The 144179-nt window shown below is 40.4% G+C and overlaps 1 protein-coding gene across 3 annotated transcripts; it reads right to left on the reverse strand.

Moving 5' to 3' along the window:
* Window positions 1–3726: 3726 nt before the first annotated feature.
* Window positions 3727–118564, reverse strand: TPP2 (tripeptidyl peptidase 2). 3 transcript variants are annotated; one of them, XM_075563451.1, is made up of 30 exons: window positions 118314–118564; window positions 106731–106859; window positions 95295–95390; window positions 94802–94906; window positions 90257–90381; window positions 87903–88066; window positions 83921–84075; window positions 82882–82958; window positions 79604–79731; window positions 78155–78254; window positions 73000–73148; window positions 71097–71212; window positions 70421–70589; window positions 69463–69620; window positions 68530–68606; window positions 66278–66384; window positions 63571–63725; window positions 59031–59147; window positions 58692–58792; window positions 56783–56879; window positions 55920–56057; window positions 52207–52451; window positions 34010–34088; window positions 32398–32436; window positions 24718–24869; window positions 19451–19547; window positions 18307–18437; window positions 11016–11223; window positions 9349–9468; window positions 3727–4887 (listed from the first exon to the last, which is right to left on the reverse strand). In XM_075563451.1, the coding sequence occupies exons 1-30, from the start codon at window positions 118476–118478 to the stop codon at window positions 4798–4800; spliced, it is 3789 nt and encodes a 1262-aa protein (XP_075419566.1). In that variant the 5' UTR covers window positions 118479–118564; the 3' UTR covers window positions 3727–4797. The 3 variants fall into 3 exon arrangements, 2 of the variants coding, with proteins under 2 accessions (XP_075419566.1, XP_075419567.1); XR_012786901.1 differs by having other exon boundaries at window positions 4870–4887; window positions 18296–18437; XM_075563452.1 differs by lacking the exon at window positions 32398–32436 and having other exon boundaries at window positions 3728–4887.
* Between the last annotated feature and the right edge of the window lie 25615 nt (window positions 118565–144179).

A 144179-nucleotide genomic window follows, 5' to 3' on the forward strand; every position in this document is an offset into this window, starting at 1 on the left:
CTCCTGCTTTTTAAAAGTTGCCCTTTGCTTTGCCAGCCTCTGACTCTCAACCTTTTTTTTTTCCTGTCAATAAAGTGTTGGGTTATGTTTTCTAATCCAGTCTGCTAGTCTTTATCTTTTAATGGGTGAGTTTCAGAGATACTATATTCATCTGTGGATTCCTTGTTGACATCTCATACTTTTTGTGCTAGGCATTTTCCTAGTTCCCTCCTTGTTGCTGTGTTGTATCCTTGAGTGGGATTGGACCAATATTATCTAGGGGGTTGTTTTCGGTGTGTTGCCTTCTGGACAGAGTTGCACTATGTGGTGGCCTCCTATTTGTGCTCAAGAAATGTTGGTCTTCTGTCTAAAGTGAGTTGGAAATAAAACTTGTGTAGTGTCGGGTTTCTTTTAATGTATTCTCTGAGTTTTTTCTTGTCCAGGAAAATCCTTACCTATTTTGATGGATAGTTTGGCGGGATAGAAGATTCTTGGGTTGCCTTATTCTCTTTCAACTTTCAGAAGATGCTACTCCACTCTTTCCTCTTCTTCATGGTGTCTGCTGATAAGTCTGCGCATATTCTTGTCTCAGGCACCACATAAGTGGGTGCCTTTTTTTCTCTACCTGTTCTCATGATTTTCTCTTTTCCTCTAAGTTGGATAATTTGACTACTATATGCCTAGGTGATTTCTTCCTGAGACTGTCTTATTGGTGTCCTCTCTGCTTCTTGGATGATTGTCCAAGTCTTACTCATTAAGTTTGGGAAGTTTTCTTTCAGGAATTCCCTTGCTATTTTGGCTGTGGATTTCTTCATTGTGTCTTGTTCTTTATCCCGATTATTCAAATGTTGTTCCTCTTCATAACATCACTCATTGTTCCCAGATTCTCTTTAGCATCTTGTTTTATTAACTTTCCCATTTGTTGAAATCTGCTTGTCTATTGTCAAGATCACCGATATAGCTGTCTGCCTCTTCTAGCCTGTTGGTGAAATCTCTTTGTTCTTTGATTGTTTCCCTGTCTGGTATCTCCCTTTGGTAATGTGGAGTCTATCTTTTCTATTGTTGCATCCTTTTTCTGACTTGGTTCCCTCAGATCCTATATGACTCTAAGAGCATTATGAAGATTTCTGTGGCAATTTAACAACTGCTTCTTCTATGAGCGACGTTAGCTTCAGGTTTTCCTCCAACAATGCATTTTATCTTGCTTTCTTTTGGAAGTTGCTGCTTCAGGTTGTTGCCTGTGTGTCATTTTGGTGTAGCTCGGTGCCATTTTCCTGGGAACAAGAAGCCCTGAGCTCTGTCTCTGGTAGGCTAGTAAAAAGACTCTGAGGGCTACATCTAGCTATCTGCACTGCAGGATCTGTCTTCTCTCACCACAGGTTTACTCTCTCCCTAGACAGCCAGGATTATCTATTTGGAGGGTACATTTGGTGGCCCTCTCAGACGGCACAGGCAGGGCAGCTGTGGGCAATGTGAGTGGTGTTGTGCAGGTCGACTGCATGAGAAGCCACAGGGGTGGTTCACCTCAGTGTGGAGCACCTCAGAGGGTGGGAGGCTTGTCTGAGACTGCAGGGAGCAACCTGGAGGGCAGCCAGGGGGCTTGTGATGGAATGCGCCTGCTGCAGCATGGGTGGTGCAGGCTTGATAGCCCAGGCTTCAGGCTACAAGTTGCTGAAGCTGCACAGTGCCTGAGGGGGTGGGTGTTGAGAGGCAGGTTGCAATAGCACTGTGGGCAAGTTGTTGGAGCAGAGCTCCGGGGTGCTGTGAGAGTTAATTATATTTCCTGAACACCTCTCATCAGTCCCCTGGCTCCAAGCTAAACTATTGCTATGGAGCTCCAATTGAGGCCTGTACCTCAGCACCATCTTGCCATAAGTCAAAATTTTACAATTTATGTAAAGTGACATACTGTTTCCCATAGTGGTTACACCATTTCAGAGCTCCGCCAGAAGCCTAGGTGGGTTTCAGTCTCACCACATCTTCCCTAATTTTTGTGGGTTTGCTTTTCAAAATTTGTTATCAGTACTGGGGTGAGATGACATCTCAGTATTTTGATGTACATCTCTCTGACTAGTGAAAGAACCTTGGTAGTGCAGTGGGTTAAGTATTTCACTACTAACTGCCAGCTGAGCAGATCAAACACATCAGTGCTCAGCTGGAGAAGATGAAGCTGTCTGATTCCTTGGGTGCTGATTGCAGATCCAAGTTAAACAAAGGCCTCGGTAACTTTTCTCCATTTATCTTGATGTAGCTTCTATGTCTAGTATTGTTGTTTTAACAAAGGGTATAACTACAAAAGAAAAACCAAGAAATATGATTTAAATACCCTATACCTTAGCCTATTAATCACAAGGTCAGCAGTTCGAAACTACCAGTTGCTTTGCAGGAAAAATTTGCAAAGAATTTTTACTCCTATAGAGAATTAATAGTCACAGAAACCCAGCAGAACAGCTCTACCCTGTCCTAAAGGGTTGCTAGGAATCAGAATTGACTGGACAGCATTGTTTTTTGTTTTGGGATATACTAAATTCGATCTAAACCTTCAGGACACGTCACCCAACAAGAACACACAATCTTCTCAAATACATATTGAATATTCTTCACGAGACCATGGGTTAGGTCATAAGACAAATCTGAACACATTTTAAAAAGATCAAAATTCGATAGCATGACACTATGCAAATGAATGGAAGCAACCACATTATGAATGAAACTGCAAAAAGGGGCCGCAGTCCTTATCCAACCGTCTTTGCTGTCGGTACTGTATACTAGAAATGACGAGTTACAACACTGGATTCCTGAGGTAAGTGCTATAATTTTACTAATGAATCAGAAGCATGATCTTCAGAACTCACCCACCCCCGAGCTTCTCAATTCCCTTACCGGACAAGACTTTGATATTTCATAACTTATATATGTAAAGGTATCTGCATATGCCTGTGGATGTGCATCTGGGTTATTGAGATGGACTTTATATCCAATGCTCCAGAATAGGGTGCAAAATATTTTAATACGCATACTTAACTTTCTCAGAAGGATTCTAATGCTTCCCTGACATGATGAGGTCAATTACTGCAAAAGTCCCTAAGAATTGCTAGCAGTGCGCGGAGGGAGGAGGGAGCGGGGAGGGAGGAGGGAGCGGGGAGGGAGGGGGGGTAGGGAGGGAGGGAAAAAAAAAAGAGGACCTGATGCAAAGGGCTTAAGTGGAGAGCAAATGCTTTGAGAATGATTGGGGCAGGGAATGTATGGATGTGCTTTATACAATTGATGTATGTATATGTATGGATTGTGATAGAGTTGTATGAGCCCCTAATAAAATGTAAAAAAAAAAAAAAAAGCCCAAGAAGCAGAGAGCAGCCTCCCCCTTTCCTCCTTCTCTCTCCCCTACCGTCTACACTGATGGGTTTTCTACTTTACTAGTTGGTTAGCTCTTGCAGTCACAGACTTAATCTTTTTAACAAAAGACTTTGGAACCATGTCCTTGATGAAAATCCCAGAATATGTGTACTTATTTTGTACAAATATATTTTTCTGCAAGTCCAAAAAAAAAAAAAGAATTGCTAGCAGTAATTAGGAGTGTAAATCAAACAAGCACATGCATGCAACGTGTGAGCGCTCGCTCGCGCACACACACACACACACACACATACACTCTCACACATCCACACACATGCACCTGTTTGCTGTTAGATAAGTGAATATAGACTTTTGAACACACTCTACTTTTGTTTGTTTATTTTATGGAGGAAGGGTAATAAAATCAGGAGCAATTGCTGCATAAGATAAAAAGAATAAAAAGTTGAAATACAGTTATTTATAGCACAGTAAGAATTTGAAATACATCCAAATAATTCCAAATCTGTAAGAAACACTGTAAAATAAATTACCAGCAGGTTCAAAATTTGCCCCTTATGGATTTATTATATTTGTCTTAACCACAATTTTATGAAAAATTAAAAACAACTTAAGAAGCTTCAATATTTGTTTTATTATTTATTAAAAAATTAAGGTATCAGAGTGCATATGGTGTACTGAGATCTTGGTTTTGCACACTTATTCATGTGGTTTACATTATTTCAACTGAATAAACATACCATATGTGCATCTGTATAATACCTGATAAAGATTTAGCTGTCTGGCACTTATACATGTATTATTACTTCCTTTTTATGCTCTGCACCTTTCAAGAGTGTGTCAGAAAATGATTTGCCTAAGGTAACTCCAAATTGAAAACTTACGGTAACAGCAATGCTCCAGTCAATTGCCAAGCATTTGTGATGGTTTTATTTTCCACCCCCCTTAACTGAATGTTTGCCCAAAGGTGGGCAGGGGGAGCACAGGAGATGGTAGTAGAGGGGGAAGGGCTGGAAATGAGATAGTTACTTCTTAGTCCAACAAATAATTTTAGCTAACTTAATGTAGCTTTTTTAAGGCCTTCAGAGAACTGGAAAAAAATTAAAGTCAAGCATGTTAAAACCCTGTTCATTTATAAAATAAAAAGATGTATGGGTTTGCAATGACTGCTCAAAATCTTTCATGCGTGTAATAATCTGCAACCCAACTGAAGGCCTTGGTGCTGGCAGTCAGGGCACAACCTGCTGCCAGCAATGTGAGGCATTAAGGAACGCCACGATGTCAAAAGTCTAGATTTACACGTAGTAAGCCACACGCCAGGGAATTCTCGGATAAATACACATCATTTAATAATCAGTATTTTATAGTGGATGAAAACATGCATTAGACGAAAAATGCCACAAATGTTTCTGATACCCATTCACTATAAAACGCTCCTTTTAAAATTCAGTCTTGGTTCCCATGTTAGAATATGCAGTAATCTGGAGGATACATGATGGGGAGCCAGTTTTCAGTAAAAGATGCACAATGGGTCCATCCAAGTAACTTCATCAGCTAAAACAAAACAGAAATATATCTGATTAAAGCACGTAACAGATGTCCCTGGCTAATTATATCGAGTCAACTCATTATAAAATTAACACGAAGAGTCCTGGTGGTGCAGTGATTAACTGCTACGGCGGCTTCTTCCTGGAAAGACTGAAAGGCTTCCGACTTCAATGGGCAGTTCCACTCTGTCCTACAGCAAAGCAGCACCAAGAATCACAATGACCGATGGCAATCCCTTTGGTTTTGCCTGACAACATACAACCTTTCTTCCTACCAACAAACTACCCATCAACCTTGATCTCTCTCACCTGATTCTCCTACCTACTAATTGACTCAGTGGCATTAAGTTTGACTTTTTAAACCTTTCTTCCTACCAACAACTTTCCTTTTGCCAATCTCCTACGTTGTGACCTTTCTGCCAACACATTCTCTCATTACTCTCAGTAAACACTTTCTCTCCTTCCTTCTACTAACCTACCTTCCTTTACTCCTTTGTACTAATTGCTTCCTGCCTGGCAACCTAATTTAGTTCATTTTTCCAAATGACGAAATCGAAAACAAAACTCTGTGCCACCGAGTTGATGCCAACTCATCGCGAACCTATGGGACAAGGTCGATCAGCTCCTCTGAGCTTCGGAGACTGTGGCTCTTGAGGGGAGGAGAAAGCACTGTCCAAATACCTACTCAAGTCAAACACTGTTTAAGTCACCGAGAAAACCTGGAAAAACCCAACCGCTACTTTCAGGAACTGGATGCTCCATTCAGAAAAGACAAATAATAAATAAAATTTAATGCAATACAGATTGACTAGTAAGCCAGAGTCAAGTTAGATGAGCAAGAAAGGGCTTTCTGAGGTTACTTTTACATGGAATCTAAATGACAAAAAGAAAACAATTATGTGAATACTTAGTCAGTGCCAACATCCTCAACTGGGCAGGGTGTGGCTGTTTCAGCAAAAGTGAAAGGCTGCCACTGAGCCAGTGACATGAAGTCCGAGGGGCATGGCACAGTGCGGAGGAGCTCTATTTTACTCTGAATGAGATCCATTCACCAGGAAGTGTCAAAGACACATTTTGTAGGCTACCTAGTGGAGACCAGGAGCCCTGGGGGCACAGTGGTTAAAACCGGCTGCCAGACCAGCAGTACAAAAGGAGAAGGCGGTTCCTGCTTCCACGAAGAGGCAGTCTCAGAAACTCACAGGGGCAGATCCACCCTGTCCGCGAGGGTGGCTAATGCGTCAGAACTGACTTGATGGCGATGAGGTGGGTTTTTTTTTTCCCCTGTGTGAGTGTAGGCAAGTTAAAATAGAAAACATGCCTTGAGAGATGCCATGATCTATCATAGTAGATCATCAGTTTCACAGATACAACTGCATACAGAGTTAAAGATTGTATGTGATATGACAGTAGACTTACTAATAATAAGACGTTCCAGGCAGAGTTGCTTAAAAAGGTCTTACATTTGGACTGACTAGTGAAGATAAAGCAGGTTCCAAGAGTAAAACTAATTTTACAGTGTAGTCTTACTGTCAAATTCTCCAGGTTCCTATCTACAGCCTGCTGTCAATCTTTTCTCTGAGGAACTATCGTCAAAGGCTAGACCCTGGGCCGAAGTGGCACCACTGACACGCTCCTCCCTCCCTAGGCTGTGTGCACAGGTAAGACGCTCCTCCCTCCCTAGGCTGTGTGCACAGGTAAGACGCTCCTCCCTCCCTAGGCTGTGTGTACAGGTAAGACGCTCCTCCCTACCTAGGCTGTGTGCATAGGTAAGACGCTCCTACCTCCCTAGGCTGTGTGCATAGGTAAGACACTCCTCCCTCCCTAGGCTGTGTGCATAGGTAAGACGCTCCTCCCTCCCTAGGCTGTGTGCACAGGTAAGACGCTCCTCCCTCCCTAGGCTGTGTGCATAGGTAAGACGCTCCTCCCTCCCTAGGCTGTGTGCACAGGTAAGACGCTCCTCCCTCCCTAGGCTGTGTGCACAGGTAAGACGCTCCTCCCTCCCTAGGCTGGGTACAGGTAAGACGCTCCTCCCTCCCTAGGCTGTGTGCACAGGTAAGACGCTCCTCCCTCCCTAGGCTGTGTGCATAGGTAAGACGCTCCTCCCTCCCTAGGCTGTGTGCACAGGTAAGACGCTCCTCCCTCCCTAGGCTGTGTGCACAGGTAAGACGCTCCTCCCTCCCTAGGCTGTGTGCACAGGTAAGACGCTCCTCCCTCCCTAGGCTGTGTGCACAGGTAAGACGCTCCTCCCTCCCTAGGCTGTGTGCACAGGTAAGACGCTCCTCCCTCCCTAGGCTGTGTGTACAGGTAAGACACTCCTCCCTCCCTAGGCTGTGTGCATAGGTAACACACTCCTCCCTCCCTAGGCTGTGTGCATAGGTAAGACGCTCCTCCCTCCCTAGGCTGTGTGCACAGGTAAGACGCTCCTCCCTCCCTAGGCTGTGTGCATAGGTAAGACGCTCCTCCCTCCCTAGGCTGTGTGCATAGGTAAGACGCTCCTCCCTCCCTAGGCTGGGTACAGGTAAGACGCTCCTCCCTCCCTAGGCTGTGTGCATAGGTAAGATGCTCCTCCCTCCCTAGGCTGGGTACAGGTAAGACGCTCCTCCCTCCCTAGGCTGTGTGCATAGGTAAGACGCTCCTCCCTCCCTAGGCTGGGTACAGGTAAGACGCTCCTCCCTCCCTAGGCTGTGTGCATAGGTAAGACGCTCCTCCCTCCCTAGGCTGTGTGCACAGGTAAGACGCTCCTCCCTCCCTAGGCTGTGTGCACAGGTAAGACGCTCCTCCCTCCCTAGGCTGGGTACAGGTAAGACGCTCCTCCCTCCCTAGGCTGTGTGCACAGGTAAGACGCTCCTCCCTCCCTAGGCTGTGTGCATAGGTAAGATGCTCCTCCCTCCCTAGGCTGTGTGCACAGGTAAGACGCTCCTCCCTCCCTAGGCTGTGTGCACAGGTAAGAAGCTCCTCCCTCCCTAAGCTGTGTGCATAGGTAAGACGCTCCTCCCTCCCTAGGCTGTGTGCACAGGTAAGACGCTCCTCCCTCCCTAGGCTGGGTACAGGTAAGACGCTCCTCCCTCCCTAGGCTGTGTGCACAGGTAAGACGCTCCTCCCTCCCTAGGCTGTGTGCATAGGTAAGATGCTCCTCCCTCCCTAGGCTGTGTGCACAGGTAAGACGCTCCTCCCTCCCTAGGCTGTGTGCACAGGTAAGAAGCTCCTCCCTCCCTAAGCTGTGTGCATAGGTAAGACGCTCCTCCCTCCCTAGGCTGTGTGCACAGGTAAGACGCTCCTCCCTCCCTAGGCTGGGTACAGGTAAGACGCTCCTCCCTCCCTAGGCTGTGTGCACAGGTAAGACGCTCCTCCCTCCCTAGGCTGTGTGCATAGGTAAGATGCTCCTCCCTCCCTAGGCTGTGTGCACAGGTAAGACGCTCCTCCCTCCCTAGGCTGTGTGCACAGGTAAGAAGCTCCTCCCTCCCTAAGCTGTGTGCATAGGTAAGACGCTCCTCCCTCCCTAGGCTGTGTGCACAGGTAAGACGCTCCTCCCTCCCTAGGCTGTGTGCACAGGTAAGACGCTCCTCCCTCCCTAGGCTGTGTGCACAGGTAAGATGCTCCTCCCTCCTTAGGCTGTGTGCACAGGTAAGACGCTCCTCCCTCCCTAGGCTGGGTACAGGTAAGACGCTCCTCCCTCCCTAGGCTGTGTGCATAGGTAAGACGCTCCTCCCTCCCTAGGCTGTGTGCGTAGGTAAGGCATGTAGACAGACAAGGCGTGGCTAAAAGAAATTTCGTAGTATCTGAAAAATTTTCATGCTTGAGATCTGTGCAAACAGCTCAACTCCAGAATTTGTTTGAACGTAATATGATACATAGCAAAATAATTAACAAAATGACTCAATAGTTTTCCATTTAGAATAAAATCAAATATAAATGCAAGAAATCCAACCATTTTGGAACTGAGTCAACATATATTTAAAAGAAGTTATTTCGTGAGGGAGAACTGGTCTTTGTATTTTTTGCTTATATTTAAAATACTTGTAAAGTTCCTAAAACCGAGTGGGGCGACATAAAGGTTTTCTGGCTAGGAACTAGTGTGCAACTTCAAATTATTCGTCTAATGCTTTACATGAATTTCATAGTTCACATTACCTTAACTATAGTTAACAATTAAAATACCACAAACAAACAAAACCCGGTTTCCAGACTTGATTCTTATCCCTGAGAACTCCAGTGTCAGAGAAAAGTAAGGGCCACAGGGTTTTCACAAGGTGGAGCCTTGCATGGAGATCACCACGCCTTTCTTCCAAGACAGCTTTTCGTGGAATTGAACATCCAACCCTTTGGCTATCTTTTTACTACCCAGTTCCTCTCCAGTCATAGCCTAGAAAAATTAGTCCCATTAGACCCTACCCTAAGGCTTTTTACCCATGTTTTTCCAAGCAAGGCTGATATGAGATTTGATAGTAACAGTGGAAATATAACTTACTTGAATACAATTTTTCCAGTTTTCTTTTGTAGGTTTTTCTTCCACGAGTTTCGTTGCAAATTTAAGGCCTCTCCCATACATTTTATTTACTAGAGCATGCTTGTACGCAAATGTCAACACCTATAATGTAAAATAAGATAAAGCTTAACTACAAACTATTTACTTTTTAAGGCATGCAGTTTTAATAATGAAAGAAATAAGTCTTTAATAGAAGTGTAAGCTTTCAAAAAGAACTTTCATCAAATGAAATTTTAACAACTTGTAAAGAAATTAGTGTTTTCAAAAGATCAGGGTATCCCAAGGAAACAATACTCATTTCACGGTTCATCTCTAGCTATTGGAATCCATAATAAAATACTAGTTTATGTGAAGGAAAAGTGAAGCTAATGCAAGTGATTCAAAAATGCCAACTACAAGTACAAAACGCAAAGAACCATAAGTTAATAAGTGCAAATGATAAATATTGAGAAAAATGATTAAAGAATAAAACACAATTAGACTTTCGCAACATTCCTGTGCATCAGTTTAGTACCTGTAATGACCATATAGGAAAGTATTTATAGCATTTATTTATGTGGTTTTGGAATGCGGAGCATGTCCTCAAAGACAAGAACCTGTCACAACTATTTGTATTCTAGGGTTAGGAAAATATTCAACAGTTATTGCTATAAATTTAGTAAAAGGTAAGCAATTCCCTATAGGCAGGGTCTAGAGTCTGATCTATGCTTATGTTTCCAGCAGTATTGTGTTAAGACACATAATACAAAATTATTGTTTGTTAAGAATGATAGTCAGTATTGTTTAAGATTGCCCATGTACTTGACACATCTTCATAGCAGGTTCCGGTCACCATTATCATTATCCTTGTCAATAAATAAGAAAGGGCCATCAGAGTCTAGTACCTCGCCTAAGGTCACATAGCTAAATGTGGGACAGGCATGATTTTAGGTCCACAGTCATAACTTCTCAGTAGTGCTGATCTCTTCGGTTTCTTGATATGAGTGCACGCGTACGTACACACACACACACACACACACACACACACACACACACACAATGGACTGCTATGAAAAAGAACTGAAGCACCTAAGAAAAATGCTGCTCCTACTTCCAGTATTGTGTCTGCAGATTACCATATTCAATTTTGAAAACAAATAATAGTCTACCAAAAATATTGCTGGTACTTGATACTGTTGACTTTGTTCATCTGATTTCAAAAAATTCATTGATTTCTGATTTTATTCTTTGTAGCTCCATAGGAAAATTTGGTTTAAAAAAATCTGGTATTTTATGTAATCTCTACCATAGCATTAATATACAGTGCTAATGGGGTTTTAAAATGTTTCCAATAAAACAATTGTAAAGACAGCATATTAATGTTACTTTTATAAAGTGCGTGTAAAGTCTGATTAATTACAAACCAAGATGATAATTACTGACAGTGAAGTGTTTTCAGGAAATCTAAACAATATACAAAAAACCAAAATATCTGCCCCAAACAAGTGAGCACACATACAGATGTGGGAGGGCTTAGAAACAATTTTTAGAGGACTTCTATTCTCTTCCCACCAGTAAGTGGAACAGTGAAACAGGCAATGGGGCACAGGAGAGAAGAGATTTTGGAGAACTATGAGAAAACACGAAGCAAGAAAGTTCTAGAAAGTTACCTTATTGTCAAAAAGATCAGTCCATTTTGTAGTTTCCCAAAAAGTGTCCGTAAGAGAATCCAAAGTACACTCTCCGTCCTCCTCTTTTCCTTCGGCATCACATGAAAGGGCCCCGTCTTGAGACCGCGAGTGAAGAAGATGGTCCGCCAGGGCACAGCCTTTCCGACAAAGGGCATCGACCAGGGTGGATTTTTGTTTGTCCATATCACTGTGACCAAACCAAAGCATAACGCACACGTCAGTAGGAGTTCAACCTCCATCATGCTAATTCTGCCTAGATTTAAAATGCAGAATCTTGTATACACATGTACATGCACTTACTACAGATACAGTCAGATTCCTTATTACGCATAGTCATCAAGTGAGCTACTAAATTATATATATAGAATAAGGGGTGTCCAAAAGTATGTGGAATAAGACATTTAAGGTAATTTGCACCCGGCAGACATAGAATACCATAAGCAAAGGGGTTGAAGATTGGTGGTTCTACATGTGTGAACTCAGCTGCTTGGGTGGCTGAAACAATGGGCCGCTCAAACGGTAAATGCCGTGAAGACGGGGCAGGGCTGGACAGCATTTGACTCTGCGGTCACAGGCTGCCTATGAGCTGGAACTGATTCAGGAACATCTGATATCAGTTATAAGCTCTATAGATTATGTAACTCTTAGCCAGCTTGAGAGGAAGTTTTTAGAATCCTTCTAAGAGTGACTACATATTCATCTACATATATGCACACATATACACAGATGCTTCCTAGTCATGAATTCGTGGGTAAAACAGCAAACAATGCTACTATGAGTGCGCCAGCAACTGATGTCCGAAGTACTTTAAAATACTAACCCAATTATACATAAAACAATCCCCTTGGTAGGATACAATTACAACCTCCATTTTATAAGCGAGGAAATTAAGGCCCAAAGATTAAGCAACTTGTTTAAGGTTCTGTCGTTAATAAGAGGAGGGTCCAGAATCCTAAGCTTAGCAGTCTGGCCTGACAGCCTATCTAACCACTATGGTAAACTGTCTGGCTCCAAGTTAGGGATCTGCTCTCCTGCTGATATAGTCCAAGTGCCTAGAACAGTGCCTGGCACCAAACAGACAATAAAGAGCTGTCAAATTATATATAACAGGGACAATTTCCATCCCTAGCATGTTTTACTTAGCTGAAGTGTTTGTGCGGTTCAGGCCAAGTAAGTGTGAAAGCAGTGAGCACTTCAAAGTGCCAAGCAAGCGACAATGTAACACTTAGATACTGCATGAAGTCACTGCAACAAGGACTCTGAAGGACCCACCCGAATTGCGCCGACCCGTGAGAACTGTTGAGACTATAACAATAAAACAGTAATTAGCAAGAAAGACAATTTTAAAACTTGTGAGTATGTGTGTGTGGGTGTGGGGGCAAGGCAACAACTTGGCCCTCATCAGCTGGTCTATTGTAATTCAAGAGGCCGTATGTTAGGAACTTGGAGGCTCAGCATCTTGAGTAGTGCTGCTAAATGCAATGCTTCCCCAGCCAGTGGGGCCTATCCCCACAGGTTCAAAGCCTGTTTGAACACACACCTCAAACAGGTAATGGTGAGCAATGTGAGCACTGACAAAAAATCATCTTGCATGTTTGCAGATTTCATCAAAGAGGGTAGTTACTGACCATAATACATTTGCAATATAGATGGAACTAGGCATAAAAGATGCATGAGAGTTTTCAGTGAAGAGTCACAATCCTTTAAGGGACTAACTTTCATTCCCTGTCTGTGGAGATTACAAGTATAATCTCTTGGTTACCTTGGTTTCAAGAACAAAAGGATTTACAAACAGCCTTTGGGAATTCAGTTGATAGGGGACAACTGCATAGCCTCTCGTTTACTGAGTAATGGTTAAAGCACTCCGCTGTGAACGGGAAGGTCGGCTGTTCAAACCTACAGGCTGCTCCGCAGGAGAAAGGCATCTGCCTGTAAAGCAATGTGGTGCAAGTTTGGATCTGCTGCTCTGTCCAACCACAATCTGACCAAAGCCCATTTCAATTTGGCCAAAGTAAAGGCTTGGGGAAAATACCTATTTCCAAGGATAAACAAGGGGATCCAAAGTTCTCAAAGTTTAAACGAGCTTCACTGTTAACCGTGGCTCCATTCTAATTTTAGCTCAGTATAGTTGAAAGTCTGCAGAGCTATGTACTTTTAGTAGCTAGCACCCTATTTACTATTATCTTTGATAACCATTGGATTTACAGTGTCCTGTATTCTCCAAAGAGCAGACACTGAAAAATACATCGACATAACAGGAGTTAGACAAAAAGGGGCTGTTTTAAGACTGAACATGTAGTTAACATCATACATGTGGCTAATTTTAACCTGGCATTTAGATTTTCATTTGACAATGGAAAAACTTAGGAAAAAAGGGCATAAGTATCAAATGGAAAAAATAACCCTTAATGTGAATCAAAATGTTCATATCCACATCAAAATGCTACTTAGTATACACTTTAATTTGAGGAAATTATATTATTCTTACAAAATGTAAGAAACTATGAACACTGAAAGCACAGAAGACAGCTAATGTCAGATGCCTCAGGGAGGTCAAAGTTGGCAATTAGGTGAGCAACATCAGGGGAAGGCAGCTTTATGAAGAGCCAGGCCAGACCCTCCTGTAATGATACCAACACTGATTACTAGTAAGACTGTGAAACTGCAGGGGACAGTTACTCTGGCAACAAACCGGAGGCTTTTACAATGCCTGCAGGTTAAGGCTACCAACAGCAGCTAGCAGCCATTAGCAGGCCACGGGAAGATGCTTGAAGGGGACAACAGTAAGAACAGGTAAGAAAACGGGCAGAGCGAGGATCCAGTGTTTCGGTAGAAAGGCTATCGTCTCCTCCTCTGAGACAGTAAGGATGGTGCAGGCGCAACCATGAATTGATGCTCTTACTTTTTTTCTGTGAGGAAAAAATGGTCCTGCATTTGTTCAAGAGTTTTGCCCTATCACTAACCCTTATTGTTTGCGTAACTATATTGCCTGGTAACTTAAGAATTTAATCAGTACGAATCACCAATTCATGCTTTGTGGTTTACAGCCAGCTTATACTTACATAATTTCCTTTTCTCAGCAGTTTTAAATTTTATACCACTGCCTAGACTCATGATACTATCAATAGAGATGATTCATAATGTTATCTCTAAAGTAAACTGGAGACATATATAAACCAGTTATATGAATGGATTTTGGGATCGCACTTAAAAAAAGAGAGAGAGAGAACTGGGCAGGAGTGGAAAGAGGTGTTTGCTAAGAAATGTTAAGGCACAGGTTTTGGATGGACCCTGGTTTGAATCTGGCTCTGGCATTCCTACAATTACCAACAAAGGCGAGTCATTTAACTTAGTGATGCAAAGTACTTACATCAACTGCTGCGCCGCAAATACACCACCGTTGCGTCTGCTATTTATACAGGAGAATGCAAGACGAGAAATACTTGTGTATATTTGGGATCTATTTGTGGGATATAATGGGATAAGAAGTTCCTGATTTCAAAAATTGTCTGGTATTTTAAATGCCTCCAATGGTTCTTTGGTAAATCCAAACAAAAACAATTTTGTTATATTTTGAATAAATTCGAGTCCACTTGAAAACTATATTTGTAAAACTAATCAGATCTTATTAGCATATATAATGTAATGTCATGATTTTTAACTCTTTAGAGTACAAATGTTTTATAGTAGACTCCGATGGAATCATTGTGGAAAACCTTAGTACCTTCAGCACTCTTGACAACTCGGCTTGTCTTACAGCTGCAGTGCTGAGCAGGGAAAACTGACCTTGGAGAGCTATGAGGAGATAATGACCAGAAGTTATAGAAAGCTAAAAGTGACCAAATGCCAGAACTATGATTCGGAGTTGTAGAATGTCTACACCAATGTTTGCAACTTAACCCGTAGGCAAGAAGGAAACCTGAAAAACAAGAGTCCTACACAAACGGGGGCATATACCATGCTCATGCACAGGAAGACTCAGTGAGATGAAATTATCAATACTACCTAAAGAAATTCAGTGCAATCCCAATCCCAATGTCATTCTTTAAAGAAATGGAAAAATTAATTCCCAACTTCATATGGAGAGTGAAGAAGCCCAGTTTACTTCTCAAAGAGAAGAATACAATAGGTGGTCTTGTACTACCTTACCACCACACCTAGTACAAAGCCACAACTGTTAGAAGAGCCTAGTACTGGTATAATGACAGACACACAGACCAATGGGACAAGACCCCCCTCAAAAAAAAAACCCAAAACAAAACAAATAAAAGGACAAGACTCAATGAACATTAATAGGAAGAAGATGCCCTCTTCAATAAATGGTTCTGGCAAAACTGGATATCCATCTGTAGAAAAATGAAATAGGACCCATACCTCACTCAAGGCACAAAAATAAATTCAAGGTAGAGCAGAGACCTAAATGTAACACCCAAAGTTAACAGAACCATCAACAAGAAAACCGGGACAAATCTAAAGGTCCTAGTGCAGGGAATACGCAGGCTACCAGATACAACCCCAGAAGAATACACAGTGAAAAACAAAATAAATGAATGGGGCCTATTAATAATAAAGCACTTGTATGCACCAAAAGATTTCATCAAAAAGTAAAATGAGAGCCCACAGATTGGGGAGATAATTAACAAGGAAAAAACAGACAAAGGACTAATTACTTTACAGAATACTGCAAGTCCACAACAAGGTAAAAAGAAAAAAAAAGAAAACCCTCTTAAAATGTGGACAAAGGGCCTGAGTAGGCAACTTAAAGGCTAACTAGCATGTGGAAATGTTCTCATTCACTAGCCATATGGAAAATTCAAATGAAAACAACGATGAGATACTATCTAATACCCATAACTGTAGCCTATTTTAAAAACAAATGGTGGAGAAGGTATGGAGAGATTGCGTCTCGTATACACATATGTATTACACTATGGAAGGTCATATGGCAGTTCTTAAAACAGCTGGTAATCATATGCTCTCCATATTCATTGCAGTTTATAGTTCACAACAGCACGAAATAGATAGGAAACAGACCAAATCCCCATCAGCAGAATGGATTAAAACAACAACAACAACAAAACTGGAATATGTACACCACGGACACTACGCATCCCTAAAAATCAGTGATAAAGCCATGAAACACCTAATCACATGGAAGGATCTGGACACCATGAGGCTGCGTGAAGCTAATCAATGACAAAAGGACAAACACTGCAGGAGTTTTCTGCTGTGGGGATGTGCCCCAGGATAGGAGCAGGGTCAGGCTTCCGGACCATCCAGTCTACTGGCCAGGGCGTCCAGGTAGTTCGAAAGAGAGCCTGACGTGTGCCCATGAACCAGGTACCATCATCTCTCTTTGTGTACTTGAAGGTCACTTTGGGAGAGGGATCCCTCATGTCAGCTGGGATCAGATTTTCAAGAGACGTGGAGGGGAGGATGGATCACTTCGTGGCTGTCATGCAAAGGCATGAGGAGGTCCTCCTGGACTGGCAGACATTCCTACTGAAGGGAAGAGGGATACTGATGGGAAAGTCAAGTCAGGAGGGGACAAAGGGAGCAGACACATCTGGGAGAAGACAAGTGGATGTCTGTCTGTAGATAAAGGAGTAGGACCAACTTCCTACTGGGGAGATATGACTCACAATACTTTTAAGGACCCGAAGGGGGAACACGCCCAGTACTATGTTCCTAATAGGCCAAATTGGCCCGTGTTTCTATACACCCCCTGGGGACCCAGACCATGTGCCACAGAACACTGGGACACGAATCCTGGCTCTTCACAGCACACACCCCAAAGGCCATACCAGAGAGAAGCGATGATGTGATGTGGAAACCCCATTAGGTAAACTAGGCTTTACTTCAATACACCTGTACCCAAGGACTTACGACTGAAACTCCCTGGTGTGAGAATAAGCAGACGGTGGCTATACTAAGAGTATAGGTGGCAGACTAACACAACTCCAGTGCCCTACTTGTTGTATTAATATATGTACTATTCTGGCAAGCCTGTGTCTGACATGGTCAGTGAATATTATTCTAAGTTTTGCTTGACCACCAACTCCCACTGTTTGTGCCAATGGTGTCTCGTCACCTCAGGCTTTATTCTGCGCAAGTGAGTAATTGAAGTACCGCAATATGGAGTTAGCCCACACTGGTTCAATCTCTTTTCTCAACAGTGTTTTCACACTGGCACCATGCGCTACTCAATGGCACTATAAACAGAAGGTCCCTATGCTCCAGGGAGATGATCAATACGCGTCTCTGCCATAAATTGACAAGGATGTCTCTAAGGTGAACCAGAAGTAGATAAAAAAAAACAAAAACCAACCACCATAGTTTCAGAAACGAATTGTGGGCTTGCATTTAATTCTAGCTCCAATATAAGAATAATTAGTTCTTAGGACCTGGCCTTGCTTGATACTTGCCATTATCAAGGAAACACAGAAAATAGGGGTACTATATAGCAAAGTGTAATGAAGCCAGGTTTCCCAGCTAGCTGGGATCTTAAAGGCTTTATGTGTTTTTAAATGATTTTCGGTAGATGAAACCCAGGGTGGTGCACTTTTGGAGACATCATCTAGAAGGAGGGTTCCTGGGGACTACAGCTGGGAGGTGATGGGGTGGGGGATTGATATCGATGTGTTCAAGAAGGAAGAAAATGTTTTCAAATGAATTTTGGTAGCAATTGTACAACACTGCTTGATATGATTGACTGAACTATGGAAGGGTTCAATGTCTGGATTAGCTCCTAATAAAATGGCTTGGAAAAAACCAGAAAACCTATTAATCATGTAGAAGCCTAGGTAAACCTTTCCGATATATAACAACAAGTTTACTAAGAGATAAGCTACAAACTCCCCCTAAAATACTGCACAGCCAGTTACTTTGTCAGGTATCACAAGCCACATTAGGTTTTTAAAGTACTCAATAAACAGTTTAAAAATGAATCTTATAGAGCATCATGATATTTTTCCCTTAAACCTAGTTCACATAAACTTTCATAGGACTAGACTGTTTTATCAGTTACTCCTATCCCTTCACCTCTTGAAAGAACCCAATGGAAGAAAAAGAGCTTTTCCTTCACTCAATTTTAAAGAACTGGAATGGAAAAAAAAGTAAATATTCCCAAGGTAGGGTGTATCCAAAAACTTATTCTGATGATAAAGATATAATAAATAGCAGAAAAAAATATACCAGACACACCAAACTCCAACCTTTAAAAAGTAACTAAGAAATGAGATGCAAGAAAGAGTATTTACTGGTTAGGTACTTTTTTATAGTAGCTGCATCGGGTCTGGGGTCGGTCTTCATTGCAATATAAATTGCTAGCGCTGTCTGATCTATATGGGAAATAACAGCATTTGCAGCTTCAACAATTTCATGCAGTCTTTTCAATCTTTCCTGAAGGGAGAAAAAAAAAGGAAAAGAACAAGTTGAGTCAACAATCAGTATACCAGAACACTTATTTTTGGTATCTCAACAGTAAAAGCTGCAACTAACAGTGTCGGTAGAAAATAAAATATTTGTAGCTCAGTGGCCTCGGCCTATCTTCTAATCCGACTGTCTTTGTCAGTATCTGAAGAGAACTGCAGATCTGACATAAACCTATCTGATTTACACGTCTTGTTGGTGTTACAAGTATGAGAGAGTGAAGTGAATTACAATGTTTCTAAAATTGCAAAGTGCTTTCTTCAATTTTTCTATCTTAATATTTTAGAAATATGATCAGCTATGTTACTACAAACCCATACCACATAAAAACAGAAACAAAAATACAACTGGCTGTTGAAGTGAAGAAACAAAACATTCAAAATCAAAAGATAGTAAACAAAATATAAAAACGTCGATCACACAAATGATGATTTTCTTCCCAGTAATTTGCTAGTCTCATGTTAAAATCTGTTTGTTTGTTTTTTAAAAAGCCTCCCTTAAACTTTCGCTATCCATTCGAAAGGAGCCTTATAAGTGTAATGGTTATATATTAGGTTGCTAACCAACCATCAGGTCAGCAGTTTGAAACCACCAGCTGTTCCAGGGGAAAATCTACTCCGGCACAGAGCTGCAGTCTCAGCAAACCCACTGGGGCAGTTCAACCACGTGTGACTGACAACAGTGAGTTTGAGTTTGCATTCATTCTAAACTCTTAGTGATTTTTAATTGCTTATGGCTAGCATTTTGTTAGGCTAAGGTCGTTCTTCAGGTTAATATTTTACAAAAGCAGTTCCTAAATTATCTAAGCATTACTACTTCCATTGCCCAAATATGTGACCAAGAATTTTAAATTAAATTCATCGGAGTTGCCAGGTCCTACAAGTAGCTTAATGAAATATTAAATATTAAAGAAATATTCCAATAGAAAACATATAGGGAGTCAGCAAGAACAAGATACTGATTTAAAATTGAGCATCGCCAACCTTTTCAGCATCCAACTGATGAAGTCGTGCCACATACAAAGGAAGATAATTAGGATACGTTTCTTTCAATTCATTATAAATGTCGCTGGAATCCAGCCTGTGTATATAAGCGAGAAATGTTTATCTTAAAAAGGAGAAAAAAATTAACTACTATCATTCCGTACTGTTTGGACGCTCTAGTCAATAAAATAAGGTCTCAATCTGAAATGTAAGTTATAATTAATATTTTCATTATAAGTAATCCCATCCTTATGTACAAGTAATGTTTACTTTAAAAACAACAAAAATTGAGCAAAATTTATTTAAATGAAAAATTCAGTGAAATGGTCAGATGAAAAATAATCAAGTTTTCCTACATCCCAGGTATAAAAAATTATTTTACAAAATAACAGACACTAACAAATGTTAGAAAGATTAAATCTCCACAAATTTCTAATATCTATTTCAAGAACATTTCAAATACATCTGAAAATAATTTGCAGTCTTTAAAAAAAGAAACACATTCCATGTTCCTCAATGGGAAGGGTCAAGAAAAAGATGTCAATTTAAGACAAGATGCATTCAAGACAAAATCATTTAAATTAGAATGCTACTGATGAATACCTGACACCATCGACAAGTCACTTGTGGCAAATTCACTTAAAACATACCCCAAAATTTGAGTTAATGAAATCTATACCCCTGTACAGTCTTCTAGTTTTATTTTAGCTCTTAGACACTAACCTAGATCTTTTAACCATCTTGAACTAAGTTTTAAATAGTGCGAGGTTAAGGGTCCAACTCCATTCTTTGCATTGGTTATCCAGGTGTCCTGGTGCCATCTGCCAACTCATGTGTTTTTCCCCTTTAGATGGTCTTGCCATTGGTTCTCTTGTTGCCAACCGACTGAATATAAATGTTGAGTTCATTTCTGAGCTATCAATTCTATTGCATTCATTAATATACCTATTCCTAGGACATGAACCACATGTCTCAACGAATGTAACTTTTTAATAAGTTTTGACATCAGGGAGTGAGAATTCTATTTTGTTCTCGTTGTATGCTATAGCTTTGTTGAATGTTATTAGTAATAGCTTTTTGTGGATTCCTTAAATTTTTCTGTATATAAGATCATCAGTGTCATCTAGGAACAGTTTTATTTCTTCCTTTGCAATAGTGACATGATTATTTCTTTTTTTCGGACTTTTAAGTTGATTATGAAGTGAATCTACCATTAAGTTATTAATATTCTCCAATCCCCTAAGAGAATACATGCTCTATTGAGGACTTTTATTCTTCCAATAGTTTTATTGATACAAGGTTCACATATAATATACCTGCACAGTCAAGTAGCTTCTAAAAAGTTGTATCCAAACCATCAAAATCAGTTCTCGTGCATCCTCTCCAGCACCTGGATTCATTTTTTGCTTCCCAAATCCCTTCAACTTCCACCCTCCCCTACGTATTCCCTGACGAGCTATTACATCACTTATGGTGCTTCATAAACTGGAAACATAAAAACAACAACAACAAACAACCCAGGAAAAAATTAGAACGAAAATACCACTGGCAATATTAAAATAAGCCAGAAGAAAATTCTTATTTCCTTTTCTTGCTAAATTGTACCTGCTAGGTTCTTCACACTATGACCTGATGGTAACCTGCTTCCTGGTAACCTGCTAGCCAAAAGGCTGGTCATCTGAATCAAGCCAGTAGTTCTGCAGAAGAAGATCCTTGGGGATCTCCTGAAGAGATCAGCACTTTCTTTTATTCTGTCATACAAGGTGGCTAGGGATCACACTCCGGGGGACAGCACATAGCAATAACACTAGCCTTGATGATCTTCACCTTGCTCCCAATCATCAGGGCACAGCCTATTTTCTCACCATTCAGTATGATGTTAGCTGCGAGTCTGTGCAGATCGTTTGGTAAGTCAAGGGAGTACACCCTTTCTTCTTAGTTCGTTGAGTACTTTTTATCATGTAAGGGTAATGGACTTCTCAAATGCTGTTTCACTACTGAAATGATCAGTGATGAAAAAAATCCTTTGAAATGCTATTGGGATGCTCATGGTTGGTAAAATACAAGCATAGTGCAAGGGAGTTAGACTCTTGACGAGATAGATTGATGCAACAATGGGCTCACACATAACAACAACTGGGAGGATAGCACAAGATTGGCACTCTTGTTTTGTTGTACTGTGGTTCACTATGAGGCAGAACCAATTTGATGACACCCAACAAAAATGATCTCTCTTAAGATATTTGATTTTTCTTAAGTTCAATGATCTTGTATGCTTGAGTAAATGCCACTTGGTCATGGTGAACTATCATTTTTATTTTTATGTGTTGCTGTATTGTGTTGATTTTTGCACCCATATTCCTAAGAAGATAAAGTCTTGTTCTTGCTTTCAGCAATGCCTTGGATAACTTTCCTTGGTACATTCATCTGATCAAGCTCAGGCTCCTTAGAAGGAATGGTTTCTTGAGGTCCATTTGTTCTCACCTCAAGGAATGCTCTACCTCACCGTCTCTCTTCTCTGTTCTTTCAAGTACATAAGATGGCCAAGAGGTTTTAGTGTGCACACTCCTGAAATCTGGGAATCTCCTCCCAGTTGCCTTTTATCAAAATCTCCTTTTGAGAGCTCTCACACAAAACCTGTCTACTCTGTGTTGTAAATTAAGTAAGTTCCTCTGAGAGATAAGAGGAGTTTTCTATATTATAACCTCTGTCCTCAGGCAAGATATCTAAGCCAGGGATCTGAAGCTCAGGGGGAGACACAAGGGGCTGATACGAGCGTCTTGGCTTGTGTCTCCTTCTAGGGAACCACTGCTTTCTAACTGAGCACGGGTCATCAGGGTCCCCAGCATTTTTAGCAGTTCGGTTTCCAAGGTAAAGTTTCTGTCACATGAGGATGGTTGAGTGTAAGGGAGTCCTCACTTCGTGATGACACTGACCAAAACTGACTCTCCACAACAGACAGGGCAAAATGAGGAGCGCTCGTGTCCTGCTCCTCTTTTGAAGAAAGGCATCTTCCTGAGACACAGGGAAAAGGGAACCCTGGGTTCTGGCTCTAGCACACTGGATTGAAGGCTCTGCTGTTCATCTGAGAGGAGTGGAAAGGGGTCTTGGTTCAAACACTACACAGTATATTTTCTAAGAAAATTTTGTGAACTTTTTTTTTAAAACAGATGTCTCTTTTGCTCTGTGCTGAAAGACTACTTGCAGAAGACGAAGTACAGTTTTGTTTTCAATGACTTCCATCAGTTTTACTGGGGAGGAGGTAAGGAGCTCCACAGGTTGAGATGCCTGATGTGGATCCTTTTGAAGAATTTACACAGTGTAGTTAAGAGTTATGCCACCACACAGTCAGTCAAATATTGACCCAGACACCTGGACTTCTGATGGAGCCACACAAGCTAGTTTGAAGTGGGAAAGGTATGTGGGGATGAACTGATAGTGTAATGATTCATTTGTTTGGAATATTTTCACGTTATGTTAAATGCTATCTTGATTCAGTTCCTAGTAAGACCTAGTAACTTCAAGGATTCATAAATAGCCAACTATTGATAAAACCTGTAGCCAAAGAAATATGGCAAAAGTAATAAATTGAACTATGCAGACCTTTCTGCTATGTAAAAATTACCATATATACTCGAGTAGAAGCCCACTAGAATATCAGCTGAAGCACCTAAGTTTACCACAAAAAACACATTAAAATGTGCTAAAAAACTCGGCTTATCTACGAGTACATACAGAGAGCTGAGAAGCGAGCAACACCCTGGAGAAGATCTAGTGACAAATACAGCAGAGTTAACGTCTTCTCTACTAGAAACAAACAAGAACTTCCCAGTGCGTTTCTCAGGCTGCGTATCTTCAACCAAACAGGAAGCCTCATCTTCCTCTTTCAGAAAGGTTGGGGCTTTGCACCCCCATCCTATGGTAGGCAGCATAGTGCACAACCTGTCCGCAGCGAGGCCTCCACGGTTGCAATGATAGACGCAATAGAACCAACAAGATCATATTTTAAAAGTTGAATCTTAATAATAAAGTAAAACGTTGTAAAACAGCAACATGGCAGTTTTCCTTTGTTTCTACATGCTCTTATCGACAGGGCTTTATTGTGAACTGCGTGGCACAAAGGTACAGGGAAGAACACATACACTACGAGATAGCATATCAACTGTGAGACTCATTCTAGGAGACAATTTGGCAAAACCTATTAAGAGGGCTTAACGATAAATATTTGTGATTTAACAATTGTACTTTTGAGATGCTATGTGATTAAAAGAATTTGGAAACATTAAAAGTATATATGACAATGATGGTAGGGGGATGGTAGGGGAAGATGTATATATGAAAATGTTCAGAGCAGTAATACAAAGGTATAAAAAATATCTGATAAAATGTTCTATCATATTAAAGAAGGGGTCTTCAAAGTATCTTTAAATTGTTCTCTCCAAAACTTTCTGAAGTACCTCTGTATTGAGCCTATGGATAATACCAAACCAAATCCGTGTCAATTCTCACCCATAGCAATATTTAAAATTATATTTTAATGATTAAAATGACAATCAAATAGTATTAGGAAAACTAGGACACAAAATTATTCACACTGCTGTATGTACACGGAGGTTTCAAAATTCATGGAAAAATCCCAGTATCTTTTAAATCTCTTTTTTCCAAGAACTTTTCTTATAATCATTTTATTGGGGGCTCGTCCAACTGTTATCACAATCCATCCATCAATTGAATCAGGCATGTTTGTGCATACGTTGTCCTCATTCTTAGAAGCTTCCCTTACGTTATTGCTTTTAAATGCCACCGATTCGGCCCCTGACTTACGGCGACACCATGGGTGTCAAGTAGAACGGTTCTACGTGGTTTTCAATGGCTGTGACATTTTGGAAGCAAAAGGCTTGTTTTATTTAGTGCCTGTGGGTGGTTTCAAACCACCAACCTTTTGGGTAGTAAATGAGTGCTTCATTGTACACACTGGACCTCCATAATCACTGTATAGAGAACAGTGATTATCTTTGGAAGGAAGCCAAGAAGTGATCTTTTTATTTAACTTTATAAATTTTAATAAACTTAGCTTCCAAGAGCAATTAGAACAAATGAGATAATAAAGATCACTTTGGAAAATACATCAAAGTACCAATAATTCTATCATCTACTGCTAACACTGTTTAATATCGCCTATGCATATATATACACACAAATATACAATTACTTAAAGTGGGAAAGTAAAAGTACGTATTTAGAGGATTGATTCATTAACAACTTACTTTGTCATCCATTGAATTTTGAGATCTCTTAATGCTTCAGTAAATTCTTCTTTTAAATCTTTTTCTTTTTCTGAATCTTTTTCTTTGTCTTTGCTACCATTTTTAGTCTTTGTTGGTGGAGATATTAGGTAATAATGAACAGGTATTGTATCCTATAAATGTGGAAAAATATTCTTAGATAAACAATGCTTAATTTTACATATTTCAAATTAAATGTGAACATCAAGTAAAATAAAGTACACTGGAATTGTGTTATATTTTATTCTAGATTCTGAAGGCAACAATAAATGAAAAATTCCAATTTATTATCAAAGTACTTTTCTCCCAAACTTTAAAGCACTGATGCTTTAAATATCGTTTTTTAAATGAAGGTTAAGAAGAATTTTTTTCCATTTGAGTATATTTGGTATTCTTAGTATTCCTTGACAAACTGATGACAAAAGTCTAGTCAATTATTGTTATTCATATTATCTATCCCTGTAAACACTGAGTGAATGCATATTAAATCATCCTAAAACATTGGGCAATTCAGTTTTTTCCCCATTTACACATATGAGAGGGCTTCTAAAAGTTGGTGATAAAAACTCCATTATCTTTTAATTCCATTTTCCCATGATTTTTTTTAAAGTTCCCTCACACCTATGTCTGTGACTGAAAGAGCCATAAGTATTGATTTGGGACTTATGATGAGAACAGACTCTCTATTCAGGAAAGGTAATAAATTAGTATGGAACACACCTTTCACATTTTATTCTGAGGAGAGGAAAAAGGCTTAAAACATTTAAAAAATTCTTTTCTTGCTAAGCAAATTTAAAGAATAATTTCTTTATTAATTCAACGCAATTTATTGACCCTCTTTAAAGTTTTAACAGATTGGAAGAACCAATAGTTAAGATTCTTCTTTCTTATCAGGGGACACACATTCTAGTTAGGGAAGGTAAGAAACAGACATTTAATAAATAATGTCAGGTAGTGACAAGCAATATGAAGAAAGTAGATCCAAAGTGATTGGGAGTGAGTACCAGAGTTAAGGTGGCATTGTGCACTGCTGAGTTAACGCTGGCTCATATAGTGACACCACGTGACAGAGCAGAAATGTCCCCGAGAGCCCTAGGCTCTAATCTTTATGGAACCAGATTGCCATCTCTTCCTCTGATGGGGGGATTCAAACTGTCAACCTTACAGTAAGCAGCCCAAGGTGTAACCGTTGCCTCAGTAGGTTCCTTAAGAGGTAAGGTAGGGAAGCTAATAGAAAGTACTAATGAAAAGCCAATGAAGTGGTAATATCTGATCCGAGACTTGAATAAAAGGAAGAATCTCATCTAGTCTAGGTATTCCTTTGACACTGGAAGACAATCTGAGCTTGCTATAGGGCAACCATAGTGGTCCATAAAGCACGTGGGCAGTAGTCACAGTTAGTGGGACTTGACAGTTACGGTAAAGAACACAGATTTTACTCTAGAGCCTAGTAGAGCTGATTTTGATGCATGACAGTGACAGAATTAAGATTTCTTTAATGACTCTAGATAATGTGCAGATTAAAATCTTGCTTTTTAATAACTCTGAATACTAAATGGGAAGTGGACTGAAGAGGGCAAAAACAGGTACGGAGAACAATTTATGAAGCAAACCCAGAAGCCCCAATATCGCATGGACTAAAGAACAGGTAACAACAAAGGGCGAGAATGAATACATTTGAGACTGTCTTTACGGAAGCAATAAAGCCTGCTGACAGTACGAGGATAAACAGGATTAGTTAGAGAGTAATTGGAGAAAAGGCCAACTCCAAGACTGGGTCCAAAACATTCACATGAACAGAAGTTCTCTGATGAAGAAAGAGAGAAAACAATGACTGTGGGATCACTCAAGTCCTGAGGAAAAAGCAGCATTAAGTAGAGTCATTGACCTCTGCTGTTGCTGAGAGGTGGCACCAGGTGAGGACAGAGTCACCGTCCTACTGGGCAGCGTAGTGGCTGCTGGTTCCCTGGAAAAGAACACTATCAGCGGAACAGAAGAATACACACCCATTAAGAATGAGCTGAAGAATGAATGTAATGTGAACAAAAATAGGCAACCTCTTGATAATTCTGTTTTAAGGAGAAACGAGACATAAGGTTTAATTACATGTATCTTATTCTGCTCTTGCTTATGAAAAGCAATGTAATCTGGGAATGAAATAACATTATCGAGTCATGTGAATTCAAAATACACTGGATCTGTTTTTCACACAATAAACTAAATGTCCTTAGAGTTATTATTTATTAAGTCAATTCTCAAAGTCTATCTCCAGATTTCTATTTTAAATGCTGCTGAATTAAAACCTTACATTCATTTTAATTAACAATTTCTAAAACTGGAATAATTCATATTATCGAACAATGTGCTTATTGCCTTAATCAAAGTACTTCTCTCTCCTCCACCTCCCCTATTTGTTAAAAAACAAAAACTTTATAGAAGCCAAATAAAAAAATACGATTCCAAGTCCCTCATTCACCCAAATATGTGTATAAAAATGTAAATCCTTTATAAATATATCTATCTGCATAATTTTCACAACTGATCTGTACTGTGAGCTTTAAAATAGCCTAAATATAATAGTAAATATTAAGAGCTACAGCTAGAGTTCTAATAACATTCTAACACAACATTATTACTATTTTCCTGACTTAACAAAAGCAAAGAGACCATTTAATGCACAATTCCATTCAAGTCCATTTCTAGCTACGAGGTGCCACTTTCTCCCTCTGAGGTCAGCAAGAGAGTTCATCAACAAAGGCCTAAGGTAAAGGGAATAATTAGGCAAAGGTCTTCTGACGGGCAAGCTTTTTCGAACCCGTCATTCAATCTTATTTAAGGTTCATTGTCTGGGTGGGTAGTGCCCGGGCAAAGCCAAGTTATGGTGTCTGCAAAATCTGGGTTGAAAAATTACTGCCAAGTTCTATTGGAACAGACATGTGTAGAGATACAGAACATGCTTATCCACTAAAGGTACACATAACCTCCAACATTTATTCTCTATTGATAGATTTGACAGGTTTCTACTCTTTATTTGTGAACCTTTGTAGACGAATGTGAATGAAATTGTTTGGAGGAGAAATGTGGATGTCTTTAGCTTCCCCCATCTCCTCAACTCTATTAGGGTGAAGGTATCGTGCTTGAAGAAGTATATGTGTTATAAGACAATTCCTCCTCTGAAATTTAGAGTTAAGGCATTTGCTATTATTGCTTTAGGAAAGAGGAGATAAAATGGGACTCGCTCAATTTAAAATGAGAAATCTATTAAAAAATACAATCTAATGTAGGCTTATACAAAATAGCAAACAAAGTTACCACTAAAAGCATAAGACATGAGGAAAGTTTATGATAAAAAGGGCTTAGGAAAAAAAATCTAGTCTTTATAATCAGCATTTTATACAACAAATATCTCAAATTCACAATCATAAATGCTAGTACGACAAATATTTCAGGACAAGAATATGTATATCAAAATTAAATATTACATTTTAAATGGTAAATACTTATTTTTTATTTGCTTTATCAAAGTCTTCTGTTCTTTTTGTCAAAATGCACTCTTACAATTCACTTAAGATCTCAGCATAGAGCTAATTTGAAAGAAATGGTCTGAACCATGGCAATGAGAAAAATCCTAATTATATTTTAAAGTTAATCAAGAAGAATCTTCAGAAGGGAGGAAGTCTCTATAATAAAGATTTAAAGGTAAGATTAAAAATATAGAGGGGTGCTATTCAAGCTCTTTACAAAGCACTTTAACAAATTCAACAGTATTAATCACAAATTCAAACCTACCCATCTAACCTATAACTTTTCTTTGGGGAACATAACATCATTATTTAAAATTTGGTTCAAATTTCGTTTCCTTAGTTCTTAAAACATTAAGAACTAAATTTGTAATTTTTAATAGTTCTAAAATAACTAGTATCTTAAATATTAAAACCACATTGAAGGTTACTTATGTTATTCTTTCATATTTCAATGAACTTTTAAAAAAGTTGATCTTGATTTTGAAATTAAATGTTACTGAAACCCAGAGAATAAAATTAAATTTTATGTAAAATATTCATTGGTATTTGTGTGTGCATTCATATATGTGTATAAGAGGTACCTTCAAAAAGCTCACGGGAAAAACTGAATTAAAAAATGAAACTTTTCCATGAATTTTTGCAGTCCCCTGTGTATGTGCTACTGTATAAGACAGAGCGGGACCACATTACGATTTCCAGGGTTCGTTACCTACGGAGACAAGTTCTTCTTGAAGAACTGCTATAGGACTCACAGCGGCTGACTTTCAGTGGCTGAGTGTTTAATGACCGCGGCACCAGAGCCTCCATACCACAAGGCTTCAAAGAGTTCAAATGAAAAGTCCAGTATTTTTTACTTCATTTTTGCCACAAACTCTTTGAAGCCCCTTGTTTGTACCTCAACCTACCTAATCATATATAGAGATGGAAGGTATTTAGTCGTGCATCGCCTAACATCCCTTCAGGCATTATCTAACTACTTAATACTCAGACATTCTGATTATAACAGAAATCCCTATTAGTGAACAGGATACAGTGAACATATGAGCTTCCTGCCAGCAAACATGTTATGTGTCATATGTAAAGTGGTTGTACTGCTAGGCTCATAATTTTACAGTACATAGAAGTTCAAATAAGTATTGCTGCTAGGATTTTAGTCATGCATGCACAAGCTTATTTAAAACATGTTTAAACATGACTTGGTCTGGTTAGAGGACCTTCATGAAAAGACGCAAGCAAAATAGGAGCTTCCAATGGGCTCTGCGCCAGGTAACTCACAAGAGATAGGTCAATTCAGAAGGTCCTGGAGACCGTTTTTTTGGGGGACACCAGAGAGGTAATCTTGGTAAATTATCTGGAAAGATTCAGGACCACCACTGGGGCTTACTATGAATTTTTATGAAAATGGAAAACTGCACTGGTGAGAAACAAAGGCAGGAAAGTTGCGCTACTGGACTTTCCCATCACGACCCTGCACCTGCTCCTTCTTCAAGGGCAGCAAGGGTGGGCCGAGAGTCTTGCTGTGAAACCATGGCTGAAACACCCTACAAGCTGATCCTGTCTTTTCAACATCTTTCTAATCCCCCAAGTTAAAGGACCATTACCAAGGACACCGTTTAAGTCGCTAGAGGATGCTCCTAATGCTGTTCTGAAGTGATATAAATGTGAAGAATTCTTCAGTGAAGGGTTAGCGAGTTGGGCGCCATCTTCAGAGTACCATCTTCCTAGATGGGGGATATGCTGAGAAACCATTAACTTCACGTTTGACACTTGTTTAGAAAAGCTTCCTATAACTTTGTCGCCTCACTTTCTTACTTAGCCTTGTATTTCACCTGTAATACATATGTCCTGTGAGTCATAATAATCACCTACGCTTGTGCCTTGTGTTACCCTGTGCTACACTATCCAAGCAGTTCACCATGGGGCAGTGCATGCTCTGACTGACGGACAGCAGCGCCCAATTTTGCGCACTGTGCATCTCTAGAGTGTTCAGCGCTTCCCTTCGTTTTCTCTCAGAACTGCTACCTGAGAAGTGCATTAGAGCTCCGGGTGCAGCAGAGCTAGTCCTAGTGACGGCGGCAGCACGAGGCAAAGGAGAAGTACTGGTCTGGAAGTGAAACAAAATGTTGTCGTACAACTTGAAAATGGAAACTCAGTGGATGCTGTTGCTCAGGGCTCAGCCATGTCTCACCTGACAACCATGATGATCCTCGAAAACACAGGAAGCATCAGAGAGTCTGCTAAAGAATCAGCCCTGGGAATTACAAGGCTAATGAAAACATGAGCGTCCTACAGCAGGTATGAAAAAATTGCTAAGACTGCGGATTGACGACCAAACACAAGCAAATTCTTGGCACTTGGCAATCACTAGTGGAGTAACAGAGCTTGTGTGAGACCCCTAAAGACAGAGGAGAATCAGACTACAACATGGGATAGCTCTCAGAACACCCAAATCACATGCCATAGCTCATGGCTCATGCTGTGGTGATGCATGACTGTGTGTGTACAGAATGCTTAAATGTATACAAGAGGGAAAAATGGACTTCTAAAAAGATAGAATTTTCTGCAACTTTTCTGAAGCACCCCACATACATAAACACACACATGGTTTTGCTTTGTAGTGTGTTCATAAAATCATGATGAACACTTTAATTTTAAAATAAGAGCTTTAAACCATACTGTTTTTACTGACGATGGGGGAAATGAGAAGTAAACCCTAGCTGCTAAAGTCCTTATACAAAGTGTTCTAACGAGGTGATAGTAATTCTCCTGTTGATTTGCTACTTTCCTGTCTTATAAAGTGAACCACTTGATGTCAAGCTGGTTGCAACTCGTGCTGACTCGTGGATGTCGGAGTAGAACTGATCCACAGCATTCCAATGGCCCATGATGTGGGAAACATGTCACGACAACTTCCTTAGCTGCTCTATGTTAACTGTCTGCACCAATACAATATAAGCCAAAGAAAACCCACCCAAACACAAAATGTCAACCGGGACATAGAACAGGAAAAGAAGGCAATGCTTAAATGATGTGAGCCTTTTACTTGTTAATGGTTTCCTCGAATACCTTTCCCATAACACTGGCTTTCAAATGATATTAGAGTCTGATGGACTGATATTTTTGTTTTATTTTGTTTTTCATTCCAGCCATGTCCTAATAAATGGAGTTACATGGTTCACAAATGGTTTAAGAAATTCATTTGAGAAATACTGGTTTCAAAAGAAGTAGATATTTCTTTGTATGGAAAAAAGATTTCAAAAACTATTTAATGTGAACAAAATAACATTATTTAGTGTGATGGACATTTTAGGAGACACTAAACAAACTAAATTTACCTATTTTAAAATGATCCCGAATTTCACACCACTATGACTAAAGGGAAATAAAGTTATCTTTTACCATGAAACAGTAATTCTCTCATTCTAGAAACTATCATTCCTCGTGAATTCAAGAAATCAAGTACAATGCTGAATGTCAGGAGCGCTTCATCAGAATCCATGCAAATTCATCCTCTCGTCTCTGGACTTGACGGTGATCATTTGGTCTCTCAGAGAGCAGTCACTAGTCCTAGTCTTGTCGACGGGCACACCTTTATTCCAGCGTGCTACTGGTCCAGCAGCCCTCATTTCTGAACCTGCCAGGTCTGCTGCTGTCTGCTCTATGCCCTTCTGCAAATAGAAGCTGCCAGAGTGGGTAACTCTCCCTTCAAAAACTGGAATACTATGTGTTAAATCATGTACTTTCTGAATGGTTTGACTTTACAAAAATGAAGTGTTTCGGTCTACATAGCTAAATGTTCATATTCACCTTTCTATCAGATTTAAGGTATGTAAAAGCTAATATATTATTATTTCGTATCATCTTTGTACAAAGTAATGAATGATATAAACTTTTTTCCTATACACATGTAGCAAGGGCTCATCCAGCAATTTACGTGAAAGGAAAACAAACAGAGAAGCGGTGTGTCAACGAGAACTGCAAGGGCAGCTAAAGAGCACTCAACTGTCGAATGGAAAGAAAGAAAACTAAGGGGAGGTTTTTTGATTTGTTTTTTGAAATCCTTATAATAGTGACAAAGAGTTTAACTAATAAGCAAATAAGGCTTTAACACAGCTTTTTAAAAACTGACAATCAGTACCTTTTTAAATTTTCCTTGTCGTTTTGCTGCAGACTGCCCCTGGGAGTTAGAATGACATTCTGTAAGAAAACACGCACAAGCTACACAGGATGGAGGTTGACGTTCCACCTGTATGTGTTACAGTGCTAAGAAGGGTCAAGTCTATGATCCCAATGGCATGCTTTTGTAGAAAGCAACGTTGCCACTTAAAAAGTTTTTTCTAATGACATGTCATTCCTAATGGTAATTGCTATTCAACTAATTATTAAAAAAATCAGTAGTTTAAAACCTAAAACATATAGAGCAAAACATTTTGAACCTATTAAATTGAGCCAACTGTCTACAGAGTCTGATTTAAAAGATGTCACTACAATCACACAGATCAGTTTGTTATAAAAAAGTATCATTTAAAGGACTGTGAAAGTCAAGGTGAAGTAATATTTTGGTTACTTTATAAACCATTTGAAACATAAGAAATGCAAACCATTAAGGTATGATTAAATAAGCAATGAGATAGACATCATAATTATCCGAATAGCATTCTCCCAAGAAAATCTACCCTGATAAATAATAACATTTCATAACTGCTTCTGGAGGAATATAGTCAAGATATACCATGTTTCTAAATTACTTGAAAGAGTACTTTTAGCAACACTTTTCTGTTGTATTCCTCACAAGAATGTGCACTCTTTACAAGAATTCTGGGTGAAATATAAGACTGACAGCTAGGCTCCTCATGAAATGAAATCTGGAAAGAAAAAAAAGTCGCAGGATTTCTTAAACCAGTGTCTATGAACTACTGATGTACTTCAAATTGTACCCCCAAAGCATGTACACAGACACAGTATACATAGTAGTGAGAGTCAAGAAATGTTAAAAATCATTTTTTAAAAGCCTCAAATTCCCAATTTTTGCTTCTGTGACAGTCAAGAAATGACTTTGGTCCAGCAATGTCAAGAAACAAATATAATTTAAAAGATGTATTATGTGTGTTCATTTTGATAACTTGGAAACACTACCGTGTTAATATTTTAAATAATTAAAGCCATAATGAAAATAAAAAATAAGTACATACCTAAAATGTAGCATTTCTACAAGATATAGCATGCAGGGCAATGCTTCCAAAAAAACCCCAAACAACTTTGAAACTATAGATGGAGCTCTTATATTTAGCCCACATTGTTACACAACATTGTAATGAGAAAGATTTGAATAGGTATTAGACATATTGCTCATTACTAATAATTTTAAAAGCTACACAAGGAAACCCAAATTTATGAAGGCGAAAATTAGATGAAATGCTTTTAAACATGTCATATACTTAAGTTTGATAGGAATTTACATACAAAAACATTTTTCACATAATGACCAAGTATATTAGCCATGCAAGGTAGGGAAGGTTCAGGGGCACAGTATTTAGACTTGAGAAAAAAAAGTATTAAATAGTTTTAAAATGTGACATGTTTTTCACCACCACCAAGTATTAATAAAATTTTACTAGTAACTTGGAAAGGACCTATCTACATTTTGTAGGTGTACCTTTTGCCCATTCTGAAAGTAAAACTAATTCCAATCTTTATGGAAATGAAAATTTTGGAATAAGATAATTCCCGTGAGAAAAACTAAGACTTACTGCTTTCTTTCCGAGTTCGGTCTTTGACAATGTTAAGGATCCTGAGAGGTAGCATCCAGGGCCAGCCCCCTTAGGTATCCTAGTGAGAAAATGCAGACAGAACAGGGGAGGGGAGAAGCAAAAGAAAACATTTCACAAAAATAATAAAGGGGAATAAAGTAAAAACAATTCTATTCTGAAATAATTCTCAAAGCTAAGATTTCAACAGCCAGCTTAAAATAATAAACAGTAAAATAAAATTATTAGCGTTACAAAGGAAAATTCATAGTCTTATTGACCACCCTTGATAGAATCTAACTTGGTTCTTTAGATTGTGCCCCTCTGCCACCCCTTGGGTCTGCCTGGGAAATGCTCTCCTTCTATGTTAGCTCCCAAGCATGATGTCCTTTTCCAGAAATTGTTCCCTACAGATAATGAAACTGGGGGGAAAATTTTTCTCTTCTTGGTTAAGTCAGGATGTGAAGAAATACACTCTATAGAATGGAGTCCGAGCACAGCTAGGACAGAGAAATGTTTCTCCATGACAAAGATGTAAATAAACAAGAATTTCTGCAAAAGCCTGGAAGCTGACCTTATCGGAAGCTTCCTAGACTTAAGAGGTTTTGATTACAAAGTCATTTTTGAGAAATGAGAACGCTGGTGCTGACATGAATCACCATAAACTCCTGAGATTCACTAAAGCTATCAAAGTACCTACCAGGGATCTTTTAAGATCCTACTTGAATGTTATAAAACTCAGACTGAGAACACCTGTCATTAGTCCCTGCAACCAATCACTAGAACTATAATCACCCGGTTAAAGCCTGTTTGCCAACCCTGATCCATCCTAAGCAATCAAATGACCGTAGTCTAACTCCTTCCCTGAGGCTGCGGGTTCTGCTGTTAGGTGTTAGTGCATCTCAGAAAGAACCCCACCCCTCTGTGCACAGCAGTTTCCAAAGTGGGAGATGCTGTCCTCTGGGGGCACTGGGACGATGGCATGGAGGGGTGCTGGGAAAGGAACTGAAAATCCCAAAGCAAACTCACTGTCACCCAGTCGAAAGGCCCTACGAGTCAGGGCCGAACTGCTCCAGTGAGTCCCAAGGCTTTTCACTCTTCACAGGGCAGAAAGCCCTCTGCTTTCTCCCACCGAGCTACTGGTGTTTCAAACTGCTGACCTTGGGGACTGCAGCTAACCACGATGCCACCAGGGCTCCGATACCGACACTCTACATTGGATTATGGTTTATAATACAAAGTTTGTATTGAGGTGAGGAGTCTTAATTTTTGTTTCTGAAAAGGGGTGACAGCCAAATGAGAGTGAGAACCTACGCTGTAGACTAAGGCAGAACTAATAGTCATAGTTAAATAGTTTCCCAACCCACAGCTGATTCTCACTCCCCCTTCAAAGAGGAGTCCCTGACCTTCATCAATTCAGTAACATGTTACTGGGGTCAGAGAACCCAATTGCAGATAACAAAGCCTGGATCAGCTAGATGGGGGTGAACAAGGGAAAACACTGAATCCTTCCCAAACAACTGCAGAAATTTAACAAGAGCTAGACAAATCTATGACCTGCTAGTAATAGTAATCCTGAGAGTATACTCAAAGACAATAATACTAAAATTCAAAATTGTACACAAGGATAAAAAAGCGTATAATTGATTAGAGCAATGGTTGTGTGCACACGCAGATCTAAATGATTCTGAAATCCCTTCAATTCTAATTCGTCAATTGAACCCAGAGCTTTAAAAATTGGTCACACATTATCATCGATGGCGAAATTACCTCCTCTAAAAGTCTTCTAGAAACCATGTAAAAATTAGTTCAAACTACTGAACAGGAAAATCAAACATGTTAACAAAGAACAAAGGCCAACAGGACAGCTTTGCACCTTCAATTTGCAACCCTACAGCGGGAGTGGGCCAATCGGGTATTTTTATACCTGTGGACCGGTGATTTTTACTGTAGAAAACCAGAACATTTTAAATGGGAATGCACTAAAGAAAAAATTGGGTATGTTGCCCCTTCATTCATCTCCAGTTGGATCACACTAACCTGGCTCTGAGGATCAACAGTGATATTTTCCCCTACAGATGTCAAGTAATCAAGGAGTGACTATTTTCTGAGTTAAATGGAGAAACTTGTAAAAATATATTTTAAAAATTATTTTATTGGGGGCTCATACAGCCCTTATCACCATCCATCCATCCATCCATCCATCCATCCATCCATCCATCCATCCATCGTGTCAAGCACCATTATGTTGTCATCTTCATTATCAAAACACTTTCTACTTGAGCCCTGGCTATCAGCTCATTTTTCCTCAATCTCCCTTCCCTCCCTCCCTCATGAGACCTTGATAATTTATAAATTATTATTTTTTCATGTCTTACACTGACTAATGTCTCTCTTCACCCACTTTTCTGTTGTTAGTCCCCCTAGGAGGAGGTTTTATGTAGATCATCATAATTGGTACAGAAGCTGTAAATTCTTAATGGCTCCTGAAGTTACTTTTTCAAATTTAAGTTCCTTGTGTTTGAAAAATCTCCCTTACACTAATAAAACTTGTAAAATTGTGGTAATTATAAACTAGGAGCAAATTTTAATTCATCCTCAGTACTTTTTTAGGATTGATAAAAGATATTCATCTATTTTTTATTAAGCTCAAATACTCCTGTTAATCTATTGGGTAAATATCTTTTATTTAAATAGATTTGTGATTACACTCTACTGAATTAAAACTTATAAAAAGGTGAAATATTCTTTGTTGTGTTTTGTTTTTTTAATCATTTTATTGGGGCTGGTACAACTCTTATCGCAATTCATATTTACATCCATTGTGTCAAGCACTTTTGTACATTTGTTGCCATCATCAGTCTCAAAACATCTGCTTTCCACTTGAGTCCTTGGTATCAGCTCATTTCCCCCCCTCCCTCTCCGCTCCCCCTCTCTCATGAACACTTGATAAATTTATAAATTATTTTATATGTTACACTGCCCGACGTCTCCCTTCACCCACTTTACTGTTGTCCAACCCCAGGGAGGAGGATATATGTAGATCCTTGTAATCAGGTCTCCCTTTCTACCCCACCTTGCCTCCACCCTACCGGTATAACCACTCTCAACACTGGTCCTGAGAAGTTTATCTGTCCTGGATCCCCTGTGTTTCAAGTTCCTATCTGCACCAGTGTACATCCTCTGGGCTAGCCCGGTTTGTAAGGTAGAATTGGGATCATGATAGTGGTGATAGTGGTGGTAGTGGTGGTGATGGTGAAGCATTTAAGAAATAGAAGAAAGTTGTGTTTCATCAATGCTACACTGCACCCTGGGTGACTCGTTTCCTCCCCACTACCCCACTGCAAAGGGATGTCCAGTTGCCTACAGATGGGCCTTGGGGCTCCACCCTGCACTCCCCCTCATTCATGATGATATGATTTTTTGTTCTTTGGTGCTTGATACCTGATCCCTTCGATACCTCGTGATCACACAGGCAGGTGTGCTTCTTCCATGTGGGCTTTGTTGCTTCTCGGCCAGATAGTTACTTGCTTACCTTCAAGCCTTTAAGATGCCAGCCACTATATCTTTTGATAGCCAGGCACCATTAGCTTTTTTCACACTAGCTTATGCACACATTTGTCTTCAGCATTTGTATGGGGAAGATGAGCACACAATGTCTTTTTCTTTGATGTCTGCTACCTGATTCCTTCAACACCTAGTGATCACACAGGCTGGTGTGCTTCTTACAATTGGGCTTTGTTGCCTCTCAGCTAGATGACCGCTTGTTTACCTTCAAGCCGTTAAGACCCCAGGTGCTACATCTTTTGATAGATGGGCACCATCAGCTTTCTTCACCACATTTGCTTATGCACACATTTGTCTTCAGTAATCATGTAGAGGTGAGAATCATGAAATGTCCGTTTAATATAACAAAGTGTTCTTGTATTGAGGGAGTACTTGAGTGGAGGTCCAATGTCCATCTGCTACCTTAATACTAAACCTATAAATATATGCACATAGATCTATCTACATGCCTGTATTTAGGCCTTTGTATATATCCTTTGCCTCCTAGTTCTTTCCTCTATTTCCTTTTACTTTCCTCCTGTCCCACCATCATGCTCAGCCTTAATTTGGGTTTCAGTAATTCCTCTCAGATACATTGCCCTCGATCACTCCCTACCAGGCCTCCCACCCCCTCCTTGCCACTGGTTTTGAATCACTCATTTTCCCTTGTCCCTGGGTTGGTTAACACCACTTCTTTCCCCCTACTTCCCCCTCTCCCATGTCCCCCCTGAACTATTGGTCCCGTTGTTTTCTTCTCCACATTGTTTATCCAGCCTATCTTATCTAGACAGAACTGTAGAGATAAAAATATGCACATAAAAACAAGACAGCGCCAAACAAAATGACACAGAAAAACAAAATGACAATAGCAACAACAAAAAAAGCCAATGACATAAAAAATTTAAAAAAGAAAGAAAAATCTGTAATAGTTCAAGGTGTGTTTGTTGACTTTTAGGAGTGTTTCCTGGTGGAGTCTGATGGGGTGCCACGCCCTGGCCCCAAAGTCTATTTTGGATACTCCCTCAGGACTTCCTTGTTCTGTGTTCCCTTGCTGTTCTATTGCACGCCCTTAGTGCTTTGCCTCAGTGTGGTGGGGTCAGCTCGGTCACACATCCCACACTGTGTCTCCAGTGTTGTCCCACTTATGGCGATAGGTCAGTGCGGGAAGTCGTGTCTCGTAGTGGGGCCGGCCTTATGCTCCTCTCTGTGCAATGGCTGCTCTGAGGGGGCTATTGTCCTCAGGGCTTGGTGGGCCAGGGTGTGCTCCACTCCCTTCCTTCCCCTTCATTTGCTTCTGCTTCCGTCTGGGTATGGTAGGTCTGTTCCTTTCCGCCACTGGTGAAATACTTTTTGAAATACCTAATGTATCTCATTTTAAGGCTAAAAAAATAAACAAGCTATGGAGAACTCTGTTATTTTCAAGGACTTGTTAGGTCTTTCCAGAAACACACAACCCTCACCGAACTCACCCCAGTGTAGGACAGGTAGAAACACAAACACCCTCTTTAAGGTCACCCAGTCAACTCTCACCAAGCACTCCCCTGGCCCAAATTGCAGTTGCAAAAATTTTGTGGGTTACTTCTTTTGCAGATTTGGACCAAGTTTTAATAGCTCAACCCACCAAAATCCAAATAGGTCATTCTAAACCTTTGTCTAGACTCTATAGAGTCTTACAAAAAAGGAAGCCTAGTAAAAAGGAATCAATAATTAGCTCCAATAATCTAAAGAAATGTGTTATCATAGCTTTCTCTGGCCCAAATGCAACTCTCATATTCCCTATAAAGAAATCCAGGACACAAGGGGGGCAATGTGTGTAAGATGACAAGCTGCTACAAGGGCTGCATCTCAATCTACTGGTGACAATTCTAGGCACAACCATAATAAAAAGAAAGTAGTACAAATGTTGTCCTTTAAAACAGCCGAACTCTTATTTTCTGGAAGCCAAGCCATGTTGGTTAGGTCTTTATAAACCAGCTTCTTGACTTTTAAAAGTTTACTTGATTTCTGGACCTTTTCAAACCGTTAGTAAATATTAACAATGGCTTTGGGAAAGGAAGATAGACTGGAAATATAGTGGCTGCCATCAAGATCCAGCTACTTAGTTGTTGATAGGCCTTGGCAATAAACCAGACCTGTAGACATATAATAGTAATAGTCTGTTTAAAACAAACCAAAAAACTTTTTGTGTGTGTGTGGCAGGGTGGGGTGGGGGGGGAGGTGGAGTTTGAGGTTAGCCACAACCCACCAAATGTATTTTCACAACTATATCAACCTCTTTAGACAGCTTACTTACTTTTAAAATGATGAGTATCCTTAGTACAACTTTTTATAAACCTTCACATAAACATCATCCTAATGAACTGCTTTTCCAAGGCAAATGCCATACCTGTGACGGAGAACCTTCTGAAACAGCTTTTAGTAAGGTAACTAAAGACTCCAGATGAGATCCCACTGTGTAGGAAGATTCAGCCTGCCCTTGAGGACAAAGGAGAAAAACCACACCGCCCCACTCACTGCCACTGAGCTGGCACTGACTCAGCAACCCTGCGGAAGAAGAACTGGCCCTGTGGGTTTCTGAGGCTCAACTCTTTATGGGCGTAGAAAATCCTGTCTTTTGTCTTTCTCCCAAGTAGTGGTTTCAAATTACAGACCTTGCAGTTCATAGCCCAACCTGTTAACTTCTATGCCACCGAAGATGATAAATTTAACAAAGTCCTTTCTTATGGGAGGATCTACTACTAAGCCAGTTCCAAAGAGCTGTAGAGTTCCCCTGAAGCCACCCGCCATGTGACAGGCCCTGGGTAGAAGAAAGACAATAAACAGATTAAATACATTATGTCTAGGGGTATTTTTAAAAAGCTAAGGACTAAGTAGTAAGTGAAAACACCATTAACCCCCACTGGGAAATACCTTTTGCCAATCAAACCAATGCCCAAGTGACATGGGAATTTTATCCAACCAACACCTATTAAGGACTGTACAATTTTAGTAGCTATGATTTCCAAGTATTCACATTGGGTTAAAGCCCGGCCAATCATAGCATTTGTTGCCAATAAACCTGAAAAGCACCATTCCCATATGGAATGTCCTGGTTGTCCTCTGCAGTGACAGACATTCAAGGTACTGGAAAAGTATACAGAGATCTGCTGTTCATTTCACTTTTGCCAAAGGCATGATTGTCCTTATTGCCAGTCTCCCGGAAAGGTAGAAAAGAAAGACTAAAGGAATTATTAACAAAACCTACACCTTCAATGGGAATAAACTGGCTGAAAACATTTCTTTTGTGATTAATGAATTTAAGAGTCACATCCACTTAAATTTTGGACCTCATGAATATAATTCAGCTATTACTGATTCTAATTTAAGCCAGTTTATTAAAGTAGTTCTGATTTTAAATTCATTATACTTAAAAAGATGTTTACTTAAAGAGTCTTTTTATAATAAACATTTCAGAAAACTTGCTTCCTCCTTTGTCACTTGGAGATTATGTCCATTGAAAAGATTTCAACTAAAAGATTCCCTTGAGGGAGGGTATTGTTCTTATCTCCACAAGGAAAGAGGGACCAGACTTCAACCCTGTGCTCCAAGATGTGAATGCACTATACCTGTGTGGAGCAGGGAGCCAGTGGAGAGGTATGGGGGGCTGGCCCCAATCCCAACTACATGGACACCTGCCCCTCCCCCCAGAATAATTTACTTCAGAGGACACGGCACTGAATTTGCAGCTCTGGGAGAGGGACATATCTGATCGGAGCACACGGGAGCAGATGAAGGGGGAGGAGAGAGTGGAGCACATCCTGGCCTACCAGGTCTTGAGGACAATGGTCCTGCTCAGAGCAGCCAGTCTACAGAGACCACATGGCTGGCCCCATTATGAGACATGATGTCCCTCACTGACCCACAGCCCTACAGGGGACAACACTGGAGACACAGCGTGGGAATTATGCCCGATCCGATCCGATCCCACCACATCGAGGCAAAACACTGAGGGGGTGCAACAGAACAGCAGGGGAATGGAGTAGCGAGGTCCCCAGTGAATGCCGAAGGTGGATTTGGGGGTCAGGGCTTGGTGCCGCAACAGACTGGAAAACACTCCTAAAGGCCAACAAACAGTCCTTGAACTAACAAACAAATTCTTATTATTGCATATATCCAAACCATAAGAAAAGCCTAAATCCACTGCTATTGAATATTAAGGACCCTATAGGGCAGAGTGGAACTGCTCCTGTGGGTAGGGTTTTGTGACTGTAATCTTTACCAGAGTAGAAAGCCTACTCACTCTCTCGCAGAGCAGCTGGTGGTTTCAAACTGCTGACCTTGAGGTTAGTTGCCCAGCTTATAACCACTGGGCTGCAAATTACAGAGAGTCAAAAGCTGGATTCATTTATCCCAGGTGGAGAAGGCCTCCACTCCCAAATAGTCTGGGAAAGCCTCTCGAAGAGCTGACATGAATATCCATGCACTGCGAGGCAGAGGAGCTGACTGCGGAATCAGCGGTTCTCTGGCAATCTCTAGACTGGACGAGAAGCTGCTCTGGGACCTGCAGAGCATGCCAGACCTTTTTATTGCTTCTGCTTTAGTTTTAGAAGCCTCTATATTTTATGAGGTAAATCTTAAAAGTAGGTTTAAAACTTTTAAATTGCTGTAAAACTTTTATTTTAAAACATTTAATTATTTTAAAACTTTTATTTTAGTCACCAAAAATCATTAATTGTCCATTGTGGATAGTTTAATGATCAAACTCATCTATTGTGACATTTTTTCCAGTGGACATAGCTACTTTTAATTAAATGTGTGCCCTGCAAAGAAGTTCAGAATTAACAGTATTTGTTTCTATTGCCTCTAAAATAGCATCTGCTTTTTATACTCAAACTTTCAAAATGGTAAAACACTTAACTAGAAATACATCAAGAATTTATTTTCTAATCATTCTAATTTTTTCTTTATCATTATTGGACTTCAGTTGTGGCTTTTTAATCCCTGTTTTCATACATTATTTTTCTCTTACAAGTCCAGACTTCTTTATATAAATGTTACTGCTAGGAAGTAATTAAATTTTTCATAATTTGTTTAGGATTAAAATACATAGTAAATGCTTTTTGTCTGAATTTCTGTTACATTTTCTTTTCAATTGCTTTTACTTCTATATTCTATTAACCTTCCAGATGAGAGTTCACTGCCATCAAGTCGATGCCGACATAGCGATCCTGTAGGACAAGGAAAGCCTCATCTTTTCCCTGTAGACTGGCTGCTGGAGCCTAATTTTTAAAGCAGCATCTGTTGTTTACACTACGACTATATTAATCTTTTCCTTTTGTCCCTCTAACTACTTTTGTCGGTGGCATTATGCTTAAGGGTAGTAGCAGGTATTTCTTTCTTTTTCACGTTATTTCTGGGATGAAGCCCTTCTCCTAAACGTTCTGCCCTTCCTGTTGCTCACTCTAGTCCTCATGAGCTCCTGGCACAAAAATGCAACCTAACTCAAGCTGCCAAACAATTCACAAATCTCACAAATGCCGTATCTGTTTTCATCCTGATCTGGACAGGGAAATTCTGCTTCACTTGCCTTCTTATCTCACTCGGTGTCCCTACTGTCATTACTAAAGAGGCCATCCGGTCAGGCTACAGCACTCTCCCACTTCCCTCACCACTGTCCTTCAGGGCCTCACCTCTACCTCACTTGCACCTACCCTTCCCGGTATCATCTGGTGAAAGAGTGCTTCCTATTTCTTTGTCAACAGTGGCAGACACTATAAAACATTGATAGACTACTATAAAAAACTCAAAGGTCCCTTTCTAAAAAGATTTTTATTAGGTGGAGTGCCTGAAAAAAAAAAAAAAGTCCACTGCCATTCAATCACTTCCAGCCCCTAGGGACCCTGCAGAGGGTTTCAGAGGTTATAAATCTTTATGGGCACAGATAAGCTCAACATATTCCCAAAGGGCATCCGTTGGAATTAATCTCCTAACCTTGTACAAGGTTAGTATTCAACTGCTCACCATCTCTTACACCAGGATGACTTAAAAGGCTAACCAGACTATTTTCTTCGCCAACAAACAGCCAGAGCCAAAACAACTGATGCCCCCTCGATGTGTGCTTCCATGTGAAGGAGCAACGGACTTTGACAAAACAAAGTAATGGCAAGCCTCTTACTTGGGCCTTATCTGGTGTAGATGGGGAGAGTAGATGGCCAATACAGTTTAAGAACTCTTGAGGATACCATTAACTCTACATTCCTATAATAAAAGTTTATACAGTACTAGTTACTTAAATTTACTAAAAACAAGAGTAACTGAGAATCCCATCTTTAAACAAAAATCTGTAAAATCCCAAGGAAGCCTAAGTTATACATACAATCCCATTAACTGGATCTCATTTGTGAGGGCTTCTGCTGACTTAGAATAGGCGGTGAAGAGGCTCTCAGATCCCAGGGAACAGATGCTGATGTGGCTGTGCCATGATGCTCAAGGCAAGTCTTTAACTTCACCGCTAAGGCAGTTCTAGAGAACATAAGCACCCGAGATTCCTCATAGGCTCAGCAAGGAGGAGTCTCTAGTATAGCTAGTAGTTTGTAACTACTTCAGTACTTCAGGGGAGGTACAACGTGCTATTACAAAAATATGTCAGAATGCCACCTGGCTTCACATACCTGAGAAAACGAGTTTCATGTTTTCCTTTTCTGATATGTTTAGACGGCTGCCTAATGGAACAGGTGTTTGGATTAGATCAAGTCTGTTCTCTGGTATTATGTTTTTAATGTTATGGTCATTATAAGTGATACTATTACATGTTGTAAAAGAGCAACCACTAGTGCCCTAACTCGAAGGCACAGCATGATGCCTGTGTATGGGCTAACACATAGAGAAACAATGATGTGTTTACTTGGAACAACAGTGGGCTTTAACTCAACCACGTAGTATGGTTACTGGGGTTTTTTGAACCACTAAAATTTACCTCCTAATTACCAATAAAGTTTATGGTAGGTACATGGTCAAAAAGGGAAAACCCTGAAGATGGTGGAGCAGGTAAGCCATACACTCTGAGAGTTCTTTCGAACAAGGAGGGTTTGGTGTCAGGTAGCTGAGTGGAAGGAGACTAGTGAGTGAAATATCACCCTGGGACAGCACCCCATCCCTACCACACACATTTGTCCTGAGCCGGAGCCTGGGTGATTCGGGATCTGATTCTTGGGGCATCTTGGGTCATCAGGTCGCTGCCACGGTGGCTGTGACCAGCTATAACCCCACTCCACCCTCAGACTGGACTCCCACGCCCAGAGTCACTTGGCTGCCCTGCTGAGACTCACACAGCTGTGGAAGACCCCCTACAGCAGCTGCCTACAGGTGGGAGCCCACTAGACGCTTCCCTTTCTGCAGTTCCCCTCTCCCCACGTGGCAGCTGGAGGACTGATTCAGAAACATAATCCATCAATCTATTGCCTGCAAGAGACACATCTTAAGCACACAGACAAAAATATGCTAAGAATAAAAGGATGACAGAGAGTATACAAATCAAATGATAACTCATAAAAAGGGGTGGCTACCTAAGTCTCCTACAAAACAGACCTCAAGGTCCAAACTGTAAAAGAGAAGAGGGTCACTACACAATGCTAAAAGGCTCAGTAAACATAGAACCAGTTAACAAACTATTAAAATGATGAAAAGAAATCACAGATTCAACAATCATGGGAGGTGACTTTAACACTCCACTATCAGAGAAAGACAGATCATTGGGAAAGAAGTTCAGCAAAGAGGCCATAGAGCCAAACAATGTAATTAGGCAACAGGACCTGATAGACATTTTTAGAGCTTTCCATCCAAATATAAAATAAATCAACATTCTTCTCAATCCCACATGAATCTTTTTCAAGAGTAGACCATATGCTGGGACACAAGTTAAGCCTGAGTAAATTCAAATACATAGATATTTGTGGGGGGAGGTCAGATGCCTGCAGGCATCTTTCCTGAGGGCAATCAGTTGCCAGACTGCAGTGGGTCCCTCCCTGCTGTTAAGGACAATGGACAGGCCTGCAGCTAAAGATTTGGTTCCTGTAGCTGGAGTTCACACCCTACTGATAATGGTTCCTATGCAGATCCAGAGAACAGGTCAAAGTTAAGCTGCCATCCTAAATCTAGGACCCGCCCATCTTGTCACATGTATACCCCAATCCCTCCTCTTCCTATTGTGTGTATATATCTCATTGCTGAATAACCTATAGTGCAACCCCTTCCTGTGACGTATATCTTTACCTGTAATAGTGGGCTTGTATGCCCCCAAAGATATATAAGCCTAGATTAGCAATAGAGGTCTCTCTCGCTGGTCGCTCCCCCCCCCTCCCTCTCCTACCCTATTTCCCTTTCCCCTTGTCCTCCTTCCTTTCCCTCTCCACGTGGACCACCAAGAGGGGTTGAGGTGAGCATGCTACCATGAATTGTGTCTGACTCCATTATGTGACTCTCTTATCTCTCATGCTCTTGATGACTTTAATATAATATTTATATGTCTCAACCGTACAATTGTGCTTACTGAACCCGTGATTAGTGGTGGGGGCTGGCACCTCCAAATCATACTACAGATATTATCCAGACGTCTTTCTCAGATCACCATGCCATAAAGCTGGAGATTAACAAGAGGACACCCAGAAAAACAACGGCAACCAATTGGAGGATGAACAATGATCTCCTGCGACATGAATGGGTACAGGCCCAGATAGGAGAGAATATTAGGAAGTTTCTAGAAACTAATGAGAACGAGAATACAACGTATCAAAACTTATGGGATATTACGAACGTAGCTATCAGAGGTACCTTGATATCATTAAATGCATATATGAAAAAAGAAGAGAGGCTAATGACAGATACGTTAATACAAAACCTCCAACAACTGGAACAGAGTCAGCAGAACAACCCCTCCAATAGCAAGAGAAAAGAAATAATAAAAATCAGGGAAGAGTTAAACCAGTGGGAAGACAAGAGAACAATGCAGAAGATAAATGCAACTAAAAGCTGGTTCTACGAAAGGATCAGCAAAATAGATAGACTGCTGGCAAATCTTACCAAGGACAGAAAGGAGCAAACATCAATAGTCAGGATGAGGTATGAAACAGGGGCAATAACAACAGGCCCCAATGAGATTAAAAAGTAGTATGAAGGTCTGTATTTTTACGAATGAATTCAGAAACATGGAAGACATGGTAGGTCATCAAGAACCTACCAACAAAAAAAGCCCCTGGGCCAGATGGCTTCACAGCAGAATTCTACCAAGCATTCAGTGAAGAGTTGACACTGATCCTCCATAAAGTATTCCATAACATAGAAAAGGACGGCAAACTCCCAAACTCATTCTACGAAGCCAGCATAACTTTGATACCCAAACAGGGCAAAGACCCCACAGGTACAGAGAACTACAGACCGATATCGCTAATGAACACAAATACAAAAATCCCTAACAAAATATTGGCCTAGAGAATACAAAAGTATACAAAACATATTGTCCACCACGACCAGGTAGGCTTCATCCCAGGGATGCAGGGATGGTTTAACATCCGAAAAATCTATCAATATTATACACCACATTGAGAAGAAAAAGGAAAGAACCGTATGATAATATCCATAGATGCAGAAAAAGCAACTGACAGCATCCAACACCCATTTCTAATTAAGACACTCATGAAGATAGGACCGGAAGGTAAGTTCCTCAAGCTGATACTAGCTGTCTATGAAAGGCCAACGGTCAACGGAGAAAAGGCAAAAAGAATCCCACTGAAAAAGGGTACAAGACAAGGATGCCCCTGTGCCCACTTCTATTCAATATCATTCTGGAGGTTCTGGTTAACAACATAAGACAGTGGAAGGACATCAGAGGGAGCCAAATAGGAAAGGAGGAGGTGAAACTATCGCTATTTGCAGACGACATGACCCTGTACACTGAAAACCCCCAAAGCTCCACAACTGGAGTACTTACAGAGATAGAGGAATATGGAAGAGTGGCAGGATAAAAGATCAATAAACAGAAGTTGGTAGGTTTTCTATATACATCGGACAAGACCATGGAAGAGGGGATTAAGAAGAAAGTACCCTTCACAGTAGCTAAGAACAAACTGAAATACCTAGGACCATATTTAACAACAAAAAATACTAAAGAACTATACAAGGAAAACTATAAAACCCTACTACAGGAAACCCAAAGCGACCTCCACAAATGGAAGAACATCTCTTGCTCATGGATTGGAAGGCTTAACTCAGTAAAGATGACAATTTCACCTACAGCACTTTACAAGTTCAATGCTATACCAATTCAAATACCATCAACCTTCTTCAAAGAATTGGAAAAACTGATCACCAATTTCATATGGAGAGGGAAGAGCCCAGAATTAGCAGAGAACTCCTCAAGAAGAAGGACACAGTTGGAGGACTCGCCTCACCCGATTTTAATGCCTATTCCACAGCTGGAGTGTTAAAGCAGTGCGGTACTGGCACAACGAGACGCTCAGACAGTGGGAAAGCATGGAAAGCCCAGGAAGAAAACCATCAGCATATAGACAACTGATCTTCAACAAGAGTCCCCAAACCATCAAGTGGGAAGCGGGTGCCCTTTTTAACAAATGGCGCTGGATACAATGGATATCCACATGTAGAAAAATGAAGTAAGACATTTACCTCACTCTATGCACAAGGATAAACTCAAGGTAGGTCACCGACCTAAAAGTTAAACCCCAAGCCATCAGGACCATCAAGGAGGGAATAGGGACAAACCTGAGAGCACTGGCCCAGGGAGCTCACAGGCTCACTGCAACAGGGAAGGGGACACACACAGGTGAACTGAAAATAGACAAATGTGATTTAATAAGAATAAAGCACCTGTGCACCTCAAAAGACTTCACCAAGAGGGTGACAAGACAACCCACAGACTGGGAGAAGATTTTTAGTAATGACACATCGGACAAAGGGCTCATTACTAAAATCTACAGCACCCTCATGACCTGCAAAAAGAAGAAAACAGTTAACCCCTAAGGAAGTGGGCAAAAGAACTGAGAAGAACTTTCACTAGGGAGGAGACCCATATGGCCAACAAGCATATGAGAAAGTGTTCCCAGTCATTAACCATAAGAGAAACGCAAATTAAAACAACCATGAGATACCACCTAACACCCCTGAGGCTAGCGCAAATCAGAGAGCAACAAGTGCTGGAGGGGCTGTGCTGAAGTAGGAACCCTCCTCCACTGCTGGTGGTCCTGTAGATTTGTACAGCCACTGTGGAAAGCAATCTGGAGATACTTAAAGAAAATGGAAATTGATCTACCCTATGACCCAGTCATCCCTCTACTGGGCATATACCCAGTGGAGGTAACAAAAATGATCAGTCGTCTGTGCTCCAATGTTTATTGAGGAACAATTGCAAAGCCTTGGAAATAGCCTAAGTTCCAATTAATAGAGGAGTGGATTAGTTAACTCTGGCACATACGCACAATAGAGTATATGCAGCACTGAAAAGCACGGACGATCACATGAAACACGTCGTTTTGTGAGAAGAGCAGGAAGGAGTCATGTTAAGCGAAGTAATCCAATTTCAAAAGGACAGGTATAACAGAAGCAGAGCAAGGAGGTCCTGAGGGAGTATCAAGGATGGACTTTGGGGCCAGGGCGTGGCACCCCATCAGACTCATCTAGAAAACACTTCTAAAGGTCAACAAACAGACCTTGAACTATTAACAGGCTTTTCTTCCTTTCTTTTTTTTCCCCCTCTTCTTTTAGATTTTGTATGTCAAGGGCTGCATGGTTTGTTAGTTTGTCGGTGTTGCTGCCGTCCTCGCTTTGTTCTTATGTGACACTTCAGTGCTGTTGAGGCCATCTGCAATTTTATGTTCACATTAGTATCTCTGCAGGTCTATCTAGATAAGATAGACTGAGGAAAACAATGGGACCCATGGTCGGGGGGGAGGGGACATGGGAGACTGGGAGGTGGGTGAAGGGAGGAGGTGTTGGCCAACTCAGGGACAAGGGAACAGCGAGTGGTTCAAAACCAGTGCCGGGGAGGGGATGGGAGGACTGGTAGGGAGTGACCAAGGGCAATGTAACAGAGAGGAATTACTGAAACCAGAATGAAGGCTGAACATGGTAGTGGGACAGGAGGAAAGCATAAGGAAATAGAGGAAAGAAGAAGGAGGCAAAGGGCATACAGAGGCCTAAATATACATCTACATAGGTAAATATATTTATGATTATGGGGAAATAGATTTATGTGCATATATTTATAGGTGTAGTAGGTGGACACTGGGCCTCCTCGTGCACATTCCCTTAATACAAGAACACTTTGCTCAGCTAAATGGTCATTTGATGATACCCACTTTCCCAACATGATCTCTGAAGACAAATGTGTGCATAAGCAAATGTGGTGAAGAAAGCTGATGGTGCCTGGCTATCAAAAGATACAGCAGCTAGGGTCTTAAAGGCTCGAAGGTAAATAAGCGGCCATCTAGCTCAGAAGCAACAAAGCCCACATGGAAGAAGCACACAAGCCTGTGTGATCACGAGGTGTTGAAGGGATCAGGTAGCAGGCACCAAAGAACAAAAACCATCATTATAGGCTCACCTTCCCCATATAAATGCTGAAGACAAATGTGTGCATAAGTAAGTGTGGTGAAGAAGGCTGATGGTGCTCAGCTATGGAGAGATATAGCGTCTGGGGTCTTAAAGGCTTAAAGGTAAACAAGCGGCCATCTAGCCCAGAAGCAACAAAGCCCATATGGAAGAAGCACACCAGCATGTGTGATACCAAAGGGTCGAGGGGACTAGGTATCAAGCACCAAAGAGGGGGGCAAAATAGATCATCGTGAATGAGGGGAGTGTGCAATGGGGACCCAATGCCCATCTGTAGACAATTGGACATCCCTAGGGCAGAAGGGTAGTGGTGAGGAGACGAGTCACTCAGGGTGCAGAATAGCATTGAAGAAACTCACAAACTACCTCAAGTTCTTAAACGCTTCCTCCACCCCACTGTCATGATCCGAATTCTACCTTGCAAATCTGGTTAAACCAAAGGATTCACAGTGGTGCAGATGGGAACTGGAAACACAGGGAATCCAGAACAGATGAACCCCTGAGGACCAGTGGTGAGAGTGGCGATCGATACTGGGAGGGAAGAGGAAAGGTGGGCGGGGGGAGGTAGAAAGGGGGAACCAGATTACAAGGATCTACATATAACCTCCTCCCCGGGGGATGGGCAACAGAAAAGTGGGTGAAGGGAGACGCTGGGCAGTGTAAGATATGATGAAATAATAATTTGTAAATTATCAAGGGCTCATGGGGGGAAAAGAAAATTGAGGAGCTGATTCCAAGAGCCCAATCGGAAAGCGAGAGTTTTGAGAATGATGAGGGCAATGAATGTATAAGTGTGATTTACACAATTGATGTATGTGCGGTTTGTGATGAGTTGTATGAGCCCCCATAAAATGATTTTTTTTAAAAGATGTTATAATGGATACAACATGACAAAGTGATACACTATAAGAAATAGCTCACATACATTCATAAAGCACAATTGTTTTGCAAAGAACCTTCTGTGTAAAAAGAAATAACCTTGTGCAATTAAAAAAAAAAAGGAACAGCCCAGTTGCCTAAGAGCCTAAATTTCCTTGTAGAAGACAAGTTACTTCTTTGTGAGTAATATGAGACCAATTTATCATGAAGGTGAGAATTCCCCAATAGCAGAGTAGAAGCTAACTGCTAATCCAAGCAATCAATAACCACTTAAACTAAGTCTATATACAAGGATTATTTCTTTAAAAGGATCAGTGGACGGTCAACAAAATTTCTGATCAAGAAGGAATGGCAACAGAGAAATTCATAAAATCATTTTGACCAAAACAGTATGATTGAATTTAACTCAGATCTTGCTAAATTAGACTGCTTTTTTCTTTCTTTTTATTATGTTTGCCTGGGAAACCATCTGTCCCCAACAGAATCCTGTTATTGAAGTGAGTTAACTGCTAGAGGCCTTAAACAGAGGAACACATTTTCTCTCTGGTTAAGGAAGTATGTGGAGAAACACACTTTGAAGAAGGGAATCCCAACTCAACTGTCCTTTGTATACAGGGGCCAGAGAAATACTGCTTTGTGGTCAGAGAGAACTGGAGCCTTAAGAGTGCCTTATCACACGTTTTCCAGACCACTTAAAAGGTTCTGATCACAAGCTGATTTGGGGAAATGAATCTCAGGTACTGAGAAGAATCTTTCCACATTCCGGAGGTCTATGAATAAAGCTATGAAAATATCCACCAGTGGTGGTCTAAGAACTCACCAAAGAGTGAAAATCCTGATAATTAGTTCCTAAAATCAGTCACTATGACTCTTTATACCCAACCATTTAAAGCCTATTCCCTTATTCCCTGCCACGATCTAAACTAAAATCTAACCAATCAAATAACTGAATTGAAATTTGTTTCACAAACTATATTTTATCACTGTGAAAAAACCCGAGTTGGAATCATCAGGCCCTACTCATGTATATTGGTGTCTTCCTTCATCCAAAACTAATACCTTTTTTTTTGCCTCTGAATAAATTCTCTTAAAGTTAAGTTTTATGGACTGAATAGATTTTTCTTTAAAACACAATGTATAAAACAGGCAGCAAGTATAAGAAAATTATCACTTACTTATCATCAGGTAAAGATGTAACAAAGAATGGCTGGTTACACTTGGGCGGTAAAGTCAAACTGCCTGATTTCTTCTTCCCTACAAGGGCAAGGCTGTGATTTTCATGAATATCCAAGCTCAAGGTATTAGACAACCTATGAGAAACAATAAATGGAAGGTCTTTAAGACGTTCCAAATCACTGATTTGCTCATGACGAATCTGTAGTCGAATTGTATAATCTCCTTTCTCCAGTTTCATTGAGTACTAAAAAGGAAGCACAAACAAAAAATATTGGGGAAAGTAAGTTTTAACCAAGGAAACAAGAACCATACTCAATTATTATAGGAACAATTACTATCAAAGAGTACTTACAATATGTGTGTTACAGTGCAAGGCACTACACAATATACTCACATGTTCTTATCAAGCGCCTTGGGGTTGGCTCCAAACCACAGTGACCCTACGCACAATAAACTAAACACGACACGGTCTTGCGCCATCCGCAGAACTGTTCCTATGCCAAGCCCACTGGTGTAGCCACTGTGGCAATCCATCTCATGGAGGCCCTGACTCTTGTGCTACTCCTCCACTTGACCAAACAGGCTGAAGCGTCTCCAGGATCTGGTGTCTCCTGACGGTGTGTCCAAAGTATGTAAGGAAGCCCTGCCTTCCTTGCCTCTAAGGAACACTCTGATCGTACTTCTTCAAAGACAGATTTGTTTACCCTTAGAAGGCCACGGTATTTTCAATATTCTCCAGCACCACAATTCAAACACATTGATTCTACAATGATCTCCCTTACTCAATGCTCAACTTTCACATGCATTCGATACAATGGAGACTATTATGCTTTGGGAGCGGGCGGGTTCAAGCAAACCCCAGTCATCACAGTAGCTGTCTTGCTTTTCAACAGACTAAGGGGGTATTGTGCGACAGACTGAAATACAGCTTCTGATCCTTGACTGCTGCTTCCAGGAGCAATGATTGGGGGTCAAAGTAAGACAAAACCCTTGACAACTTCAACGTGTACCCCGGTTCTCATGACTTTAAGACCGACTGGTCCAGTTGTGAGGATTCTGATATTCCTAAATTGAACTGTAATCCATACTGAAGGCTACAATCCTTGATCTTCATCAGCAAGTCCTTCAATACCTTCTTCACCTTCAGCAAGCAAGGTTGTGTCATCTGCATACTGCAGGTTGTTAATAAGCTTTCCTTATGCATATATTTACAGAGACCTTATTTGGCAGGCAAGTAAATAACCTCACAGATTAAGCAGATCACCCAAGATAAGGCCAGGAGCACAAATTAAGTCAGAAGACAACACCCTCATTCTTTCCTCAAAAAGAGTCGAACACTATAATGCAGCCTCTGCTGGGTAATACTAGCAGTCAGCATCATTGCTTGTGTTGAGGGGGTCTGTAGAGGGATTTATAGACTGGTATCAGGCATATGGGCTGATATTGGACTTATGGACTTGATCTGGATTGGGTTAGGATGTTTTCTCAATATTAATTGCTCTTGTATAAAAAGCTCTTTTTTATACACATGAGTCTGTGAGTTTGTTTCTCTAGTCTACCCAGACTAACACAGTGCCCAGTGGTGCCTTTGACTACAGGCCTTCCAATGTGCCTCCCAAAGGTCCCACTCCTGGAAAGTCCTATGGAGCCATTCTTTTCCGAACACATAGGATGACCATCAGTTAAAGGCCAACTCAACAAACCAACAACAGCATATGGCATAATGTAATCCCTATCACTTTGTCATTAGAAACTGTCTAAAATACCTTAACTAAAGCTCAAAGCCCGCTACTCACACAGAGTGAAAATGTCAAGTGTTAAGATTCATAGAGAAATAGATGGCTCCCAGGGCAGCTCAAGAGGAAGCTTTCTACTCTCGTCAAAAGATAGGTCTCAGAAACCCATGGGGACAGTTCTAGTCCGTTCTATAGGTTTGTTATGAGTTAGAATTGATCCGATGACAATTTGAGTTTGAGTCTCTGAGGACTGCAAAAAAGGAGGTTATTTTAAAGACCGAGCTCACAATGAATATTAAAAATACAAGATTCTAAAGTAAATGTGGTCTTCTGCAGAATACACAGCATTCGATAATATCCTTGAGGCTAGCTATGTCATAGCAGCTAATAACATCGACAAGTGGGTGAGAATGAAACAGATTAGGAAAGAGGCTAAATTCTTCTAGGCAAAAAAATCCCCAATTTTCATACTCAGAAGAATTTGAAGAATTTCTCCAAGCCAACATGTATGGACTCGATCACACAACACACTTAATTAACATTTTAACTGCGGCGGGTTCCACAGCTTCTATCATTTTCAATTTTCTTACGCACCTGCAAGGATGTGTTTTCTACCCCAACAAGAGTTTAACAAACCCTTACTGGGTGGCATTCACCCATCTGACAAGCTTAAACTAGTCATAAGAGAAAGAGCAAACCAGATACCAGTGACCTCAAGATGAGCCTAACATCCGGGCTGCAAACTTGAACTGAGGAACTAGGTGCCCAGAGCATGCACACCATCCCATAATAAGTGATGACAGTCTCCCCAGATGCCTTTATTTAGGACTGTGTCTTTGAACACCCATTGCTCATGCAAACAATTACCATAATCCCACCCATGTAGATCCAATTCCTGGAATTCTCTCTCTTATTCAGGCATAAGCATAATGTCTTTCTAGCCTAAATTCCCTTAAAAATATCTTATTTTCTCTTGAACAGGAGACTATGGCCTGTGTTGCCTTAAGGCCCTGCCAAGTGTCCCCATACACTGATAAATCTCTAGTAAATCTTTTTGCTTGAGCACTAAACTAACTCCCTGCCTAGTCATTCCCTTTTGGGCAAAGGGAAGAACCACACCTGTGGGTCACTTCTGCAACAGGACACAATATAAAACAATTAGAACTATACAGATTATGATGTAGTTTATAGTGTCTACAGGAGCGATTCTAGAGTAAATACCACCTCACAGTATCTTTTCTTACACACACACAACACTGCTTATTTACAACACAGCTCACACATCTGCTGCAGTTGAATGAAATGCTACATAAGAGATCTACAAGTAAAAATCACAGAGAAAATAAAGAAAACTCCAAAGGACCAAGGAAAAGTCTTCTCTGTCCCATGTTCCCTTGGCAAAGGAGCCAGTATTCGAGGACAGGCTGCCACTTGGGCACTGTTGTCGGGCGCTCGATGCTCATTCTGTTTGTGGGGTCATTTCACGGTACTCACATACTACTAATGATTTGCTGTCAACACTGAGACAGGCAGAAGCAGAGAATCACTGAGCTCACTGCCACTGAGTTGATTCGGAAGCGTAAGAACCCTGTGGGTTTCTGAAACGAACTCTCTTCGGGAGTAGAAAGCCCTGTCTTTCTCCCGTGCAGTGGCTCGTGGTTAGCAGTGCAATGTGTAACCACAACACCAACTGCGTTCCTCAGAAGCACAGTACAGAAAAGAAACACTCAGAATAAAAAGCTCAGCTGGTCAGGGTCCACAGCATCCTCCTCTTCCTTTGCCTTAACACTTGCTTGAATTGAACAGGTAGTCACAGTCTGACAATCAGAAAAAATAGAGCATTCACAAGGCTATAAAAGTATTAAATCCAAAACAATAATCTCTGCTAAAGATATAAAATAACATCATAACAAGAATTAGGGATTCATGATTCAGGAACGTTTTTGTTTGATTCTGAAAATAAGCCAGTTTTATACCTGGTGTGGATAAGCATCGCCTGAACCCATCTGTCTTTTGTTCTGGTCAAAAATAATCCACAATTGGCTGTCAAATTCTGATTCATACAGCAATTCACAAAGTAGAGGGCAGCTTGGAGTTACTTCCCCACTCTTGGGCTTTTTGAAAATGAAAAAAAGGAATAAGAATGATTACTTGATATGGTTTATAAATGATTTCTAATGTTATCACTGATAGAACTTTGTCAATAAAGGACAATGATTTTCCATAGCAAATATTTTTTAAAATGTGAAAGATTATTTTGGCCCTAAGAAAAGATACTTCTCTTATTTTAAAACTTTAAAGAGTGCAAACTTAGCTATTTATTAATAAATCAATATATATTCTTCAGGACACCATTATTTCATAAAAACAGAATTTGGCCATTAACAGAAATTAATGAACTTAGCACTAAAACCAAATTCTTAGTTTGCTTTAATACGAGTGCCTCTGAAATTGTACCAATCCTACATAAACTCTTTGATCCGAATTTACACTTGCTTTAACTGCTTTATCTATTCAGAAACCCTTTGACCCAAATTTACACTTCCTTTGTTAACTGCTTATCTCTTCAAACACCTGAACTGTTTTCTATTCAATCAACTATTTTGACTTTCCAATGTCTACTTGACAAAAACCAATGAGTTCACTGTACTAAGGAATCTGACATTTACGTAAGAACTAACATTGGATGCAAAAATGAAGAGTTAAAATCTACATTACCATTAACTTAGGATTTGTCATTTTTGAGCTGAACGATACTTACATAGTCCTTCCATTTTAGATTTCATGATTCATAAACAAGACACAAAAGATTAAGTGGCATCATTGCCTGTACACTTACTTGATGAAAACTGTATGTGAGTACCATCTCATAGAGTTGACGATTATTTGGCAAAATATCTCTTGATCCTAAAGGTTTGGTTTTTGCACTCACTGGGCTGTAATTAGACAATTACGCAAGTGATTTGACTCAAGTATGCATTTAAGGAAGATAGCATCGCTAACAAAGCCTTTAATGCACTCGAATAAGTAAGTACCAGATGAGAATTTCTGACTGCCCTTTTCAGTATATCTTACTTTTATTTTGATTTGATTTTACATTTCCTTACTGAATGAACTGTAACAACACATACAACTCAAATTCTGCAATAACGACTGCTATAAAGCTAACTACTCATGATAAAAACACTTGAGTATTGACAAATAGCTCGCATTCTGGAGTGCCATGAGTACAGGCACTGACAGTACAAATGACAGGTTTTTATTTATCTCCTTCATCTCCAAATTGCAGAGAGGCACCATACAGCATCTGCCCATGGGTCACAACAGGATGGTGATATCATGGCTGGCACTTTCTACAGGTAACCCTCTGAAGATCTGACCTGCACATTACTTAATCTATCCAAGGATTCTCTGATGCAAGGTATTATGACACAGATTTTATAAAAGGAACACTGAGACTGGTCGAGTAAGTTTTTAATACAGTTAAAAAATGTAAGTACATTTTCATACTTTTCTAGATTCAGTTCCAATTTTTTAATTTAAGTGGGAAAACACTTAAGAAGCTACAAGTTGAATATACTGTCAACACTTGGGAATTTTTTGTGTTTTCTAGTCATTCTATGAGATATAGGTACTACTGGTCGCTTATTTCCCTCATTACTCTTCATGCATTTATTAACAGACTTCATGCTAATATGAGTTAAGATCAGGTTAAGCAATAAAACTCAGGTCATTTTATAAACCGCAGAGTGTTCAAGTATAGATCAGATGCTCTGCTTGATAGGGATAGGTACTGGGGGCAAAAGCATCAGACTCTTAAAAAGTCCCACAAACAGAAAGTATTTCAAGCACAGTACTTTCTAGCGCTACAATTCTACAAGATTGGCTAAACTCAAACCCAAACCACACTGTCACTGAAGTCAATTCTGCCTCACAGTGACCTTTAGAGCAGAGTACAGTCTCTGTGAGCTTCCACAGCTGTACATCTTTACAGGAGCACAAAGCCTCATCTTTCTTCCGTGGAGCAGCTGGTGGGGTTCAAATGGCTAGGTAGCAGCCCAATGCATAGTCCACTGAGCCCAGGGAGCTTTAATGATTGGATAAGTATCAACAAAATAAAAAGCAGCACTAGTGACACAATGAATAAAACTGTGAGCAGCTGCCAACCGTAAGCAGTTCAAACCCACCAGCTGCTCCATGGAAGAAATTTGTGGCAATCTCAGAGTAGTAACTTGTTATTTTTTGGCAAGAAGTAACAAGGTTAATGCCGAATAATCCTATGACCATAACTAGACAAGGTTCTCACCGCCACTGGGTAGATTCCAACTTGTATGGAGCCTATAGGACAGGGCAGAACTGCCCTTGTGGGTTTTTGCAATTATAGACCTCTGAGGAAGTAGAAAGCCTGGTCTTTTCCCCCCAGAGTGGCTGGTGGTTTTGAACAACTGACCTTTTGGTTAGCAGCCTCCCCACAACCACTATTCTACCAGGGCTCCTCAGTCAGGACTTCGATCACGGTAGTAGTGCTCTATCTTTAATGTTGGTGATTAAGGAGAAAGCTGCTGTTGGGGCAGTTTCCTAGAGACTCATGAGATTTGTACACTGAAAAAAATCACAAGCTGAACTTTCATCCCTAGCATTCAGATAGATTAAAAGAAAAATAAAACTCCTATCAAGAAAGAACATAACCCCCTCCCACCACCACCAATCGATAGTCCACATTTGTAGCCCCTGTTAACAAATGATACCGTAGTGTTTGGACCCAGCTCTTCAACGTGATGCAGGGAGCCAGATCTTCATATTTCAAGGAGGACTGGACATCAAAGCGGTTGATTCCTTCTGATGCATGCTGCAAGAGATAATTATGAAAATAACTTATTAAATGGTGTTCAAAAATTTTAATTAATATTTTGAATCTAAAGAAAATATTTCTACTAAAAAAGCCTATAAAAGAATCCATGAATAAAGTGTTTTACTTTCAGAAGCAAAGAAAAGTCTACAATAAATTTTAAATCCAACTAATGAGGCTATTTTCCAATAGTACAAATAATAGGCATTAAAAACATGGGAAGGGGTACGGAACTTACAATATTTAACTGAGGAGCAGTACAAATGATCCCATGAAAAGAAATGGTATAATCAATATTGACATCACTAAGACTTGCCCACCAACGAGCAATGCAAAATTCAATTGCTTTCCCACCCTGCAAATAAAAATAAAAATTAATTATTATGATGTACATCTCTTTTCTCAATTTATTCAAATTATAGACTATAAATACCGCATATGTTGAGCGATTCTCTGCTAATAAGTGTTTCCTCTTTGTACAGGAATAAAACTCAAAGCACTCTGTCCAGCTATGTTTGGAACTACATAGGCCATAATTGCATTTAAGTACAAGGTCTAAACAGATTCATCTATTCGCTATCCTATACTTCTTGTGAGAACATGAAACATTCCAGGCAGTTTGAGAGAACATACACACATTGCTGTTGGTTCTAGGTGCCGTCTGGTCAGCTCCAGCTCAGAGCGACCCTTTTCACAACAGAACCAAACACCACCTGGTCTCGCACATCCTCCCAATTGCTAAGTGTGAGACCAATGTGTCAATCCATCTTGTCGAGGACCTTCCTCTTTCACCGCTCTTCTGTATTACCAGGCATGACGTCCTTTACCAGGGACTGGTCTCTCCTAACAATATGTCCAAAGTCAAGTGAGACAAAGTCTTGTCACCCTGGCTTCTAAGGAATATCCTGGCCGTACTTCTTCCAAGAAAGACTTGGTTTTTTGGCAGTCCATGGTTCTTTCAATAACCTTCACCATCACCACAATTCAAAGGCATAAGTTCACCATCACCACAATTCAAAGGCATAAGTTCTTTGGGCTTCCTTATTTAATATCCAAGACCACTGAAAATACCATGGTTTGGGTCAGGCACACCTTAGTCTTTAGAGTAACCTCCTTGCTTCATACACTTAGAGGTTTTTTAAAAACAATTTTATTGGGGCTCGTACAACTCTTATCACAATCCATACATACACCCATTGTCTCAAGTACATTTGTATATATGTTACCATCATCATTTTCAAAGCATTTTCTTTCTACTTCAGCCCTTGTTATGAGCTCCTCATTTTTTCCATGCTTCATGAACCCTTGAAAATTTATAAATTATTATTTTTTCATATCTTACATTGTCTGATGTCTCCCCTCACCCCATTGTCTGCTGTCCATTCCCCTGCGAGGGGGTTAAAGGAAGGTCATTGTGATCTGTTCCCTCTTTCTCCACCACCTTCCTCTTCCCCTCCTAGTATGGCTTCTCTCAATATTGGTCCCGAGGAGTTTATCTGATTCCCTGTGTTTCCAGCTCTTATCTGTACCCATGTCCATGTTCTGGTCTAGCCAGATTTGTAAGGTAGAATTAGGGTCATGATGGTGGGGGGGGGGGGGGAGGAAGCATTAAAGAACCAGAGGAAAACTATGTTTCATCAGTGTCTTCTCCCCATAACCCTTCTGTAAGGGGATATCCAATTGCTTGTAGATTGGCTTTGGGCCTCTACTCCGCACCCCCTGCCTCATTCACATTATGATTTTTTTGTCTGGGTCCTTGATGCCCAACATCCGATCTCATTGACACCTTGTGATCACACAGGCTGGTGTGCTTCTTCCATGTGGACTTTGTTGTTTCTCAGCTTGATTGCTGCTGGTTTATCTTCAAGCTTTTAAGACCCCAGATGCTACATCTTTTGATAGCCGGGCACCATCAGCTTTCTTCACTACATTTGCTTATGTACCCACTTTGTCTTCAATGATCGTCTCGGGAAGGTGAGCATCTCACAGTGCTGGATTATCAGAACAAAGTGTTCTTGTCTTGAGAGAGTACTTGCGTCGAGGCTCAATATTCACCTGCTTCCTTAATATTAACCCTATAAATAGATGTACATAGATCTATTTCCCCATCATAAATAAATTTACATATGTACATGCATATATTTAGATCTCTATAAATACCCTTTGTCTCCTAGTTCTTTCCTTTATTTCCTTTACTCTCCTATTGTCCCACTATCATGTTCAGCTTTATTCTGGCTTTCAGGAATTTATCTGTGCCCTTGATCAAGCTCTGCCAGCCCTCCTACACCCTCATGTGCAGAAGATTAAATCAATACAATTTGTTTTTTGATCTCCTGCCACATCCATGAGCTCTGATTGTGGAGTCAAGCAAGACAAATCCTTTACAACGTCAATCTTTTCTCTGTTTATCATGCTGTTCCCCAGTAGTCTACTTATGAAGATTCTGATCTTCTTTATATTGAGCTGTAATCCATACTAAAGGCGGCAATTCTTCATCTGCATTAACAAGTGCTTCAAGTCCTCTTTACATTCAGCAAGCAAGGTTGCTGTAAGTCTTGCTACCATCCTGATGCTACATTCTTCTTCATATAATCCAGCAGTTCCTCTGATTATGTGCTCAACATGCAGAATAAATAAGTATGGTGAGAGGATTCAACCCAGATACATCCCTTTCCTGATTTTAAACTGTGCTATATTCTTTTGATCTGTTTGTATAAATGCCTCCTGAACCCTGTACAAGGGACTTATATTTGCTCATGGGGCAAACTCAAACTGAAAAGAAATAGCTGCAAACATCTATTAATAATTGTAACTTGGAATGTGGTAAATAAGAATCTAGGAAAATTGTAACTTGTCAAAAATGAAATGGAATGCATAAAGATTTATGTTCTAGGCATATGTGAGCAGAAATGAACTGGTAGTGGTCATTTTGAATCAAGCAGTTACATGGTTTCCAATGGTAGATTCAAGAGGAATGGCTTTGCATTCATTATCCAAGAGTGCATTTCAAGGTATATCCTGAAATACAGTGCCGTCTCCGATAGGATAACGTCTAGGCACATATACATAAATCCAATCAATACAAGTGTTATTCAAATTTATGCACCAATCACAAAAACTAGTGATGAAGAAACTTAGGAATTCTACTAACATCTTCAGTCAGAAATTGATAAAATATGCAATCAAGGTGCATTGGTAATTGCTGCCCATTTTAATGCAAAAGTTGGAAACAAAGAGGGAGAAACAATAGTTGAAACAAATGGTCTTGGTGATATAAACAAAGCTGTAGATAGCATGAGTGAATTTTGTAAGACTGACGACTTTTCCATAGCAAATACCTCTTTTCAGCAACACAATCAGAAATAATAAAAATGGACTTCTCCAGATGGAATACACAGAATCAAACTGACTATATCTGTGGGAAGAGACCATGGAGACGTGCAATGTCAGCAGCTAAAACAAGGCCAGGCACCGACTGGGTAACAGACCATCAATTGCTCCTATGTAAGTTCAAGTTGAGGCTCAAGATAATTAAAACAAGTCCACGAGAGTCAGAATATCACTTTTTGACAGCGGCATCTCGAGAACCGGTGTGCTACATTAACCATTAATCTAAGGAGAGCAGATGTGATCAGCTGTGGGGTGACATCAACAACATCAGACATGAAGAAAGCAAAAAGTCAGTAAAAAAGACAGGAAAGAAAGAAAAGATCAAAGTGGACTTAAGAGACTCTGAAACGTAACTCTTAATTATAGAGTAACTAAAGCACATAGAGAAAGTGAAAGAACTGAACAGAAATTTTTAAGGACAGCTGGAGAAGTCAGAACACTCAGGTTCAACTTACAGCAACCCCATGTATACACAATAATAAAAATTAAAAATTAGGAGCAAAAGAAAAAATATTTTAAGAATGATGACAAAAGAAAAAACATTATAACTTTCTAAAGCATATATATATTTTTCCTCAAGCATATTCAACAGCAACAAGTGACTTTTGGGCTGAGAGCTACCTGTTAAAATAATAATCATTCATATCATTCTCCCATTTGTTTAAACAAACAAAAAAAGGAAACAACGCCATTCCTAGGATTGAGTTTTAAACAAAATTTACCAGTGATTTTGCCATGAGAAAATGTAACGATAAATTGGGCAAACCTGACATATGAATATTAAAAACATACAAGGGCAAACATACAGTGTAATAAAAATGATGACTGATATACGAAAGACCAGGCAGCCGACCAAAAGCACATGGCGGCACGGTTACGAGAGAACACAGTGCATTCGTAGTCTGTGAAGGAAGGGCTAGTCAGCATCTCTAACACGACAGATTCAGAACAGAGCAGAAGGCAGATCTGCCATGTGAGGTAATTTTGGTACAAAGTAGTAACAGCTTCACCTGAAATAATCTAACCTCACTATTCCTCAACAGGACTTAACAAACAAACAAACAAACAAACAAACAAACACAAAACCCCCTTAAATGTCATGCAAAGAAGCCTTACATAAGGAAACAAATGATCCTATTTATGAGGAAACGACCAGAATTCAAATGACAAGAGCTCAGAAACTCTTACTAGTGCTTTCTTTTACGGAATTAAACAAAATTCATATTTACAGCTCAATCTCGAGTATTCTACGTAGACTACTTATCTTCCTACTTCCTTTATTCAGCCTCAGGCCTTCAGAATACAAATTATAAGAACAAATACTTAGTCTAAGTCTATACTAAAGGAAAAATAAAGTTTGAGGATTTCAAAATATTATTTTAACTTACTAAGACAGAAAACGCTTCAGTCAGTGTTCCTTTTTCTGGAAGGGAACAAAACTTATAGAATTCATGACTTCGATATGCTCTTTGCTTCACAAGCTGTACTGCATGGAGAACAAACTTGGCCGACACTTCAGAGGAACATGAACACACTGTAACTTCTACAATAGAAAGGGAAGAATCAGAGATTTAATGCATCTTTCTATAAATAATACATCTACAGTGCATGAATGCATTAAAGTAGGGGAGACTTAGCTGTGGAAAATAAGTGATTAATTAGAACAACTATCACTGGTCACATATGCGCACACAGTTATCTTAATAAATACCTTTTAAAAGCTCTCCCGCTTTCTTGTTTTAGTGGAAAACAAATCACTTTCTGCTACAGAGAATTATAACTTTGTAAACCTTGATTTGTAATCATGCCTATGTCTATTAATATTTATTCTTTCAACTTCATTGCTAACTTTTCCTGCTTTATCCCCGTCTCCTGATCTTTTTGAGTCCTTTTTGGTTCTAGAAAACATGGTAACGGAACTTCAAATGCTTAGCTTTGTTATTAGGCAGAGCTGGAGCCCAAATCACTGGGGAGCAAGAGCAACCAGCAATCTAGTGACGACCTGCTCTAACTTGAGGGCACTATCAAGAACAGCACAACTCTCTGTTCTGCAGGAACGGCCTGGCACATCGCTCTTTGAACCTAATCAACTGCTAAGAATGTAAGCAATAATATGTCCATTTTCCTATTTTCTGCAATTGGAGTTATCTGCTAAGTGCTTTTAAGTCACCTCTCATCTAGAATTCTTAGGGCATTATAATTACTCAAGATTATCACTAAGCAACTATCAGATTCAATATGAGTTCATTAATGACTTATATTCTTTAATATTGTTAGTTCACCTTTCATTAGAAGCGCTGTGTTGTGCTCTTCCAAGGGGGAACTATTTGAATGGTGTTCTAGATGCACAAAAAAGCAGCTCTGTGCTGATCCTTGAGCGGTCAAAGATAGGAATGTAATCCCAACATGGGTATGCTATGTGTCATGTGCATTAATTCCTAGTAGTATAAATGAAATCTCTAATATTTATAGTAGTCTGTAAAGTTTTTTAAGTTGAACATAAACACAGGGTTAAGAAATTTGTCCAAAGCAGACAGAGCAGTGTCTGAATCCAGACTTATCCTTCTCTAAAGCCTGTGCCCTTTCCACTACTCCATGCTGTATCCTCCTGAACAGGTTCCTTTCGCTGTAAAGTAATGGATTTGGACTGGGTGCTCCAAGAAACTGGCTAGAAGAGCCTTTGGGAAAAGGGTCTTCATCGAGTTCACCACGTTAGCCCTTTGAAACTGGCAGGGCACAGGAAAAGAGGTTTAATGAGAGCGCAATCCAACCCTTGATTATGCTCAGAAGGATAGTCGTGCTATAATAACTCCATCATTATTTGATGCCCAAATTATTTGGCTATATCAGGCCTTGGCTTAATTAGTTGCTTTGACTCCAACCTTGTTATTTAGTATTATCCAGTTACATAAAATAAGAACTGAGTAGAATTTTAGACATCCTTAGGCTGGAGCACAAACCTTAAATACTCTGTGACATGCAGTGACAGGTAAGATGATCTGCAGACACACCGATGGACCAGAAGGCACTATGGCCAATCACTAAGACCATCAATCTTCCCAAATCAGGTTTCAGACAGTGGGATTGCCTCCAGCATACAGCTCAGAAGAAATATAGCTACATTTCCTTTAGTTCAAGAATACATTTCTTGGTGAAACGTAAATATTACTCTAATGAAAACCATCTACCTCACAGGACTCTGATAGGGACTGGATGAGACAGTCTATATAGCATCTAGCTCAACGTGCAAACATTACACAGAAACCATACCAAACACACCTAGCCATCAAATGAATTCTGACTCATAGCAGCCCAAGGCTGAACTGACTGTGCTACCAAAGCTCGTTCCAAGTATAAACCAAAAACCAAACTCGCTCCCTTTGAGTATCAAGGTGGACTCACCGCCACATTACAGGGCAGGCGTGGAGCTGTCCAAGTACGCTTTGGGGCCTGTAACTACTACATGACCAGGGGTCCTGGCTTCAAAGTATAAGTACTTGATATATTTTGGCCACTAATTTAAACTAGGTGATGTGTGTGTGTATTATATATATATATATATATATATATATACATAACACACTTAATATTTGTATTATTTATTTGCCAATTTTTGCTTTAAATACTTTTTCCCCCATCAATGTGAATGAGATACGATGGCAAACACTCCCGTGTTTGTGCTGCTGTCTGCATCTTGTACTTGTTGCTGCTAGGTGCTGTCGAGCTGTGTCTCACTCCTAGCACGCTATGTACTGACAACAACACGAAGCACCGCCCGGTTCCGTGCCTCGTTCACAATTGTTTGAGCCCATTATTGTAGCCCTTGTGCTACAGCCAAGCTCTATACTTACGAAAGGTAATTTGTAAAGCAGCATCGGGCATACCCATAACCCGATAGAGGATCATTTTACCAGAGGGATAGCATACACTCTAATAGTACTGTTTTCAGTAATCATTTTGCCCCATAAACACTGGAAATTTTTTTTGAACTGAACAGTAAATCTCGGGTGCAAGATACATACAATAGCAAGAACAAATTATATATTACAAAGAGTAAAAACTCTAATGTGGATGGAGACAGACATTAATACTTACCAGCCCATGTTGCACCCTCAGGAACCTCAATAAAATGCCTTCGAATCTGACCAGGTTTAAAATGTACATCTGTAAAGGCCAGATCATAATGTGATGATTCATTTACTCTGAAAATAGATAAAAATAAATTAAGTGTTACTCTTCATAAAAATGTGTACACATAAAAAGCCTACTGTACTCTATAGACTTATAGAATAAACATAGGAGAGTTCATTAAAAATAAACCATGGCTTTAAAAGGTAGCTATAAACAGTATGTGTAATATTAGCTATGTTCCTACTGTTCGGCAGATAACCTCTAGGGCAGCGGTTCTCAACCTTCCTCATGCGTGAGCCTTTCATACAGTTCCTCATGTTGTAGTGACTCCCCCCACCATAAAAATATTTTCATTGCTACTTCATCACTGTCATTTTGCCACTGTTATGAATCGGGCAACCCCTGTGAAAGGGTCATTCAACCCCCACAGGGGTCTGGACCTCCAGGCTGAGAACCACTGTTGTACATGATTGAAACTACCTTATAACTACAAAGCCTATGTTAAATTACACCTCTTAGTAGCTTTGAAAACAAACTTATTTCTGTGTAACACAGTAGAAAAGTAATACAAACTACTTTCACAGAAATTAAAGAGAACCTAAAGGTCAAATCTGTATTTCCCAAACCAGCCTCACTGCCATCGAACTGGTTTCTAACACACAGCGACCCTGCAGAACAGTTCACCTGCTCCACCGGGTTCCCAAGGCCACGGATCTCTCTAGAAGTGGTCCTTCTTTCCCTTTAGCGGGCCCTTCAGTTACCAGCCAAACGCTTAACCTACTGTGCCACCAGGGCTCCTCAACTCTACTTACCAGGCCCTAGACCCCAGTTTCAGTGAGCACGCTCACCGAGGACATGGCATACGAGGACAAGTCAAAAGGATTTGCTACAAAACCACAGACAACACCTTTAATAAACAAAAATACCAAGTGTGAAGCTATTCTTGTTCACCATGCACTCCCCAGTTAAGCTTATACACTTCTGAAGTTCAGCGTGTCCATGTGCCTAACCCTTCCTCTTAAGAATGTTGCGCTCTTTGGTTAGACTGACCAGTCAGATACATTTCCTGTGGCTTTAGTGAGTACAGTCAAATGAGGTTAAAACCCATTCTAGCACACTGGCTGAGCTATAAAACGTGGCACAAAAAAAGCTATAAAATAGAAAGGAGGCACCTACTCCACCAGGAGATGACTAGAATTAATCTGAAGGTTAATTAAAGACCAGAAACTGAAACAACGGGGTGAGCTCTGAAAATGCATGTAATGCGAGGGGAATTCTGAGTTATTGAGTTGGTTTAAATGTATAATTTGTTGTATGGAATGACAGAAACATTGACTTGAGCTACACTCTGAAGGATCAGAAACTTGTCTGCTGCTGTAAGGCTCCTGACCTGCTCATTTGGGAGTTGCATCGACATATTTTGAATGAGAAGGAATATGAACAGATGTGAGTTCCCTGCTGCCCAACTCAAAAACCCAAACGCATGACCAGAACGTCAATGCTGACACTCAGCAACCCTTTTTGAGAGGGTAGGCCCCTCTGTGGGTGCCCGAGCCTAATTCTGTAGGCCAACCGAAAGCCTACTCTTTCTCTGTCAGAGCGCCTGGTGGCTTCAACCCGCTAACTGTGCAGTCAGCTCAACAAGTAACCCATCGTGCTACCACGGCCTCTTCCCTGGTCCTCCAGTCCACGAACAGCTGGGGAAGAAACAGGGTACTATGACTGGAAAGGACAAAGTAATATGGTCAAAGTACCACGAGGAAGGCTAAATTATCCTATAAATTGGTCAACCAGGAAGTTATTAGAAACTTTAGCAGAAGCGGATGCAGAGTGCAATCAGTTATCGCCACCTTGACAAAGAATGGCACAACTGACTACGTCCCACTCTAAAATTCAAGCCTGGAGAAGCACCAAGACCAAATCCAAACCACCTGGTTGTTGCCTAGTAATACTAGTTATGCCACACTGCTTTCCTTTGTAGCCACCAAAACTAAACCAAGCTCGCTGCCATCGAGCGGTTCTGACTCATAGCAGCCTTATCTCTAGGGAACCGAGCCAGCCTATGGGACAGGGTAGAACTGCTGAGTCACAGTAACTGCCTTTTTAAGGGAGTCAGAGCCTAATGTTTCTCCCTTGAGAATGGCTGGTGGTTTCCAACTGCTGACCTTGACGTTAGTAGCCCAGCATAACTAAGATATTAATAAACTGTTACTTACTTTGCTGTTATAACTGCAGTTATTGGAACTCTGAACAGAGGACCTGCACTAGGGGAAGCTATATCATAGCCACATACCTGGGAAAAAAGAATGTTGAGTTTCAGTATCACTAAACAAACTTTGAAAACAGTTCCGAGGAAAAGGGAAAACCCAGTCTATTTACGGATTCTCAATATTTAGAGGTCCTAAGCATAAGTTGACATCAATGTTCAATATTGGATCATATAATTGAAAGCAATTACCCTCCCTTCCCCCAAATCCCAGTGAGTCAATTTCAATTCATAGCAACCTCTATGGTTTCTGCGACTATAAATCTTCATGGGTGCATACAGCCTCATCTTTCTCCCTTAAAAAACTGGTGGATTTGAACCCTCGAACTTCTGGTTAGTAGTCTAATGCTAGCAAGTCTCCTGATATAGCACTAGTCTAGTCAAACATATATTACAACCCTTGACAAATTTAGAGTGGTAAGTACATTTGGAGATTACTGCACCATGTACTGCATCGTAATGACTTCTCAGTGAACAAGATTATAAGTATTACAGCCAGCCAGCTCTAAGGAGGGCGACACGGGATTACCTGTAGGAATTCCAAACCTATCTACACTGACCCTTTGGCAATCGGATGCCTTTTTACAAGCAAAGTGCAAAGAAGTAACTGCAGTCTGAGTTTAGTGGAGTGAAAAGCAAATTACAAATTAAAGGGAGCGCTCAGTAAGGAGGTCTGCTTTGTGAAGAGGTAACAATTTCTCTTCCTCTGTCCTCTTCCTACGATATAACCTGATAGTCTTCAAACTCCCCAAGACAGAGCAATACGGCAAGTATAAAAACAATGTTTCTTAACAAGAAAATACAAATGCATTTTGTGTAGATTACCTTAAATTTTCAAATATTTTAAAGAGCATAAAATATAAGAATTAACATAAACTAATACCTCTGTATAATGCAATCCTTCTCGTAAGCCCCTGGGATCCACACGTATGTTAATATGTCTACATTGATTCATAAGCTCCAAATGGCTAGGACATTGAACCCAAGAAGAATTTGAAGTTAAAGCTAAATGAAGCTGCAGGGATATTTTTTCAGAGTTTTCTGAAATTAAAAAAGGGCAAAATTCACATTTTTTTCCCTTTCCATTTTGAAAGGATGTATTTTCTCTCAATAAAATTTGGCAACTGAGTCTGGTCTCACTTGTACACTGTACTGTGAGGGAGTTTTCAAAGCACAGCGTAAATAAAAGGCACAGGCACTCACTTTACATTTCTGCATACTGATGATCCATTCGTACTTTCACCAAACACTGCTGCCCCCCTAAAATACGGTGTTAAATAGTTTTCATTTCAGCATGCTGTAATTGAGTCAATGAATTGCAGTTTGTCCTGGTTGCTTTTGCTCCTCAATCTCTAACCAAATTTAAACCTGATAAATCAAATCCATAGCCATCAAATTTATTCTGTATCATATACCTTATACAGGGTGTTGATCTGCAAATTTTTATGGCAGTAGAGAGCCTCATTTTTCTCCCATGGGGGATCTGATGGGTTTGAACTGCCAACCTAGGTAACAGTCCAACGCTTACCTGACAGTGCCACTGGAGTCCCTTCCAAATATAGAGAAAAGTAATTTGATGTTTTATTGTCCACAATTTAAGAAACTTATAAGTCACTACAGGCCTATTAATTCACTGGATTTTAAGTGAATTGTTATATTGGAATCCCTAACTGCTCTCATATTTTCCTTAAAAATCTACAGAGTTTAAAATACCAATGTGAAAACGTGCATCAATGCTTTCCTTTTTGAGAACATTAACCCTAACAATATCGCTCTATTTTTATCATAGTCATCAAAGCATATACTTGAATGCTTCCAATTGCAACCATTTTGTTACTTACCTGTGTTCTCTGGGAATATGGGTTCAATGCCAACACCATGATCTGAAGGTGCAGCCACTTGAATAGAATCTCGGAGGTAGATGCCACGGTTATTTCCGACAGTAACAGTAAAACCTAATTTATTAGCAAATGATGTGTTCTGAATGAGGTAGTCATAGGCTTTATCAACCTAATTAAAAAGTAGAAACAGGCAGATATAAAAATGTTCATTGCAATTACCAAATTACCTCCAAATGTAACAAAAGCAGGAAAATCTGTTCTTACACTTAGCCCTTTATAATACATGGTAAGCCCAGCGGGCAAGTCTATTTTTTCAGATGAAACTGTAGTCTAACCTTCCACTTGACTCACCTTCCCTGCTCCATATTCACAGTTATTCCCCAGTGATCAGCTCTAGGGACTGGTCCACATGCCGTGGTGACCTGCCAGTTCCTACCCTCTCACTCCTGGCCCTGGATTTTCAACCGCCACACATTCAACAGCTAGTATTTTAATGTAACAAATTTGGAATAACTACAAAATCAGTTTTTATATGCACTTTGCTTATACAAAAAGACTACAATGGGCACAAATCTAAAATTTAGGTAAAATTAATTTTGTTCAAATAGGAAACATTACCCAACAATATCTAAAATATCTTAGATTTACAACTCATTTTCCATTCAAGCAAAAATACCTGAATAATACCATGTCCTTGGGCAAATACTTCTATATTGTCAGCCTTGATTGCAGTATTTTCTAGAGCTCTTCTGACTGAATGAACTGTGTAGTTCACATCATTAGCTTTCAGACCTAGTGTTCAAGAATAAATGTAGTATTGGAGATCTTAAGAACTAAAAACCCTTTTCCACCCATTTAGATGCCTGGCATGTTTATTCCCTGTTTTCATTAATTTTATTCCCCGCTTTTAATGTCTTGTTGTTGTTACTGTTACGACACTTATTCTTAGTAAAGCAATCTAATTCAAATGGTTTGCATCACGTAAAGATTTCATTCCACCTAAAATCCCAAACCCCCTTATGTAATGGAATTAATGCTGACCATGTATAGGTAGTATAAATGTAGAAAATAGTTACAAGTTAACAGGAAATGTTGAAAACGAGGATAAAGTGGCAGCTATAAAAATACTGTTAAACAATAATATGGCTGCTGGCAGGGACTTTCATTCAACCTGGTGGCAGACTATAAACACTAAGGGGACTTAAAATAAGCAATGAGAGAGATAAAGACGCTTCACCACAGACAATGAAATTGGAATCTTTCAGCACTCGATCACAGGCATTAGGGTTTACTTAAAAATCACCAGGGCAAAGTCAGAAAGTGAACTACATTCCTATAGAAGCATATGCAAGACACTAATTTATAAATATTGGATTAATAAATGGCCACTATAGTGATAAAAGATAAGTAATATATCATCTCTATCCTATTCAGAGTACATTAAACATGTAAACAACACTATGATAGAGTAAGAGTCCATCGAGGATTGAAATTTGGTAAAATAGAAGCCATAAAAGGCTAAGCTGTGTAAGAACTGATAAGACAATTTTGAACTTTAAGACTACACAGAAGTTTACCAGGACAATTGACAGATAGAATAGAATTTGAGAGAGAACCAATGAGAGCGATAAGAGATCACGGAGTATTTGGTTGAGCTGATTAAAATTAGAAATGGGGCAGGAAAATCACATCAGGATCCATTCTAACAGTTACTATCTTTAGAGTGGACCCAACCTGATAAATAATGTGGTTACGGATCTACCAACCAGAGAAACACTTGGTGGATAAAGGATTCTGCTAAGGATTGAACTAAGGGACTAGGGGAGGGGAGTTCTTTACAGAGGGAGGCATTTGTGAGGTCGGATCTCTACAAGAGCCTGGCTCCAAATGAGTCACAGTCTGATCTCTACAAGAACTGGCTCCCTAATTCCAAATGAGTCACAGTCAAGCCACACGCCACCATACTTAATACTGTCATTCTTCTACGCACCTCACTCCAGAAATTCTCACCTTTTTGGCTTCAGTTTGCTCGACAGCTTTAATTCACTGTCATTTAACTATGTTTTATTTTGTTCATAGAATCCCCCAACTGTAATGTAAGCCCAGCATGGCTGGATATTTTGGGTGTTTTAGTCATATATATAGCTCCATATCTGAAAGAGTGCTTAATAGTCATTAATAGACCAGTACACACCCAATAAATGTATTTGTTCAATATGTGAATAAATATATCCAAGATAACAGTCAGCACACAATTAAATTCTACCTTGATCCCAAGACTACCCATTCCATCAAATTTTCTCACCATGAAAATTTAAGAAAACAAGCCATCTGTCTGCAATAAGGTAAGAAAAATTTATCCAACTGTAGTTTTACAGGAGCACCTCCTTACCTTACCTTTTGGAACAAAGACTAATATAAATGACATTCAAAATCTGTTTTACAAAGTTACTTCTCATTATGAAAATTAAGATGCTAATGAAATACGCATGTAGTAAAAAAAAATCCATGATCACTTCATTTGAAATTTAAAAACAGTAATTAATCAAACGAGGTATTGGAGTAACCAATGTCCTTACCTGAAAGTATCAGGGCAATGCCCCCACAAGCATTAGGAGAAGACATAGATGTCCCATTCATTAGCTGAGTTCCTCTTAATGTCCAGTTAGGAACAGAAGCAATGGCTCCTCCTGGAGCGCTGATGCTCACGCCAAGAGCCCCATCAGCACTAAACGGAAAGCCATTACATTAAAGTCTGCTTATGGTGTGAGAATTCATAACTCTCATCTATACAATATTACAGATGGCTAGCAATCACTACGAGTGACAAAAGGACTACTATAGAGAAATCACTGCAGACAAAACAACAACGCACGTCTCACACAGCTTTTATTTCCACATTGTAAAGATTTCTTCCATTTCACAATGTTTCCATATATCTGGGCTTAGGCACAAAAAGCCAAAGGTATGTGTAACTATATATAAAACTTATTAAGGGAAAATAAATGACACAATTCTCTTGAGTTTCTTTTAGTGCTCTTGCTCAGATTCCTTGATGAATATACTGTATGCATACTCGAATATAAACTGACCCAGATATCAATCAAGGCACCTAATTTTACCACAAAACATGCATTAAAAATGTGCTGGAAAATTCAGCTTATACACGAGTATATACAGTATCTCTCCTCTGTCTGCTCTAGGTAGAGGCTATTTTCTTCTTTTAAAAGTTAATAAAGCACTATGTGAAAGAAATATTAGGTATATATAAATGAGATTTCAAAAAGGTAGTAAGAAACTGATAAAATTAATTTTAATAATTTATTTCACAGCTCCAAAATGCTGTCATGTCAACATGCAATCAAATATATATAAAAAAATGAGTGTACATTTGTTTTTGGTCTTTAAAATCCAATATGTAGTTCATACTTTCAGCAAACCTCAAGTCAGACTAACCTAATGTGTTATGTGTGGAGTACCAAACAATAAACCCCGTGTGTTACATGTGCGTTATGTGTGGAGTACTCAGCAATAAACCCTGTGTGCTATGTGTGGAGTATTGAACAATAAACCCCGCGTGTTATATGTAGAATACTCAACAATAAGCCCCGTGTGTTACGTGTGTGTTATATGTGTGGAGTACTCAACAATAAGACCCGTGTGTTCCTTGTGTGTTATGTGTGAAGCACTGAACAGTAAACCCGTGTGTTATGTGTAGAGTATTGAACAATAAACCCCGTGTGTTATATGTAGAATACTCAACAATAAACCCCGTGTGCTACATGTGCGTTATGTGTGGAGTATTCAACAATAAACCCTGTGTGCTAAGTGTGGAGTTCTAAACAATAAGCCCTGTGTGTTACGTGTGTGCTATGTGAGGAGTACTCAACAATAAGCCCCGCGTGTTACGTGTGGAGTATTGACCAATAACCCCCAACAGAACTGCACAGGCGAGGATTTGGGTTAAGCAAAGCCTGGGCTTCAAATACAGGAACCAAACAAAGGAATATTAATACTTCTTCCTCGATTTAAAAAACTAAACCAGAAGAGGTCAACTCTGACTTATGGGACACTGTGTGTTCATAGAATGACACACTCCGTCGGATTTACACAGCTCTGGCCTTTAGGAAACTGATTGGTAGAACTTTCTTCCATTGCATCTCTGCGATGATTTAAAATACTTGCTTTTGGGTTAATATGAAAATGCTTACGTGTTTGTATCCTCCTCAGACTAGTGGCGGCAGATTTTTCACAAAGACTGACAAAATCGCTCTATAGCATTCTTCCCACAAATGAACAATTATTTGTTCTGATTAGGAATACTAGTGGGATTTGATTCCATATTTGTTAAACAAAGAGCTGGCAGCAATGCAAGTAATATCGGCCTGCTCAGTGGTACTGGGTTGGCAGTGCCCCTCCAAGTGAATACCTCAAACACCTGTGACCCCAGAAAGAGGTTCACACTGTATTTCAAAGTTGACAAAAGTAGCCCGTAAAAGTGCCTGAACCATGTGGTCTCCTATGTATGCATAGAGAAAAACTAAAAGGGGGTTCGACAATATGCCACCAAAGTATAGAGTAATAAATTTAGAATGATTTATATATTCTTTGTTATACTGTCTATATTTTTTAACAGTGTTCACAATTAGCTTTTTTATTTCACCACTGGAAAAAAGTATGAGAAATGCCATTAATTCCAATTGACTATATTCACTGTTGTTCTGCTAGTATTCTACTAGCCTGCTAAAGCTGCTATTCATAAAGTAGTTGTAAAATTAATAAATAAAAACAGCATTCCATGAAATAGAAACTATTACTACCTTCAAAGTACACATTTTTTCATTATTAATTTGGTTAGTTTCTGAAGACTAGCTCAAAAAGTATAAATGGAAGATGGCTGTATTAGATGACAAAATTGAGGATGACTAGGTCATTTTATCACTACGTAATTATCAGGTTCACTACATCACCATATAACCTCTAAACCATGGAGAAACACAGCTTAGCTACGGTGACACCCAACTATCACAACCAGTATCACGCTCACCTTGCACTATGGCTTCAGAATTGCCGAAGTCTGTCACTAATGTGCAAACTAGACAGCAGATTCTTTACTATTGTCATAAATACAAAACATCAAGTAAAATAGTCCATCTGTAAGGATTAAAACTTACTGCTCTCAAGTGGATTCTGACACCCAGCAACCAGAAATGATAACAGCACAGCTCTGGGGATTTCCAAAGCTATGTATCTTGATAGCAGTAGAAAGCCTCATCTTTCTCTGGCTGAGCAGCTGATGGTTTTGAACTACTGACCTTGCAGTTAGCAACTCCAAATGTAACCCACTGTGCCTGCAGTGCTCCTTAAATGAGGAATAAGTACAAAATTCAACCATGCTTATAGAGATTCTACATAATAATTGGTCACGTGGTAACCTTCAGTGCCAGAGCGGGACTGTCCAGAGTCTCCTAGGCTGAAATATGTATGGGAGCAAACTGCTGGGTCATTCATCTTGAGGAGTAGCTGGTCAGTTCTGTCAACCTTTCAGTTAGCAGCTAGTGTTTTAACGACGACTGGGTCCCGTCTCAACTCACTGTTCCTGAATCAATGCAGACTCATAGCCACCATCTACGCCAGGGTAGAACTGCCCCTTTGGGTTGTTGAGATTCTTAACTGTTTACAGGAGTAGAAAGTCCATCCTTCATCCGTGGAGCATTGGGTGGTTTTGAACTGCCAACTTTGTGCATGGCAGTCCAACTCAAACCACCACACCACCGGGGCTTACTTCCATTGGGCCACCTATGATCCTTAAATGATCCTTAGTCAATGTTTTATATTTTGTAGCTTATAATTAAAACCAGTTACAGTAGCCATCATGTTATAATATATTAAATATGAATAAAATTCATGATTCTACTTCAAGCAATTAGTGAACTATTATCAGCTTTTATACAATTTTACCCAACTCATCAATTTCTTGGTTTTTTTCTTGAAATAAATTTTTAAATGTTACACAGGCAGATATGATGGGCAAAGTCTAGTTTAAACACCAGATTTTTATACTGACAACAAACCTTAATATTTTAGATCACTTTTAGAAAGTAATAAATTTAATATTTCTTTTATTGGGGAAACTATGAAACACATAAACCTAGGCTCACTTTGACTTTTCAGCTCCCTGCTCTTCTTTAGTGGCGTGGAATTGTTGGCTAGCTAATTGAGCTGATGAGGGCAGTATGTAGTGTTGCCACAAGGCACAACACACTGACCAACATGTTACTGTTTTTCCTAACAAAAGAACATAGCCAACTATTGAAATATATCTATATATCGATATTAACATAAGAAATTACTTAGAGAAGACTAAGAGAGTAACTATAACATGGAGGATTAAATTTAGCATTACATTTGACCCCAAACTAAAGAATGTTTCTAAGTGTATCTTCCAATTAAAAAAAACCAAAGAATGTTTCTAAATGTATCTTCCAATTAAAAACAAACTTTTCGCCACTAAGTGAAATTCGACCTTCGGTGACCCTGTGTGTTACAGAGCATATTCTTGGCAATGATCTTGGTGAAGGAGTACTTGGGTGGCACAACAATTCAATGTTCAATAGCAGAGAGGTCAGTGGTTCAAATCCACTCAGAAGACAAACCCAGTGTACAAGCCTTTTGGAGCAGTTCGATTCTGCAGCAACAGGGTCGCCGCCCTTATGCTGATCATGGGCCTGTCTTCTGCAGGGGTATTAAGAGGGTGTGGCCGACTTTAAACTAGCAGCCAAGCACCAATCTTATTTTCCACTCTCTCGACTATCTAATTTTAGGAGGCCTAGCGGTGGGCTGCTGAGCAGTTTAAAACCACCCGCTGCTCCACTGGAGAAAGGCGAGGCTTCCTAGCCCTGTACAGAGCCAGTCTGGAAAGCCACAGGGGCAGCTGTCCTGCACCCTGCAGAGTCGCTCTGAGTCAGGACTGACTTGAGGCAGCTGAGTCTGTTTGCTTTATGAAGTCGCATGGTGATCAGAGAAACTCAACTACCAATCAAAAAGTGGCAAAGTTTAATCCAGCAGGGACTTTATGTAAGAAATATGTGGTAATCTGCTTTTATAAAGGTTTCCACAGCCTTGGAAAATCTTTGGTGCGGTTCTACTGTCTTGTAGGGTGAGGATGTTGGAACTGACTGAACAGTAATGGGTCTGTTTTGGGTACACATTTTACATTTCAAGCAAACCAACCACTAGGTATCTCAGCAAGTGCTGTTTATCGTTGGGCCCACAGTATTCTTGGTATACAGAACTCCCTTTTCTATCTTTCTTATCCTACCAGGCAAACAGTTCCTCTATGAAGGGTTCCACTCAAAGAGAAATGACTGGGCCCAGTGGTGTTTCCATTGTTCTACCATGGCATTTTGAAGGCAGGCCACACTGGTGATCATTGATGCCTTGTCCACTGCTGATAATAGATTTCAGCTGAACCGAATTCAAGGTCTAGTCCCTTTACAAAATTAACTTCAAAGAACTAAAGGGAAGAGTTAAAATAGTACTTATTTTTTCAACAGGTACATGTAACAAGAAAACACCTGTATTTTATTTCCCTAATATCTATTAGCTGAGATAAAATTACTTACCAAAATAAAAATACTTCAAAAGTGAAAATGAAAACAAAGAACTGTTTAAAAATTATCTAAAACTCCACCCCTCCCAACCACGATAGTCTATGTGCTATTTTCAACCTACCTTGGGCCTCTAGAAGACCACGTGTATTGATTTGCAGGTAATTTCTCTCTCAAGGAATACTCAGCAACCATCATATCAGGGGAAACATAAGCACCAACACCTATGGAATGAATTTAATTATTTAACAAAAAGAAACACAATACGGATCCTAATTCTAAATTCACTTTCCTTTAGCTATATAAATCACTTGATTTCCTTATACCTCAATTTTCTGTTTTGTAAGATGGAGCAATAAGAAAATACATTAAAGGTATGTTTATTTTGTAGCAGATACCATATATACATTAAGTGCTTTCTTGTGAATATTTATCTATTTTCTAAATTACTAAAGTCACTAAGTTAGATTAAATCTAGTAATATATATGTACAGGGGAAAATGTGCTTTCAGCTAGCCAGAGTAACTTAAAACTTTGGAAAAAGGCAGGCATTGAGTCATCTACTTTTTAAATGACCACTGGATCCAAAACCCTACCCATACTTTCCATGGAGTTAAAAACAGAAACAAGAATTTAAAACTCAGCAGCTAACCTTATCTTTAAGTTACCTGTAATTTAAATTAACGACAATTTAAAGAAAAAAATAATCAATTAAGACAATGCTACAGAATTCTAGGATAAACGGGCAAATGCAGACAAATTATACTGAAATATTTTGATTTTTAAGAGACCAAATTCAATCCCTTCATTTGAGAAATTTGGAGACTGTGTAGAAAAGCTAAAAAATGTTATGAAACATACATAAGGAGTGGCAGAGTCAAGACTTAAAATCCAGGTCTAGGTCTGGTGGCATGATGCACTACTCATTCTGTTACTACTACAAAGTCAGCAGTTCAGAACCATTAGCCACTCTGTAGGAGAAAAAGGAGGCTTTCTACGACTAGAGCGTAAAGACTTAAAGTCTGAAAAACCCACAAGGGCAGTTCTATTCTGTCCTCTAAGATCTCTGAGGCTCAGAATTGGCTCAAGGGCAGTGCAACAGAGATGTATCAGCTCCTTCATTTCTAATGCTTTTTCATTAAATGAATCACTTTGAGTTTTAGTAGATTTAAAGTAAGGATGCTGCCACATAAAACTGAAATTATTTTGTAAAACCTGTGATAAAATTTTCAGTGATTTTGGCATAAGAAAGCAATAAAACATTAACCTTATGTTCACTTTACCTGGAAAGTTCGTTCTTGTTCGTTCTATCTATTGAAATCGTCATTCCTGTATCTTTTCCATAAGTCCTCATCTCAAATTAGAAATTAATTACTCTGCTCTCTGTTAAATTAAAATGTATATTGCTCAGCTCCCTTATTAGATTTTAAGTTCTTTAAGAGCATACTGTAGGTCCCCAAGTATGCTGACAGTAATATAGTAAAACATATCATAAGAACTCAATTCATATTTACTTAATTGGGTTTATGTTCACTTGTTTTGTTTTTAATTATTTCTAAGAAAGGGAACCAACCTATCACACTTGATGTAGTTCCACCTGGGCAGCCAACTGTGGAAAGGCATGGGCCGTTATTTCCAGCACTTGAAACATACACAATATTATGTTTCCACACTGCTTCATTAATTACCTCACAAATCCGCCTGAAAGAGAAAAAGAATTGCTTTGAATAGACTACATAAAGTTGGTCCTTCTGTCAACAAATATGGTACTATGAGAAGATAGTCTCAAATATGTTTTATAATAAAATATGAAGTCCAAAAAGTAGAATTAGAATTAAACAGTGGCTTTAAACAAAGGAGCAGGTATAAGAAAAACACAGGAAAGTGCTTACATTATAAACATTTAGTCTTTATTTATATTGTTCATAATTGCAAACTACTGTGTAAATGGTAGGTAACTACATTTTGGCATTCGCACATGGTGGACTGTGACAGAGCCACTCTCAGTGATGCACCTCAGCTGAGTGTTGCTGTGGGGTGGAGTATATGCAAGCAAGGTTAAATGTGGGGAAATGCCTGTGCAAAATTTAATATATGTGGGTAAACATGCTCCCTGAAAGCCAAATCTGAAAGGAAATATTAAAATATCAGCAGGTAACATGTGGTTTTATTTTCATATTCTATCTAAAATAATATATTCAGAAGATTCGTCAGTTGATTCCTATAAACATTTGTGATTACAAACCAATTGACCAAAAGAACTCTGTCTTGTGTGGCAAGAGTAAAGGATAAGGGAACCAAGAACACTTTAGAAGTAAAACATTTTAACATATAAATTTGGGGAGGGCCTGTCAGTAAACATGAAACATTTACTGAGATGAAAAGAAATCGATACACCAGGAAGAAGAAAATGGAATCAACATCAAGGGGCTTCAGAAAGTATGGGCAAAATCCATTACCTTTCATCCCATTGATCCATGAACTTTTTACAATCTCAGTACAGTGAGAGGAGCCTTGGTATCGTGGCTTATGTGTTGAGTTGCTAACAAGGTCAGCAATTCAAAACCACCAACCGCTTCATGACAGAAAGGTAAGGTTTTCTACTCCCGTACAGAGTTAAGGCTCAGAAACCCACAGGAGCATTCTACCCGTCTGTAGGATTACCACTGAGTTGACATGGACTCAATGGCACGGAGCTGTATAATAAGGTATAAGGTGGCAAAGGGCCAGCCCAAAGTCACCCATGTGCACATCTGAGGAAGAAAGGCGGGCAATGAAAAGATGACCCCAAGAGTGGTGAATAAGAAGGAGATGCATTAGGTAGATTAGATGAGATCATGAAAGAGAAGGGGCAAGATTTCACTAAAATATGAAATGACTACATTTTATAAAGGCAATGATTGCTTACAAAAAGCCACTGACATTTGATTAGAAATATGAAGAGCCTCACTATCAGACAGCGTGCACTGGAAAGCAGACCTAATATAGATATAGCTAGGTTAAAATTCAAAACCTTACTATTTGTTCTGCCCTTTGACCCATTTTAAATTTGTTCTAGCTTTTATTTTGTTGTGTTATCTTTTCAACTGAGGTTTTTCTATGCTTTATTTTACTATTGAGGTTTATTTTTTTCTTTTTGCTATTATGTGTTTCTGTACCTGAAATCTAGAATAGGTAAGGATGGAGAGAGTCTAACTGGATAAAAAGTCTAATAGTTTCTTGGGGTTATGGGAGGAGAGTTTAGGGGTACTTGGGGAGCTAATAATGAGTACAAGAAAGAAGAAAACTTTCTATAATTTAAGTGATGACTGCACACTTTTTAATATGTTCAAACTATTGAAGAATATGGTATGTTAATTATTTGTCAATACAACTGTTAAAACATTTTTAATCTAAAAAATCTGTTACTATGTCATAAATAATAGAGATGCAAACTCTTTTACTAGACAATAAAAAACAAAAAAATTTAGTACCAATTTCCTGAGAAAATCAATTACTTGGTAACAGCAAACCACATGATTTTGGTTGGCAAAATTTCCACAATGATAGGACTTTATATATATATGAGTAACATGGTGGTGAGAATGACAAAGAGTGATCGAAAGTAAGAAAAAATTCTAAGTAATTTAATACTTTTATTAAAAGTAAGATATTCTAATAATTTCAAATATTATTATGAGAAAGAAAAAAAAGTAGGTAACGCAACGTTGCAGCCCTGGCATGCTGTAATGGAGAACTTGCTTGGCTCCACACCGAAGGGGTGGCAATCCAACTCCTCCAAAAGGTTCTTCAGAGAAAAGGCTGGTTATCTACTTCTGAAACTTCAGCCCGTGGAGACCCTGTGGAGCACAGGTCTACTCTGACAAACACGGGTCTGCTGAAATTGGAACGACTCTGTGGCAACTAGGGGTGTAATGAACATAGGGCACAAGACTCATGATACCGGATTGGCAGCAAAAACCACTGAAGACATGAAGAGGAACGTTATGAAAAAGGGGAGAGGCCAGATTGGAATGGACTGAGAATACACAGAAAGTGTAATAGTGAAACATACATAAATTTTGTTGAAAAAGTGAGTACAAAATTCCCGTTTTTTGTTGCTTTTTAAAAATATAGATGTTAAAAAAATATGTTTACATTTGGGGAAAAAAGTAGGGTTAGGTTGGGTAGTAGGCAAGTAAGGGATGTCCCTTCTAAGCACTGTCATTGTCTCTGGAGAAGGAAGAGGTTAAGGTATCAGTTGAACTAAAAAATGGGAAGAAGGCTAAAAGATCTGAGAAGAGAAAAAAAAAGTATAAAACGTTCAGGTAAGAGTGTATGGGGACATGACCAAAAGACAACGCTGTGTGAAAAACTTGAAACTGTAGTTATAAATTTAAAGGGACACGGAATGTTGAAGGGGACAACGCTTTTGTCAGAGATGTGCACCTGAAGACGAGTTTGGGATATTTATGGAATAAGTAAGTGAAATGATGGGCTTTCATATCAAAACTGCTTAGCAAGGAAGTGGGGACTTAGTGGGGCTGAGAGGAAACATCAATAATAATAATAATAAGAAGAAACAGGGGCTCTGTAAACTGGAAGTCTCAGAAGAATTAACAGAATAAATGCTGCAGAAAAAAAGACAACAACGTTTGGGACAGAAATAAAAACATCTAAATTGAGATTTTTCAGCACAGTCCAATTATTAGCATTGACAACATCAGCAATGTGACCGTCCAATAGGGGCCCAGCATCCGGGAGACTCCATTTTCATTTATTTTGACGATATTCTTTTTGCAGTGCGATATGCAACAGCTCAGCAAACGCAGTATTTTCATTTGGTAACGTTCTATGGTTAAGAACACTCACCCAGAATTTGGCCAATGCGTCGCTTCACCATAGCTGTAGTTGACTAGGTCGCACTTACGATTTATAGCTTCTATCATCTATTAAGAAGATTAAGAATCTAGTTGAGATAGCAATTTTTATTTTACAGATTAGCCACAAAATCAAGACATGCAATCCTACGGCTTAAACAACCAGTCATATTCTAATTCAAAATGGATAAACACTTCTATACGTGGTGACGACCTTAGTAGATGGTAGTGGAGACAAGGTAGCATACAAAGTACTCAAGAAAAAATAAAATTAGCATTTCAAGAACAGAATGAGGAAAAAGAAGCACAGATGAAAAATTTTTCTGGATTCCAAACCCAGTAGCGTCAAAGTAAAATCAAAATCCCTAGGTAAAAGTGGGAGTATAAAATACTAGTTGAGATTTTAAGGTTCTCTCAGACGATGGAGTCAAGTTTGCAAAGAGGCTTTTTGCTATTGTTGGTTTGTTAAGTATCTCCAAGTTGCTTGCTACTAGGGAATTTACTACCCCCTCAAAACACCCCACTGCCACTGAGTCCATTTCAACCCAGTTACTCTGTACTGGAGGCGTTTAATCATTCCAGGCGCAGAAAGCCTCATCTGTTTCCATCGAAGTGGCTGGCCGAAGCTGAACGGCTGAACCTGCGGTTAGCAGCCCAGTGCATAGCCCATTCTGTTGTCGGGGCTCCAGGAAAGTGGTCAGGAGACAGTAAGTTATTTACATAAAAATTTAGCCAAAAACCTTATCCTAATGATTTTGATCACACTCTCCCCCTCATGGTTGAAGGTCACTTTGTCCTTTCTCATCTTTCTTCATGGTCTTATTTACCTAAGTGTATTTCTTCTTGGTCTTTGATACCTTCCTATTAAAATTTAAAATCAACTAATAATAAGCATTTTCCATTTCAAAAATAAAATCCTATACACTGAATATTGTACAGTGTGTTCTTGGTAAGCCAGGAACATTTTATATGCCTAAAATGATCTAAAATCATGAATCATTCACCTGAATTGACAACTGAGAAATACTCACAGCTCTGATGAGGCCGGTGCCTGTTTCCATGGTACTCAGTCTTGTGTCGCCAATCTTGATGGAAAGAATCTGAGCACCAGGAGCCACACCATTCCGCTCCGGCTCTTCCGGGAAATGGCCAGCAGCTATACTAGCCACATGTGTCCCATGAGCTCCTGGAGATAAAAAATGGGAGCCGGGAAGAAGATGAAAGCATCCGCAGGTACTCAGTTTCAACCCTTCAATTCAATCTATGTAATACTAATCAAGATGAGACGGACCGGCTTAGCTCTCACAATCATTTAAAGAATCAACTGCAAGCTCCATTCTGGTACTCGCTGTCTTCTCACTTCACAGTACCATTTAGAGCAGGGCTTCTCCACCTTCCTCATGCTGCGACCCTTTCATACAGCGCCTCATGTGGTGGTGACCCTCAACCATACAATTATTTTTGTTGTAACTTCATAACTGTCATTTGGCAACTGTTATGAATTGGGCGATCCCTGTGAAAGGGTCGTTTGGCCCCCAAAGGGGTCATGACCCACAGGATGAGAACCACTGATTTAGACAGTGACCTCCAAGTGCTTGTGTGCCTTTCGGTACATTATGACAGTGAACAATATCAGAAACCACAACTGTCTTTAATTCAAGGCACTTATAAAACTGTAAGGCAAAGTGTATATGTACTCTCAGTGATACAAGACATAATGGCCAAAACGATCTCCTGCACTGTACAAAATCTGCAGGGATGAACCTGAAAGCAACTGAGTCATGATTCACAGCAAAGGCAGAGTGATCGATGACGGAGGTAACATGCACTATCCATGGGCTGAGGTGAGGCTGTTCTTTTCAATTTATGGGCACAATCAACTGGATAGCCAAATGGAAAATAATTGTCTTGATTTTTATTTAATACTCCCTAACAAAACAAAATTAATCTAGGATTGCTGATATAAATGTGCATGGAAAAATGTTTCCAAAAGACAAAATAAAAGCACTTCATGTCCTTGAAACAGGCAAAGATTTAAAAAATAGGACATAACAAAACAATAATTATAAGCAAAAATATTGAGAGTAAAAACCACATTAAAATTAGGAACAGGTATTTACTGAGACAATATTAAGAAAATAAAAATCCAAATCACAAAGGCAAGTAATTGAAACTCATATAACTGACAAAGAATTTATCCCAGAAAGTATCAAAAAAATCTGTGAAAAAATTCCTTGATCTTTTAATTACACTTTTCCATGACCTTTTAGAAGACCCTAGTATATAAATGATCTTTCAAATACAAAAGGAAAGGGAACTCAAAAGAAAAATGGGGTCACCTGGGAAGTGCAAACAAAAGCCACATGAGAGAACTACACACAATTTCCAGAATGGCTCAAATTTTAAAGGCTGACTGACAATAGCACATGGTCATGAGCAACACACACTCATAACTGACAATCTGGACAGCTGAACACAGGGCCATCATATAACCAAGCAATTCCCCTCTGACAGATGTGCCTCCCAAAATATATGCACATATTTACTAAAAAAAAACTATACAAAAATGGTCATTGCTGCAAAAATTGGAAAAAAAACAACAAAAGAACCAAAGATGCATCCATAATCCATGGGTACCTGGTATATTCAAAGAATGAACTATTACACAGTAATAAATATGAACTAATTTTAAATACAAGATGGATTTCACAAAAAGAAAATTGACTTAAATAAATCACACACAAAGGGATGTATATGTGTTCCTATTTACGCGAGTTGAAAATCTTATTAGGTTTAACCATATGAAACTGATAAAATTTGACCAATTTTGTCACACACAAAAAAGCAATAGCATAGAGTTCAAACAAATGAGGCAAAAGCTATCAGGATCCTGGTTATTTGGGGGAGGAGGGAGCTTAGTAGAATAATGATTAGGAAATGGATTAAGTGTTTAGGAATATTTTATATCTTGAGCTGAGTAGTTACACACAGTTTACTTTGTGGCAATTCAGGGTGTGCACATTTGTCATTTTTTATACTTCTTAAATATGTTATACATCTGTACAATTAAAACGTGCACCACCACCACAACCCCAAAATAAAAAACGTACACATGCATGTGTACACATATACACCCCAAAACCTCCATAGGCTTTTATTTTTAGGAAAAGGGGTTTTAAAGATACAAGCAGAACTATCCCACTATAATGAGAAAGACAACAGAAGTCCAGTGATAAATGACACCTGAATTCAACCCTAATGTCTGGGTGCCAATAGGTGCTGTAGGAATAGTGAGACAGGTGAAATCTTTTTTTTTCCCACATGAAATCTTTAGTAGGGCCTGCTGCGGTGCTTGGAGCTCACTGCGTCATGTAAGAAACATAGGCCCCTGGTGCCAAGTCTTCCTTTGTAAACATTCACCACGACCCAAAAGTAAAACTTGGACTTTCATGTGACCCTCTCTCATGCCCAGGATAAATGTGCCACCACTACACGCAGTGGGAAGTGTGAATAGTGGAATGTAGCCATGACACGGAGCAGCTAGGATTATCATACAGTGCTGGGGCAGGGGGTGTAAAACGGTCCAGATACACTAAAATGGGCAGCTTCATTTTTAAAAGGGAGATCAGCAACCTGCCACATTGTGTCAATTCTCCCAGACATCTGCCCTAAGGAAATAAAAATGCATCTACACATAAGAACTCCCACGGTAATATAAAAATACTAATGTTCACTGATCAATGAACAAAAAGAGTCTATCTTACAGTGGACACTCATGACAGAATACTAATTTAGCAATAAGGAAAAAAATGATTTAGAACATAGATGAATCTTGAAACTCTGATGATTTGAAGCCAAACCAAAAAAATTAAAATACATACATAATAGAAATACAAAATTCTAGAGAACACAAACTGATCCAGGTCGGTAAGCAGCAGACTCTTGGTAATCGAGGAATGGGGAGAGGGCTAGGTGATAAATGCCAGCAAACCTTTGAAGGTGGTGACATGTTCACCATGATCTTGGTCGTGGTATCACAGGTGTATGCACATCAAGACGTACCAAACTGTGTGTACACTTGTACAGTTTGCTGTCCTTCGTATACCCCAACAAAGCCGAAGGGGGAAGGCTTGCAGAGGGCAGAGGGAATCCCCCACTCTCCTTTCTCTCAACAGTGTCAGTGTCCTAAAATGAGGGCAGAGCTTCTCCCCATCCCAGTGTTCACCTTTTACTGCACAAACAGGTTTAATTGTGTGAAGTTGCCCAGTCTGTTTTCACTATTCGTCAACACTGTATAGTATTGTTTGGGATGCTTTAAAATTTTACGTATACATATTATATAGTTTTTTATTAAAATTTGTATTTGAGATTTATGTATAAGGTACAATGTAAATGTATTCATTGTGACTAAAATAGATCATTCCCACAGTATAAATAACACACTAAAAATAATCAATTCCTTTGTTGGTGGGTAATTAGGTAGTTTACAATTTTTGGAAGTGAAGATCACGTAGTACCTTTTAACTGACACTGTGCTCATTTCTTAAGAATGAATATTGGGGGCTAAAGTTACTTGTTACTCATAAGATTGTATTCATGGATTTTCGGCTGCAGGGCTATGGTTGTATTCTTAGGAAGGAGCCTATCTGGTTACGACAAAACTCACCGCCTTGACTCCAAGACCTAGTCCTTTCATCAGAACCCCACATTAAATCCTTTAAACGTGTGCATTTAACTATCAGGATTTATCATCCTACAAGTACTTACGAAGCCATTGCGATATTGAAGTTAAAGCACCCAGATACAAACCAAGAGGGGAATGGCTTGAACCACTTACTGCTGATGGGAGAAAGGTAGGGCAATGTTTCTGCAGCTTTAGTCATGGAAACCACATAGGGCAGGTTCTAGTCAGTCCTAGAAGATGACCACGAGTCAGACTGACTCCATGGCAGCGAGTTTGTTTGGTACCACCTTTGGAATTTATCTTTAATTAGCAAATCTGAAACAGTATACCTCCACTGGTCACAATGGAAAGCAGGTTTCCGTCATCATATATGTTGACGGAGTAATTCAACATCTCAGCTGTGCCAAAGGACCCATACTCTTGGGCCTCTTTGTAGTTTCTCAATACAGTAGAATTACTCAAGTCCTCGCCTTCATTTGAATCAATGCAGGCTCTGTTAATTGAAAATAAATAGTTAAGTATCAAAATTTACAAATTTTCTTAGGTTCTAAAGTTCACCTCGTTTCTCAATTTTCTTAGTTTACTTCTATCACAATGAAAATAATAACTGCCCAGTCTGATTGCTTTACTTCATAAAGTCATCAGTTTAAGTATTAAGTGAGATTGCTTGCAAGGCCCACGTACTTCAGTGAAACCACACAAAGGCCTTTGGAAACACTGTCCACACAATCCTAGATGGAAAACCATCTGATCAATTAAGCAACTACAAACAACAGCTTGGCTTTACTTCCTGCTTGTTCTTTTAGTATTTATTTTTCAACAATTTACCCAGTCTCCCTAAAACTAGGGAAGACTGCATCAAAGCGTGGTCCCATAGGAACACTTCCAACTTCATGCAAGCGTTCCGCTTGCCCCCGAACCATTTAACACACAGTACTTCTACGATTCCTATGAGGATCCCTGTCTGCTCTCTTTTCTCATTTTGACTTTTTAATTTTTTAAATATATTCCAAATACTTCAGTAGATGGATTAAAAGTAAATTTAACGATATAAGAAAGCAAACATGAAATGCACATCTTTCAAAGTAAGGGTCAATATTATGTTTTAGCTGGTAGGCCTTTGTACATTTTTTAAATAAAAAGAATTTGGTTCTATTAAATTGAAAATATTAATCAAAATTGCTAATATTAATTTGATAAAAGTCTGTTAATTTTTGTGGTTGTTATACTAGTATAGCAAAGGCACTTCCCATCGACATGGATGTTAGGCTTTCAGGCTCTGTGACTTGTTGGTAGCAGATCACCCAACCTGTCCTCTGAGGCACCTCTGGGAAGGTTCCAACCATTAACCCTTGATTATTCGTTGGGTGCTTAACCATTTGTGCCACACCATGCAGAGACAAACTCCAAATTTGAAAGAAGGATTCCTAAAATAATCCGTTTAAAACAATTTTACGTATACCCCAATGTGAGCCCAAAATGATTTATGCAATTTCAAAAACCAGACATGCAAACACAGCAAGGTATAGAAAACTGAACACTGATGGAAAAACCAGGCACAGAAAAAAAATAGCACATTAACTGGAATCAGGATTGAAGCCTGTAAGTAAGAAGTGTGTTAGCAAATCTCCCAAATTTGAAAAAGGGAGAAGCCCATTTGGCTCTAACAATGTATATTATCAGCTGAATCATATAGGTACATCTGTTTAATATGCTCACTTCTCCATTTCCACTGACTTTTCATCTAAGTCAGAGGTTCCCAAACCTATCTGGCCTACCACCCTCTTTCAGAAAAAAATCTACTTCGCAAACGCCCCAGATGAAAACATTTGTACAATAGCCCACGATGCCTGCAGGGTAAAGTGTAAGGAACTTGCTTTCCTTCAGATGGTTCCAGCCCCCACCGGGGGGTGGAAGTGCTCACTTTCGGAAACACTGATCTAGGTCATTAGCCTCTCCTCCCTGGGTGATGGTGGCCCTATCGACCGACAGCCCCACTTTGCCTTCACACTGTAGCAGTAGTGATTTCCAGTCTGACCATCCCTAACCCTTGCTTAGAACCTTCAAAGACTTTCCCTGACGCAGCATAAAGTTCAAACTTCATTAAGAAAGTCCCTCATCACAGCAACTCAGTTGACCTCCTTTCACCCTCCTCCACCCATTATGCATTTTCTATACAGGGTCACATGAAACTTGGTTAGTTCGTGCATGTTCTCTGAATATTGTCCTACTTCCAACACCCCACCCCTTTTCTCTCCTTCACGTCTTAACTTGACATTTCTGGAAAAATCTTTCTTGACGCTAGCTTGATCTGAATGTTTTAAACACACAGATTCCGTAGCTTCTAGAGTATATACCTGGTGCAAAGACTGTACTCAACAAAAACTTGTAAATGATGAAAGAATAAATGAGTCAACCTCTTTAATAATATTCTCATAGCAAGTACAAAGACACACTTCACAGGCCAGTTTCTTATAACTTACACACTTATAAGTCACTACTATTGAAGTGACTCCACGGTATAAGCATAAATTACTTCCGACTTCACTAACTCTAGAGAGGGTCAAGACAATGTGGCCTAAGGTTATAACTTTCTGAAGGTCTAGTTTGACTCTCCTAGAGTTTGCCTCAGAGTAGATAAATTTTTGTAATGCTGAAGCTCCATAAAAAACACAAAGTTTACCTCCAGGTTTCGCCATCATTCCATACCAAGCAGTCATAGACAGGGCCAGGGTCACTAAATTTTTTTTCAAAAGAATTTAGTAATTCCACTTGACTTTGTAGCTCTTCTTTAATGAGCTTATTTGCCTAGTAAATCAGAAAATACATTATTAGTAGTACATCTTGGTTCTTGAAAAGATAAATTACATATAAAGATACAATGTGACCCAGTGATCATTTTACCATGGGGGGAAAAATACAAGACATTTTTGTATCTATGTAATTCATAGTTCAATTTAATGGAAAATATAAATTGTATCTTTTAAAAACATTTTCTTTACTCCCTCTCATTCAGGGACTGGGCTCCATGTAACTTTGAAAAGACACTGCAGTATGTTGGAGACATCATTTGGTGAGGACATGTGGCCACAGACTTATAATCTGAAGTATAGTTATCTTCTGGTCAAGAACCATATTTAGAAGTGATGTCATATAGTTTATTGTGTTAAAAAGAGCTATTGTACTTAGCTACTAACACTATAAGCTATTGTTTTATCGGCTAATGAGAAACAAGCATGCACTAGTTCAATGGCAAATTGATTCGACTAGGAGTCCACCTTCTAGGTGAAATCACAATATCATCAATACTGTGTCAAATGTGAAACTGATTTCATGTTAAAATGTTCTTATTTACCCTTATTCCCACGACTCTAGAGCAAATCCAATACAAGTGTTGGCGATGCATCAAAGAAAAGGATCCTGAAAATACGAGTGGGAATTACAAAGCAATTGGGAAGAGGCGATCATCAAGTCATCAGGTATCAAAGAAGTGTTAGGCTACAGTCTGATCAATGACAAACACTTTTGAAGGAAAAAGTGAGAACTTTTTTGACCCACAGCACAACGGGGAACAACACTGGAGACACATGGTGGGAATTGTGCCTGCCCTGACCCCACCACACAAGGTGAGATGCTGGGGGAATCCAACAGAGCAGCAAGAGGAGCAGAGCAAAGAAGTCCCCAGGGAACACCAAAAATAGACTGTGGGGTCAGGGCATGGCACCCCATCAAACTCGATTGGAAAACACTTGCAAAGGACAACAAATAGACCTTGAACTATTTGTAGGCTTTTTTTTTTGTTGCTGCCTTTTTGTTGTTGTTGTTGCAGCTATTGTTTTATTTTCTATTGTTGCTTTGTTGTGTTTGGTCTTGTATTTGTGTATATTGTTGCTGCGTGTCTATCTGGATGGGATAGGTGGGATAAACAAGCTGCAAGAGTAAACAACAGGGTGACAGCTTCAGGGGAACAAGGGAGTGGGGAGGAAGTGGGTGTTAACAAACCCAGGGACAATGGAACAAGTGACTGAAAATCAATGGCGAGGAGGGTGCAGGAAGACTGGTAGGGCTTAACCAAGGGCAATGTAACTGAGAGGAATTGTTGAAACCCAAATGAAGGTTGAACATGATAGTGGGACAAGATGAAAGTAAAAGGAAATAGAGGAAAGAACTAGGAGGCAAAGGGCATTTGGAGAGATCTAGATATAGGCATGTACATATGTAAATATATTTATATATGATGATGGAGAAACAGACCTATCTACATATATTTATAGATTTAGTATTAAGGAAGCAGATGGACATTGAGCCTCTACTCAAGTCTTCCCTCAATGCAAGAACACTTTGTTTTAATAATCCAGCACTCTGAGATGCTCATCTTCCCGAACAAGATCACTGAAGACAAAGGGGGTGCTTAAGCAAATGTGGTGAAAAAAGCTGATGGTGCCCCAGCTATCAAAAGATACAGTCTCTGGGATCTTAAAGGCTTGAAGATAAACAAGTGGCCATCTATCTGAGAACGAACAAAGCCAACATGGAAGAACCACACCAGTCTGTGTGATCATGAGGTATCGATGACATCAGGTATTAGGCATCAAAGACCCAGAGCAAAAAATCATAATGTGAATGAGGGAGGGGGGAATGCTGAGTGGAAGCCCAAAGCCAAACTGTAAGCAATTGGACATCTCCTTACAGAAGGGTCCTGAGGAGAAGACGGGCCGGTCAGTTATAGTATAGCACCTACGAATCCTCTGGCTTTTTAATGCTTCCTCCACCCCACATCATGACCCTAATTCTACCTTACAAATCTGGCTAGACCAGAGCATAGACATGGGTACACATAAGAGCTGAAAACACAGGGAATATAGGATAGCTAAACTCCTTGGGACCAATATTGAGAGTGGCCTCTCCAGGAGGGTAAGGAGAAGGTCAGAATGGCCTACCTATAACCTTCTCCCAAAGGAGTAGACAACAGACAAGAGGGTAAAGGGAGACATTGGACAGTGAAGACATGAAAAAATAATAATAATTTGTAAATTATCAAGAGTTCATGAGGGAAGGAGGGGGGGAAAGAGGAGTTGATATAACGGGTTCAAGTAGAAAGAATATGCTTTGAAAATGATGATGGCAACATATGTACAAATGTGCTTGAGACAATAGATGTATGTATGGATTGTGATAAGAGTTGTACGAGCTCCCAATAAAATGACTTAAAAAAAGAAAGAAAAACATCTCTAAGGATGTAGAAATAGATCTATGTGCATATATTTATAGGTTTAGTATTAAGGTAGCAGATGGACATTGGGCCTCCACCCAAGTACTCCGTCAATGCAAGAATACTTTGTTCAATTAAATTGGCATTCTATGATGCTCACCTTCCCGACACAATTGCTGAAGACAAAGCGGGTGCATAAGCAAATGTGTGAAGAAAGCTGATGGAGCCCAACAGTGTCTGGGGTCTTAAAAACTTTAAGGTAAATAAGCAATCATCTAGCTCAGAAGCAACAAAGCCCACACGGAAGAAGCACATCAGCCTGTGTGATCACAAGGTGTTGAAGGGATCATTTATCAGGCATCAAAGAACAAAAAGTCATATCACTGTGTGCTCACCTGCCCGATATGATTGCTGAAGACAAATGGGTGCATAAGCAAATGTGATGAAGAAAGCTGATGGTGCCCGGCTATCAAAAGATAATGTCTGGGGTCTTAAAGGCTTGAAGGTAAACAAGTGGCCATGTAGCTCAGAAGCAACAAAGCCTACATGGAAGAAGCACACCAGTCTGTGCGATCATGAGGTGTCGAAGGGATCAGGTATCAGGCATCATCAGAACAAAAAATCTTATCATTGTGAATGAGGGGGAGTGCATATTGGGGACCCAAAGCCCATCTGTAGGCAATTGCATATCCCCTTACGTAAGGGTCACAGGGAAGAGACGAGCTAGTCAGGGTGCAGTGTAGCAACAATGAAACATACGACTTTCCTCTAGTTCCTAAATGCTTCCTCCTCACCCCACTATCATGATCCCAATTCTACCTTGCAAATTTGGCTAGACCAGAGGATGTACACTGGTACAGATAGGAAGTGGAAACACAGGGAATCGAGGGTGAATAATCCTGCTTCAGGACCAGTGGTGAGAATGGCGATTGTGGGAGGGTAGAGGGAGGATGGGGTGGAAAGGGGGAACCAATTACAAAGATCTACATATAGCCTTCTCCCCTGGGGACGGACAACAGAAACGTGGGTGAAGGGAGACGTCGGACAGTGTAAGATATGACAAAATAATAATTTATAAATTATCAAGGGTTCATGAGAGAGGGGAGCAGGGAGGGAGGGCGGAAATGATACCAGGGGCTTAAGTGGAGGGCAAATGTTTTGAGAATGATGAGGGCAATGAATGTACAAATGTGCTTTATACAATTGATGTATGTATGGATTGTGATAAGAGTTGTATCAGTTCCTAATAAAATGATTGAAAAAAACAAACCTCTAAATGTAATGTATTTTAATGCTCATTTAAAGAAAAACCTGTGATTCTATGAGTTATAACTATTTTTGTATATAATATGTTTATCAATGGTGTTCTTATATCATGATAATCATACTTTCTAAGAATGTGTGGGGATCCTCCTGAAGAAAAAAGTATACATAGTGATAATTCTATTTTATAAAATTCAAAATAGGCAAAATCACTCTCTGGCATTAGAAGTCAGGATAGTCGCTGCCTCTGAGGAGGAGGAAAGGAATCATTAGGAAGAAGCTCAGGACAGATTTCTGGGGTGGTATTGATTGTATTTTTAAGAAAATAACATGTGCATTACGAGAGAGCTCCAAAATGTTTATGGGAAAATTCCGTTAATTAATCTGATTTTTCCATGAACTTTCTGAAGTTCTCTTGTACTTTTTCCCCCTTTTGAACACAACATAGCATCTTGACAATACTATCTTGGGGGAAAGCCGTGGTAGGATAAAAATGTATAAAGCATGTGCTATGTGTGTGTGAAAATAGGGTGCATATGAGTATTCACTAACTAAATACAGTTTATGTACATTTAGGTATGTACATTACACGTGAATTGAAGTTTTAGAAAAAGTGATAACCAGATATGTAAGCTAACATTTGTATAATTGGTAAAGAAAAAATTAACCCATTAATTTTTTTAAACGATGAAAAATCAGAATCTTAACTCTCTCAGAACTCTACGGTAAAGACATAAAACAATTAGCACCAACTTGAGAAGGGTTACTGTTGGCAACATCAAACTCTTCCTGTTTTCTACAGGCTTCGGCAAGGGCCACTCTGTGAACAGGGTCCCATATTTTTTCTTTCCGTTCTTTCTGCAAAGACAGAAAAGTTATCTTATAATTAGCCTAAGCAAATATTGAGACAAGTCTACACAGTTATTAATAAGTGTAAGTATCCATTAGCTGTGATACTACACAATTTTCAGAGAAAGGTAAAAGCAAAATTATCATATAATTAATTATTAACATGGATTAGTTACTGAACTGCATCGAAGTTTGATAAGAACAAGTTGACCAAGGCATAATAAAAATGTATTTTTACATATTAAGACTTAACTGGTCAGCACTAGGCAACAACTCTTTCCAATTTCAATCAATACAGAATTATGAGCTTTCGTCCAAGTCAGAACCAACTCAGCATCACCCCACAACAGGAATATCATCGAAGCTGTAAAAAAGGCACTGGAAAGTTGTCCATTACCTGCATCCTTTCCCTGAGAGCCTTTGGATAGAAGTCATAGCCATTTTTTATGCCAATATGGTATTTTCCAGAGGGATTTGTCCAACTTGCAGGAATCTATAAGAGCAAAAAAAGTAAGTCTTTCTTCACTGAATGTTTTGCATCCCAATGACAGACTACTGAGAAAAGTACCAGATAAACTCAAGTATAAGCCAACCCAAGTTTCATCCAAGGCACCTAATTTTATCACCAAAACTGCATTAAAAATGTGCTGAAAAATTCAGCTTACACATGAGTATATACGGTATTTCACATCTACCCCAGTGGCTCAAATTGGATGAGCAGGATCATATTCTCACTGCGCACGTGTCAATTCTGACTCACACTAGCCCTACAGAACGTGGAAGAACTGTCCATGTGGGTTTCAGAGACTGTCAATCTTTACAGAAGCAGAAAGCACTCTCTTTCTCCCCATTAGGGGCTGATGGTTTTGAAATGCTGGCCTCTGGCAAGCAGCCTAAAGCTTGGCCCACAGCTGCAATTTGAGTATTCCAAATAATCACTGCCCATCTCTTTGGCCTCTATGTTCACATCCTTAAATAAGATGGCTTGACTAGCACACCTTTGTTTATAGAATGCTTTGTAGTTTATAAGTGCTTTCAACATTTGCTACCTCATTAAACCACAAACATTTTAAGGAGAGTCCTTTGCTTCCCCTTACCACCTAACTGGGTCTACCAATTTGGGGAGAAAGGAAATAATTTACAGACTCTCTTTATACTTAAATTTTCTAATAAGAAAAGTAACTTAATTGGTTTCCTATATAATAAAACAGGGACAGTGTTTAGTTACTAAATAAAGCTCCTGAATTGCTAAAGAAAAATATTCTATAAAAGTTCATATAAATCTTATAAATGCATGATCTTATAAGTGTCAAAACATTTGTAAAAAGATGGAATTTAAAGATAATGAAAATATTCTATGAACTTTTAAGACTCCTTGAATAGGCTGTTCAACTAACTCAAAGTGCTTCAAAATGACACCTAAAGCTTTCATCATCATCATCACCATATATTATATGTAATTGATAAACAATTAAATAATAAGCAATCAACATATTCATATTAATTATATATTTATACAATTGATGTTTATTATACATATATATTTATTATAATAACAATATAAATATGTACAGCCTTTTTACAAATGGAGAAATAAAAAGGAATCAAAGTGTTTGCCAAAACACCCAGAGAGATTTAAATTCAGAACCCAATTCTATAACGGAAACAATAAAATGCTGTGTATATGAAGTCAACGAAGAGTTAGATGACCCTACTTCTCCATCTGTAATAATAAGAAAAAATATAATCTCTCTATTTAATTAGTCCTGCAGATGATAAAATACATTGTGTATTAACCAACCAACATGAACAAGATCACTCAAGAAAATGTGAATATGTATATTCCTTACAAATGCAGGATCCAAGATCATAAAAACTGCTTTTAAATGTGTAGGGATTGAAAGGTTGAACTATCCTCAGAGCCGGTCAACTCCCTAGTCCTCACTCATGGTATCTTTTAACTAACTCCCTCTCACATCCTTCACAAAATTACGGCCAACGCAGAAAACTCAGATAAAGTAACTGTCCACAAATGTTCCCAGGGCTTTTGTGAGTATGGCATTGAAAAGCCTATGCCTCATTTTTCATTTCTGAATCAATTAAATATCTGGAGTGTGTAAAATTTCAAGTATCCGGTGAAAATAAGCACATTTTAAAATGTGAATACCTTCCTTTAGAAAATAAAGATGAACTTGGTTTAACTTATTGTAAGAATCCATAATATAACAGCAACAGGAAACTATGGCAACCACAGAAAGATTCAGTTGCCACCAGCAGGCAAACTCATAAATGATTTAATCAGAGATGGATGTTCTACTAAACTATTGGCAATTTATCGGTACAAAGATTACAAAACTATGGACTATGTCCAAGGAATAAATAGCATAATTGAAAAGTAAACAGGTGTTAGGACATAATTATCCCAATTAGTTAATATATGTAATAAAAATAGCTAAAAGACGATTTATATTTAATCATAAGGCCAAAAATCTGCAGGATCCATGAAACCAGATCCTTTCTAAGTCACTCCCATATATTTTCCGTGGGAGTCCTGGTGCGGCAGTGGTTGTTAAGTTGGGCTATGATCCCCACAGTTGGCAGCTCAAAACCAGCAGCAGCTACTCAGGAAAACCAGGGGGCTTTCTACTCCCTTAAACAGTTACCGTCTCAGAAATCCACAGGGGGTCATTATGAGTTAGCACTGACTAGATGACAGTGAGCTTGTTCTTTTAACAAATATTTTTACCTTACAGTGAAGGTACACTAGTTATAAAAATTACCATAAAAGCTTTAGGAAAGAGAAGTTATAGTTAAGGTTATATTATCTTTAACAAGATTATAGTAAGCTTAATATAGGTGAGACAATTATGGTACATGTATCTTATGTACATAGTTAAGTATTCTATAGTATCTTTAAGGAGCCCTGTTAGTTTCTGTTGCGGTGGCTGCGAACTACAAGGTCAGTAGCTTGAAGCCACCAGCTATTCTGTGGTTACCTTCTAAGAAGCCCTAGTGGTACTGCCCTGTTGCAGTAGTGGTTGCAGCGTTGGGCTGCTAACTATGAGGTCAGCAGTTCAAAACCAGCAGCTGCTCTGCAGGAGATGAGCCTTTGACTTCAATAGAGTTGTCGTTTCTGAATTCCACGGGGGCAGTTGTGTCCTCTCTACAGGGTCGTCATGAGTCAGAACTGGCTCGGTGCTGTAAGTTAGCTTTGCTTTGGTGGGACTGTCAAGTGATCATGGCACTGCTAAGCACAGGGTAGATGATTTGCATCCACGAGCTACTCTGTGGGATGAAGTTGACGCTTTCTGCTTCCGTAAAAATTTGGTCTCAGAAACCCTCGGATTTTGACCATTTAAAGTTGCTATTTTTAAAATGGTTTTCATTACATAGAAACTTATTCTAGTAAGTCAGATTTTCCTGATAAAGTGAAATATCTTTAATTACTTCATAATGATATCTCATTTCCCTGGCTCCAAGAGTAGATGCCTTACAGGAGGGACATTTTTCTTTATGAGGCAAACATGATCATCGATGCAACATTACCATGCAGCGAAATCTCTGTGTCCCACCCACCCCTGACACACACCACCACCCACCCCAGTTGTAAAGACTGACAGTCTCAGAAACCTTAGGAAGTGAGTCAAGGTGGGATAGTGGTTTGGGTTTTGTTTACATCATTGACAGCTTCATGATACTGCTGGCGTAAAAAGCACCGTATTTTGATTGGCAATCACGATATTTAAATACTGTGCGCTAAGCCTATCAGAGTTAAGATGTGTGGATTTATGTTTAATTTTTTAAAAGTAAGATTAAATTTTGACTTTTAAAAAAAGGCTTTAGGCTGCATTTGATAAGGGGAAAACAAGCAGCACGGAGCTCCCTTCCACAACAGCTTAAAATTGCAACAACAAAAACACATACTCAAAAGGACAAAGAAACCAGACTGAAGTCAAAAACCACATTTTATTGGAGTAACTATGTAATTTTCATATAAGGGGCTTCAAAATTGTATGGGGAATGAAATTAAAAGATAATGGAACTTTTCTGTGAACTTTTTGAAGTACCCTCCTAAATGGCATAGGGACAACCAGGTTTTTAATATAGATAAATCAAAACTAAGTTCACTGCTGAGCGATGCTATCTCATAGCGATCCTATAGGAGAAGGTGGACCTGCCCCGGTGAGATTCTGAGACTGTCACTCTTCACAGGCGTGGAAAGCCCTGTCTTTCTCCAGAGGAATGGCTGGCGGTTTTGAACTGCTGTCATAGTTTGCAGTCCGAAGCGTAACCACTATGCCATAAGGACTTCTAATGTAGATAAAATTAAATAGTTATCCTATTTTAAACTAAACATAAAATCATTTTCAAGTGAATTTTAGGAAAAATATAAAGATCAAACCATCAAATTTAAAAGAAAAAGTTTATAGAATATCTGTATGATCTTGTGAATAGGAGGGAATTCACAGTGACAAAAAGCATAATGGAAAGGACAAAATTGATACTCAGAAACATTAGAATTGAGAACTTCTAGTCATAAAGGCTATATCAAAAATGAAAATGCATGATTAGAATGAGAAAAGATATCTACAACACATATTACATGTTAAGACTACTCTTATTACAGAATACAGAATTCTAATACAGACAACTCTTTGGAGAAAACAGACAAATTTAACAGGATTTTGACAAAGTTATGAAGTTCACAAATTTCACAAAGTTAGAAGTTGGTGGCATAGTGTGTTAACTTTGGTCTGCTAACCAAAACATGAGCAGTTCACAACCACCAGCCCCTTCATGGGAGAAAGGTGAGGCTTTCTGCTCCTGTAAAAGCTGCAGTCTTGGAAACGCACAGAGCAAGTCTAACCTCTCTTATGAGGTCACTAAAATTCAGAATCAACTTGATGAATTGAGTTTTTGGTCACAAAGATAAAATCTAAATGATTAAATGTGTTAATGTAGTACAACTGTTAAAAGCTAAATACCACTGTGCATTTTAGTACAAACTCTTTGAAGCAGCCTCTCTCATTGCCGTTGATTCCAAATCATAGCAGCCCCAGAGAACAGGGATGAACTGCTCCTGTGTTTCCAAGTCCTGGTGGCAAAGTGGTTCTGCACTGGGCTGCTAACTGCAAGGTCAGCATCTGGAACCCAGCAGCTGCTCCAAAGGCTTAAGATGAGGCTTTCTACTCTGAGTTCAGGCTCGGAGAAGCACAGGAGCAGGTCTACCCTGACCTGTAGAGTCACTAAGAGTCGGCACCCACTGGATAGAAGAGAGGTTTGTTTTTGATCCCTTTGTAAGTTTTATGGGAGTAGAACACCTCATCTTTCTCCCAAGGAGCTGCTGGTGGTTTCAGGTGCTGACCTTGTGGTTAACAACCCAACTCGCACCACTTCACTAGGGCTCCTGAAGTAGTCTACTATTGCCTCCAAAGCTTCAGATTCATGGTCCAGCAGTCCTCCTCCAGTTTACAACTCCTGGACCTATCTGTACACACATGCACAGTACATGTACACATATGAATGTTCTCCGAAGAACTGCTGTTAATTGTCCTAAACTGGAAACAATTCACTGGCCCATTAGCAATGGAATGGAGCAAGCCTGGTATATACACAATGTGACAAACTATACAGAAATGAAAATACACAAATCGTTGATGAATCTCAGGGAGCTCACAGACTCCAAGAGAAAGACAAAGTTCAAAAAAAGAAGAAGCAATAATCAGTACACTTTATGTATCCAGATAGAGATGATAAAACTAAAAAGGAAAGCAAAGAAATGATTCTCACAAGAGGCACTGTAGCTTTGTGATCCGGGAGCAAAGGGGGCCTGGCAATATTCCTTGGTCTGTGTGGTGGCTATACCTGTGTTTACGTTAATTAGTCATTAAATTATGGAACTGTGTTGTAGTATGCACTTTATGATTGTATTTCTTTAAGAAAACATTTTCCACTTCCATTCCTTCTACTGTTCATAGGAGTACCACAAGACTGACTACTGGTTTCAATAAGACTGAAGATTATCGCCTTTACAGAAGAGATGCCTCATGTGTTCAAAGTACCTCACAACTAGTTGACCTAAAAGCAGGGGGATAGTAATAACACAATAATCATGACCAGCTTTTGTAAAATTTTGAAAAGGTATAAATAGAATACAGACATTAAACTTATTTTCATATGGCTAAATCCAAGAAATTAGAAAACTTTACTGGGTTGCTTTCCAAAAATTGTATACTATAGGATACAACCAGTCCAACTGACTAATGGTCTACCTTCACCAACCTTGAGACCAGAAGAACTAGACCTTGTGTGGTTACCATTGCTGACTGCACAGGAAGAGATCACGGCAGAAGGTGGAATTTATATGTATGTGTATACACACACACACACACACACACACACCAGCTATCCTGGTCTGCTAGGAAACAGTGCCACCCTCAATCCATCCCCTGCAGCTCCACTTTCAGCCCAACAAAAGACAGGCTTGTTAAGTGAACAATAGCACCAGGGAGGTAATTCTTCCTGTAATAACTACCCATTCAGATCAAATAGCAGCATTTGACCAGGAATAAAGCTTGGGAGGCAAGAAAGAAGAGGCAGGACAAAGGAAATCATAAACACAGGGGGGAGGTGGAAAGTGTTGTTATACTGTCGGGACTGAAATCAGTGTCAGAAATCACAATGTGGATGACATAAATCGCAATGTGTATGACTTATTGAAGGTACAACCAATTTGCTCTGCAAAATAAACTTTCACTCAAATCACAGTTAAAAGCTTTAAAAATGCAATTGACTTTTTAAACTATAATGGAACTTAAAATTCTGAGCACTTGGTTTGTGAAAGCTATGGTTTGCTGTAGGAGCCCTAAATCCATTTTGAGTTTCCTCACAGATTCAGCGTCCACTTGAGAGTTCTTTCTGCCCACCAACCACCAGCAAGGTGAGAAGCTTTGCTGCAACTCCGCAGGGCCAGCTCCATGAGGACAATCTCTCCTCAGGATCTTATTTAGATAGGTCTTTGCTGCCGGGAACTATGGTTGAGTCAATCCCCGGCAATCCCCAAAACTTCAAAACTCAGCAACAGCACATGCACCCCAATCAGGGGCCCTTGCCCCTTTTTGTAGTCCCCGTGACTTGCGATGAATTAATCAGCTGCCAATCATGATTCTGTGCCAATTTCCTTGTTTACACGTCCTATTTAAGTAACCTCATAGCACCTTTGGACTCACTATGGCCTCATGGTGATGGTCTCCCTTTCAAATGGATGATTTTTCTTTGCCTTGGTCCTGTTTAAGATTCAATAAAGACATCTACATAAAACAAATGAATTTGGAGTCTCTTTTTCCCCTAAAAAAATGAATTCACGACTCCGGATAGAGCAAGATATGACAAAATAACGATGTATAAATTACCAAGGGCACATGAGGGAGGGGGAAAGGGGAGGGAGTGGAAAAACAAAAGAGGACCTGATGCAAGGGGCTTAAGTGGAGAGCAAATGCTTTGAGAATGATTGGGGCAGGGAATGTATGGATGTGCTTTATACAATTGATGTATGTATATGTATGGATTGTGATAAGAGTTGTATGAGTCCCTAATAAAATGTAAAAAAAGAAAAAAGATGAATTCACAGTAAAATTTTAAATTTAAATTAAAAAGATGTCTTCAAAAACTTTGTGGAAAAGTAATTTTTCAGTTCCACTTTTCCATGAACATTAAGAAGCCCTCTTGTGTGTATATAATATGAAATTCTATCTCTGTGCACCAATCCTACTGTGCACCAGTGTATGTGATTTATCTACAACATGATATTATAACTATTTTAAAAGAAATGACTATACGCCAACATTTAGAAGTAATGTGTAATGCATTACTTGGTGAACCAACATCTGCCAAGTGTTACTAAAAATCCATTAATAGTGAAAGACAGTCCAGCTGATTTTAATGTAGTAAAAGTATAAAAAAAAGTATTGATGAAACTAGCATTTGTCAAGGTTGGGTGTTGTATCAAAGAAGTGTGTGCAGTTACGTGGAATGATATTAAATTGTTTTTCTCCTTCACTCAAAAATATCCCTTGAAGTCATCTTACGTTAGACTGCCTGCCTGAGCATTATGCTATTTTAACAGCAGTCTATGTGGGGTCAAATTTGCAATACTTATTTGAAAGATTAGATAGAGACCTATGGGGTAATGAGTTTGTTTAATGAGAGAGGGTGCAAATGATTGTACAGTTGGAAGAATATAATCAGGATCACTAAATTATGCACAGAGAAAATATGTTTTACTATGTATGCAGTCAACAAAATAAGATTAGAAAAATCGTCCCTACTCCAAAAGAGAGAGAGAAAAAACTACAGAGGAAGTGAGACTACTATCTGAGCTGGTTCTAAATCTGTCTGAAGGAGGCTTGGTGGTACAGGTAGTAAGCATTCAGCTGCTAATGGAAAAGCCAATCACTTGAACCCTGCCACTCCGCATGAGAAAGATGTGTCAGTCTGCTTCTGGAAAGATTAGTCTGAGAGAGCTAACAGGCAGATCTACTCTGTCCTACAGGGTCACTATGAGTCAAAATCCACATAAGGGTAATGGATTTGCAATTTTATTTATTTGGTTTAAGTATGTTTCAGAATGTAAGCATAGAGCTGTTTATGTGAAGATTAGTATATCAAACCCACCAGACACTCAAAATGGGAGTTTAAGCTATATGCTCCTGTAAAGATTTATACCCCCAGAAACCCTATGTAGAGAGTGCAGTGAGCTGAATTTGATTGGAAAACAGTGGTTTATTGGGTGTTTGGGCCAACATGGCTCCCATAGGAACATGTGGGCGCAGTTTAGCCTATCAATCAGGTCACAGCTTGATTGGAGGGCAACCAAGATAAATGGCTCTCTGAAGCCGGCCTCTTCCTTTCTCCCTGGTGATCAGTCCAGTGCATTGTAGTGGATCACATGGGATCCACCATGGGATTGTGTCACCATGCCGTGCATCACTACACCTTGACGCTCTCTCACAACCTGCTTTGCTACGTTGCTGCACTACTGGACTCTGCTGTCCCTCAGCAGCTCATCTTCCTGCTGTTACCACCCTGCCTCACAGTGTGTGCTGCCTGCAGCAAGCTCGTACCTCCCACCAGCCACGCCACAGTCTGCTTCCTTAACCTTGGACCAGTCGCTCACCCGCTCAGTTGCAAGGACCTTTAGCATATTAACTGCCCCACAAAATATAGTTGTACTGAGCCTTCTATACTGCTGTATAGACGAATTAGCTGTTGTATTCCTTCTCACTATATAAACACACATACGCACACACAATCTTAAGAGTCCTGGTTTGTTTCTCTAGAGAACCCGGCCTACACAAGTGGGTTTGTATTTTAGTAGGTTTTGGGGGTGGGGGATAGGTGGGTGGGAGGGGTTGTAAGAGTGTCTAGTTTCCCAGCGGACCATACTCACAAAGATTTCAAGTTTCTCTCTGAAACATACGTAATCACACTGACTGCAAGACAGGCAATAATTTAGAATGAATCAGCTGTTAAGGACAAAACAAACGTAATTTTCCTGAAGATCACAATCATTTTTAAAAGCACAGGAAAAAGGAAGCAGTCTTTAATGGTAGGCTGAACTCTAATACGACCAATGACCCAAGTCTTTGCACAGCCCTGTCTCCTTGATTATAGGTAGGGCTTAGGTATATGATGGAATATCATTTAAGCAGGTATGTTATGTTACACAGCAGACACTTACTCAGTTGATATTGAGCTAATCAAAACAGGCTTGTCCCTGCTTCCAAACCAAACTCCCTGCTGTGTGAGGTGCCTTTGCAACTCAGAGAGGCAGGGCAGACTGCCCCTGTGGGTATCCAAGATACTAATTCCTCATGGCAGTCGAAAGCCTCTCTCTTCCTCAGAACTGCCATTGGTGACCCATACTCACTACGATGTCACCAGGGCTCAATTGCAAACCTGACCTAATCAGATAATAAGTCTTTCAAAATTAGGGTTTGATCAGTGCTTGAGGGCATAGATTTTCTGACTCATCTTAAAGAAGCCATCTGCCATGAGTTCTATAACTACAAAATTATAGTTCTATAGCTACAAAGTCATAGAAGCCTGCAAAATGGCTTCTTAACTAGACAAGACTATAACCCTGGCCAACACTGTGATTATAGTTTTATGATCATGAGCAGAAGACCCAGCTAAGCTGTGCCTGGGTACCAGACCCAGACAAACAATGAAGTAATATGTTTACTGGTTTAAACTACTAAATTTATGGTAATTTTTATACAGCACAGAAAACTTAATATTAAACCTAAATTAATCTTATCCAGAAGACATTGACAAAAACAAAGTTTATATAGTTAAAGCCAAGGAGTAATTAAGTATCGTTCTTTCTGAGAAATACAAATAACTACACTTTTATAAAACAAACAATTCTATTTATTGGCTTAAAGGATAAGATTGTTGAATTCAAGTCACATTTGTGCTATCCTCTAAAAGAAGAACCTATTAACTGTCTTCTGCTATTTTATCATCTTTGTTCCCTTATTATTTGCTTACTACCAAGGGCATGGAATAAGATACATAACCAGGGACTTAAAAGTACATAGCGATTATAGTCTCAATATTTCTACATGTCCAAGTACACCAAACAGATGAAGGCAAAATCTATCATTTGAGCATAGTCCCCAATTTTGTATTTAAAAGAAAAAAAATGGCAACCACATTTAATACCATGAGGGTAGGGGAGAGATGGAGTAGAAGGGAAACCAATTATAAGGATCAATGTATAACACCCACCCACCCCTGCCAAAGGGGACGAACAGCTACATGGGTGAAGGGAGACAGTGGATGGTGGTGTAAGATATGAAAATAATAATAATTTATCAAGGGTTCTTGAGGGTGGGAGGGAAAAAAGAGGAGCTGATAGCAAGGGCTCAAGTAGAAAGAAAATGTTTTGGAAATGATGATGGCAACAAATGTACAAATGCGCCTGATACAATGGATGGATGGACTGTTCTAAGAGCTGTTAAGAACTCCCAATAAAATGATTTATATAAAAAAGAAAAAGAAAGAAAATCCTAGTAAAAAACTCTGAGTTCCTCATCAATAAAGTAAATAACGGCGTCTTCTAAAAGAGTTGCTAGAACTTCAACCACTCTTGTGAAGTCCCTTCCCCATAAGTGTAGGCTAGACTTATCAACCACTTTTAATGAGTATAATAATACAGAAGCAACAGGATGTCACTTTGCTGACTGCCTTCTAGAAAAAAGCCCTAACTTCCAGGGGCTGAAGTGGAGAGCAAATGCTTTGAGAATGATGACGGCAATGAATGTACAGATGTGCTTTACACAATTGATGTATGTATGGAATGTGATAAGAGTTGGATGAGCCTCTAAAAAAATGATTGGGGGGAAAAAAAGCCCTAACTTACATCTTGGGCACTCACCCTGAAACCAGGCAGCTACTGTGCTGTACTGCACCCCTGTGGAAAGGCCGATGAGGCAAGAGGTCTGCAACAAGCACTTGCATAAGTGTAGACGTGATGTCCCTTCTCCCCCCAAGGTGAGTCGACGGAGCAAACAGCAGCCCTGAGCAATGATTTAATAAAAGACCTTCACCTGAGGTGCCCACTGAACTCAGTCGCATGCAGAGTCCAAATCACAAAAAAGGTAATATAATACATGTTTGTTGTGTTAAACCACAAGTTGTAGGGCAATTTGTTATGTAGCCGTAGGCTACCTCTTTATCACCCTACCACCAAATTTAAGGCGAAAACAGTAGATGCTTTCACTCACAGCACAAGAAAGAATGGCATCATCATTAAGACAGAATCGCTAACCTTAAGCACTCTCCCGGAAAGACCACTGATTTCGCCATCTCTGGGCTCCACTACAGTGGAAGTGTTCACATCCCCACTTCCTGTCGTATCAATGATGTCAAGGAGTTTGGGCTTTCCATCCGTTGTAACCTGAAAATGAAGAGATAATTATGTGAATGAGAGTTTATTTTTTTACCCTTACAAAAGCAATACTAACCCATGTATGGGCTACAGACATGGCAACAACAAGGAGGCGGTTTCATGGGGTCACATCCATGACCTGACACGTACATGAGTCAGAACTTACTCAACAGCACCAAACAGCCACTTACGTACTCATGTGGTTGTCAGTTGCCCATGAATCGGTTGCCTATGAAACGGTTCCGATTCTTGGTGACCCCGCATGTACAGAGCAGAACTGCTCCACAGGGTTCTCAAGAATGTGATCTTTGGAAAGCAGATCACCAGACGTTTCTTCCAAGGCACTTCTGGGTGGGTTTGAACTGCCGACTTTTCAACTAGTAGTCAAGTGTTAATTTAATGTTGGAAATATCAGAATCCTTCAAGTAATTTAATAAATTTGTTTGAAAAATATTTACCATAGACCACACCTTTTAGGTATTTAGGATACAGCAGTTACCACATAAAAATCCCAATATTACATTACATTTCACCGGTATGACCTTACAATGATAAAGAATTAATAAGTATTTTATATAAGCAAAACATGTAAGATTCAGACAGTGATAATTACTGTGGAGAAAACTTTAAGTATAGAGAGAAGACAAATTACATAGGGCTCGTCAAAATGGTTTCACTGGCTAAGTTAACATTTGAACAAAAAGCCTGAAGTCTAAAACTTTAGGGAAAAAACGTTTCACAGAACTTAATTGGGTGTTCTGCCAGCACAAATCCAAAACTCAAACTTAACACGTTCCCTTCACACCGGTTTCTCTCCAAGACTGATAATCAGACACCATCACAACCTCAGCAAGCTCAAACCAGAAACATAAAAGCCTCTTTCTGCTTCTTTACTGTAGCTTACTCCTTACATCAAACCTGTCAGCACACCACGCTGAACTTTCCCAACAAAACCCATCCAAATGCATCTTCTTGAATCCTCCAATCCCTGACCATCTGCTTTTGAAGTTCGTATCAACACCGAATGCTTCTCCCAGCTTTTGGTCTTGGCTTCCACCAAATTAATCTTATTTTGCACACGGGTAAGTCAGAAAGTATTGCTACCAGGATTCTAGTTCACACACACACAAAGACACACACACACAGACAGACAGACAGGTGTATTACAAACAAAACGTGTTGCGACATGTCTCTGCAATCAGTGGATGGCGACAGACAATCTCACTCAGTAGTACACTCACCTTCCAAAAAGAGATACTAACAAAAATGTCGAATGACACTCTGCTAACTCAAAGAGGTTATTGTTCCATCCGTCTTTAAGCAAGATCAAAGCTTATGACAATTTCATGGAATGAATGATCAGCACCAAGTCCTGGATTTACCAAAACGATCGGGAAAGGTCCAATCAAAACCGTAGCTTCCAAGGGGATCTGCCAGGTCAGTTCAATTCAAGGCAGAGAAGTCAGCTCAGGAGGGTAAGGAGCGGCTTATTAGGGACTGGAGAAGCGTAAATGGATAGAATCTTCTCCAAGGACACAAGACAATTAGGGGCTTGTAGGAGGAAGTCTTAAGAAAACTGAAAACGCTGGTGAATGTTTTCATAAGCACGGTGGAAAGGCCAGCAAAGTTGCATGAGGGCATTTTTCTCCATCCCAACAACGTAGCTAGCGGCTCATTGTTCCCAGGGAAACAAGGGTTTTCCTATGAGGCTTTCCCTGAGAAACCTTACTCCATCTCTCCTGACCTTACCCCTTCACTTGTTGTGTGCCTAAAATTCAAAGAACTTTTAAAAGGACCACGATCTGAGTCTCTCGAGGATTCCAAAACTTTCTTCAGCGAAAGGTAAAAGAGACGGAAACAGGCCCTCAGAAGCTTATCAGTGCTGCGAGAGGATATGGTGACAAACAATAGCTTCACATTTTGATACGTTGGATTATTGTTTCTAAAATTTTATAGCAACACTTTTTGACTTATCCTTATATGTGCCATTCCACTCCTTAAAACCCATCAACAGATTTGGAACACCTAGAATATAAAAAGCTCCATAAGATATGACCCCGAATTTCCTGTGTTTCCAGTTCCTACCTGTACCAGTGTACAACCTCTGTTCTAGCCATGTTTGTGAGGCAGAATTAGGATCATGATAGTGGTGAAGGAGGAAGCATTTAGGAACTAGAGGAAAGTTGTATGTTTCAATGTTGCTACATACCTTGACTAGCTCCTCTCCTCCCCAAGACCCTTCTGTTAGGGGATGTCCAGTGGCCTACAAATGGGCTTTGGTTATCTACTCTGCACCCTGCCCCCCTCATTCAATGATTTTTTTGTTCTTTGATGCCTGACACCTGATCCCTTCAACACCTCGTGATTGCACAGGCTGGTGTGCTTCTTCCATGTGGGCTTTGCTGCTTCTGAGCTAGATGGCCTCTTCTTTACCTTCAAGTCTTTAAGATACCAGATGCTATAGCTTTTGATAGCTGGGCACCATCAGCTTTCTTTGCCACATTTGCTTATGCACCCATTTTTCTTCAGCGATCGTAATTAATATGGTTTTTTGTTCTTTGATGCCTGATAACTGATCCCGTTGGCAACTCCCTTCAGGAACAGTGGTGTGAGTGGCGATAATGGAAGGGTAGGCGGTTGGAACGAGGGAACCGGTTAAAAGGATCTACATGTGACCTCCTCCTTGGGGGACGAACTATAGAAAAGTGGGTGAAGGGAGACGTCGGACAGGGCATGATATGACAGAATAATAATTTATAAATTATCAAGGGTTCATGAGGGAGGGGGAGTGGCAAGGGAGGGGAAAAATGAGGAGCTGATGCCAGGGGCTTAGGTAGAGAGCAAATGTTTTGAGAATGATGAGGGCAATGGATGTACAAGTGTACTTTACACAACTGATGTAAGTATGGATTGTAATAAGAGTTGTATGAGTCCCTAATAAAATGATTTAAAAAAAGGTCTTTCCTCGAAAAAATAAAAAAAGATATGAGCCCTGTCACTCCCGATTACCCATTACTGGCATCCTTCAATTCCTTCAACATGCTGACTTCTTTCCTACTTCACCACACCCACACAGGACTCCTACCTGGTAGCCTCTCACCTAAGGCTCCTCCCAGTCCCCTGGGAGCCACTGGAACTGCCCAGAGGCTGTGAAAGCAGACACCCACACTTTATGCTGAATTATATGAGATAGTACAAAATTTTTTCATTGCCACAAGAGCAGTATTTTTTCTTCTTTTTCCCAGAAAAGGAGGCAGTGAGCCAAATAAGTCAAGGAACCTATGCTTTATCCCTTCAGATATGGCAAGGGATTTCATCTCACCCTTCAATTTTCTACCACAGTATCACCTACAAAAGGCTTCTCTGATGACATCATTCAAGTGGCCACGCTTCAAGGCCTCATTCTTTGTTTTTTTTCAATGTAACTTGTATTTTTCCTTCATAAGCGTGACGCAATATGAGGGGAATAAAAAAAAAGCACTGCTACTAGGAATCTAGCCCATACACACACAGGCATATTCATGTATTTATACGCGTCTCTGTGACCAGTGAGCGGTTGCAGATCAGTTCTCTCAGTAGTGCATGTTAGTCCCTTAGGGTGTCTTCAGAGAAAACAAAGAAGGCCCGGTGGACTTGAAGGAATCCGCTGGCCCTCTTCCAGGCAGAAAGATCAGCTCAGAAGGTCATGGTGACAGCTTTTAGAGATTCCAAAGATTTCCTCATCATACTTTCTGGAAGGACACAGGATAATCTCAGGTGCTTACTGTGAGCTTTTACAAGATGGAAAACTGCATTAGTGAGAGAAGGGCCAGGCAAGGTGTGCTGTGGAGTGCTCCCCACCATGACAGTCAGTGCACTGCTTATTCTTCATGGTGCTATGAGAATTTTACTGGGGAATCTTACTCCACCCACCTCTCAGTTTTGATCTTTCCCTCCAGACATTTCCTTGTTCCTAAAACTTAAAAGGACAGTAAAAAAGAGCCTACTCTGAGGCCATGGAGGATGCTTCCACTCCTCTTCTGAAGTGACAGGGACCAGAAGGGCAGAGTTCTGTGGAGGAGAGTCAGAAGGATGAAACACCGCCTTCAAAAGTACAGACTTGTGTTGAGAAATAAGTTGCATTTTTCATATTTTTGCTTAATAAAAGCTTCTGTAGAAATACATTTTTGTTTACCCTGGTGTGTAATTATACAGCCAAGTGATTTCTTATCCATTTCTCCTACAAGAATATAAACTTTGCTAAGACCACGTGTATTTTATTCACCAATGTATAGCCAATGTACCTAGCAGTGCCTACTAAGCACGTAACAAACATTAAGGTATTTAATTATTTAACATTCATCATTTACATCAAACGTGACCAGCCCACGGAAGTCCATGTGAGGCACAGCATGAGTGCCAGGGGTAACAACAACACTACTATTCACTGTTCTGCAAAGGAGATTTGTTGCCTTCCAAGATCCCTGGAAAAAGACACCCCAAGAAACAGGAAGGTAAAATTTGCCAACAGTGTGACAAGCATAGGAAGCCTTATGGCCCTTTCTTCACCTGGGGACTTTACATTCTTTCTGTATGATAAAGCTCGTCTTTTATTATTAGTAGTATTTTGTTTTTCTAGCCAATATTCTCTTTCCTCTGCAGTCTCGAAGATATGTAATTAACCCTAAAGACAAACCCAAACCAAACTCAGTACATTCAAGTCTATTCAAACCCAAAGTGACACTACAGGACAGGAGAGACCTAACCCCACGTGGGTTTCCGAGACTCTCAATCTTTAGACAGTAGCTGAGGAGAAAGTTTCTTCTATCCCCTAAGGAGCAGCTGGTAGTTTAGAACTACTGAGCTTGTGGTTAGCAGCCCTGTATTTAACTACTACGCCACTAGGCATCCAGCCCTACAGGAGAGGGGATTTCATTATGTAAAGGGAATGGTACTTTCCACCCCCCTCCCTGTACACAGAGAAGGAAGAAGATGCCTGGGATCCCAAACTCTACTTCAACCATGTTGACAGTTATCAGGAGTCATACAGGCCTTTCATTCATAGATGTTTATTTTAATGTACAGTAATTTCCAAGTTTGATTTTTATTTCTTAAGCTTATCTATTAACAAGTAATATTCTTTACCTCAAAATCACAATTACAAAAAATCACAATGAAAACCATGTCATAGCAGGATAAAATTATTATAAAACTGAAATCAGATACTAATATTGAAGGGATAGGTTAGGCTTCTTTCAATATAATAAAAATGAAGGAAAATATAATAAAATCTATTAAAATAATAGTGGAAATCAATAATCATTACCCCCCCAAAGGTAAAGATGGTTGATGTCTGGTGGGGTACAGTGGGCTCTCAACACTCTGCTAATCTCACGGTCAGCTGTTCTAGCCCATCAGCTGCTCTGTGGGCGAAGGAAGAGCCAAGTGACCTCCTGTAACGACTGACAGCCTCTGAAACCCCATAGAATAGCTCTACTCTGCCCTCGAGGGTCGCTATGGTCAATATGGACTTGATAGGAGTCAATTTGGTTTGAAGTAGAGAAAATGTTGTAAGAATTAAAGAAAATAATCTATTTAAAAATGCATCCTCAAATCCATAGATAACCTGAAAGATACACTAAAGACAAAAGTCACCTATGTTCTCAGTCCATAGACAAGAATAAAGAACTTCTTCGAGATCTGAGACCAATAACACCAAGAGATCACTAACAAGTCAGACAGAGAGCTCTAATTAGAAACCTCATTATCAGGAGTGAGCAGAAGGGGGAAAAAAACCACCACCATCCCATGGGACGTATGCGGCTTGTTTACTGCCTATTATTTTCATAAAGGAGTGATGGAAGAGGAGTGGCTAGAGCTCAGCTGCTGACAGAAACCATGGGGCAGTTCGACTCTAGCCTGAACAACTGCTATTAAGTTGGAATCAACTAGATGGTAATAAGTTTTCTTGGTATTTCTGCAGACCGTTAAGTTTTCTCCAATTATAATGAAATTTTAAATTAACTTGTAAAAAGAAACTACTCCATTGTTCATAAGAAGACAAAAGGGGATTAGAATTAGGAAGAATAGTGGTTATTGTCTTATTTTCTGTTTTCATAAAAGGTAAACAGCTCAGAATTGTGAAGTGGAATGTTAGGAGGCAAAAACGAAAAGTAACCGAATTGCTCACACTGGACCTATGTTTGAGGTGGGGAAGGTATAATTTAAGTGAAGAAGAGTGAGTACGAGTATAGATAATGATCCTTTGTGTATTGAGTTGGAAGACTGAGGAATATTTACTGGCCTAACCAGAGTTTTTTCCCCAAATGCCAGGAAATCCAAGGGCTGAGTGTTCATTGAAAACAATTATGGTGGAGGAGTCCTGGAGGAGTCGGTGAGGGTTGATGAGCCATTTGCTAAAACGAAAGGACCAGACAAAACGTATGCAAACCTGCAACCAAGCAAGTCGTTCTTAGGTTCTATTCAATCAATCTTAACTCGTCATGATCCCATATGACAAAGTCAGTCCATATGACAGTAACCTAGTCATGATTCCATGTGACAGAGCCTCCCAGGGTTGTCTAGGCTGTAATCTCGATTAGAGCAGCAGGTCCTACACAGCACAGGATTGGTTTAAATCACCTACCTTTGGGTTAGCAGCCGACTGTTTAACTCAAGTGCTATCAAGGCTCCTTGAATTTATAAGTATTTAGTTCAAATGCCAGAGGTGGTTAATACTGAGAATGTTCTCCTTAGCAAAGGAAGATATTTCATACATTAATACTATTAAATTATCATTAATTTAATAAGACAACTTTTGCTTCAAAAAACTAGCAATTTGAACAAATTGCTGTGAGAATAAACACAGAAAAACCAAACCACTGCTAGCTGGGATCAGGGCCTCATTTGTCTTTGAGCCACCCATAGGTCAAGACCCTGCTGGTTGTTGTAGGATTGATTACGCAGGAGTGTTAAAGTGACTGTAAATCAGTTGACACGCCACATGCAGCAGTGTGTACTGGAAAAACATCTGGAACCTCTGGGAAACTGGGAGTGAATGAAGGGTTCGCTGTGGAAACAAGGTGAACGGGTGGGCTGTGTGTGATGCGGAGATAAGGAGAGGAGAAATGGCGAGAGCTGAGGCTGCAGGAGGCAGCCACCAGCCACCCCGATGGTAAAGGGCCTTCTACACAAAAGGTTCCTCCTTTACACACAAGCAACTTGGACCCCCAAACGTGTTTCCTTTTGATTTAAACTAGTAAATACAAAACATGCGTTTTTAATGAAAGCAGTTTTGGCAATGTGAAGGGTGGATCAAAAAGAAGAAAGATGGGTGACAGGGAGACCAGCTGAATGTATTTCTAGGTCTAGTTCAAGTCCCATCTAGTCTTAATGGACCCAGCTCTCAATGGCCCCCTCTACTAACAATTATACTTTACAAAAGACTACATCATTTCACACAATGCTAAGCACCTCAAAGGTGCTTGAGTATTTGCTGAGGAAATGTTAATGTAATTGCTACTTTTTAGGCCTTCTACCTTTCACTTTTCATCACACCCAATTACAAATGAGAATTAGGCCCAAAAGAATATTACAATGAGACACCTCACTATGTACTTGGAAGTTCTCACTTCCGCCTCTTGTCCTTCCTTCCTACCCCTTGTCTTTCTAAATGTCCACTTCAGCTTCCGTTTCCTATTTCACTTCTCCCTAATGATATATACATAAAACTACAAAATAAAAGTGTTAAGGGAAAAAAACACTTTAAAATACCCACCTATATTTACAAGCCACATTAATGAATTTCTCTTAATTAAAAATATTTAAGCCATTGTCTAAGAGTTAAAGTTCTCTCTTATTTTTCTGAAGCAAATTCAGTGTACTATATAATCTTCAAAACAGCAACTGTGCCCTCTACTGACTGAATACAGCTGAAGTTCCAGAGTAACCCAAACATGTGTTTGGATGCAAGAAAATAATTTTTAGAAAGTTTTATTAGCATATACTTCACATATCATATAATTGAATCATATTAGTTAATTTCTCAGGAGTTATATTTTCTTTTAATTTATATATTTTGGTGCTCCAGCATTTTTTAATACATGCAAATATCTAATATAAAGCTTTGGATAATCAATAATCAAGAACTCAGCACAAACTCCTATTACAATTGTTAATTGCTCATACAATTAACACTTTTATTCCAGACAACATGTGTTTGAACATGTCTGTGATCAATGGCTGGCTGCAGACAGGTTCTCGCAGTAATACATTTGTCTTTGCTGCATTAGGGAACATTAAACAAAAACAGTGCTTCGGTGGGAATCTGGGAGAACAGTGCAATGGATGACAGAGATCTGCATGGATTATGGAGATTGTTTTTAGGAATTCCAAAGGGGTCGTGGTGGAGTAAAATTTCATCATATGGTTCTTCTACCCAAGTCTCTGTAATGCCTAACAAAGACTGGGCGGGACCAGGCAAATGGGGCAAGTGTACCAGTAATAGAGGGACCTGGCCAGTTTTCATTACCACCCCACTGGCTCTAAAGATGAGACAAAGACCCCAAGGGCTTTGGAAGAGCTCTTCCCAGATCTCTGCCTGAAGTGAAGGAAGCCAGCCAGATCAGGTGCACCACAGACTGCAGGCTCTGGCCTGAGACTACGGGACTGCGAGACAGAGTGACAGGTGGCTTCCTCATAAAGGCAAAGGCCACAGGACCATACGGCTGAGAGACTGAAGACCAGTGACGATCTGGATGCTACCTGACTGAGGACTAGAAAGAGACTTACTTAGCTGCTGGCTGTGACCAGTGACTGTATCCTTATTGTTTGATGATCCTGACTTGTAACCAGTTAACTTCCCTCATAAACTCCCTTAATTGTGAGTTTTGCCTGTGAGTTGTGTGTGGCCATTGCAGTAAATTATCAAACCCAGAAGGGGGAGAAAAGGTTGCTAATAGGATAGGTAAAGGGGGCTGGAGCGTGGAGCACCATTTGTTCCCCTTGTGACAACAGGGAAGGCCGATATGACTCCCCACCCCACCCCCTACATTCACTGCAGGGCTCACCGTGACAGGTTTTCCTCAAAAAACACAGGACAATCATGGGATAATTAAGGAAAGGTTTTAAGAAAAACAGTAAACTGTATTGGTGAGAAATAGGCAAAGAAAGTTGTACCAAATAATTTTCCCCCTATCTTGATAATGCTCATTTTTCAAAGGTAGCAAAGGCTGACCTATGAGAACTTAGTTAGGATATCTTATCTACCCCTTTCACCACCACCACCACCATCCCACCCCCCCACTCCTCCACCGCCGTCCACTCTACAGCCCTGATCTTAGCTTACTTTTGCTCCCCAAACTCAAAGGACACCTTAAAGAATCACAATTTGCATCCCACAAAGACATCAAACCTGCATGTTGGACACAGTGAACTTTAGAGCACAGACTCTCTCTAGCTAGATGAAAGCACCACCTTCAGAAATGTAGAGCCCCAGATGGTCAGATACATTGGGAAGCAATAGTTTCACGTTTGGCTATTTTTGTTTAATATAGGGTTCTATGATAGTTTGTAACAATACTTTTTGACTCCCACATGGTTAATTCTCACAGCAACCCTGTAGGGTAAGCATCACTGTTTCACAGGAAGTAACAGAGGAATTTGATAAGCAAGTGGGGAAATTTCATTTTTTTTAAGACGTCTACTGGGAGGAGCTGATACCATGGGCTCAAGTAGAAAGGAAATGCTTTAAAAATGATGACGACAACATATACACAAATGTGATTGACACAATTGATGTATGGATTATTTTAAGAGGTGTTAAGAGCTTCCCCCCGCCCCCCCATGAAATGGTTTAATAAAATATAATGTCTACTGGAGACAGTAGGTCCCTAACATTTCAGCTCCCCATTTGTTACAGTGACAAAACCACCAGGGAACCATTTACCCAGCTGCACTCCTCCCACTTACCCCTATAAAAGTACTTGCACACACACTGCCTAGAATGGAAAGCATTGTACTACTCGGTAATAAAGTTTCAATGCGGTGCTAACTGTTACTGTTTGAAATCTTATGAGTTACTAATGCAACACATATACTGCAGTTACTGTGAGGGAATTCATCACGTGTTCCTCTTCCTGATTCCCCAAATGCTCCCCACACAGCACAGCCAGTCAGGGTTGCACTCCAGAGTGCTGAAGAATTCTCACTAGGAAGCAAAACTCCCATAAGATTTCTATGTATAGAGGTCCGACTACCAACCTATTTCCCCCAATTACTCCCTAAACTCCAAAATGCTACGCCAATCATTAGTGAGCATAAAGAAATATCCAGAAAAGGGAGGGCAGGGGTCGGGAAATGGGGGGCTTCGTGAAACGTCAGAGGTTAGTGTAGAAGGGGAGGTAAGAGCTACTGAGGAAGATTTACAGAGTAGGATTAGCCAGGGAAAACTTTGCGGAGATGGACCCTGAGAAACGGCAACATTTTGTTCATTAGTAAACTTCAATAAAAGCCTAAACTTACCGAAGTTCAACATGTAAAGACTTTCAGTAGAATACTTTTAACCAAGAAATAAACATTCAAATATTACTTTGTACCCTGACACTCTTGATCTAAAGATTTTAAAGCAGCCTAAGACAAAGTTAATTGAGCATCTCATCAAGAAAACCAAAAGACATAGTAACTTTGAGGTTAAAAAAAAAGTATAACTGAATAAGGCCTTAAGAGTTGGCTAAAAACAAACTGAATTTTATTTTTTCTCATGTAAAACAAAGACCAAGCCACGCGAGTCAATGGTCCTAAATATACACCACAGAAGAGCGTTTAAAAATAGAACACCTAAAACGAGAGGAATCAATTTCGGAAGCTGAACTTAGTTTTCTTCTTGAAACCAAGCTTTCGCGCTTAACAACCAACTACTCTTGCCCAACCGAATCTCTCAAACCACAGTAATAAAAATTAACTTCAGATACGTCATTTGCTCCATCTCTATTTCCTTTCACTCCCCGCTCACCCCACCCCACCCCCCAAAAAGAATTAAAATGCTAGTTTGAGAACAGCAGGCAAGGGTCGGCGCCTAGAGACTCGAGGGAGCTGCAGAGAGATGCGGCCGTGGTGGGGAGGAGCCCCGAGCTCTCCGGCCTGGCAATGCCTAAGCAAGAGCGGGCACTCCCCGAGACCAGGCTCCCCCAAGCTGCCACGCTACGCGCACTGCTTTTGTCTGGGCCGGAACACGGCCCCGTCCGGCCCCCCAGCCCCGGGCTTGTGCCCAGCCTGCGCCCCGGGCGCCTGTCTCTCCCTCGTCCCGGCGTGAGCCCGGCTCTGCCATCTGCCTCTCGCCGGTGCCAGGTGCTCTGTGCTGCCCCGCCGCGGGTTCGGCCCGATCGAACGGCGGGCCACGGCCTGCTGGCTTCCTCCGAGGCTGCGTCCCCTGCGTGTCCCTGACCGCCAGCGCCCCCGCCTCCCAGCCCTCGGGAGCCGCCTCACCTGCATGCCCGGGGCTCCCGGGTCGACCCCGGTGTCCAGGACGGCGATGAGCACCCCCCGCCCGTCATACTCCGGGTAGCGGCAGAGGAAGGAGGCAGCGCCGGTCTCTTTTTTCGGCAGGAGACCGTGAAAAGGGAAGGGTTCTTCGGTGGCGGCGGTGGCCATGGACGCAAGCGGGAGGACTGGAAAGAGGCAAACTGCCAGACTGCGCGCGGAAGAGCAGCGGGAGGACACCCAGGCGGCCGCGGAACTGGAGGCGGGGGCGAGGGCGGGGGCGGGGGGGCGGGGCCGGCCGCGCCTCCAGCCAATCCCGTGCGGCCGGGCGGGGTCGCGCAGGATAGCCAATGAGAGGACGGAAGCCAGGCCGGCCGGCCAATGGCGCAATGCGACGTCAACCAACCGCGCCGGTCGCGGGCGCTGGTTCCCAGTGGAGCCCAGGCTGCAGTGAAAGAGGCGGAGTCTGAGTCAATAAGCTGGAGGGTTCGGTTCTCGAACCTGAGGTCTTTAAGCAGAGGTTCCAGGAAGGGGCCACCCTCCAAGCAATAGGGGCCCCTTTCTGCCGTGTCGCAACGCTCTCCGCGCAACGGCGACGGAGATGGACCTGCAGCCAGCCGTGGCGGGAACCCGCCCAAGAGGCTAACGATGGTGGCGGGACACACTTTTCCGTGCAACTGCTTCAGGAGCGGGAGCTCCTACTGTGCTGCCCGAAGGAAATGAGCCGGCTGTCGCACTTTGAACCCCGAGCCTCTGAATGTGCACTCTAAATCAGTTGTGTAGGTTGTGTTCCTCGACTGCCGCTTTGCGTGCCCTCTTTGACATCAAGGGGTGAAATAGGGAAGGGATAGGCAGTGCTGTCGTTTCAGTCAACAGGAAGTGGGGTGTGACACTTTTGGTAGGCATTGTAGCCAGGAACAAATTCGGATACTTCCGAGATTTCTAAAAACCTTTTTTTAAAAAAAAAATTCGATTCCAACTGATCCAATTCATCTCACACACTGAAACTATCGTCCACACTGCACTGTCTCAGATTCATATGGACAGCCACCTTAACTACACTGCAGATATATAATAGACTAGATAATTTAGCTGGTTGCCAAGAGTTACAAAACTAGTAAAAACAGATTTCTAGTTTCATTGTCTGCCCAGAATCCCATATTGTTTTGTACTCCCTAGCCAGAATTATTGCCCCAAAATTGAAGTGAATGAGTTCACTATTATGAGACCTAAGTGGCAGACTTTTTTATTCGACTCCTGTAAGTGTTCTTTTACATTTATGCAGCCCATAAAAATGCTTTTGGAAAATCATGTACCTTGTTACTTTTTTTCTTTTAAAAAATTATTATGGTAAAATACACGTGTCCTCACTATGATTTTCTAAATACTTTTACCATGAATAGAAAATCAGTGCTTATTACATTTGCTTATCTCAAATAGGCGAGCTCACATAGTACTTGTCCTGCAGCTGGTTTATTTCCCTCAGCAGCATGTTTCCTCGTTGTAGTGGCGTGCATCAAGGCTTCATTTCTCTTCCTGACTGCCTCTCATTCCATTGTGCGTGCATCCACCCATCTGTTTGTGGAAAACTCAGTTGCTTCTACCTTTTTGCCATTGTGAAAAGTGCTCCAATGAGCCCTGGCAGTATACCAGTCTCTGTTTCTGTTCCTGCCTTCATTTCCCGACACATGTCTTGGAATTGCTGGGGGACAGGGCAGTCGGTGTTTTCAGCATGTTGAGGAATGGCCAAATGTTGTTCACTCCCACCTGCAATGGATACGGCTTCCACTTTTGTCACAAGCTCGCTAACACCTGTTATTTTCTATTTTGAAATTTTAAATCATCGCTAATCCAATAGGGATTATACTTTGATTTGGAACTCTCTAATGCTCTTGATCATCTTCTCGTGTACTTATTGGCCTTTTGAATATACTCTTGATAAAATGAATATTCAAGTCCTTTTCAAATCCTTTGCCCATTTTTTAAATTTGATTTTTATTTTTTGTAGTTGAGTTAGAGACATTTTAAAATGATTTCCATTTCAGATCATATGGTTGCAAACATTTTTTCTTACAACCTGTAGGGTCCTCTCCTTTTAAGATGGCATTTACCAGATGTCACCGTAAATTTTTGATACTTAACATCTTCCATTAAAAAAAAGAAAACCTGAACATGCTCCACCTTAAAATCAATCTGACATTTTATAGCACTGTATTTCTGCTTAATCTTTATTCTGTATCACCCAAAGTACATTACTATAATGTAGTTTACATTTATGATAGAACATTATATTGATAATTTTATTTTCTGCAACAAAATATTAATATTTTAATTAATTGTTTCCTAGGATCAAAGTGCCAACATTTTTGGCATTATCCTTTAATTGTTACAAAGTTGATTAAAGCGACATAAACATATTTTCAAGGTCTGATTGAAAACTAGATAACAAAAAGTATAACTTTGCTGAAAATGTAGCTCGTGAAGGGCTGTATGTGATTGGGTATTGGGTTCAGTTAAAGAAAGTTCGGCTTACAATATTTCAAATTGTCCTTTCATTTGGTTCGCAAAGGCTCTTACCCCTCGAGCAATATCTAATCGTAAGATCCAGGATGACTCGGCACGTGGCCTTTCTTGTATAAAGTTGGAGACCTACTTGTGAAATAAGAAATGCAGGGGAACTGGAGTAGGCAGGGAAGGCATGGTTGAGGCTCATCAGATTGGCCCAAGAAACCTTTGATATTTTTATTTTTTCAATGCTTAAGTCTGGTCTCAGCAGCGTTTGCATAGACAGAAAAACAACACACCCAAATTACAATAAAAATTACAAATAAAGAATATTAAAAAAAGAAATGCAAAAGAAAATGAATGTGTCCTTCCAGTACAGGCATATTATCAAGCAGATTGGTTTAGAAAATAATAGATATGGCATTTGAGTACTTATAAATTGATTATCGTGAAATTATTTGAGACTTTGTACCACAGTTTGAAGACCTCTGTCCTACATAATGTCTGAAACACTTTAACTCAATACCAAATCATTTATTCTTTGTCTTCAAGCCATAGTATTCTCCATGTTACATCTGATTGTACCGTTTCCTTCTTTGCGTTAATGGCATTTCCAGCTAAGGGAAATCACTAAATGCAAGTCAGCTTGTGAGATTTGACAGGTTATTGATAACAGAAGGAAGCAAGTTGAAGATTCCTGGAGGAGACAGGGGCGATATTTATAGATACATAGAACAAGGTACTTAGGAGTGGGAAGTGGGGGAGGGCAACGTAAGAAAAGAGAGGCTGATTGTTCTGAGGCATCCAGCAGTCACTTGAGGGTAAATTGATGGGCTGGACACACAAATACCTCTCCCACATGGCATTGTTCAAAGCAGGAAGCAGTGAGTCAGAAGACCTTGGTTCCCACTTCCCCTTATCATCTCCTCCATTTGAAGCTACAAGCCAGTACACAAATGGGATACATGGAAATAATTTTCAACTATATCTTACCTTGTGTCATAAGCAAATATTGCTACATGTTCACATTTAGAAAATATTTAAATTCAATTTTTCCAAAACAATGGTAAAGATTGTGTAAGGATCCATCAGAGTCCAGCTGTTAGACTTTAAAGTCTTCTGGATTTACTTTATGATCCCTCTCAGCAGAGACTCCAACCAATGACTGAATAGAGTGAAGATAATATGGTAGACCACTTGCTGTGAGAGAGAACTTGGTCAACAGTTGAGTTTTGCTTGCAAGTTTTTCAACAGCCTGGCAAAATCTTTCTTAAACTTCATGGCTATCTAGAACATTTTACACAAACTTTCCCTTCCTCTCTACTCAGAATCAGACTTGCATCTTTGTAGGATGTTTTATTCTAGCCTGTTCAGCCCCATTCACTATTTTACCCCACACAGGCATTTCCCCTAATAGACACCTTGCACATGGGTCCTGTCTTGGGTATCAGGTTCTTAGGTTTCCCAGACTAAAACAGCCACTGATAATCAGTGTATACATTAAAGCTCACACCAAAGGAACAGGTCCGATGCTAAAGTTTCATCACTGCTCTCCTAAAATCAACAATTAAAAAACCTCATTATCATTCTTATGCCCGCACCCTAGGCATTTCTCAAGTTCAAAACCACATGGCTGATATGATTAGCAAAGCTTAAGTTATCTGTCTGGGCCGAGCTGGGAAGAAGTCCAGAAAACTAAATTCTGGATTCTCATATGGACAAGTATATATATTTCTTACTATTATACTCCTTTCTACTCTTTATCCCTCCAAGCCAAATGAAACTGCAAACCAGGTATTTGGACAATAAAGACAATGAGAAAAACTGGACAATAGATAAGAATGCCTTTGAAGATATCAAAGGAATATCAAGATATCTCTTTGATAAGGGATATTCGTGTGGTTTTGTTTTGGGACATTTGTTCATTGTTAAAGATATGGCTGATAGACTGTGGTTTTCTCCACACCTACCCACCAAGCCTTCCAGGGCTACGGGTACAAAATTGGAAGCCCAGAACCTCTCAAGGGTAGGGAAGTAGGGGAACTAGGAGTAAGGCCCAAGGGACTGCATCATTTTAAATAAGATTAATTTCTGAACTTCTGATTAAGACAATGTCTCTCAATTCTGGCTGCCCACTGGAGTCACCTGGAGAAATATAAAACTAGTGATATTACTCCGAATGGGTCTAATTTAATTGCTCTTGGATTCAACCTGGGCATTGAGATGTTTTATGTCCCCTATAATGCTAATGGAGATTCAGTGTGAGAACCGCTCTGCTGGTTGTTGCAGTCTGCAGGAAAAAAAAGAAGAGGAAGAATTTTAAAATACCTATGCTAACTCCATTCTAGGAGATAAAGACAAGATTGAGAATTTTTTTTCCCTGAGAACTAGAAACTATGAGGAACAAAATTGGTTTAGGAACTAGCAATTCTTGAATTGTAACAGAAAATGCAAAACCCAAAGGATTCACATAAGAGAAGATTTGATATAGCCAAAGAAAGAATTATTATATTGGTAAACAGGTCAGAAGAAAATACTTTGAGAGATGACAGGGGGGAAACAGAAAATTCATAGAGATAATATAGAAAAGTTCTAATAAGCTTCTAGGAAATGATTGTTTAAAGTCATACTTGGAGAGATAATCTGTGAGAATGTTCCCAATCTGATTAAAGACATTAAGACATATGTTTAAGAAGTCCTATGAATGTTCAGCTGAATTTTAAAAAGGAGGAAAGAAATCTTTATGTAGGTGTATCTTAAGGAACGCTGGTGGTGCTTTCAGGTAAGTGCTGGATAACTAGCTACCATGTCAGTGGTTCGAGCCCACTAGCTGCTCCATGAGAGAAAGATGAAGCTGTCTGCTCCTGTAAACATGTGCAGAGTCTCAGAAGCCATGTATAGGGACACTGGGAGTTGAAGTTAACTCAATGACAGTGGGCTTAGCCGCATTGTAGTACCACCACTGGACAAAACAAAAGATAGGACATCTGCTCTGGGTCAGGATCCCTGATAGACTTGTGACTAATTGCTCTTTTTTTTCTTTTTGTGTGTGTATGTTTATCCATACAAGATAGGCAGGATGGGCCATCTTATAGAGATAGTGACAGGACTGACAGTTCCTGGGGGGCAAAGAAGGGTAGGAGGCTGGGGTAGGGGAGTGGTCAGACAATAAGACAGGTACAAGGGGATAGTAAGGGTTCTAAAATGGATGGTGAGGAGGAAGTAGCTTTTTTATGTATGTAAATATATAAATCTAGGTGCATTTGTCTATGTATGCATGTGTATATGTAAATACAACAAGGAAGCAGGTGGATTTTAGGCCTCTACTTAAATCTTACCTCAGAACAGGAATGGTTTGTTCTAATAATGTGGCAATGTAAGATACTCACCTTCCCGACATGATTGCTGAAGACAAAATGGGTACATACGCAAATGTAGTGAAGAAAGCTGATGGTGCCCAGCTTTTAAAAGATATAGCGTCTGGGGTTAAAGGCTTGTAATTAAACAAGCGACCATCTATCTAGCAGGGACGCAAAAGAGTCCACATGGAAGAAGCACATCAGCCTGTGTGCTCGTGAGGTGTTGATGGGAAAAGGTATCTGATGTTCAAAACCAAGCAACTAAATCAATGTGAAAGGGCAGGGATGTAGGGGAGACCCAAACCCCACGTGCAAGTTAATTGGACAGTCCCTCTCTGAAGGGCCACACAGAAGGGATGATAAATCCAGGGTGCGGTATAGCACCGATGAGCCACATAACTATCCTCTAGTTCTTTTAATGTTTCTTCCCCTTACTATTATGTTTTTTTTTCAGGTCATTAATCATGCTAGATTTGTGTATGTTCATTTGTTTAATTAAGGTCGTTAGATGAAAGCCAAGATAGATAACCCTTCAGAAACAGTAACATGAATAATAGTTCCCTGAGGAAACAGGAAACAAGGGGGTCAGCAGGAGGGGGAGTTGCTGACAGCACTGATGACTGTATCACCCCACTGGAGGGGAGCAAACAACAGAATTTTACATAAATGGATATATTGGATGGTGAAAGATGGGGCAAAAAATGAAATAAGGGTTCCTGGGGTGAGGAGGGGAGAAAGGGCGGACTGGTATCAAGAAGTTCAAGAAGAAAGAAAATGTTCTGAAACTGACTAGTAGCAATTGTGCAATATTGCCTGATGTGATTGAACTATGGAGTGTTATGATATCTGTAAGAACTCCCAATACAATGATTTTTTCCAAAAGTGTTTCATTTTAACAGGTGTGATGTGGTTGTCGGGACTGTGTGCTGGAAAACCGGGCAAGAAGATGTGGACCATTGAAGCTCTATACCGTCCAACAATAAGAATAAGAGCATGACATTTTCAGAGATCCAGAAGGTGACAGTGTGTCACCAGAGGGTAGTAAGAAGGAAAGGACATACTAAGGATATGCCTTCAGCAAAATAAAACAAAAAAGAACAAGAGGGGGAAAATATGGGGAAAATTTTTATGTAAATCAACAATGACATAGGAAACAATATTAATGGACTACCGTGCAAAGGCGAGCACAGGGAAAGTTGATGCAGCATGTAAACTTTAGGGGAAAAGCATTACTAGTGGTTAAAAAAATACACTTAAATAGAAATGAGAAGGGGCTTTTTAAAACATTCATAGAAAATTACCATTACCCTTTAAATTCATTTCCCACAAACTCTTGGAATTCCCCTCAAATAATAATTAATTTAATGATCCTGACAGTACGTACAAACCAGATGCTGTTGTGTGCCTCCAGCGAAGCCCACATCACAGTGAATGAGTAGGGACAGAGGAGAACTGCCCTTGAGGTTTTTCAGGCTGTATGCCATCTTGACTGAAGCAGGCCACCAAATCTTTTCATCCATGGAGTTTCTAGTGGTCTTGAAACTCCCACCTTTTGTGTAGCAGGTGAATCCTGGCACAATCAGGACTCCTATGAGCCAAATAGCAGCCTCAACATACAAAACGGAATCATGAAGAAAAAGATTTGCAATTGGTGGAATTTGAACAATTTCCAAAGTAATGAGAAAAAAATTATGCAAAAAAGACAATTTTTTTCTGGTCTCAATTTAGATTGAAAACATTTTTTCAACGATATCCTTCTTAATGCGCGTATCTCCTCTGACCTCGTTCCACTTGTGTTGATTGCTGCTGTTCTCGGCTTTTCAAGGCAACCTGCACTTCCCTGATCACAGCAAACATCAGCCTTGTCCCTCGATGGGTCTTTCCTTGTTGTCTCACTAACCTCAACAAATGCTCCCTGCTGGCAGGAACTATGTCTAATTCTTCACTCTATAGAGCACATTTTGTACTTTCAAAACTATGTATTGAATTGAAACAGATCATACTAGCTTGGGATCCCTCGTGGTGTGGTGGTCACGCATTGGGCCCCAAGGTCAGCAGTTCAAAACCACCAACAGCTCTGAGGGAGAAAGATGAGGCTTTGTACTTCCGTAAAAAGTTATAGTCTTGGAAAGCCGCAGGGGTGGGTTCACCTTGTCCTGTACTGTTGCTTTGAGTCAGACTCGATTCAGTGATTGTACTTAAGGATGAAGTTGCCCTTGACCTGGTATGTTCTCCTTTGGTTTATACGCTTATTAAAACAAACCCAAACTCACTGCCATTGAGTGGAGTCTGACTCATAGCAAACCTATAGGACAGGAGAGGGTAGACCTGCCTCTGTGGCTTCCTGAGCACTTACTTTGTTATTGTTAGGAGCTTGGGGGCCTAACCCGTTCCAACTCTCAGTGACGCTGTGTAAACGGGAAAGACAGACTGCCCAGTCCGGGGCCATCCTCACAATGGTACTCATGCTTGAGCCCGTCTGTGCAGCCACTGTGTCAATCTGTCTTGTTAGAGATCTTCTTTTATTTTTTTTTCCTTTGCTGCCTCACTACTTTACCAAGCATTATTTTCCTTCTCCAGAGACTGGTCTCTCCTGCCAAATCCAAATATGTGCGACAGAGTTGCACTATGTTTACCTCTAAGGAGCATTCTGCTAGGAAACTGCTCCCAGGAGTAGGAAGTCTCATCTTTCTGCCCCCAAACGGCTGGTGGTTTTCAACTGGTGACCTTGTGGTTGTAATGCATACCTCAATCCACCATCAGTGCTTCTTTATACTCATATAGTCACTCTCAAATAATGCAATTTCTAAACCACACCTCCAAGCACTCTCAGATAAAAAAGTAAACAGGTACATGCATGCACACTTATATAAACACAGGTATCCAGATTGTTTAGGTGCTGTATATCATCATACTTAGGTATGAGGAGCCCTGGCGAAACATGTGGTTAAGAACTTGATTGCTCATCAAAAAGCCAGACGTTTGAACACTCTAGTCTGAACACATTGGGCTGCTAGTGGAACCCATCAGCGGCTCTCTGGGAGAAAGACAGGGGCTTTCTACTGCCATAAACAGTTACAGTTTGGACACGGAAATGGGCAGTTTCACCCTACCCAGTAGGGTCTTGAGGGGTCGGCGTCAACTCGATGCCAGTGAGTCACTCTGCTTGGAAAAGATTTGGCAGTGTGTTCTCATTACCCACAGATGGATCAAAACGTATTGTTACTAGATGGTAGAAACCATGAAACAAAATGATCTACATGTGAGCCTTTTGCTCCTACCATCCATCCAGATGTATACCCTTTTGAAGGTCTTCTTTTCAACTCTCACCCTTCACTGAAGAATTTTGCACTATCTCTTTAGCAACACATCCAAACAGCAATTTGGGCATTCTGAAGCGACTCCAGTCATGTTCCTTTTTAAGGTTCTGTGAGTTTGGGCAACAAAAAGAAGGCTTAAGGACCACGTCCAGGGCTGTAAGCTGGCTGGGGTAAGGTTTCCCAATGAAATCCTCATAGAACATTCCTGGCTGCCCTAGAAGGAGCAAGTACATTGACTCCATGGGGAAGAATGTCCTCCATGCCCATTTCAGGTCTTTTCCCCACCAGTGTGGTTTTCCATTTTCTTAAAACGTCTCCATAAACATCCTTCGTCATTGTCAGAAGAGCTACACAGGAATGAAATTGACTACGCTCATGGAAAGAGATGGCAGAGAAGCTCAATATCATTGGCCAGAATGAGGCCAGAGTAGAACAGACCATCAATTGCTTGTATGCTAAACAGACCTTCAGAATGACAAGTAAGTTGGGGAAGAAATGCTGGGACGTGCAAGCTTTATGACAGGCTGACTGGATGGCGCAATAGTTGATGGCACCTTAACACTTCATCTTCCGTAGAACAATTTAGTGCTGGGAGTGGGATGAGAATGGATGTGAGGAACAGAAAGGGCTCCGCTGACGATTTTGGATGAAAGACTGAACCGCTATGGGTTTTGGTTTCTTCATTGGTGTGGGAAGAAGGTGACTGAGCCCTTTTCGTGGTGATTAGAGCAAAAATAATTTGATGCAATTTCAAAACAGTATACTTTATGGTCTTGTTAATGTTAAAAAAAAAAAGCACACAACAACTTAAAAAATCTTTCCCAGGGAAGAGTGTTATCAGTTCCCAAGAAATAGAATTAACATTATAGAATGACAATAGGAAGAATATGAATTTTTCATGTAGGAAAGATAGGTGCCTTTGAAAAGAAATGAATCAGCCGAGAAGTAAGGGATCTTTAATTTGAGGGAGAAACATAAGCCACAATTCTTGATGAAATCTCTCCCGGTTTTCCTCTCCTTTCTGGGATCACAGCATCCCTTCCCTGCTTCCTTCCAAAGAGGTTTTTGTGGCCATCACTGGATCCAGAGGCCCATCCTGTGACCGAACCTGTGGAAACTGAGCAAAGTCATCAATCTGTAGTAAGTCTGTAGATGAAAAGATAAGGGAAAAATGATGTGGCATATTGAACTTGATTCTTTGTGTGGGAGGGAAGGCACGTCCTGGGGAACACCAAGGGCGCAGGTGGGGAGACCACTAACCCCAAGTAGCGCTCAAAAGTCACAGAACTCAATCATGGTTACAAAGCCCAAGACAACGGCCCCCTCCCTAGCCTTGCACAGCGGTGAAAATCTCCCTTGGACTCACGCTCCAGTAGCGAACTGCGTAGGCCTACGGTGTCAGCCCTGTTAGTCTAAGTTACAGTGTGGCAACACACAAGCCCAGATTTCAGTGATAGACAGTACGCTTCTCGTGCTTGCTACCGTCCATGCCAAGAGAAATGGGCGTATCTTTTTCAGGGCATTCCCAGTTTGGAATCCAGGGTGAAAGAGGGATGGCCATCAGCAGTGGGCTGGTGGGCAGTTGAAGTCTCCTTCTTCCTGCTGAAGCTGGAGTGGGTCAGATGGGGCGCCCACACCCTTTGCTGCTCAGAATGCGGTCCTTCCTGTTGTGCACTTTGTGATTGTTTTATTCGTGTTACAGTACATCCGGATGCCTATTAGAGCATAGACTGATTACACCTGATTTTTAAAGCCTGCATGCTGTTTCTTTGTTTGGACCTGTTTCTGTTATTTTAAATCAATGTGCTTGTTGATACGAATTGTATTCGTGAAGCTGGACGTTGATACTTTATTTCTAGCACAGTTGTTTCCAAAATATAACCCTTTCCGGGCATGAACATCTCCTTTTACTTCTGTCAAAGTTAAATTTCCAGAAGTCTTCTGGTAGGAGTCTTGCTCCTGCCCTTCAGAGGAATTCAGTGTATATTTCCTGCTGATGGGCATGAGGAACGTGGCCGATCTACTCTCCGGTTCTAGACTATTGGCCCAGGAATGGACCATTGACAGTTGACTCCTCACCTGAGACCAACAGGAAGACACAGATAGGTAGAGGGCGTGAAGGGCTCTGCTGAGACTCCATAAGGGTTGGATTCCTCAAGTCTGCTGCAGAGGCTTCAGAACCACCAGGGAATCTGCCGGACTCGGAACCTCTGTTCTCAGGAAACCGGTGCCCTGAGCAGTTGGCTTGGGATTGATTCACATTTCCTTTTTGCCTCTACACACTCAGTTGACATTTTTGGAGAGTTTTCAAAAGAGCTCTAACTACCACTGAGCATAGGGTACTTGTTTTTTTTAACCCTATTCTTCATCTATGTTATTGAGCAAGCACATACTTCCACTGAATGATCGGCGGGTAAATAATCAGTGTTGTGCTGACAGATTAAAGACCTGCGAGGCCAGGATGTCATGAGCATAGTTGTTGGGGCGGTGATGGAATGAAAGCAGGAGCAGCCACCGGAACAACTGTGCACTGTGGCCTCGTGCCGAGACCTGCCTGATCATGACTGCGATTAGGTGTAGCACCCACATGTGATCTCAAAAGTCCAGTCCGGGCCAAGCTGCGAGCACCAGGAATACGAGTCAGAGAAGATGGTAGCAAACACACTAGGCAGAAGTTCACAAATTTCGTTACAGGACCAGTTTGGTCTTATGTGGAATTTTTATAAGGATTAAGTGAGAATATAAGAGATGATGTGCCTTCTGCATAAATAGCATGAATAATTGCTCTTATTAACCCATGTCTGGTATGTAGCAGAGACTCAATCTACTGAGGCTAATCAGATCATCTAGCATTCCATTTGTTGTGGTGAAGACTTACGTTAATTAGGAAAAATAGAATATTTTTAAAAAGAATTATTTAGTTCATGAGAAATCATCTTTAATAGTAAAAATCGGTATTTGTAAAGGTATATAGATGTGTATGTTTATTTCCTTGAAGAATAAATAGCCCAATAAGGCACTCCGTAGCTTGTAAATCAGTTTTTACTAGTTTGGAAATTTAATTTTTAAAAACAAAACAAGTCTCTGATATGGGTTATGAAATTCAATGTGCGGAAGGGAAAGGAGGTAAGTCACTAACTAGATGCATTCACCTCTGGCAAACTTCAAAGGACGTTTCTTTCTATGTGTATCGAAGCCTTTTCTTGACTCTTTATAGTAGAGGGTCTCATAATGTTTTTTCATCTGATGTATGAAGTATTTTACATATTCATGATTTCTCTTTAATGTTGCATAATAATCTACGATGTGTCTTATTATAATTTGTTTTATCTATTCATCAATTGATACTCACTTTGGTTGTTCCCACATTTTTGCTACATTATTTCCCAAATAATGCAACAATGAGCATAAATATACATATATAAGGCTTGTATTTCTCTTGGATACATATTTAACAGCCCGGATATATGATATCCAACAGTATATTTTGTAGCATGCAAAATGACCCCTGAAGGCAATTCTTTCTATCCCAAGAAGGAGGCTACAATATTTGATGGAGAGAATTAATGTGTCCCCGCTTTGCACACTTTGAAACTGAATAGAAACTGAATAACAATGTAAAGCAAGAAGTGCACAAATGTATCTCATTAGATAAGACGCAGGAATATTTATCCACCTGGAAAAATGCCAAGGATCAAACTCCGTCAGCAACTCCTGCTCAGTGAAATGAATAAGAAGAATAAAACAGCTAAAGTGAAGAAAAGTAACTAATTATACTTAAAGAGAAACAGCACTCAAAACTCACAACCGCCGAGTTGTTTCAGAACGATAGCAGCCGTCTTGGATAGGCGCGGGTAGAACTCTCCTTGTGGATTTCCGAGACGGTAACTCTTAAGGAGTAGAAAGCCTCATCTTTCTCCCAGGGAGTGGCTGCTGAGTTTGAATTGTTGACCCTGGGTTAATATGTAAACCCCGGTGGCTCTAGAGCTCTTTACAGAACAATGTAATCGTTTTGAGCCCCAAATCGTGGCATCAAGCCTTTAAAGAACCATATAAAATTCTTAGCATGTCTGTTACTTCCACTAAAGAAATGAGCATTAACTCCCTAAATTCCAACAAAAACTTGTTTGTGGTAAAAGGCACAGTCACAACTTATAAAATAAATATTTTCCATATATTGGTATATGTATATAAATATTTACATAAATGGAAATGATTTACTGAAATAAAAATTATAAGCACTTTTTAACAAGTATTAATTGAATATCAGTGTTCCCTAAACAACTAGTTAAGAGTAAATCTGGCCCTCATTTATTGGAATGGTTAGGTTCTAAAGTTCAGGTCATTATGTAAAAGTTTTGTTAATGCAAAATTACAGGATAATCACATCATATCTGAGCTGGAAGATGATGACATCATTACCTGCATGTCAAATCACATCTTTACGTAACCACAAACCACTGAGACCAGAGTTCAAATAAGCTGATGCATGACCTTGTTACCACTCTTGTCTTACACTTAGGCATTCCTTAACTGGAGGACATTGCTAATACCAAAATTAATAGGATAATGAATCTTTCATTATTGTCAGAAATATGACATGTTGGATAATGAGATAGTTGATAAATGAAGAGAGGGTGAATTATAAATGTCATTGAATCTATCACTATATAGAGTTTCTGATGCTGCAAATCTTTACTGGAGCAAACAGTCTCCTGGCTCCAAGGAGCTGTGGTGGGTTTGAACACCCAACCTTGTGGTTAGCAGTCCAGTGCTTACCTAACAGCACCACGAGGCCTCCAGGGGGAATTGTGGAATACTATGTAGTATTTACTGTAAAAATAAGAACTGTTACAGTCATGTAATATAGGATTAGAGTTTAAAAAGTTCACTGGAAAATTCCATTATCTTTCAGCTTCACTTTTCCATGAACTTTTTGAAGGCCCCTCTTTTGAAAACCTAACATCTAATGTCCTAAAAGGATGCTGTTATTCATGCTGGGACTGAATTATACAGCAGCTGTCGAGCGGAATGACTTTGCATTATTGCTTCGTATCACAGGACAGCAAATATAGAAGCTCTTGTCTTTTGTTCCCTCCCTTCCTGTGTAACGGGGGAGGGCTGGCCTACCTTTAAGCCAAGGGTTGTATGGTTGATGAGAGAGAAGTCAGGTCACGAGAGAAAAGTCTGATAATTCCATTGAATAGCCAAGCTCTGGGGCAACGTCTGAAGCCTGTCTGCGTCCCTAACCATGCTCAGCCTTTCTTCTGAGGGGACTGGAGGCTAACTTTCACTTTCCCTCCTCTGCACCCTGCTGGCTAGCCCCATCCGAAAGCACTGCACTCCTCCAAGCTTCCCCTCCTTCCCTGTTGCTGACTTCCAGAGTATCGAGCAAAAAAAACATATCCCTCTGTGCTTTCCTTTTTTCTTGAATATAAACATATTAAATATAAACACTCAAATGTCCAGGACAGACTGATGGTAGCAAAGAGCTGAAGTGAAATTCACCTGCATTCCAGAGCAACCCAGATCTACTCTCTTGTGGTGATTTCCTCCCTCCCTCTCTGTGCAGACTGAAAAAGGCACCTGGAGGCTTAATGGGTCAAGCTGCTAACACAAAGTTCTGTGGTTCATGCCCAGCATCCGCTCTAGAGAAATAAAAGGCTGCTACCAAGGCCATGGCCTCGAAGATCCTAGGGTGCAGTGGACTCTGTCCCACAGGGTTGTAGGCCTGGGGACAGACTTCACTGTGGTGCTTTTGTGTGGAAGGGACTAGGCTGGGGAGCAGGGCAGCAGTGTGGTGGAGATGGAATGTACCAATGAGAACCACCTGCTTATAGCGGGGAGCAAGGACGGTGGAAGGCCGGCCACACTCCTTCCCAGCCATCCAGCTCCTTCAGAGCAATGTGGGGTGTGCGTGCACATGCTGGTGCACTCACGTGTGCATGCATGCTCAAGTGTGTGCGCGCGTGGGTTCTTGCAGTTGTGTAAAGGGAGAACACAGAGAGGGGAATCTCTGAGGTCCTGAGGGAAGTAGAGGAATGCCTACCTGTGGCTGTTGACTACACAGGTATAACACCTGGATTTGTTTGTTTGTTTGTTTTGTTTATTGGTTGGTGATTCCTTAAGAAATACAGGAAACATATTTGCTTTTGATTTTGTAAAAGTGGTAACGATGCTGCGGAGCGTTTTGGGACTCTGTTTCATCCAGTCCATGTCGACTGTTTGCTGCCCTGTTGAGCAGGGCACAACTGCCCCTTTGGGTTTCTGAGACTGTTGCTGTTGACGGGAGTTCTCCCGAGGAGCAGCTGGTGGATTCAAACCGCAGACCTTGAGGATCGCGTCCCACCACATAACCGCTGTGAACGGGCACCAAGAGAGAGACAGATTCCATACAATGATGCCACCAGGACCCCCAAACTATGTGGAACAGTTTGGTAAGAATGAGAGAAATTATTTTTATTTCTGTACATCCTATTATCCAAATACATAGAATACTTAAATACAATGCAAAGCAAGCCCACTGCAACCGAGTCCATGCTGACTCACAGTGATACTCAAGGACAGAATGAAACTGCTCCTACGGGTTTCTGAGACTGTGAGTGTTCACCGGAGTAGAAGGCCTTATCTTCCTCCCAAGGAGCAGCTGAGGGTTCGAACAGCTGACCCTGGGGTTAGCAGCCAACACGTAACCCACTATGCACTGGGGATCCTACTTACAGTAAAAAGAGCTCATGCCCTTTTTTTTATGCTTTGGCAATACCGTCACCAGCAAGCTGAACTACCATTTGCTGTATAGCCCACTTTGACTCATGGTGCGCCCAAATTTGGTGAGTAGCGACTCGGGTCTTGTGACCATCCATCTAAAGTACAACTATCTATCTCTTTCTGTCTGAGGAAAGTAGAGCGACAAAAATGGCATATGAAAACAATTAGTCCAATGAACGAGCGGACCATGCAAACATCCACCTCGACAGCTCTGGGGCCAGAAGAATAAGATGGTGTCTGGCCACCGCTCTTCAATGTTCTGAAAAGGATCGCATCCAGGAGGTCCTGGATAGAGTAGAGTGAAGCTGTGGAACAGAAGTCCAAATCATAAAAGACGCCCGGATTACTGCTCAGCTAGAGACTGGTAGGACCCCAAGATGATGACTCTTACCCCTCAAGTCTAGCACGGAGCCCATCTCCATGTTAGAATAAACAGCCGGTGAAGACAACAAGGGCAGTGAAGAGGACAAAGACATGATTCGTAGGTTTAGAGAAGGAAGAGGAAGGAGCACGGCAGCACAGGGAGGAGGTGGGGTAAATGTTGGTGCAGTGGGGCGATTGCAATGACGAGTTCTATACGTTGTTGAATGTAAGACTATGATCTGCTGTCAACCATCACCTATCTTCCAATGAAAAGTTAAACAAACAGGTTTTCCTAGTAACTGTTTTACTTAGGGCCACATTTGGTTTCACTTCTGAGGACCTTACACCTCACCCCACTGCCCATCCCCCGAAAAAAACCCATTGCCATTGAGTTGATTCCAACAGAGAGTGGTCCTACAGGGTTCCAGAGACTATAAACCTTTTAGGGCGCATATTGTCTCATCTTTCTCCCGAGGCTAGGCCAGTGGGTTCGAACCGTCAACCTTGAGGTTAGCAGTCAAGTGCTTAACGGATAATAACACTAGGGCTCTTTATCAATCCCTGAAGTCATCGATAGCTAGCTTGTGGACGGCATTCATGTGCTCTTACAGCAAGAATGAGCGCTGCCTTGAAGACACCGTTGCTATTTATTTGACTTCACGTACCACTTGGACAGTGGCACAGCGTTCAGCACTTGCCTGTAATTTGAACGCACCCGCTACTTTGCGGGAGAAAGGTGCCGCAGACTGCTTCCATAACAGTCACAGTCTTGGAAACGCTACAGGGAGTCTACTCTGTCCCCAAGCTCACTGCGCGCCAGCTCCACTGCCATGGCTAATACTGTTCTCGGAGGCAAAGGCCACATGCTCCTTGCTTTACATTGGCCACCTTCAGACATAGTTTCTTTTTCTTCAAAACCATTTTATTGGGCGCTAATGCAGTGTCATATCATCCCACAGTTCAACCACATCAAGTAATATTGTACAATTGCGACCACGATCAGTTTCGAAACATTTTCTTCCTTCTTGATCTCTTTGCCTCCCCTCCGCCTCCACTTCCCCAGCGGATCCTGCAGGAGACCTTAGTCTGCTTGCTGTCTCGATAGGTTCATCCATCCTCGGCATCATGCACTGCACAACAGAAAGCATATAATGCAAATTCAAGAGGGTTACCCCAATGACAAAACACATCTGAGATAAGCCCCAATATGGGGGGAGACCCTAAAAATCACAGGAAATATTGAAAACCAGATCAGGCCCAACATGCATCAGAGCGGGGCACAACTGACAAGGTTTGAACCATTCAAGTCAGGTTGAACATTTTGACCCCCTATCGTCCTCTCTCCAATGCAGTCTGTTTAGTAAACAGATTGTTCTCATCCCACCCACCCCCAAAGGATCAAGGGAAATCGCTGGGAGCTTATTCCCTGTGGAGATCTCACAAATATATCTTGGTCTTCCACTGTCATCCAGAGTCTTCTGCAAACCAGAATCTCACAATTTAGGCTCTGATACTATACCTTCCTGTAGCTTCGGATTATGATGTACGATCCTTCCATCCCGGATGGTGGTGTGCTTCTGCCATGTCACTTAGATGGCTGCTTGTTTGGAGACAAGCCCTTAAGTCACCAGACACTATTTTATCTGATAACCGGGCACCATCTGATTTCTTCCCCACATTTTGCTATAAGACCCAAATCTTCGGTGCTCCCATCCTGAGGGCGAGTATTGAGCAAGACCGTGATGTAAGGACTAATTTTTCTTAAATTGGAGCTAGGATTTAGTGTGAGCCCCAAACCCATTCTTGAATCTATGTTTTTAAAATCTGCCTTTGCCTCCCTTTAGAGATCTCCTTGTTAACTTATGGCAGAGAGTCCTATCGATCATCCCTCTGGGACACGAAGATCCCCCATTAATATTGTCATTGATCAGCCCTTGGTATTAATTTTTTAAAGCCCTGTGGAGAGAGGGGTATTTGGCCAATGTAGGCTAACCTATATAGCAATGCCTGAATTATTCACTTGTACAGAATCAATCCTTTCGTGGCTGGACGCTGTTTGTCCAAACAGTGGGAGTTGGTGGTCAGGGAACACTTAGAAAATTGTTCTGTGAGACTGTCAGTCACAGGTTTGCAGAATAATATATACCTTAATCGAGCATATAGGGCATTGATGTAGTAAGTTAAAGATTGTCCCCCTACCAACAGTCAATACTCCTGGTATAGCTGTCATCCGTTTATTCAAACAGCATGAATTTTCAATCTTAAGTTCTAAGGTTACAAGTGTGTTTGAGGTGAAGTTCAGTTCAACTAGCGGCGTTCCCGAATCGGATCTCTCTGCAGCGGTGCTTGGAGCGTGTTGAATGCCCTGAAGATCCAGGATTCAATGCCCCAGTGTCCTATGGCACTTGGCCTGGGTCTCCAGGGTGTGTCCAGAAATTCAGGCCAATGCGGCTTATTTGGTACATATTACCAGGGATACACTCCACTTAAAATTATTTTTAGTCATCCCCCCACACACACACACTTGGAGGTCTGTCCTGCTCCCTTTTCTACCAACAGTCATGCACTTGTGTTCTCCCAGACGTGTCTGCTCCCGCTTCCCTCTCCTGACTTGACCTTCCCAGCAGTATCCCTCATCCCTCTGATAGGACTGTCACCCTGTCCCGCGGAACCTTGCCATAACTTTGCATGGCAGCCACGAGGTAGTCAACATGCCCTCCCCCTCCCTTGACAATTTGTTCCCAGCTGATGTGAGACGCCCTTCACCAAAGTGACCTTCAAGATACCTAGCGGGGATGGTGTATGGTTTATTGGCACCAGTCAGATTCTCTCAGGTGGTCTGGTCCCCTGACCAGCAGACTGCGTGCCCTGCAGGCCTGAGCTTGTGCCCATCCTGTTGCTTGTCCCAGCAGCAGTGCACTCAGACGGTACTTGCCCTTTCAGACACATTTTCTTGGAAGGAAATGATCTCTGGTTATGCACGTCATTCTATATTCCCTATGACCGCGTGATTCCCTAATCTGTGTCCTCCATTTGCCAGAGCCTTTGTGTCAGAAATCACATCTCACATTCCCCTCTTCCCTGAGAGGGGTCCCAACATCCATGTGGACAGGATGTTGAACTTTCCGATGAAATCTAAAGATGTCAGCTTATTTTTGTGCAAATTTTGCATGTGCTCATTTTCTCTAGGGGAGATGGTCCAAAACTTTATATCCTCCAAGAGACCAGGGACTTAAAAAGATGACTAGGCATGGCCTTTGTTTCCGACTTGCGTCATCATCCATGGACATTCTTCCTTTCCTTAAACAAGCTCTTCAGACTCATCGCTCCAACTCCTAACTGCTGACGCTTCAGTTAGACCCCTGTGTCCTTCAGGTCATTTATTTCTTGACATCGTTATATTTGCTCTCAGATTTCATTCGACCGCCATGCTTTTGACCCCACCTTTCCTACCGTGGCCCCGTGCATATCTTTTCAGCATCTATTTTGGGGCCAACGTTCAACCCCTGTGCTCTTGTGCCATTGTTTACCTGAACTGCCCCATGGGACTCGGCCCTCCTCCCCTCCATCCAGCCGTCGATTTTCTCCATCACTATATGAAGGTTTCAGGGTCAAGCAGGAGGAGAATTGCATGATTTGGTCGATTGGAGCTTCTAGGAGGCTGCTGTCTCTGGCCACCACTCAGTGCCCTGGTGAATGCTCATCTAGACCCCATTAGGCAATGTTCTAGACAGCTTCTTCGTTGATTTCCCTCAGCTCCTCTTCCGCACTGGCCTCATATTTTCAACGCCCTCTCCCATACCAGTGGTTTCTTGTTCCTCATCTTTGGACTCTCAATTCTGCCCTCAAGGGCAATTTAGCGAACACGTTTGACTTCATTCTTACCTCCCTTCCCAGTTCCAGAAGGTTTAGCTTGTCCCGGAGGTCAAATCTCTTATGGCCCAAGCAATGGTGCCCAGCTGTCAGAAAGAACAGCATCTTAAAGGCTACCTAAGTGAGGTGTGAACTAAAGCCCTCGCGGGAGAAACACATCAACTGGTGTCATCCAAGGGTCGTAAATAATAAACCCCAAGTCTAAACCCTATCAGAGCCTACATTGTGAACACCAGGTCTGGAAGAGGCTCCGGATGGTGGTGGAAGCCCACGTCCATGTTCAGGGTCCACACCTGGACTCAGCTTCAGGTGACTCCCCTCGGAGCATAGTGAAGGGATGTGAATGGTCCTGCTGTCAGACAGAGAGCATTTTAAAGTCACGGATGACAGAAGCAGTTAGGTCAAAATATAATATCACTTGGCTTCCTTTTTGACTAATTTTTAAGTTTTCCGATAAAAAAAAAGAAAGGGCACTCCGTGTGGATGAAGCCTCCAGTGGGCCCTTTGTGACCGCACAGCAGGGGTGTGGATAGTGAGCACAGGAAACGGCATGTTGCAGCGGCCCTCAGGTTAAGGTCAAACCCCTTCTCAAGCGATCTCCCTTCTGGACCATTTAAAATGTGTTCCAGCTTTTACTACGTTCTGCCTTCTTTCTGATTGAGGTTTTTCTATTTCGTTTTGTTAGTATTGTGTTTTTTTTAGATGTTTTTTCTTTATGTGAAATCCAGGATGGATACATCTATAGAGACAGTAACTGGATTAATGTTTTTTTGTGGAGGGGGGGGCACGGATAATGGGAGAGGTAGGGGAAGTGGGGAGCTAATAACAATGAGTATAAGAAAGAAGAAAATACTCTGTAGTTGATTGTGGAGATGATAGGACTACTCCTCTTAATATGATTGAATTATTGAATTGTATGATCTATGGGTTATGTGCCAATCAAACTGTTGAGAAAAATAAAGAGAGCGAATTGACAGAGGCACACACGCTGTTGTGAGTTGCTATCATGACTGTTTAGACACATGAGGACCTCAGTGAGAGACGAAAACTCTTCCAAAGGATGTTTTTGGTAGCAAATTACTAGATCTTTCTCCTGTAGAGTCACCGAGTGGGTGTGAACTGCTAATCTTTGGGTTTGCATCAGGATGCTTAACTGTTGCCTCATGAGGGTTTGGTGAGACACATCTAAGTCACGCACTGCCTTCCAATTAATTCCAGCTCACAAGGCTCACTCACTGCCATTGAGTTGGTTCTGACACAGTGACCCGATGAAGAATTTCCAGTGCTGTAAATTCTTACTGGAACTGTCAGCCTCATCTTGCTCCTGTGGAATGGCGGGTGGTTTTAAACTGCCAACCTTTTGGTTAGCAGTCCAAAACTTACCTGACATAGGGGAAGACAAAGGCCCTTCTACAACCAAAGGAATGCTGCCCAGGATTACTGGCAGGCACCAGAACCTGGGAGACAGACCTGCAGAAGAAATCGCCATGTTAGAGACTCTGATTTCTGTCTGTAAAGCCATTCGTGTTTGTTATGTTTTGTTTAGAGTCAGTGGGTCACTAGGACACCTGGGATGAACAATCCAAGGAAAACAACTCTCTTCCTGACATACCTTAGCTGAGAAAGGAGGGTCAGGCACACAGTCACAGCTGCTGAACCACATTAGATCATCGACACGGGCCCAGTGCCTTGTGACACAGGCCTTGAACTCAGGTCATAATAGGAATTAGGCACGCACCGATGCATCCAAGACAGCAATACAATTTAAAGAATGTGAAGATGGGAAGTTTCAGTGAAAATAGGAAGGGGAGGAGAGAGCCCACTCTTTTTGTATTTTATTTTATTTATTTTTAATTGTCAGTTATTTTATTGGGGGCTCGTACAGCCCTTTCACAATACCAACATACATCCACTGTGTCAAGCATATTTGTATGTATGTTGCCATCATCATTTTCAAAACATTATCTTTCTACTTGAGCCCTTGGTATCAGCTTATTTCCCACCTCTCCCTCTTTCCCTCCCTCCCTCATGAACCCTTGATAATTTATAGATTTTATTATTTTGTCATGTCTGTCTGACCTCTGTCTCCCTTCACCCACTTTTCTGTTGTAGGTCATCCTGGGAGGGGGTTATATATAGATCATTGTGATCCGTTCCCCTCCCCCCCACACTTCCCCCTTCCCCTCCTGGTCTTGCTACTCTCATTATTGGTCCTGAGGGGTTTATTCGTCCTACTCTATGGACCTGAGCGAGCCAGCTCTGGCAGATCATATTCCCTGCTTTCCGAGCAGTGAGGCCTGTCTGGCTCAGGGTCCCTGGGGTGACCCGGCATGAGGAAATATGATTCCTTGGTCACCTGGGGTTGACTAAGGGCAGGAGGGTCGTGACACTCTTTACAGTAACTTTCCGGTAGCGGAGTGTCGTGGTTAAGTGTTAGCTGGAGCGAGACTCTGTGTGCTCAATTCTTGGTTCTGCTGCTCTCTGACCCTGTAAGCCGGGACTTGGGATGGACCCTCTGTGAGGAAGCCCAGGTGGTGCAGAGGCTAAAGCACATTCTGCTACTGGAAATTCAGCCGTTTCAACCCCCCAGCCCTCCTCCTGCGTTCAGAAGGACGATACCGCTTTGAAATGCCAGCGGGCAGCTCTACTCTGCCCTGTAGGATTACTGTGTCAGAATTGAATCGATGGAGGTGAGTCTACTTTCTGGTTTGAGCCTTCAGTTTCTTGACCTATGAAAATAAGGATGCTAATATAATAATCATACTGGTCTCACAGGAAAATGAAAGGACTATGTGAAATGAAATGCTTAGAATTATTTGCAGTACATGAAATTTGCTTCTGGATTTGCTTGGATGGTAGTAATGCTTACAACCCCAAATTGGCTACAACTGAAAGTAAATCACACGTCTACATATTGTAGAAAATCAGAATCTACCACACACAACAAAGGCATACTAACAAACTTCTAAACGATGTGTTCAGCTTTACAGTTTTAATTACATTATACTTTTTAGCAGCAGGATTCTTTAAATTGCTATTTCCATTTCAAACCAACGTTTATTTTTTGAGAACACATTTTGGAAAATGTATACCAAAATTGATATCGTCATCATTTGGGGTTTGTTTTTAAACTCAGCATTGGTTTTGCAATAGTGCCACCTTCTGGTTGAAGCCTGCCTCTACAAGCTAGCATCCTGCCCGGGCTAATCCCAAGGTACATGGTAATTATGATTTCCTTTGAGGGATTCCTCAGTGAACTCAGTGAATGTGGTAAACCTATTCTAACGGGCTCTGCTCTGAAGACACTGAGCTTATATTTGCCACAAGATAAAAAAATATACGATGCAGAGCACCTTAAAGAAAAGAGAACAAAGAAGTGATGCTAAGCATATAAGCAAATCAATACGGTGTCTAAATTTAAAAATTTTTTTAATTAAAAAGTATTTTATTTGGGTCTTGTACAACTCTTATCACAATCCATCCATCCATACATTGTGTCAAGTACATTAGTACATTTGTTGCCATCATCATTCTCAAAACATTTTCTACTTGAGCCCTTGGTATCAGTTTCTCATTTTTCCTCTCCTTTTCCCACTCTCCCTACGGTGTCTAAATTCAAGAGCATTTCTTTGCTTTGGCTAATTCACTTTTCTCTGAAAAAATGTAAGGGAACTGAATAAGTTATGGAAAGGGTCGAATAAAGCGGTTGTGTCCATAAGACTTGGGGTTATCTAAGTGTTGAGCATGCGGAATAACAGGCAGACAGCGGGAATGCACTGTCGTGTGATTGTTCTGGAAAAATAAGGGTGGGCTAGTGTGAGGCGATTCTACTTCTTGGGGGCACAAAGTACCAAAGATCCTGACACACTCTCCAAATGATAGTCCCTGTAAGAGTCTTATTAAAGTGAGAAGATAAGGAAATAACATCCGAACACAGTACGTAATAGAATACTTATAAATATGATCTCATTTGATCCTCACAACAGTTTGCAGAGTCTCATAAAAGTATGTTGGCCAAGTTTCTAGAAGTAGTAGGTGAGAGCTGGGCCTCTGATTCCAAACATTATGCTTAATCCACCCCCTCTCTTCTCACCTTCATTTCATTATTTTTAAATGATTTCATAGAGGAAAGAAAGGAGAAGATATTCTTTCAGCATTTACTTTATAACATATTCGTGCGACATGAAATGCTTCCTCTTTGGTTCCATTTACTGAGAGAAATGATTCCATCTTCTCAGGATTTTTTGTTGGTTTGCTTGAGTTTTTATTGGAGCGCATACATTCCTCAGTGAGCGGCATATTATTCCTCTGACTCATTTGAATGAGACTTATCCATCTTCCTACCCAACCCCCTTCTTTCCTCATATCTTAAAAAAAAACACATTTTACTGCGGGCTCATACAACTCTTATCACAATCCAACCATCCATCCATTGTGTCAAGCACATTTGTACATTCATTGCCCTCATCATTCTCAAAACATTTGCTCTCCACCTAAGTCCCTGGCACCAGCTCCTGATTTTTACCCCTCCTTCCCCACCCTCTCCCTCATAAACCCTTGATAATTTATAAATTATTATTTTGTCATATCTTGCCCTGTCCAATGTCTCCCTTCACCCACTTTTCTGTTGTCCATCCCCCAGGGAAGAGGTTATATGTAGATCCTTGTAATTGGTTCCCCCTTTCCACCCCACCCTCCCTCCACCCTCGCCTTATCGTCACACTCAGCACTGGTTCTGAAGGGATCATCTGTTCTGGATTCCCTGTGTTTCCAGTTCTTATCTGTACCGTGTACATCCTCTGGTCTAGCCGGATTTGTAAGGTAGAATTGGGATCATGAGAGTGGGCGGTGGGGGTGGGGAGAAGCATACTGCATCATTGCTATACTGCAACCTGACTGGCTCGTCTCCTCTCCCAGGCCCTTCTGTAAGGGGATGTCAGCTACCTTAATACTAAACCTATAATATATGCATATAGATCTATTTCCCCATCCTCATATAAATATATTTACATATGTACATAATTTACATACATACACAAATATACTTACATATGTACATAAATATATTTACATATGTACATTTATACCTATAAATGCCCTTTGCCCCCTAGTTCTTTCCTCTATTTCCTTTTACTTTCCACTTGTCCCACTATCATGCTCAGCCTTCATTTGGGTTTCAGTAATTCCTCTCGGTTACATTACTTATTGGTATCCGCACTCACCCCACCAACCACGTCATTCCCCAGGCCATGATTCTCATGTCTACAATGCATACTTGGTGCACATGTGCTCTGGGGGTGTCCAGTACCATTGCACATACCTCTATTCTAACAGGGGTTGGCAATACAACTGACTTATTTAAATGTGTTTTTTTTTTTTTTTTTTGCTTTATTCACTCAGTACCTTTCACAATCCAGAGGAGCTTCTCCATTCTCTGTATACAATGGCTCACTTTGAACTGCTGACTCCTGCTCCCTGACCTGACTGTAGCCGGGATGATGATCTCTTCCCTTCCACTGTGATGACAATGTGACAAGGACCACCCCGTGCATCCCTCTGATGCACTTGGGAGAAGCCATACCTAAGCGGACACTTGCAAGGCTGCATGCAGTAAGCAGTGCACTCTGTTTTGACAAAGACTTTACCGATGCGTCTCCAAGATGCCTGCATTTTCTCAAGGGGCA

This window comes from Tenrec ecaudatus, chromosome 11 (genome assembly GCF_050624435.1).
Source record: "Tenrec ecaudatus isolate mTenEca1 chromosome 11, mTenEca1.hap1, whole genome shotgun sequence".
NCBI lineage: Eukaryota > Metazoa > Chordata > Mammalia > Afrosoricida > Tenrecidae > Tenrec > Tenrec ecaudatus.

Excerpts from the sequence above, each read along its gene's own strand:
- TPP2 (XM_075563451.1), bottom strand. The coding sequence starts at position 118,478 with ATGGCCACCGCCGCCACCGAAGAACCCTTCCCTTTTCACGGTCTCCTG. Across the intron at positions 59,148-63,570 it reads CTGAAGCGTTTTCTGTCTTA|GGTGGGAAAGCAATTGAATT; the intron begins GTAAGTTAAAAT and ends TTTTATTTGCAG. Across the intron at positions 11,224-18,306 it reads GATGCAGCTACTATAAAAAA|TGATATGGACAAACAAAAAT; the intron begins GTACCTAACCAG and ends GTTTGGTCACAG.